The 144179-nt window shown below is 43.3% G+C and overlaps 3 protein-coding genes and 1 gene segment (V, D, J or C); 1 reads left to right on the top strand and 3 right to left on the bottom strand.

Annotated features, from left to right (window-relative positions):
- The window catches only part of cacna1aa (calcium channel, voltage-dependent, P/Q type, alpha 1A subunit, a), a 177668-nt gene extending 128122 nt beyond the window's left edge, over positions 1-49546 (top strand). For 11 of the 26 annotated variants that reach the window (XM_036938869.1, XM_036938885.1, XM_036938870.1 and 8 more), the window contains 16 exons: positions 640-756; positions 8833-8898; positions 9070-9167; positions 9258-9408; positions 11058-11185; positions 13357-13453; positions 18801-18915; positions 19614-19721; positions 21667-21773; positions 25351-25454; positions 25934-26069; positions 31674-31787; positions 34819-34857; positions 42969-43185; positions 43382-43695; positions 44705-49546. In XM_036938869.1, the coding sequence (XP_036794764.1) occupies positions 640-756; positions 8833-8898; positions 9070-9167; positions 9258-9408; positions 11058-11185; positions 13357-13453; positions 18801-18915; positions 19614-19721; positions 21667-21773; positions 25351-25454; positions 25934-26069; positions 31674-31787; positions 34819-34857; positions 42969-43185; positions 43382-43695; positions 44705-45484 (2691 nt within the window). In that variant the 3' untranslated portion in view covers positions 45485-49546. Of the gene's footprint in view, positions 1-639; positions 757-8832; positions 8899-9069; positions 9168-9257; positions 9409-11057; positions 11186-13356; positions 13454-14471; positions 14569-18800; positions 18916-19613; positions 19722-21666; positions 21774-25350; positions 25455-25933; positions 26070-31673; positions 31788-32074; positions 32099-34818; positions 34858-35008; positions 35024-42968; positions 43186-43381; positions 43696-44704 lie in introns of all 26 variants that reach the window. The other 15 variants (XM_036938866.1, XM_036938880.1, XM_036938867.1 and 12 more) reach the window with 13 other exon arrangements.
- A 16261-nt stretch (positions 49547-65807) lies between these two features.
- LOC110538719 (immediate early response gene 2 protein) lies at positions 65808-67515 on the bottom strand. The gene has a single exon (XM_021625677.2). It carries the CDS (start codon positions 67094-67096, stop codon positions 66527-66529), a length of 570 nt encoding a protein of 189 aa, XP_021481352.2. The 5' UTR covers positions 67097-67515; the 3' UTR covers positions 65808-66526.
- Positions 67516-68982: 1467 nt separating this feature from the next.
- Positions 68983-85532, bottom strand: LOC110538718 (nucleus accumbens-associated protein 1). 2 transcript variants are annotated; one of them, XM_036938862.1, is made up of 8 exons: positions 85349-85532; positions 80733-80885; positions 80101-80358; positions 77610-78231; positions 76037-76207; positions 73996-74101; positions 73173-73270; positions 68983-72993 (listed from the first exon to the last, which is right to left on the bottom strand). In XM_036938862.1, the coding sequence occupies exons 2-8, from the start codon at positions 80856-80858 to the stop codon at positions 72701-72703; spliced, it is 1674 nt and encodes a 557-aa protein (XP_036794757.1). In that variant the 5' UTR covers positions 80859-80885; positions 85349-85532; the 3' UTR covers positions 68983-72700. The 2 variants fall into 2 exon arrangements, with proteins under 2 accessions (XP_036794757.1, XP_036794758.1); XM_036938863.1 differs by lacking the exon at positions 85349-85532 and adding an exon at positions 84176-84846.
- A 13319-nt stretch (positions 85533-98851) lies between these two features.
- LOC110538697 lies at positions 98852-119196 on the bottom strand. The segment is given in 10 exon segments: positions 98852-99244; positions 99647-99798; positions 99956-100243; positions 103080-103379; positions 103498-103791; positions 103951-104265; positions 109106-109405; positions 109531-109869; positions 117373-117669; positions 119061-119196. Coding segments are annotated over 10 exon segments (2313 nt in total).
- Positions 119197-144179: the final 24983 nt, after the last annotated feature.

The following is a 144179-nucleotide window of genomic DNA, read 5'->3' as shown; positions in this document are numbered from 1 at the left end:
ACTACTACTAATACTAGTACTACTACTACCACCACTTCAACCAACTACTACTACTACTACAAACTAGTACTACTACTACTACGTTGTACCTACTGCTACTACTTACTGCCCCAATTGGTTGACAATGGTTAGGTTTTGAAAACATATGATTTTCCTTTCCCCTACATCGATTCCCTTCTTCTAACTCCTTGGATATGCCCGAGCCTGTTACAAGCCTTGCATTTTTTTGGTTTGGTTTGCATTTGATTCCAGTTCTGTTTGGTTGCTTTTCTGTTGGTTTTGAATCCTCCTCAGTTTGGTTTTGAACTTTTCCCCTGCTTTTATGGTTTGGTTTGTTTTAAGACAGGAAATAGTTATCTAACATTGCATGGCAAGTGATAAGCTTCTCCTCTCTACCCTGTACCTCCTTTTCTCCACACTTCTCTCCCTCTATTTGTCTCTGCCTCTATCTTTCCATCCCTCTCTTCCCCCTTTTTCCATCTATCCTTCTTTCTACCCCTCACCCCTCCCATTTCTCTCTTTCTACCTCTATGTCTTTCTCTCTCTCTCTCTTTCTCTCTCTCTCTCTCTCTCTCTCTCTCTCTCTCTCTCTCGCTCTCTCTCTTACTCGTGTGTCTGGTCATACTGTGGGTGTTGTAGAATAACTTCATCAACTTGAGTTTCCTGAGACTGTTCAGGGCTGCCAGGCTCATCAAACTGCTCCGGCAGGGAGAAACCATCCGCATCCTGCTCTGGACCTTTGTTCAATCCTTCAAGGTAATGCCACACACACACACACACACACACACACACACACACACACACACACACTGAGAGAGAGAGAGAGAGAGAGAGAGAGAGAGAGAGAGAGAGAGAGAGAGAGAGAGAGAGAGAGATAAGCTTCATGGGGACCTATGAGAATACACCCACACAGACCCTAGTAGTTGCATTGTGGAGACCTATGACAGAATACACACACAAAACCAGGGGGGTGGACTCGAGTCACATGACAGGAATTCGAGTCAGGTTTAAGTCACAGATTTGATGACTTGAGAGTCAACTTCATAGAAAATAAAACAACTTGAGACTTGACTTCGACTTGGAGCCTCAAGACTTGGAATTCGACTTAGACTTGAGACTGATAACTTATCTGGACAGGTTTTGTAATGTTTGGTCACTTGTTCTGTGTCACGCATTCAGTATCGCACTTGCTACAACAACAAAAAATATTTGCTAGTGAAATGCACACTCGTCCATCTGATTGTACCAGCAAACCGTCAATCAACACAGGTTGTGTGAGCTATAGTAGCACACTGAGAAGGTTTTTGTGTGAAACTGAAATGGAAAAATTACAGACTACCGTTTGTATTTTATATTCATACCCTTGGTTATTCGAACTGGTCACTATCCTAAGCCTATGGCATTGCACCAAATGATTGTAATCTGTGCTTCAGTTCCCAAAAATTGAGCGTCCTGACTGTTAACCAAAGACCAGTCATCAACATTGCGCTCAAAGGCAGGCGCACATATCCAGATTAGTGACCAGAAAGAAAGAACTTAATTTTTCTACTTACATTAATCAATCTGCTACAGGCTCATCTTTGAAAAATGAAGGAGAGCCGCACGCACATCTAGGAGATCAGATGCAAAAACATTTTTATGTCCAACGTTTCGACAGACAAGCTGTCTTCATCGGGGTACAGACTCATCTTTGCCAGAACAATAGGCTGATCATTTCATTGATAATTTTCATATTTCAGATAGGCCAAGTTTAGGTGGATTATATAGTTGAAGTCGGAACTTTACATACACCTTATCCAATTACATTTAAACTCAGTTTTTCACAATTCCTATTTAATCCTAGTAATCATTCCCTGTCTTAGGTCAGTTAGGATCACCACTTTATTTTAAGAATGTGAAATGCCAGAATAATAGTAGAGAATGATTTATTTCAGCTTTTATTTCTTTCATCACATTTCCAGTCGGTTTACATACACTCAATTAGTATTTGGTCACATTGCATTTAAATAGTTTAACTTGGGTCAAACGTTTCAGGTAGCTTTCCACAAGCTTCCCACAATAAGTTGGGTGAATTTTGGCCCATTCCTCCTGACAGAGCTGGTGTAACTGAGTCAGGTTTGTAGGCCTCTTTGCTCGCACACACTTTTGCAGTTCTGCCCACAAATTTTCTATGGGATTGAGGTCAGGGTTTGTGATGGCCACTCTAAAACCTTGACTTTGTTGTCCTTGAGCCATTTTGCCACAACTTTGGAAATATGCTTGGGGTCATTGTCCATTTGGAAGACCCATTTGCAACCAAGCTTTAACTTCCTGACTGATGTCTTGAGATGTTGCTTCGATATATCCACATAATTTCCCTCCCTCATGATGCCACCTATTTTGTGAAGTGCACCAGTCCCTTTTGTAGCAAAGCACCCTCACAATATGATGCTGCCACCCCCACGCTTCACGGTTGGGATTGTGTTCTTCAGCTTGCAAGCCTCACCCTTTTTCCTCCAAACATAACAATGGTCATTATGTCCAAACAGTTCTATTTTTGTTTCATCAGACCAGAGGACATTTCTCCAAAAAGTACTATCTTTGTCCCCATGTGAATTGCAAACCGTAGTCTGGCTTTTTTTATGGCGGTTTTGGAGCAGGTGTCACGCCCTGACCATAGTTTGCTTTGTATGTTTATATGTTTTGTTTGGTCAGGGTGTGATCTGAGTGGGCATTCTATGTTGTATGTCTAGTTTGTCTGTTTCTGTGTTTGGCCTGATATGGTTCTCAATCAGAGGCAGGTGTTAGTCATTGTCTCTGATTGGGAACCATATTTAGGTAGCCTGTTTTGTCATTGTGGGTTGTGGGTGATTGTCTATGTGTAGTGTTTGTGTCAGCACGATTATTCATTTCGTATATAGCGTCACGGTCGTTGTTCATTTATTGTTTTGTTCAGTTTACTTCGTGTTTTCGTCTTCAATTAAAATTATGCATTCACACCACGCTGCGCTTTGGTCCGCTTCTTACGACGATCGTGACAGAATCACCCACCACAAAAGGACCAAGTGGCGTGGTAACGGGCAGCAGCAGCGGCCGAAATTTCAGGACTCCTGTACATGGGATGAGATTTTAAACGGAGAAGGACCCTGGGCAGAGGCTGGGGAATATCGCCGCCCCAAAGCAGAGCTGGTGGCAGCAAAAGCTGAGCGGCGGCAATATGAGGAGGCAGCACGGCAAAAGCTGAGCGGCAGCACTATGAGGAGGCAGCACGGCAGTGCAACAGGTACGAGAGGCAGCCCCCCAAATTGTTTTAGGGGGAGCACACGGGGAGTGTGGCTAAGCCAGGTAGCAGACCTGCGCTCACTCCTCGTGCTTATTATAAGCAGCGCGTTACTGGTCAGGCACCGTGTTATGCGGTTAAGCGCATGGTGTCGCCAGTACGTGCCCATAGCCCGGTGCGCTATAGGGCAGCCCCCTGAAAGTGTCATGCGAGGGTGGGCATCCAGCCAGGGCGTATGGTGCCTGCTCAGCGTTTCTGGTCACCGGTACGCTGTTTCGGTCCAGGGTATCCTGCCCCGGCTCTGCGTACTGTGTCTCCGGGGCGCTGGGAGGGTGCAGTGCGTCCTATGCCTGCGCTCCGCTCGTTCAGGGCAAATGTGGGAGTGGAGCCTAAGGGACAGGTGCGTGTAGGAGGCACTAGATCTCCAGTGTTTACCCACAGCCCGGTTCAACCTGTGCCTGCACTCTGGAGGGTCTGGGCTAGAGTAGTTATCCAGCCTGGGGGAGTGGTGCCAAGGCTGCGCACCAGAGCTCCAGTGCCCCCCCACAGCCCGGTCCTTCAGGTGCCTCCTCCTAACACCAAGCCTCCTGGAAGTCTCCCCAGCCTGGTGGGTCCTGTGGCAGCCCCACGCACCAGGCTGTCTCTCTGTCTCCTCCCTACAGGTGCTCCCGTCTGTCCAGCGCCGCCTGAGCCGCCCGTCTCTCCAGTGCTGCTAGAGTCTCCCGTCTGTCCTGAGCTGCTAGAGTCTCCCGTCTGTCCTGAGCTGCTAGAGTCTCCCGTCTGTCCTGAGCTGCTAGAGTCTCCCGTCTGTCCTGAGCTGCTAGAGTCTCCCGTCTGTCCTGAGCTGCTAGAGTCTCCCGTCTGTCCTGAGCTGCTAGAGTCTCCCGTCTGTCCTGAGCTGCTAGAGTCTCCCGTCTGTCCTGAGCTGCTAGAGTCTCCCGTCTGTCCTGAGCTGCTAGAGTCTCCCGTCTGTCCTGAGCTGCTAGTCTCCCGTCTGTCTGGAGCTGCTAGCGCCGCCAGTCTGTCCTGAGCCGTCAGTCAGCCAGGAGCTGCCAGAGCCGTCAGTCAGCCAGGAGCCGCCAGAGCCGCCAGCCAGCCAGGAGCCGCCAGAGCCGCCAGCCAGCCAGGAGCCGCCAGAGCCGCCAGCCAGCCAGGAGCCGCCAGAGCCGTCAGCCAGCCAGGAGCGGTCAGAGCCGTCAGCCAGCCAGGAACCGCCAGAGCCGTCAGCCAGTCCTGAGCTACCCTTCAGTTCTGAGCTGCCCCTCAGTCCGGAGCTGCCCCTCAGTCCGGAGCTGCCCCTCAGTCCAGTGGGGCCCTTTAGTAGGGTTGCCAGTCCTAGGTTGGCGGCGAGGGTCGCCGTTCCTAGGGGGCCACAGAAGCGGACTAAGACAATGGTGGAGTGGGTTCCACGTCCAGCGCCAGAGCCGCCACCGCGGACAGATACCCACCCAGACCCTCCCCTATAGGTTCAGGTTTTGCGGCCAGAGTCCGCACCTTGGTGGGGGGGGGGGGGGTACTGTCACGCCCTGACCATAGTTTGCTTTGTATGTTTATATGTTTTGTTTGGTCAGGGTGTGATCTGAGTGGGCATTCTATGTTGTATGTCTAGTTTGTCTGTTTCTGTGTTTGGCCTGATATGGTTCTCAATCAGAGGCAGGTGTTAGTCATTGTCTCTGATTTGGAACCATATTTAGGTAGCCTGTTTTGTCATTGTGGGTTGTGGGTGATTGTCTATGTGTAGTGGTTGTGTCAATACGATTATTCATTTCGTATATAGCGTCACGGTCGTTGTTCATTTATTGTTTTGTTCAGTTTACTTCGTGTTTTCGTCATCCATTAAAATGATGCATTCACACCACGCTGCGCTTTGGTCCGCTTCTTACGACGATCGTGACAGCAGGGTCTTCTTCCTTGCTGGGTTATGTCGATATAGGACTCGTTTTACTGTGGATATATATACTTTTGTACCTGTTTCCTCCAGCATCTTCACAAGGTCCTTTGCTGTTGTTCTGGGATTGATTTGCACTTTTTGCACCAAAGTAGGTTCATTTCTAGGAGACAGAATGCGTCTCCTTCCTGAGCGGTATGACGGCTGCATGGTCCCATGGTGTTTATACTTGCGTACAGACGTACCTTCAGGCGTTTTGAAATTGCTCCCAAGGATGAACCAGACTTGTGGAGGTCTACATTTTTTTTCTGAGGTCTTGGCTGATTTCTTTTGATTTTCCCATGATGTCAAGCAAAGAGGCACTGAGTTTGAAGGTAGGCCTTGAAATACATCCACAGGTACATCTCCAGTTGACTCAAATTATGTCAATTAGCCTATCAGAAGTTTCTAAAGCCAAGACATAATTTTCTGGAATATTCCAAGCTGTTTAAAGGCACAGTCAACTTAGTGTATGTAAACTTCTGAACCACTGGAATTGTGATACAGTGAATTGTAAGTGAAATAATCTGTATGCAAACAATTGCTGGAAAAATTCCTTGTGTCATGCACAAAGTAGATATCCTAACCGACTTGCCAAAACTATAGTTTGTTAACAAGAAATGTGTGTAGTAGTTTAAAAACAAGTTTTTATGACTCCAACCTAAATGTATGTAAACTTTTGACTTCAACTGTATATGTCTGAAGATAGATGTAACATCGCACTACCTTCAATAGTTATGGGATGAAGATGTAATGTATTCTGACAAATTAATTACGACATTTGTGAGGAAAAAAGGCTACAGACAGATCATGCTCTCCGTCTGATCCTGCAAGCCTCTCTGCATACATGTAGACCGTATGATCCTGCCTGCTCTGGACTCCAGACTCCAGTGACCTGATATCCCTCGTTGATATTGACTGTAAACATGAATGTAAACAACATTAATGTGTAAATCTCAGTTTATTTCTGTATCTTGCGTTTTGAAAATGAATCACCTGTGAGCATGTGCATGTGTGTACATGGGGGGTCGCAAGCTTTGAACCACTCCTTTTTGGGAGTCGCGGGTCAAAAAGAGAACTGGTCACTGAATGGTTTGATGAGCTAGCGAAAGGATTGCCGGCTTGCTGTACAGCTATATCATCTGCTGTACAGCTATATCATCTGTTGTACAGCTATATCATCTGTTGGACAGCTATATCATCTGCTGTACAGCTATATCATCTGTTGTACAGCTATATCATCTGTTGTACAGCTATATCATCTGTTGTACAGCTATATCATCTGCTGTACAGCCATATAATCCACATCAAATTGTAGGGAGAGAGGATTGACATAAATATGCAGCTCCAAAAATTGTGATGATCAGGAATATTACTTTGCATGCTCACCAGCAATGGGGCATCAAGCAACATTTACTAGCATAGGTTTACTGGTATTTTTTTACTGGTATGTCAAAATTGCTTGAAATTGAATAAATAAAAATGAAGCTTGGATTTGGAATTTGTTGTTAAAATCAATTATTACGCAATCAAAATGTTGTAGACAAAATAAGGAAAAGAGATGTCTGGTAGCCACAAGATTTTGTGACCTTAGGAGTATATGGCTCTATCTGCACTAAGCAAAGTTCTGAGATATTGAGCATCAGTTTTTACATCCCAGATCTCAGATGTCACTTGTGCTCCCTCTCCGGCCTCTAGGTCACCAGGCTGCTCGTTAGGCGCATAATGACACTCACCTGGACTCCATCACCTTCTTGATTACCTGCACTATATAAGTCACTCCCTTTGGTTTCTTCCCGAGTCGTCATTGTTCCTGTTAATTTTTGTATTAAAAAATTCACTCCCTGAACTTTCTTCCCGACTCAGCGTACATCGTTACAGAAGGACGACTCGTCAAGGGGAAGCACCAGGGAGTGTTTTCTTTTGTTTGTTTTTGTGTTGGGGGTGATGTCGAGTCCTGGTGTTCGAGCCGGAGCTACCTGGGAGGCCTCAGCCGGTTTGTAGGCTTCCATGCCTCAGCGGGTTTGATAGGTTCCCATGCCTCAGCTGGTTTGTAGGCGTCCATGCCTCAGTGGGTTTGATAGGCTTCCATGCCTCAGCGGGTTTGATAGGCTCCCATGCCTCAGCCGATTTGTAGGCTTCCATGCCTCAGACGATTTGTAGGCTTCCATGCCTCAGTGGGTTTGATAGGCTTCCATGCCTCAGCGGGTTTGATAGGTTCCCATGCCTCAGTCGGTTTGTAGGCTTCCATGCCTCAGCCGGTTTGTAGGCTTCCATGCCTCAGCGGGTTTGATAGGCTCCCATGCCTCAGCGGGTTTGATAGGCTTCCATGCCTCAATGGGTTTGATAGGCTCCCATGCCCACGGCTCATCAGGTTCACTCCTCAGCCGGTTTGTCAGGTTTCTGCTCCTCAGCGGAGGCGACCAGTCCGCTCCGGATCCCCGGCATTGTCCCTGTGGTTGGCGTCCTGCGGCTGAAGCCGAACGCACCGGGGAGGAGGTACTGTCACGTATGCTCTCTCTCCGGCACTCTAGGTCGTCATGCTCCCACACCTCAGCCGGATTGATAGGTTCCCGCGCCTTAGCAGAGGTGACCAGTTTCCTCCTGATCCCCGGGATCGTTATATTGGTCGACATCCTGCGGCTGGAGCCGCACGTCGGGGAGGGGGTACTGTCACGTGCTCCCTCGCCGGCCTCTAGGTCACCAGGCTGCTCGTTAGGGTGCACACCTGTCACCAGCGTTATGCTCATAATGACACTCACCTGGACTCCATCACCTCCTTGACTACCTGCCCTTTATGTCACTCCGTTTGGTTCCTTCCCCAGTCGTCATTGTTTCTGTTCCCGTTTCATGTCTGTGCATGGTTTGTTTCTTGTTTTGTTCATTTATTAATTAAATGTATTCACTCCCTGAACTTGCTTCCCGACTCTCATACATCGCTCCATCCAAAGTGTTTTCTAGTGAGTTCTTTTTAGGGGTGTGCATTAGAAGATAAGCTTATGGTTCTGAAATGTTAATGTATGTTCAGCCATAAGGTTCTTTTTGACACCTCTAAATTAGACATATTCAGTTCTTACGACTGTAGCTATTTGAATACATAAATGATCTAATTAGTATTTTACCAAAATAGTCAGAACACATCAAATACATTAAGACATACATTATGATCATTAGACAAATGACTGTCATCACTGAACAACGATGTGACCTCACAGAATTGTATAGTTTACATGTTTTCACTTAAAATGTACTTTTTCAAAAATATACAAACATATGAAGAACCATCTAAAGATCTATTATATGTGACTAACTCATTTCTGACATGTCAGATAGAACCTTATAGTTCCAAGGCCAGGATTTGTTGTTGGAACAAGTCGTTGCATGTATAGATTTGTTTACCTGACTTGTGACTTGACTCGACTTTCCCTTAGAATGCACAACTTGGGCTGGACCCGAGACTCGACCTGTTCTTTCTGGGACTCGACTTAAGACATGGAACTTGGCACTTGAGACTTGCTCATGAATCGAATAATAGTGACTTGGGCCCACCTCTGCACAAAACCTACTTAGCAGCATTGTGGGGACCTATGACAGAATACACACACACACACACTGAATAGTACTCCAGCTCTTTATGTCTGTTTAGGCGCTGCCGTACGTGTGCCTGCTTATCGGCATGCTGTTCTTCATCTATGCCATCATCGGGATGCAGGTGAGTAGAGACACGAAGAAAAACAAGTCAAAATGAATGGTCATTTTTACAGATCAACATGAACTTTATAAAAAGCATCCAGGGAAAGTGACACTTGCCTGCCATAGGGACGTGTGTGAGGTTGTGCATTCTCCCATATTACCTAGGATGCTGACACTGTTGTTTTGTCAGCTGTTTGGGAACATAGGGATGGAGGAGGAGGAAGGGAGCGCCATCAACGAACACAACAACTTCAGGACTTTCTTCCAAGCTCTCATGCTGCTCTTCAGGTGTGTGTGGTTGTGCGTGTTTACATTTGTGCGTGCCTGTGTGTACAGTACATGCATACGTGTGTCTCCAACGGGTGTGTATTTGTATAGGAGTGCCACGGGCGAGGCGTGGCATGACATCATGCTGTCGTGTCTTGGAGGGAAGCTCTGTGATCCTCTGGCAGGGAACACTGAACCAGAGTGTGGCAGCCAGTTTGCCTACCTCTACTTTGTGTCCTTCATCTTCTTCTGCTCCTTCCTGGTGAGAAGCACTAGCTGTCTGTCTTTCTCTATTCCCCTTTTAGTCATATTTTCCCCCTTAATTTCGGTTATAGGATTGCAAAATTCCCTAAATCCTAGTTGGAGGATTCCCGGAATCAGGAGGGAATAAGTAGGAACTCCAGAGTAGTCCAACCACACTGCAAAACCAGATACGTTCTGGCTACTCAAACATTTTTAGGAAACCGATTAACTAAAAAAGTGAAGTTAAGAGAGTTAAATAGCTGAAGTTAGCAGTACTACCTTCATATGTGTAATACAAATGCATTTTTTTGTAAGGTATTCTTAAATGCAACGCTCCCACTAAGCCATGCCTCCAATAATTTCCCAGTGTGCCTTGCCTTTTCGATTGAATTGTAGAGTTACCACCCATGACTGTATTTGTTACTGTAATGACAGAGACATGGTTGTTGAATTCGTTCATTTTCAAGCCTTTGGTCTTCACCAAGAGTTCCTAGGCGAATATTATCATTATTATTGAACCATTACATGTATCATAAGGCCTTATACAGTGGCCTGAAACTCTTAGTTTACAGGCCACATCAGTCATGCAAGTAGGTTTGCAAAATTCCACAAACTTTCCCCAAAAAGTTTCCAGTAATCCAAAAATGTGCAACCCTAACTGTAAATCACATTATGCTGGCTTGCAAAGTGATGTGTAATTCCTATTGGGATTTAGTCAGCGTTAGACTATCCAACAGTTGAAATGTGTATTCACCCACAACCTGCATTCATATTGACTGCCAGGGTTAAGAACTGTTATGACTTCTACGAATGGTGAGTGGAGGAGTCAAGCGCAGAGAGCAGGTAATTCCGTACGTGGATCATTTATTCCAAAGACAGCGGAGACACGGACATGCAAAACGCAAGGGCGCATGAAACAACCCGTCCAAAATACACAGGACTAAAACTGTCCGGAAAAATAGAGATCACACTAATACACCAGATAACAGAGAACAAGCCCGCACAAATATACCCAGCGGGCCTAGTGCCCTTAAATAGCCTACAAACAAACACTAACTTAAAACAGGTGTACCCAATTAGACCCAACTTACAGAAACAAACGGAAAGGGAATCGATGGCAGCTAATAGGCCGGCGACGACGACCGCCGAGCGCCGCCCGAACAGGAAGAGGCACCATCTTCGGCGGGATTCGTGACAAGAACAGTGGGAAACGACCTAAGCCATTTAAACTGGAACAACCATTTCAGTAACAAGTGCAAAAATGAAGTGATTGGATTAGAAACAATTATGTTTATATTTTTGTAGCATAACATTTAATCAATCAATCACTCAATGTACATGCAAAAACACAGATATTAAAAACAATTCCAAAAAAATCTAACTGCAGTAGAGCATGCTAGGGAAAATGTTCATTTGTTATCATATTTTTTAAACATTTAGTTGGTGTGACTTCTAATTTACTTTTGAGTCAGTACCACATAAACATGTTAAGTAATAATGACTTTTTAATAAGTACAACTTAGTGTTTGAGTTAAAAATGCCTTGAGGTTTACAGCGCAGGATTTCCCGAAAACCAGGGTATTTATTTTGCAACCCTAGTCTGTTATAAGTGCACACTTGCTTGGCTGACATAATACTGTGTAATATTGTGGCTGTTTGTGTTTTTAGATGCTTAATCTGTTTGTGGCTGTCATCATGGACAACTTTGAGTACCTGACCAGAGACTCCTCCATCCTCGGCCCACATCATCTAGACGAGTATGTCAGGATATGGGCTGAATATGACCAAGCAGCTTGGTGAGTGACACACATGAACACATCACATAGAAACACACACACACACACACACACACACACACACACACATCTTACACATCACATCAGCACCTCATGATGAACACTCATATACTGAACACTTATAATCTGGGAGATTTAAAAACACACAAACACACATACATACAATGGTTTCTTGTTGTTTTAATGTGTTTACTTTTTCAGAGGTAGACATCACCTCTCATGTCTGTGTATCTCTGAGCGTTAACTCCTCCTGGACTGTGTACAGTAACCTAAACACTTCTAACGTGTCCTCAGGCTAGGCTCTAGTTCAACCCTGGCACGAGATCTGATTAGCCTGTGGTAAAACTGATCTAAGTCCAGTCTGGGAACATCAGATGAAAAGAGTGGGAGTCTGGGAGCTGTACAGTAACCATGAAGTAAATTACTCCATAGTTATAAAGGACAAGAGTCATAAAGGATATAAAGGCCAAGTCTCCTGTAGTTGAACTGATCCCAAATCAGTCTAAAGAACCCACACAAGACAGCAGCTGTAGGTGGGATCATGGATCTGAGCAGTAACCTTCTCAGTGATCCAGTTATCCCTCCCTCCCTGTGCCCTCTCCCTCTCTGTGTCTGGTTCAGACCCCCACCCCACCTCCACCCCCTCTGGAATCTGCATACTGCCAAAACTTACTGTGGCAACAAACCTCCCCTTTACTGTACTGTATATTCAACCCCCGTGGAACCTGAAACACGCTAAGTTTCCTAGTATCTGTATTCCAATGCCTGTCATCCTTCTGCTGTCCTGTAGTCTGCAATGTAGAGGGAGAGAAGAAGAGAAGAAGAGGAGGGAGAGAGATTGAGGGAAGGAGGTAGAGACACAGTAGTGGGGGAAGGGAAATTGAGAGAGAGAATGAGAACGACTGAGATGGGTAGGAATATCAAAGTAATCAGAATTAAAAGGTCTTGTTAACATGGTGAATTGAGATAAAGACAGGCATGGAAGAAAACAAGGAGGATTTTCTGGAGAGAAGAGAGGGAGGGAGGGAGGGAGGGAAGGAGGGAGGGGGGAACAGAACATCTATGGGGAGATGGGCCTCTGTATGACAAGTGGCTATTACACATTAGGCCATTTAGCATTCACATGCATTTCTAGTTAATGAGCTATTCCTTAATTATACTCCACACATAACCAATTACTGGCACACACCACTGCTGGCAGAGAGGGGGAAGGGAATGAATGAGGGGAATGAGAGAGAGATGGGGATGGGTTCTATTAGGAAGAGGAATTGAGAGAGAGACATGGGGATGGGTATTGTTAGGAAGAGGAATTGAGAGATAGACATATAGATGGGGATGGGTTCTATTAGGAAGAGGAATTGAGAGAGAGACATGGGGATGGGTATTGTTAGGAAGAGGAATTGAGAGATAGACATATATAGGATGGGTTCTATTAGGAAGAGGAATTGAGAGAGACGGGGATGGGTATTATTAGGAAGAGGAATTGAGAGAGAGATGGGGGATGGGTTGTATTAAGAAGAGGAATTGAGAGAGAGATGGGGGATGGGTTGTATTAGGAAGAGGAATTGAGAGAGAGATGGGGGATGGGGGGATGGGTTGTATTAGGAAGAGGAATTGAGAGATAGACATATATAGGATGGGTTCTATTAGGAAGAGGAATTGAGAGAGAGACAGGGGATGGGTTCTATTAGGAAGAGGAATTGAGAGAGAGATGGGGGATGGGGGATGGGTTGTATTAGGAAGAGGAATTGAGAGAGACGGGGGATGGGTTGTATTAGGAAGAGGAATTGAGAGAAACAGGGATGGGTTGTATTAGGAAGAGGAATTGAGAGAAACGGGGGATGGGTTGCATTAGGAAAACAGGAACGATAATAGACAGGAAGTGGTTAAACAGAGAAGGGATAGGCTGAGACAATGGTAGGAACAGGGAAAGAATGCAGTGTCATTGCAGAAGAAAAGCACTACAGCTCAAATGGGTGACGGGCAACAACAATGTGTGTGTGTGTGTGTGTGCGTGTGGTGTGTGTAGTATGTGTGTGCACACCGTACAGTAATTTTGCTGTTATGATATCTTGTTTCTTGTCAATCTTGTGCTCTTCTTTCTTCCCATTGTTCTCTCTTGTCGTATCTGTCCTCTACGTTTGTTCTAACTCCTCCTGTTCTTTTTGCAGCGGTCGCATTCATTATAAGGATATGTACAGTTTATTGCGAGTTATCGACCCGCCTCTTGGCTTAGGAAAGAAATGCCCCCATAGAGTGGCCTGCAAGGTTTGACTTCCACTACAAATCCTCAACCACACCTGCTACAGCATCCAAGAATGGAATGAGTGTCGCTTATCTGATCTGATTGGATTTCATTTTTGTTATACTTTCTCTCTTCTTCTTTATTTTGCCCATTTCTACTTGCATTCTGATCTGAGAGGAGAATGTGTAGGACAATGCAGACACCCAGACGAGCATGACGTTGTGCACCACTGAAATGAAAAATAAATAAAAAACTTTTAAGAGTTTGATTGTGAAGAAAAAAAAAGAATTCTGATTGTTCCCCTTTGGTCATTTTTCTTTCTGTTGTTTTGCTTGCTGTTGAACCACGGCTAGGTGCGGTGCTAGACACACTGTGGGATCTGTAGCATTGCATTGTTCTTGGGGGGGAGGACAGAAACTGCATTGACACCCCACCCTCATCATGGTATTGCCCAGTCCCAGCAGTGGAGCTCAGTGCTTGCCTCTGAAGTCCTCTGCTCTTCTATGCAATCCCTCCCTTCCCACTTGCATAGAACTATATTTTACTTCTACTAAAAGTCTCCAACTCTACTCAACTCTGCTCCTCCTCCTCCCTATACCCCCCTCTTATCTTCTACAAGATATACACCCCCGCCCACTCAGACCAGTTCTACCCCCCCTCACCCCGCCCGCTCAGACCAGTTCTAGACAGCCTCACTGCGTCTCTCGCTCTCAAACCAGCCAAATAACTTTGTTTTTGTTTCTTTTTTCTCCTCTCTACTCTTTGCTTTGGTCTCTCTTTCGCTCTCATTCTCTATCTCTCTTTCTATCTGTGTCCCCCTCTTCTCTCTCTTCCCTCACTCTCTCTTTCTCCCCCTCTCTCTCTCTCTCTTGCTCTCTCTTGCTCTCTCTCCCTCCCTCTTCTCCTTCTCTCTCTACCCTTCTCCCACCCCTACTCTTCTCTTATTCTCTCTGCTCTCTCTCTCTCTGGTTGGCTGTGGTTGGCTGTGGCTGTTCTGGCTGTGGCTGTGGGGGGCGGTGGCTGTGCTGCGCTGACATGCAGTGGCAGGATCAGTTGCAGGGATATGTATGACATGCTCAGGCATATGAGCCCTCCGCTAGGCCTGGGGAACAGGTGCCCGGCACGGGTGGCCTACAAGGTCAGGACCCCCTAGAACCAGGGGGCTTAGTGCCTCTTCCTCCGCTTTACTGTGTATCCGTAGTGTTGGTGTATTCTTCTCTATACATTTTGTTTCTGATATTTTGCTTTATCTCCATTTTCTTCTTCTCTTTTGTTATTTGATGGAGGGGAGCGCTGATGTCGTTGTGGGGAATGGGGAGGAGGGTAGGGGCGGGGGGCGGGGGGGTTAGGGTCAAGGGACAAAGGTCAGACAGGTTTATCCACAGGAAGGGGTGAATGGAGGGAACTTCTCAGCTCTTTTGCACCGTGTATACTGACGGAAACACACACACACCTCTAAACACACATATTATCAAACACAAACACCCACACGTTGTTTTTGCCAGTCAAAGCTTTACAAGAATCTGAGTAGAGTGCATAGAATAGAATACATGAAATCAGCTGTGGTAACTATAGGAGCTTTGGCTAAAGTACTCTTCGGGGGTCTCAAACTTCCATATTGACTCTAAACAGGTGTGTACATTAGAGTGACTTCTTTAATGTATACTAGTGGAAAAATATTAAACATAGCTGGCAAAATAGTGTATACACACAGCTAAACACACATGCACAGACAAAAACACATACATACACACACACCAGTATGCGTGTGCAGCCGGGCTTGGAAGGTCCGTAAGACTTCTGTCCTCTGAGTCGCTCCGTCCTGTGGATGGCGCTACTGCAAACACACACACACACAGGCACACACACGCACGCACAGGCACACACACACGCACACATACACACACACACACACACTCAGACACACAGGCACACACACACACACACACACACACAGAGGAGCAGGTCTCTGTCTTTACTTGTCAGTAGTCCAACATATACAAATCAGGATGTATTTTCTGGGTAGAGGACAGAGAGTTGAATATAGTTTGTTGCCTATCTAGTTGGTTGTGTAGTTTGCTAACCAGTTAACTGTTATCATTGCCACAGAATAACGTCTAGCCTCTTTTTCGTAGTAGAATCTCTTCGGCCCTGTAGTAAAATCTGCAAGTTCCACCCGTCCCCGTTCTTCTGTCAATGCAGTTCTACTCTGTTTCCAGTTCCCTCCTCTTCACATGCTGTCTCCTCCCCTCATCCTAACCTGCCACTCGCATGCCTGCCTCTTCACCCCCACCACCACACGGGCACTACCATTACCTCTCTCACACACTGTCATACACAGTCACACACACACACACTCATGCCCGTTAAATACCCGTATATGCCTGTGAAATCCTTCAGATATTCTAACACACACTCATATACCCAACTCATTTGGTTGTCACCAACCCTGGTTCTGGAGAACTAACAGTTCTCTGATTCAACTAATCAAGGTCTTGCTGATTAGCTGACTAACAGAATCAAAGACAGAAACCTGTCCTACACACCCTCTCTCTCAGACCAGGGATGAAAGTGACCACTGCTCTAATATAACCTCATACCCCCTATTATAAACCTTACAACACATTATGACACCCTTACGACACATGATGACACCCTTATGACACACACATGTCCCTTCGTAGGCAGATCGCTGTGAGCCTCAGGGGCAGCCAGCAGAACAGCCTGTAGGCACAGAAGATCTCGCTACTGCCAGAACTTACTGTCCCTCAAACCCTCCTTATCCTCACACCTGCTCTCCCTACCTGCATCTCTGCTAATCCTTACCTCTTCCTCGATCTCTAGCATCCCTCTCTCCGCGTCTCTCTCTCTCTTTCTATTCTTCTCTTTGCCATTTCTCCATCTTTCTATTTCTCCTGATATTTCTCCCTGCCTCTCTCTCTCTCTCTGCATATCTGCATCTCTCTGCCTTTCTGTCCTCTGTTCATTCATTCCTATCAGCTCAGCTCATCTCTCCTCTCCCTGCCTTCATCTCTCTCTCTCTGCATATCTGCATCTCTCAGTCTTTCCGTCCTCTGTTCATTCATTCCTATCAGCTCAGCTCATCTCTCCTCTCCCTGCCTCTGCTTTATCCTCTCTTTTCTCTTCCTTCTTGTCCTCCCTCCATTTTGTCCCTCAGTCCTAACAGCCTCCCTCCTGAAGTGTCCCCTGTAATATAACCCCTCCTTCAGACTTTGACCTCTAACCTTTCATCCCCCACCACCTCCATCTACTGTGTCTGGGGGTAACCATAGCAGTCCAGTCTTTGAAAATACCTCTCTCCCCTTTCCCTGTGTAAACTGTCATCTCTAGGTGATGACCTTAGTTTGACATTAAAAACCCCCGGCCCCCCTTCTTGCCCTTCACCTGTCCCATATCCCCCACCCACCATCACTACTTACCGGCCCAATGAGAGAGGTCAAAACCCTCACACTTGACCTTCACCTCTGACCCACAGAATAATGTCCCCTGTATGTGTAGTGTTAAATTCTCACCTCAACTCTTCTCTGTTCTGTAGAGACAAACAGACAGACAGTAGTCTTCAGGCAGGATGCTGTGTTACAGACTCGACCAGCTTGTGTGGTGGTAGATCTTTATTTTATTCTATCTCTTTCAACCTCTTTTTCTTATCACTCGCTGTTTATCTCTCTGATGTCTTTTTTCTCTCTCATCCTCCAACCTCTTCTCATTGTCCAACTTCTCCCTTCTTTTGCTTTGAAAACGGTCTCTAAAATGCCAATCACAACCAACCCCCCCCTCTCTCTTTTCAATTATTTTCTGATAACGAGATGTATTTTTCCCCACCCCCTAACACTTATTGTATAGCCCTCCTCAGGCCTAAGGCAGCCTAACCTAGAACCTCAGCCCATCTTACCTTTTAAAAAATGGCTTGATCGGCTGAATTCTGTTCTCATGCTCACCTATTAACTCTGTCAGGCCCTGCACCCATTATTCATTGAGAGATCAGAGGATTTGAATAGAGCTTTACAGCTCTATTGTCTCTGTATGACAACAACAGCTCTTCATCTAATATATCTTATAGATGTAGCACATGTAGTTTCAGTGATGTCATATCCTCCTGCCAGTAACCACTACTAAACCCAAACCGATAAACATTATTGTATTATTAGACCACACAGAGGATGCTTTCTGTGTACGGCTGTGCCGCTGCTTGTCCTGTGAAGCATTATGTGTGTGCACTGCATGTTGCATGGGGGGGACAGGGGAGGATGGGGTATGTGTCACAGGGTTTTGGGGTAGGGGAGCGGTGTGCTTGGCATGGTCTTGCTGCATGTCTGGGATGTCGCCGTGACAACGGTTACTGCGAGCCTGTCTCACACACTCTAACGTCACGTCTGTGTGTGTTGTCTGTGCATGTGTGTGTGTGTTGGCTCGTGTCCATTTCTCTTATATTGACAAGACCAGAAGGTGGATAAAGGATAAATGAAAATTATGATGTTCCCCTCCCCCCGTCCCTCAGTTTTGGTTTATCGCTTTATGGCCTGGTCTCTGTTGAACTCTGTGAATCTCCAATCCGCTACCGGGAGCTCTGTTAGTGGCAGCCAGCTGTCTGCTCTTACTGATCTAGAATCAGATTAATATCCCATAATCCTGAACTAAACCATTCAAGGGGAAAACGCACAAAGCTGACATTGGATCAGAGTCTAACTTCATCCTAAACCCTCTATCAGAGAAGGCATAAATAATGCTGTGACACTACTGAACCTGTGAGGTCCTCCTAAGTAACACAACAACGACTGTTATTGTGGTGGCAGGGTAGCCTAGTGGTTAGAGTGTTGGACTAGTAGCCGAAGGTTGCAAGTTCAAACCCCCGAGCTGACAGACAGAATCTGTCGTTCTGCCCCTGAACAGGCACTGTTCCTAGGCCGTCATTGACTTGCCTAGTAAAATAAATTCATATCTGTCTACAGACATGAACAAGTTAACATCAATAAGAGGAACCAACCAACTAATAGTAATTAATGTTAACCCTTTGGCTCTCACAGGCAGTAAAGAAATAATGGTATCATTTGCCACCGCCATGTTAACATCTTTTTGGTACTGACCTAATAACAACTCAGCTGCCAAACAGCTGCCATAACTGGTGTAGCAGTGCCAATGACACATTGTATAGTTGACAGACAGACGTACAGAACCTGCTACAAAAAATGACAGAGCTCCCTTTCCTCCCCTTCCCCCTCACCCAACCCTCTCCCCAACCCCCTTTCCCTGTCTCCTCACCTGGAGGTTCAGAGCACACCTATACCTCCACTTCCTGGGGGGGGACCCTTTTTACTCACCCACCTTCCCCCGATTGTCTCTTTCCAACAGAGGCTGCTGCGGATGGACCTCCCGGTCGCCGACGACAACTCAGTCCACTTCAACTCCACCCTGATGGCCCTGATCCGCACGGCGCTGGACATCAAGATCGCCAAGGGTACGGAAGGTTTGGAACCCCTCTTTCCTGCTTGCCTTTTTCACCCTCCATTCCCCTGTTTCTTGTCTTCCCTAGAACAGAGCAGGGCAGTCTGCTACTGTAAGGTGGTTGTGTATCGTGTGTACCCTGCTGTCCCTGAGACCTACAGCGGTCCCTCTGCTTCTCCCACGGTGTCCTAAGTACAGCTCTTTTTCTATAGAGTTTGTATGGTTCTTATTAACCAATAGAATGTAATGTGTACTACCAGCCATACTGTCAGTGTAATAGGGTTTCAAATAGGCTACAGTTCTCTTTTTGTAGACTTTGTAGATATATGAAATGACAATCATAGTTCCAATGTAATTAAGTCTCACTTTATTTGGTTGGCCCAATTAAAGTGAAGATGGCCAGACATGTAATGGCCATGTCTCTGTGTTACATGGCTCATCCACACTATACATTTAAACTGGGAGTCAAAGCTCACCTCTATTAACAAACACATTCTCTTGTGTCTGTGTGCTTGTGTGTGTTTTCATGTCTGTGCGTCAATTCTTACACCTCTATGGCTCTGCTGTGTATTTGTATTGATGTGAATGTGTGTGTTTATGTGTGTGTGTTGCTATTATATGTGTGTGTATACACTGGTGCGTGTATGTGTGTGCCTGCTTGTGTGTGTGCCTGCTTGTGTGTATGTGTGTGTGTGTGTGTGTGTCATTGCGTGTGTGTAGGAGGTGTGGACAAACACCAGATGGATGCGGAGCTGAGGAAAGAGATGATGGCGATTTGGCCCAATCTCTCCCAGAAGACCCTGGACCTCTTAGTCACGCCACATAAGTGTAAGTTGCAGTGTGTTTGGACCGCGACGCGATGCCAGTGTCTGTCTACTTCTTCATGCCACCTGAGGACAGCTTCTCTCAACCAGTCTCCTTCACTGCTGCACCCTCTGATACAGCAGGCACAGCCCCCTACACACACACACACACACACACACACACACACTTATTATGTACACATAGACACATACCAACACACGCACACAGGATCCCATGATTCCCACCAGTAAAATCCTCGAAGACGACACACCTAATTTGGGATCTCCATCTCCAGCCTCCATACACCTCCACCAGCCCTAGCCCCATTTCCCTACAGCAGGCCATGTACCCCATCCCCCAGCCCCAGTCCCCACACACCCATATAGACCTCTTTTCTTTCACCCATATCACACCTCCACCCAATCTAACAACTGTACACAGCAGGCCTCATCCTAAAGTCCCAATGCAATACTTTCAACAGCCCATTCCACTGACTCCAGGCCTGTGCTGTAGGCCCAACATCACGCCTCCACCGGATCCAATACCAGCAGGCTGTCTGCCCAGCTCTGTGCCTGAGATCAGGGGGTGCCTCTCTATAGACCAACTCTCTATAGTAGTCTTTTCACTCCAGGGGTTTAGTTCATACAGTACTACTGTAGGTCAGAACACTCCAGGGGTTTAGTTCATACAGTACTACTGTAGATCAGAACACTCCAGGGGTTTAGTTCATACAGTACTACTGTAGGTCAGAACACTCCAGGGGTTTAGTTTATACAGTACTACTGTAGGTCAGAACACTCCAGGGGTTTAGTTCATACAGTACTACTGTAGGTCAGAACACTCCAGGGGTTTAGTTTATACAGTACTACTGTAGGTCAGGAGTTTAGTTCATACAGTACTACTGTAGATCAGAACACTCCAGGGGTTTAGTTTATACAGTATTACTGTAGGTCGAACACTCCAGGGGTTTAGTTTATACAGTACTACTGTAGGTCAGAACACTCCAGGGGTTTAGTTCATACAGTACTACTGTAGGTCAGAACATTTCGGAGAAATACATACAGGAGTAGTAGGAATGCACAAGTGCCAAAGCACTAGTTGCTATGTAGATATTAGATGTATTTTATATGAAAGGAAGCATGATTTACAGTATAGGTAAAGGCATCTGGGTCAGATGTGTTATAGCTACTCACCAGATTGCTAATTGTACCACATTTTACCAAAATGCACAGGCTTCTGTGCCCTGCTAATAACGTTCAAACCAAATTGAAATAAAATGTGTGGCAATTTAGCATGCTGGTGAACGGTGTACAGAAATGGCCAATAGCACAATGCTGGTGAACACACTTTTTTGAACTGGACTTTAGGCCCTTTTATTGTGGGGATGTGATCTGCTGTAGAAACCTGGAAATGACTCTCTTTCAAAGACTGTTATCGCACTTATTTTCTATTCTGAAGCTCTGTTTTGTTTATGTGTTTGGAGACAACAAAGTACAAGGTCCAAATGGAACTTAGTACAACATGTCCACCTTCTATTGAGAAGTAGAGGGGGAACCATCGGTCCTGCCTCAGAATGCCAAAACAGCATCAAAACAGCCCCAGCAGTTCTGTTGGTACTGTCCAGTCCTCTACCAGGTCCCCCATCTACACAATGAAGTGGTCTTGAGTCTTGTCTTCTGATTGAAGACCACCAGTCAGTAGAAATACAGTTATGTCTAGAAAAGATGTAAAGAAAGAAAGACTACAGTTAACCAGAGAAAGAGAAAATGTGACACATGATAATTTTTTAGTCCGAGTCTGTTTGTGAAAAGACTATCAGCTCTGTGTTCGTGTATATGTGTGTATTTGCCAGTGTGAGTGTGTGTCTCTCTCTCTGTGTGCGTGCCTCGTCCCCTCTACTCCCATCCCTCTCGCTCAGGGTCCCATACGTAGTGGTCTAATCGTGCAGGGTAACTTGTCCCTCTCTCAGCAGCAACAGACCTGACGGTGGGGAAGATCTACGCTGCCATGATGATCATGGAGTACTACAGGCAGAGCAAGGCCAAGCGCTCTCAGGCGCGGCTAGAGGCGGAGCAGGTACAACTACTGTCCCTAGGAACCATCCCCAAACCTTCAGACCACGCAGACTGACTGAGGGCATAGTCGGACTGACTAGAAATACTGCTGTGCCGTTAGTACAGGGGTCAAAGCGGAGCTGTGACAACCCATACCCACGCCCACCCAGTCTTACTATAGCATTTACTTACTACGTTATTGTAAGGTCACTTGTTATCATTGACCTCACCTGGCTAAAGGTTAGAGGTCAAAGGTTAGAGGACCACTGCCATTGGGTTTACCCACTCTAGTCTTGCCTTTCTGTGTTCTTCCATCCTCCCTTCCTTCCTTCCTAACTCTCTCTGCAGTTAGTCGGTATAAAACTCTGTGAGGCCCTCTGGTGGACAAAGTATGTCATTGGTCCATGTTATATTACATTTTTACATAATATTATATTATTGCTAGAGCATCTATACAGAAAACCAGTAGATTATATTTCAAGCACAATTATATAATTCTGAATCACAATTATTTCTAAAGAAGAGGCACTTTTCTTGCTATAGAGAACCCTCTCAATCATCTTTGAATTGGTTTGGGCTGGGTGTCTGTCACAGCTCCGGATGGCGAAGACTGTACAACGTTAATGTACATTCTTCACCTAAGCTTGTTCCTCTTTATCCTCCCTTTCCCTGGCTGTGAATCCACTGCTGGTGATGATGATGATGATGATGCTTGTCTTCCCAAGCCTTTTAGCCACACGCTGGCCTTGGACTGTTGCCCTACACCCTGGACTGTAGCATTGCACTGTAGCCCCTTATTCCCTGTTGACAGAGAGAATGCATATACAACCAATACAATGGATCTTGTGTTTACGTAGTCACATGTGAAGCCACTGACGATAAAACGTTCAAATTGTAGCAGTATTTGTAACACAGTTACAGAAACATTTTAAGTGTAAAGTAAAAGATGACGTTTTAAATGACGGAGATGGTTTTATTTTGTTTTATTTGTATTTCTCACCCTCACACATACACGGTTTCCTATTTTACAGACAGAGTCCTACTCCTCCTCTCCTCCTACTCCTCCTCTCTCACTGCACTCGAAGCATGCCACTTTCCCTTCCCTGCTCTGGCCACCTGCTACCACTCTCTATACACATCTCTCAGCCATGTCAATTCCTCATGACTTCATTTCAGCCATCTGGCTTTCCTTCCTTGTAGGATAGCACAAGGAAGAGGTTGGTCTTGAAGGGATAGTCACTAAATTGAAAGTTTAAACAGTGATCCTCTTTTACTCTGACACATGATGTGAAGGGCGTGAGAGAGGCAGGATATTGAAAGATCTAGGAGTTAGTTGAGAGAGTCTGGCTCTGTCTGAGATTTTAAAAACTGACCTCAAGCCTGCCTTAGCCATGTGTATAGATATATACATGCTTCTTGAAGAGTTGGTTGGATGGGACCTACAGTATGAGTCAGGGGATAGTTTGATTGGATAAGTCACAGGAACGCCTCAGGAACATAATGGAGCTATCTAAGGAGGATACCATCTAAACAACTGTAGAAACCACCCTCTATCACCTGTCAAACTACAATGGAAGACTCATAAGACAAGCTAAGACTCCAGAGTTGGTCGCCCAATACTTAGAGTCAAGTCATTGAACATTTGACCGTGGCCATGTCATATCCTTGGTCTTCATTCACAACCACAACCATACCACCCAGCTGGTCCTCGTGCTTTTACTCTAATGCTCCCAAGGTGTACTTACCCGTGACCACAAACATGTACAGAGGACAAACACTCACACACTGGAGTTTCTTGGGCAACGAATGTTTTCAAACTTTTCAGACTCTTCAGCATGCTCACATGACATGTCACAGCCCGATGACGATAATTGATGGTGTCACTGCAACATCCTCATCCAATCGTCGCCCATCCTGCTCTCCAGCCAATGTCTGCTCTGCCACCCTTTACCCCTACACATCCTCTCCCCTCTCCCCTGTACCCCTCTCTACACCTCCTCTTACTGAGCTGCCCCTCACTCTCCTCCCCCTTGCACCCCCACCTCTCTTCCCCTCCTTCCCAACCCCCACCCCTGCTGCTACTTGCTTACAGAAGGACAGGAGGAGAGGAGTGGACTTCCCTCCGCCTTGCACCATCTCAGATAGTATTATTACCATAGTGTTAGATAAGGAGAGACCTAGTGAAGGGTAGCATCCATCCCAGTGATGAGCGTTTCTTCCCTGCATGATTCCAGGTAGAGCTTGTTGCCATAGATAAGCATGCGCATCATGATGTGAGACTATGGGTGGGACCTGGAGAATGGGAATGCCCTTGCTTCGAACGGTTCAGGTTCAGACAAGAACTGTTCCAAGTGTTTAGAAATGACGATTGGACAAATATTGTTTGGAAAAATATTTGTGTGCTATTTCCTTGTATGACCTGGAACCTTCGTGATCCATCCACTTTAAACTTGACCCTCCATGGCTCGTGAAATCCTTAAACCAAAACAGCTACTTACCATTGATAATCCGTTCCAGCTAGCAAGTATATACTGGCCCAGGAGTGGCCCACTGCCGGCATGGTTTTACGGCCCACAGCTGGAAACCAAATGCGGCCCAACAACATTTTGCCCAGATATCTTACGGACATAAAAGTAGCAGTGTGTCAGTTTTAAGTGGATGTGTAATAACTGAATGACACTGTATGTGGTTATTTTCACCTACACTAAGAAAAACAGGTGCTATCCAGAACCTAAAAGAGTTCTTAAGCTGTCCCCATAGGAGAACCATTTGATGAACCCTTTTTGGTTCCAGATGTAACCCTTTTGGTTCCAGGTAGAACCCCTTTGGGTTCTATGTAAACCCCTTCTACAAAGGGTTCTGCCTGGAACCCAAAACGGTTCTTCCTGGAACCAAAAATGGTTTTCCTATGGGGACATCCAAAGAACCCTTTAAAACCCTTTTTTCCAACAGGTCTACTCCCAGTCCTCGTCTTCCTCTCTCTTTTTCGTCCTTCCTCTATCCCTCTTTGTGTCCCCTTTCTCTCTCGATGTTCACTCACATGGACTTCTACCTCTATTCTTTCATTTTCTCATCCTCTCCTCCTGTCTTCCTGGGTTGTGTATTGAATGGCACCCTTTTCATGTTATAGTGCACTTCTTTTGAATCAAAGCCTTTGGTGAAGAAATAGTGTCATTTGAGATGTGTTCCTATGAGCAACATGCACATTGTCTGATGAGATAAAAAATACTGTAGACAAAGACCTTAATTAATGCCAGACAAATCCAGACCTCTTTGTAGCGTCCAACGGAAGACTTCCAAATCCATAGCTAGGTACTGTATACTGTAGGTCAAATACAGTGGCTATGGCTCTGGTTAATGCCCTTCATTCATGGTGACCTGGAAGTAGATGATTCATTGGCATGAGCCTTCCATTCTCACATTTACAGCAGGACTCCAACTCCCCTCCCAGAATGCGCTCTGGCTCAGTCAGCCCCTGCTGACTGAAACCCTCCCTCCCCCTGGATGCTGTGACCTGCTCTGAACTCACTTTCTTCTCCACCTTCCCCATTTCCTGTATGTCTACCTTAAAGCCGGCGGCCATGTTGTATCTCACACAGAATCGAACGACATTACTGTTTCAGCGCGTGGAGCCGCCCTCCCCCATCCAGGACGTGCCTCTCAGCCTCCCTCCTACCCAACCGGCAGACCCCGTCAACACCCTGTGAGTAGACCCCTGCCCCCCCCCCCCCCCCCCCCCCCCCCCCAACTCTCTCTCTGGGTCTCTCTCTCTGTCCTCTCTCTCTGTTTTCTCTCTCCCTCTTTCTCTGCAGCCAGAGGGAGGATGGGTAGTGGCTCCACAGGTGGAGTGTCATCCACAAGAAGGAAGAGCAGGACGACACGCTGGGCGGACATGCCTCACGTGTAGAGGACCTGTGTGTGTATGTGTGTGTGTAGTGTGTTCAGAAAGGGTTTGTGGGGATGAGTGCATTCAGTTAGCCTCATACAAGCACTGAATGCAAGGGTCTGATGAAGGTGAAGTATATGGAGCCTGGTTTGTGTGTATGCATGCGTGTGCCCGTCTTTGCCTATCCATGTGTATATATGTCCCGGGTCTGACTGTGTGTGTGTGTTGTAGACCGGTGGACGGATGGGGTGAGTGTGTGTGTGCAAGGGGCCTGTCTGACTGTCTGTGTGTTGTAGACCGGTGGAGGGGGGGGTTCCAGAGAGCCAGTCGTGGGTGACAGTGCGGGCTCAGGAGATGTCCCAGAGAGTAGGCAGCTGGAGTCCTGAGGGACAGCACTCTGAGGATGGCCTGGACAGCAGGCATAACTCGCAGGTAACACATACACACAGGTGCGTGCACACACACACACACACACACACACACACACACACACACACACACATACACACACACACACACCAGCCTCATAAAGAATCCCTGGACAACAGACATAACTCATAAGTGTAAATACATGCACATGCATACGCACAAATACAGATCAATACAGTACGTGCATGTAACATGTACAGTATGTCATTGCACACAAGAACACACTAATAAATGGTTCCCAGTAAACATGACATAGTGATTTTCTTTCATGCTATTCATGTTTCATGTTGTCTGAACATCCACATAATTTCATTGGACTGGTTCATATAGAGCTCGTGTCCTGGTGCTCTTTCCTTACAGGATATTTAGGGTCATCATTGTTGAATCAACTCGTACACAGTCACCGCTGGCTCTGTTTTATTCCTGCCTATTGTCCAATTCCATATGGTCCCTACAGCTCCTCTCCCCTATAGGCACTTAGACAGATCTGAAAGGTGTATAGAGGTGTAAGTAATACAGCACATTCATCTAATGGCTTTGAGTCATTACTAATCCTTTCAGATCTACATGAAGGGCCCAGGAGTTAGTTAGTTATTTCCTTATAACCTGCCCTGATTGGCTATGCCTGCTTAAACCCTCCCACCATTCACATCCCATACCCATCTATCCTCCTCAGCCCCCAGGCCCACAACCTCCAAGCCCTCATCCCCCAAGCCCTCATCCCCCAAGCCCTCAGCCCCCAAACCCTAAATAACATAATATTATCAAAATCAAAATGCGTCTGTTTTTGTTGTATTGGCTGCGTCTCAATCCACGGGATACGCCATGTCGGCCTTCTGCATTTGCGGTGGAAAGTGGCAGAACTACAGCACTGTTTGTCAGACCAGGAGACATCCCGAAAATCGGTCTTCTCACGAAAACGTCTATAGCGTCCAAACGATGGTGTTCTCCGTTTTGCTTTACGACACCCACAAGTGTCACTGGTCTGAAAGTAACCCAGTACCGGTTTAAAAAAGGAATTGAAGTATGCTATATATATACAAAAGTATGTGAACACCTCTTCAAATTAGTGGATTCAGCTGTTTCAGCCAAACCCGTTGCTGACAGGTGTATAAAATCAAGCACACAGCCATGCAATCTCCATAGACAAACATTGGCAGTAGAATGGCCTTACTGAAGAGCTCAGTGACTTTCAACGTGGCACCGTCATAGGATGCCACCTTTCAAACAAGTCAGTTCGTCAAATTTCTTCCCTGCTAGAGCTGCTCTGGTCAACTGTAAGTGCTGTTATTGTGAAGTGGCAATGTCTAGGAGCAACAATGGCTCAGCCGCAAAGTGGTAGGCCACACAAGCTCGCAGAACGGGACCGCGCGTAAAACTCGTCTGTCCTCGGTTGCATCGAGTTCCAAACGGCTTCTGGAAGCAACGTCAGCACAAGAACTGTTCATTTTTTTGTTATTTTTTAAATTTGTTTTAGGGTGTAGATCAGCTTTAATATTCCAGATAGATTGTAGCTTCCATCAATGCAATTGTATGCATCAGTTCCAGTCCCCCATGTTTTTGGGTAAATATAAATACAGTGCCTTGCGAAAGTATTCGGCCCCCTTGAACTTTGCGACCTTTTGCCACATTTCAGACTTCAAACATAAAGATATAAAACTGTATTTTTTTTGTGAAGAATCAACAACAAGTGGGACACAATCATGAAGTGGAACGACATTTATTGGATATTTCAAACTTTTTTAACAAATCAAAAACTGAAAAATTGGGCGTGCAAAATTATTCAGCCCCTTTACTTTCAGTGCAGCAAACTCTCTCGAGAAGTTCAGTGAGGATCTCTGAATGATCCAATGTTGACCTAAATGACTAATGATGATAAATACAATCCACCTGTGTGTAATCAAGTCTCCGTATAAATGCACCTGCACTGTGATAGTCTCAGAGGTCCGTTAAAAGCGCAGAGAGCATCATGAAGAACAAGGAACACACCAGGCAGGTCCGAGATACTGTTGTGACGAAGTTTAAAGCCGGATTTGGATACAAAAATATTTCCCAAGCTTTAAACATCCCAAGGAGCACTGTAATATTGAAATGGAAGGAGTATCAGACCACTGCAAATCTACCAAGACCTGGCCGTCCCTCTAAACTTTCAGCTCATACAAGGAGAAGACTGATCAGAGATGCAGCCAAGAGGCCCATGATCACTCTGGATGAACTGCAGAGATCTACAGCTGAGGTGGGAGACTGTCCATAGGACAACAATCAGTTGTATATTGCACAAATCTGGCCTTTATGGAAGAGTGGCAAGAAGAAAGCCATTTCTTAAAGATATCCATAAAAAGTGTCGTTTAAAGTTTGCCACAAGCCACCTGGGAGACACACCAAACATGTGGAAGAAGGTGCTCTGGTCAGATGAAACCAAAATTGAACTTTTTGGCAACAGTGCAAAATGTTATGTTTGGCGTAAAAGCAACACAGCTCATCACCCTGAACACACCATCCCCACTGTCAAACATGGTGGTGGCAGCATCATGGTTTGGGCCTGCTTTTCTTCAGCAGGGACAGGGAAGATGGTTAAAATTGATGGGAAGATGGATGGAGCCAAATACAGGACCATTCTGGAAGAAAACCTGATGGAGTCTGCAAAAGACCTGAGACTGGGACGGAGATGTGTCTTCCAACAAGACAATGATCCAAAACATAAAGCAAAATCTACAATGGAATGGTTCAAAAATAAACATATCCAGGTGTTAGAATGGCCAAGTCAAAGTCCAGACCTGAATCAAATCGAGAATCTGTGGAAAGAACTGAGAACTGCTGTTCACAAATGCTCTCCATCCAACCTCACTGAGCTCGAGCTGTTTTGCAAGGAGGAATGGGAAAAAATGTCAGTCTCTCGATGTGCAAAACTGATAGACATACCCCAAGCGACTTACAGCTGTAACCGCAGCAAAAGGTGGCGCTACAAAGTATTAACTTAAGGGGGCTGAATAATTTTGCACGGCCAATTTTTCAGTTTTTGATTTGTTAAAAAAGTTTGAAATATCCAATAAATGTCGTTCCACTTCATGATTGTGTCCCACTTGTTGTTGATTCTTCACAAAAAAATACAGTTTTATATCTTTATGTTTGAAGCCTGAAATGTGGCAAAAGGTCGCAAAGTTCAAGGGGGCCGAATACTTTTGCAAGGCACTGTATATATAGTGCCCATCAAAGGTTCGGTTTGGACACACCTACTCATTCAAAGGTTTTTCTTTATTTTTTACCATACATCAAAACTATGAAATAGCATATATGGAATAATGTAGTAACCAGAAAAGTGTTAAACCAATCAAAATACATTTTAGATTATTTAAAGTAGCCATCACATGCCTTGATGACAGCTTTGCAAACCCTTGGCATTCTCTCAACCAGCTTCATGAGGAAATATTTTCCAACAGTCTTGAAGGAGTTCCCACATATGCTGAGCACTTGTTGGCTGCTTTTCTTTTACTCTGCGGTCCAACCCATCCCAAACCATCTCAATTGTGTTGAGGTCGGGTGATTGTGGAGGCCAGGTCATCTGATGAAACACTCCATCACTCTCATTATTGGTCAAATATCCCTTACACAGCCTGGAGGTGTGTTTTGGGACATTGTCATGTTGAAAAACAAATGATAGTGCCACTAAGCGCAAACCCGATGGGAGAGCATATCGCTGCAGAATGCTGTGGTAGCCATGCTGGTTAAGTGTGCCTTGAATTCTAAATAAATCACAGACAGTGTCACCAGCAAAGCAACTCCACAACATCACACCTCCTCCTCCATGCTTCACGGAGGGAACCACACATGCAAAGATCATCTGTTCACCTACTCTGTGTCTCACAGAGACCAAACATCTCCAATTTGGACTCATCAGACCAAAGTACAGATTTCCACCGCTGTAATGTCCATTGCTCGTGTTTCTTGGCCCAAGCAAGTCTCTACTTCTTATTAGTGTCCTTTAGTTGTGGTATCTTTGCAGCAATTCGACCCTGAAGGCCTGATTCATGCAGCCTCCTCTGAACAGTTGATGTTGAGATATGTGTCTTACTTGAACTTTGTGAAGCATTTATTTGGTTTGCAATTTCTGAGAATGGTAACTCTAATGAAATGTTCCTATGCAGCAGAGGTAACTCTGGGTTTCCATTCCTGTGGAGATCCTCATGAGAGCCAGTTTCATTATAGCACTTGATGGTTTTTGCGACTGCACTTGAAGAAACTTTCAAAGTTCTTGACATTTTCTTAATTGACTGATCTTCATGTCTTAAAGTAATGATGGACTGTCGTTTCTCTTTACTTATTAGAGCTGTTCTTGCCATAATATGGACTTGGTCTTTTACCAAATAGGGCCATCTTCTGTATACCACCCCTACTTTGTCACAACACAACTGATTTGCTCAAATACATTAAGAAAGGAAATTCCACAAATGTACTTTTAACAAGGCACACCTGTTAACCTTATATGAAATGCATTCCAGATGGCTACCTCATGAAGCTGGTTGAGAGAATGCCAAAAGTGTGCAAAGCTGTCATCAAGGCAAAGGGTGGCTACTTTAAAGTATCTCAAATATATTTTGATTTGTTTAACACTTTTTTGAGCTACTACATGATTCCATATGTGTTATTGCATAGTTTTGATGTCTTCACTATTATTCTACAATGTAGAACATAGTAAAAATAAAGAAAATACTTGGATTGAGTAGGTGTGTCCGAACTTTGTACTGGTACTGTATATATTTGTTTATATATACCTAAATCAAAAAGCTAGATGATCCATAGTATGACCATCTGAAAACAATTCCATGTGTTAGCTTAGACTTTTAGAGTTTAAATTTGAACTTAAATGGGGTAGGGGTGTCCCAGGGATACCGGATAGCACGGATCAAGCCTTCAGCCCCCAAACATTCAGCCCCCAAGCCCTCTATCCCCAAGCCCCCTGCGCTGAAGCCCCCTGCACCGAAGTCCCCTGTACCGAAGCCCCCTATATCGAAGTCCCCTGTACCGAAGCCCCCTGTACCGAAGCCCCTGCACCGAAGCCCCCTGCACTGAATCCCCCTGCACCGAATCCCACTGCACCGAAGCTCCCTGCACCGAAGCCCCCTGTACCGAAGCCCCCTGTACTGAAGCCCCCTGCCTCAGCCTCAGCAGTTCCTGCTCTTGATCCAAGTCCAAGTCCTAGCTCCTAGACCACAGCCCTAGCCCCTCGCACTAGATCTAAACCTAGTCTTAAAACTTCCCCCGTCCCCATTTCCATGGGTCAAACCCCAGTCTCTCCCACATTACACTACATGCCACTGTACACCACAGGAAGCTGCTGAGGGGAAGATGGCTCATAACAATAGCTGGAGCAAATGGAATGTAATCAAACACATGGAAACCATGTGTTTGATGTATTTGATACTATTCCATTCATTCCAATCCAACCATTAACACGAGCCCGTCCTCCCCAATTAAGGTCCCACCAACCTCCTGTGCTGTGCACACTACACTCACCCACACTCACATGGGATAAAGGATGACAAACACACCATTGTCCCCGTCATATTCCTTCATCACAGTCACGCCTGCTCTCACTCTATTTTGCAGACGGTAGAGATGAGAGAGATGGGGCGTGACGGTTACTCGGATACCGAGCACTTTCAGCCAATGGAAGGCCACGGAAGGGCCGCTTCCATGCCACGCCTTCCAGGCGACAACCAAGTGAGCACCCCTCATTTCCTCTCCTCCCTCCCTCTCTCGCTCCCTCTAGCTTTCCATCTCCTTGACTCAATCTCCACGATAAGCTACATGACTCGAGACACACAAAGACTAGAGACAGACTATTTATAATCCAACACTGTGCATAACAAAATACTATAAAACATTGTTAAAAATGGACAAGTGACACTTTCAAGCATATTTGTTTTTATAAATGCATGGTATTTGACGTGATATCATGCATTTTGACGATAGCTCCCCTTTCTATGCTGTTGAAATATCGCCCATAGGATGTTTGCCAGACAGACTTACAGGTAAGTCTTACAGACTACCGTACCAAACACCCCAACACCCCACTCTTCCTCCCCTCTCCTCTTCTCCTCCTCTAAACTCATCCCCTACTGCATGGAGGTGTGTTACTGTGGTTGTCCCTTCTCATCCAGTACCAAGTCATCTCTGCTATATTGTCACACACACACTCTTTGTTTAAGGTAGTCCATCGTATCCAATGATGACTTCCACTACTGCTTGTGGGTTCACTGATGATTGTATAATCTGATGCGGGATGCACACTGTTGCCACAGACAGAGCACACAAAGGCCTGTCCTGTTGAGGCCGGTGAAGTCATGGTCTACGTTCAGTCCTTTTTTCCTCGGTCAACTGCACTCCAGGGCAGAGGCCACGCCAGGTGGAGCGTTCCGCAGCAGTCTGGAGGGAGGCAGAGTTTACCCCACACTTCTTTAATGATGTCTTCAGTTGGGTCCTTTAGACACTTTTTCTGCCCACCTGAAGAGCGACGGCCCAGTTGTAGCTGTCCGTACTGCGTATTTCGCGGCAGGCAGTCCTCTGGCGTCCAGATGGCATCGCTGTGCCATCTAAGCTGGTGGTGTGTGATGGACGCTTCAATACTCATGCAGCTGCTTTTCTGTAGGATCTCTGAGTGCGGAACACGGTCCTGCCAGGTCACTTTCAAAGTGCGTTGAAGGCCTTCTATGTGAAAGGACTCCAGTTGTTTTAAGTGTCGGCTGTAGACTGTACATGTTTCACATCCATAAAGGAGTGCAGATACACACTCTGCCTGGTAGACTGCAACTTTGGTGTGGAGGTGCAGGTTGCTATTGTCCAAAACCTTCTTCCTTAGCAGTCCAAAAGATGACAAAGTCTGTTTGACCTGATTCTGGGTTCAGAAAGGGTTCAGACTCCTGACGGCTAATTCTTACTCTGGCCACCATCATAGATCTGACGCAGGCCGTTCACACATGTCCCAGTGCAGCCATACTGCAGGAGGACCTTCCAAAGGAGTTCACGTGTACTGTGTCAAAGGCTTTGCAGAGATCCAGAAAGGCCATGATCAGGTCTTGTGTCTGTTCACTGAACTTTTCCTGCAGTTGGTGTGCACTGAAGATCATGTCCACCATGCTTCTGTTCTTTCTGAAGCTGCACTGGGACTCCGGTAGCAGATATTCAGTGATGGTGTCGATGATTCTGTGGTGGAAGACCACCAGGACTTTGACAGCAACTGGAAGGAATGATATGCCCCTGCTGTTTCCACAGATGGATTTGCCCCACTTTGATCGGGATGTGCTCTTGTCTCCATATCTCAGAGAGGAACAGGCAAACTGCTCTGGTACAGAGATAGCCCCCCAGTTTTAGGATCTCAGCAGGGATGGAGTCAGGTCCAGGAGTTTAGTTATTCTTCAGTGACCTGGTGGTGGTGCAGACCTCAGAGAAGGTGGGTGGGAGATCAAGGCTCTGGATGGTGGGCAGTGTTCGGAACTCCTCCAGGTCTGAGTAGTCAACTGGGCTAGGCTGGTTTAAGAGGGCTTCACCTCTGGACTATCGTAATTTGGTCCTTTATGAGAGTGGACCCATCTGCACTTCTTAGGGGACAGAGAAACTTCTTGGTTTGTCTTCGGGGCATCACACAACTTGTGCATGTTTTATCTGTCCCCACCAGATTGAATTTCTTGTGTTTTGGAGATCCACCATTCATTTTGTCGTAGAGTACTCTGTGCCTACTTCCACTGCCACACACACACACACACACACACACACACACACACACACACACACACACACAGACCAGCACACATGTACATTCTTCTGCCCTCATAACTACCACTGCTGTCAGTTCTTATCTTCTATCGAAATCATTATTTCTTTCCCTCTTCTCTAATGGTTTTGCTACAAAGGTGACTTGAAATATGGGTTTTTGTTTCAACCAGGTTTGAATTTGAAATCATGCCCAACTACCAATGATCTAGTGTCATTTTGGGGTCAATATTTCTTTGAGAAGGTATTGATCAGGTGGTCTAGTAGTATACTGTCATGCTCAAACTAAAAAATATATAGTAAATAGGATACTGCTATCTTGAAACAAATGCTGCTGCTATGTGTGTATGTGTGACTATGTCCTGATGTCCTGACAGTGTGTGTGTGTGTGTGTGTGTGTGTGTGTGTGTGTGTCGTCCAGTCTTCTTTCGTACTCTTGTGTGTCGTAAGTTGTGCCTTTACACTATACTTCACTGTACTGTTGTTTTTGCCTTAGTAGCATGGTGTGTTAATGGGTGTTGTTGCTATGGTGACTGTGGTGTAGATGGTAGTGTTGTTGCCATGGTAACCCTGTCTATAACACTGTCTCTGGCCCTCCAGTGTCTGTGCTCTACTGTGGTAAGTGTTGTTTCTCCCCTCACCGCTGCTTTTGTGTCTAACCGGGTTCTCTCTCTCTCTCTCTCTCTCTCTCTCTCTCTCTCACTCTCCTCTCTTCCCTCTCACCTCCCTTTCTTTTCGGGTTATCCCCACCCATATTTATCCCCCTCTCCATTTCTCCCTCGCTCTCTGCCCATGCCTCCCCCGTTATCTGATTTTCACCCCCTCCCCTTACCTTCTTCACCTCTCCCTTCATTCTTTATTTGCGTATCCATCCCTCTGTCCTTCCCTGTCCCTCTGTCCTCTTCTGTGTGTCTGTGTGTGCCCTACCTGTGCTGTATCCATGGCTGTGGTGTGTGTGTGTGTCTTCTCTGTGCTCACACAGCAGCGAAGGAAAGGGAGGCAGCGTGGAAATAACCTCAGTGTATGTACCCTGTCTTCCCCATCTCTCCCCCTTTTTTTCTCTCTCACTCACTGATTCACTCACTCAAGATAACCATTTCTCTCTTTCTCTGTCTGTCTCCATCTCTGCCTCTCTCTCCTCATGTCATCTAACATGCTTGTGAATTTCTAAGTCAGTTAAACACAAGGTTCTTAGCTGATTCAACTGGATTTCATAAGTTCAGACAATTTGATTAATTAGTAATCTGAACTTTTTTTGTCAACACGACAGTTATGTTGCTTCAGTTGATTTGACTTCACGGTTGTGAATTTCTAATTACATAGTGCTTAGCTGATTCAACTTGATTTCATAAGTTTAAAAAATGTGCAACTCAACAAATGTTGTTGACTTGGCTATATACAATTAGTCATTTTGACTGAATCTCAATATGCTTTTGTACAGTGTATGTTTCCCCCTCTCCCTCACCTCTCTCTCTCTCTGTCCTCTCTCTGAGTTTATCCATGTATGTGTATCTTGTCTTTCCTCTCATTTCTCTCTTTTCTCAAACAATAGCTGGTACTCCTCCCCTCCTATTTGTCTTTGACTACCCTGTTTGTTGACACATAAGACTGACTGATTGCAGGGTAGGAGCTTCAAGCTCTGATTCTTCCACTAACCGATTTCAATTCAGTTCGAATTGAATGTGTTTTATGGCATGATCACTCAAATGCTAAAACACAAATTGACCCCTATCCTCTGATGTAGATCTTATCTGAAAAGATGGCTACTGAATGTACACTGAGTATACAAAAAAATGAGGTGGTAGAATGTTTGGTGGGAGAATGTTTGTTTATTTTATTCATGCCAGCAAAGCCACAACACAACACTAAACAATACATTAATTGCGTTATAACGGTGACAAACGGTGCGGACAAACTGTCAGGGCCTACATAAAGCTGTCCCAACAGCAGAGTTTTCTTTTCAGCACCACGGAGTGAATCCTTACCGTTGTTACACCTGGCTATCAGTGGAGCCTTGTCTAGCAGCGAAACAGTTCATTCAGCCTCATTTACAGCCATTTAAAAAACATAACTGACATGGCTGACTTGCAATTGAGAGGTACAAACTATGGCATTTTTTTATTTTACCTTTATTTAACCAGGCAAGTCAGTTAACCTGTCTACGATACTGGTTCCCAATTGGGGATCAACCCTCCCACGTTCAGCTGAAACGGTGGCGCATGGAACGCAAAAATATTCTTAAAAATATTTAACCTCCACACATTAACAAGTCCAATAGCTCAAATGAAAGATAAACACCTTGTTCATCTAGCCAGCAAGTCAGATTTCTAAAATGTTTTACGGCGAAAACATAGCACATATATATGTAAAACCACCACCAGACACAGCTCATTTCAATAGCCAAAACATGCAATCAACAAACGCAGGATTAAAAAATAAATCGCTCACTAACCTTTTGAAAATCTTCATCAGATGACAGTAATATGACATATTACACAGTACATATTTTTTTTTTCAATAATATGCCATTTATATCCATAAATGTCCATTTACAGTGAGTTCACCTTCAGAAATTACTCAAAAATGCCCGCAGGAAATCTATGTAGCGCGGCAAGATAACGTAAATAGACATCATAAACTTTGACTAAATATACATGTTCTACATATAGTTAGAAAGATACACTGCTTCTTTATGCAACCGCTGTGTTAGATTTATTTTTAACGTTACAGAAATCGCACACTATTCCATATGCTGAGACAGCGCTCAGTTCCAAGCTACATTTCCACGTAATGTTGGAGTCAACAGAAACACAGATTTAAGCATAAATATTCCCTTACCTTCGATGGTCTTCATTCAGAATGTTCTGGAAGGCTTCATACTTACCCAATACATCGTTTGGTTTCAAGTCTTGCGTCTTTGTATTAGCTACTGCTAATAACATCAGCTGAAATGCACCCAAAACGTCCTCTGGTCCGGATAAGTTGCGCATCAAAACTTCAAAATTACACATTATATGTCGACTAAACAGGTCAAACTAAGTGCAGAAGCAAGCTTTATGATGTTTTAGACATGCAAAACAAACTTCAATTCAATCGGCCATCGTCTGCCCTTCTCTTGAGTGCTGGAAACAAAGGAATGGCTGGGACCAATTCGCGCCCATACGCACAGCCTATTCTCTCGTGGCACGCACTAATTTCACTCCCATAGGGTCAATTCTCGCGGGATTTGAACGATTTGAAGCTCTAATGAAAGAGGACATCTAGCGGAAGAGATAGAAAGTGTCCCCAGAATCATAGCTCGTTGGGAAGGGTGGGGGCCATGACGTCAAAGTTGCTCCAACTTTCATGGCCACAAAAACTAGTTTGGAAGAATGCCTGCCCTGTGAGTTCTGCTATACTTACAGACATAATTCCAACGGTTTTAGAATCTTTAGAGTGTTTTCTATCCAATAATAATTTTTATTTGCATATATTAGCAATTTTTGACAGATTTTTTTTCCAGTTTACTAGGGGTACCCAATCTCTCCAAAGGGGGCGTATGTCTGCCATATCCTAGGAACAGTGGGTTAACTGCCTGTTCAGGGGCAGAACGACAGATTTTTACCTTGTCAGCTTGGGGGTTTGAACTTGCAAACTTCCAGTTACTAGTCCAATGCTCTAACCACTAGGCTACGCTGCCGCATAAGGGAATAATGAGAGGCAATCCGTAATTTTGATTACAACATTAATGAGCGAGCTAAGTCGGCGTAGCCAATATAACTATTTGTTCAGCGACAGAAATGTACACCGACAGAAATCAGAACAAGGGCCGTTCTTACATTATTTTCCCTGTACACCAAGTCAGAACCGTAGGAAAAATAGAGGGGGCATATAAGCCTAGTTAAATAAAGGTTAAATAAAATAATAAACAAATAAATAAGCAGACAATTATGATGACATTTCTCTAAAACAGGCTATAGGCTACATGTGCACCACCAAGTCAGAACAGTAGGCTAAGTTATGAGAGGGAAAGGGACACAATTATTGAAGTGAGGCACATGGGCTACTAACAGCTTACTACACAACATACACTTAGTATTACTTTATTAGCTACAGTATACATTTCTCCCTGGCATATTGCATCATTTATGCAGCAGCATACAATACATTTTTGGACTCAACGTTCTGCTGTGCTCACTTGAACAGGAAGGTGGCTCGACAGTCCTTCTTGTGGGCAAATTTTGTCATGAAACATTGTCATCAAAGTCTGGCTTTCTCTGGATTTATGGTGCTTTCAAGACAACTGGGATTTGGCAAAAACAAGGTTGAATCATGACGTCAGTGATCTTGAGGTCTGAGCTCTAGAAAGAGGCCCGAGTTCCCGACTTGGAATTCCGAGTTGGATGACCGTTCAAAACGTATTTTCCCAGTCTGAGCCCCTTTTTTTCCAGAGTTCCCAGTTGTCTTGAACTCACCGAAATCTGACATTTCGGGGTTCCGAGTTGCCAGGTGTTTTGAACGCAGCAGAAATCATGCTGGACTGACAAAATGGCCAATGTATTCAACCTTTTCTGGCCCATGGTGTTGTGTGTGAATGTTTATCCTTTTAAGCTTGGAAAAGAGACCCCTAAACCCAGACTTGGCCCACACACCCTTTCCACCGAATAGCAGGCAGGGGAAGCAAAATAGTAATTGGTTTGCAACGTTTATAGTTAGCCACTGATTCCTTCCAAACCTCTCATTGTTGAATTTGCGATTTCCAACTTGTTTTGTAATGTTTATGTCCAATGGCCGATGAGCACCGATAGTTGTATCTATAATTTCCCTTCATATGACAAAGATTGAAAAGGATTTGCCTGTAGATTGTCGACGTGATTCATGATGATGACTTGATCAGTCCAATCAACGCTACGGTAGATATAACGTGATTTGACGTCATTTTATCTGTGGCCAATGACCTTGAGCCTTCTTGGATGGGCACTTCTAATGTAAATCTATGGCAGCACCCAAGGCGGCCTGAACTTTCTAGCTCTTCCTGTAGATTTTGCGGTGACGTAGTGTCCCCATGAGTGACAGAACACTGAGCCAATCACGGCGCAACTGGAGAAGATTGCCAACCCCTATGCTCTGTATTTTCCGCTGGCTGCCCCACCCCCACAGAAAGCACTGAGCAATCCTGAAACACCTGCTGTGTTTTGGAGCTGCCTTACTCAAGAAAGCAAAAAAGAGACCATGTTTGTATGCGGCTTTATTAACACCTCTTGGAACTACCCATCCCGGATCCGGGAGAATTGTCATCAACTACACTAATTCGCATAGCGCAACGGTCAAATTTTTTTACTAGAAAATATTCATATTCATGAAATCACAAGTGAAATATAGTGAAACACAGCTTAGCCGTTTGTTAATCACCCTGTCATCTCAGATTTTGAAATGATGCTTTACAGCCAAAGCAAGACAAGCGTTTGTGTAACTTATCGATAGCCTAGCATAGCATTATGTCCAGCTAGCAGCAGGAAGCTTGGTTACGAAAATCAAAAAAGCAATCAAATTAACCGTTTACCTTTGATCTTCGGATGTTTTCACTGACGAGACTCCCAGTTAGACAGCAAAATGTTCCTTTTGTTCCATAAAGATTATTTTTATGCCGAAAATACCTCTGTTTGTTTGTAACCTTATGATCAGAAATACACCGGAAATAGCGGGATGGACAATGACAACGCAGAGAAAAAAAATCTAATTATATCCATAATATTGACAGAAACATGGCAAACGTTTTTTATAATCAATCCTCAAGGAGTTTTTCAAATATCTATTCGATAATATATCAACCGGGACAACTGGCTTTTCAGTAGGACCGGGAGGATAAATGACTACCTCTGTCTTTTACGCAAGAATCACTCTGAGAGCCCTCAGCTGGCCACTTACGCAATGTAGTCGTTTACGCTCATTCTTCAACATAAAGGTGTGAAACTACGTCTAAAGGCTGTAGCCACCTTAGGGAATACGTAGAAAAATGAATCTGGTTGATTTCCCTTTCAATGGCCAATAGGGGTGCATAGGAAGACAACGGTTTCAAAATAAGAGGCACTTCCTGATTGGATTTTCCTCAGGGTTTCGCCTGCAATATCAGTTCTGTTGTACTCACAGACAATATTTTGACAGTTTTGGAAACTTTAGAGTGTTTTCTATCCTAAGCTGTCAATTATATGCATATTCTAGCATCTGGTCCTGATAAATAGGCTGTTTACTTTGGGAACGTTATTTTTCCAAAAATAAAAATTGTTTCAAGTTTTAAATCCAACTATTTTTTTTATATTGTTTGCAAACTGATATGTGACACGTATTAATGCCAAAAACCATGCAAAACAAGCAAAAAATATAGAAATAAATATATATATATATATATATATATATATACACAGATGGGGCTAAAAACAGGTGGGGTTCTGAGTTGCACCCTCTTTTTTGTACCCCCCAGTTCTTGACCCAAACTGGTGCGCCTGGCACCTACTACCGTACCCCGTTCAAAGGCACTTAAATATTTTCTCTTACCCACCCTCTAAATGGCACACTTACACAATCCATGTCTCAATTGTCTCAAGGCATAAAAATCCTTTAACCTGTTTCCTCCCTTTCATGCACACTGATTGATGTGGATTTAATAAGTGACATCAATAAGGGATCCTAGCTTTCACCTGGTCAGTCTATGTCATGGAAAGAAAAGGTGTTCTTAATGTTTTGGATACTCGGTGTCTATGCAAAATATAAGCAATATGGCAATAGCTCCACCCTGCCCTCTGATAAGCCAGATGGATTTTTTCCATATTACTTACATCTTGCCTGGTGAATGTGATTATGCGAGGTCAGGATGTTGGAACAAGGCTAATTTACTTACCTCTTTAGTCCTTGTGCCAAGCGGGTGGGGTCAAGGTGTTGATTTGGGATTGGCAAACTCTGCACCTTCTCTCTGTCTCTCTCTCTTCCTGCTGCTGCTGCTCTGTGTTGGGTGTACCACGTGTGTTGCGTGTATCATGCCTGTGTGCTTGTCTGTGCTGATGTCATCAATGTGCTGCTGTATTGGTGTTGGTGTTGCATGCATGCCAGGAGTATGTGTGCCCTTGTTGGAGTGATTTTGTGCTTGTGTGCATGCATGTGTGTTTGCGTGTGTGTGTAGGCTTGGTGAGTGTGTTTGTTGTGTGTGCTTGGTGTGTGCTTGGTGTGTGTGTCTCTATGTGTGTTTGTGTGTGTGAGGGTATCCTAGCTACACACTGTCTGCTGGTTTCAGTCCATTATCATCTATTCTGGTTTCAACCTGGAATACCAGGGGAGTTAACTCTACATCCAAATGATCCCTTCGTTCAATAAAGAATCGGAAACCAGCAGACACTGGAGGACTAGTACTGAGCAGGCCTGGTATATATAGTATGCAGGTGTGTACCAGTAGCATTATAGGCACTGTCCTGGTGTCCAGCAGCCCTAGGAGGTCAGAGCGGTTCCCCGTGCCCCAGAAAGAGAACTCCTGAGTGGGGCTGAGGACTCGGGACAGCTCCTATGTGCACGCTGGCAGAGGATTGTGTTATGATTTTGGGGGAGGGATTGGGTGGGGACGAGGTGGATTAGTCTTTTGGGGGGATTAGGTACTGATACTGACCTATCTTTCCAGATGGAGTCCTGGATGCATGTCAGGCATGGCCTATTGCCTCCCTTTCATCTCCCTTTCTTCTTACTTTTACTGTTGTTTGTCTTCTTCCTCTTCTCTTTTTATTCTCTCTCTTTCTCTCTCTCGTTCTCTCTCTCGCTCTCTCTCTCTGTCTCTTTCTCTCTCTGTCTCTTTTTATTCTCTCAATCTCTCTCTCTCTCTCTCGTTCTCTCTCTCGCTCTCTCTCTCTCTCTGTCTCTTTTTATTCTCTCAATCTCTCTCTCTCTCTCTCTCTCTCTCTCTCTATCTCCTTCTCTCTCTGTCTCTTTTCTCTCTCTCTCTCTCTCTCTCTCTCTCTCTCTCTCTCTGTCTCTCTCTCTCTGTCTCTCTCTCTGCCTGAGGCAGCATGATGTATATATGATACTAATACAGGCATGTGTGTGGAACAGTATGGGGGGGGGGGGGGTTGTCATGGGTTACCTGGTGCCCACCTCTACAAGGTTATACTGTATATTGTAGGAATGTGAAAGCACACACATGTAAAAGTCAGGTAAACAACTATACAGTATATATACACACACACACACACACACACACACGTCGACAAGAAAGTCTACATTCCTCCGTTTCCCCATTATGTCTGGAGACTATAGAAAGGAGACATGAGGAAAGTAAACCTGAGAAGCCTGCTGTGTGACTACTCTTTTCCTCTCTGTCTCACTCTCCCATCATCCCTCTCTCTCTCTTTCTCCATCCCACTCTCCCATCATCCCTCTCTCTCTTTCTCCATCCCACTCTCCCATCATCCCTCTCTCTCTCTCTTTCTCCATCACACTCTCCCATCATCCCTCTCTCTTTCTCCATCACACTCTCCCATCATCCCTCTCTCTCTCTTTCTCCATCCCACTCTCCCATCATCCCTCTCTCTCTCTCTCTTTCTCCATCACACTCTCCCATCATCCCCCTCTCTCTCTTTCTCCATCACACTCTCCCATCATCCCTCTCTCTCTCTTTCTCCATCACACTCTCCCATCATCCCTCTCTCTCTCTTTCTCCATCACACTCTCCCATCATCCCTCTCTCTCTCTTTCTCCATCACACTCTCCCATCATCCCTCTCTCTCTCTCTTTCTCCATCCCACTCTCCCATCATCCCTCTCTCTCTCTCTCTCTCTCTCTCTCTTTCTCCATCCCACTCTCCCATCATCCCTCTCTCTCTCTTTCTCCATCCCACTCTCCCATCATCCCTCTCTCTCTCTCTTTCTCCATCCCACTTTCCCATCATCTCTCTCTCTCTCTCTTTCTCCATCCCACTCTCCCATCATCTCTCTCTCTCTCTCTTTCTCCATCCCACTCTCCCATCATCTCTCTCTCTTTCTCCATCCCACTCTCCCATCATCCCCCTCTCTCTCTCTTTCTCCATCCCACTCTCCCATCATCCCTCTCTCTCTCTTTCTCCATCCCACTCTCCCATCATCTCTCTCTCTCTCTTTCTCCATCCCACTCTCTCAGACTATAACAGATAATAGTCCTATGAAGCGCTCGGCCTCCTCCCTTGGTCACAGTCGATCTGGGAGGGGCCAGAGGGAAAGGGGGGGGGGCGATGATTATGCAATGGAGTATGTGATCCCCGAGGAGGGCGGAGCACCGAGGCACAGCCACCGACGCCGTGACCGAAGCCACCGGGCCTCCGAGCGGTCACTGTGTCGATATACAGACGCAGATACAGGTCAGAGACAGAATGAGTGTGCATGCGTTGGTCAGGAACGGTTCAGAATGTGTGTGAGTCAGAGAGTGTGTGAGGAGAACGTGCTTAGTTCCCTGAGCTGTTACCGTGTCAAAGTGTGTTTGATGTTGTCATGTTGTCATGGTTACAAAAACACTAGAGATACCATGATGACAAGAATAACTGGCCTCCATTCCAGCAGGACTGGGCACAGACTTGAGCACCACCACTCAGTCAGGTGACCTGCCACCCAAGGAGAAGGACCGTGACCGCGACAGAGACCGCGGTCGGCAGAAAGACCGCAAACACCACCACCATCACCACCACCATCACAGCGGCTCTGTGGACAAGGAGCGCTACACACCAGACCGTGCCGACCGCGCCGACCGGGGGGGAGAGCACGGTGGTCACAGACAGCCCCGAGGAGACAGAGACTACGACCGGGATAGGGAGCACGACCGTCGCTGGTCACGGTCACCCAGCGAGGGCAGAGAGTGCATGACACACAGACAGGTGGGCTTCTATGATGTGTGTCAACATTGAACCACCTTCCTAACTGTTTTAGCCTCAGGTTCTCCTTTTAGTTCTACCTTGAGTGTCTCCCCCATCTCCTTGGCCTAAATATCTTTAGGCGGCTGACTTTCCCTTTTTGACACTTCCATACATTGTCTATTCATTAACTATTGTTGTTTATAGGATTCAGCAGTTTAGACACACATTTACACACAGAGGTGATTGGTTAACAACCTAGATTCAGATAAGAGACAGACTGAACAAGGCAACAACACTGAAAGAGTGCATTGTGGGTACCTTCACAATCACCATTTTGAGGCCTACTGTGTCAGATCTGATCTCTTCTTTTCTTTTCTCCTGTTGTTTTTGTGTCCTCTCTTTATTCTTCATGACTCATCGCTTTTCTCTGTTTTCTACGGTGTATGCTGACTTCCATAATTTTCTATATATCTCTTTCTTTCTTGCTTTTTTATGTCTTTCTTTTCCCGGCATCCTTCCTTCCCCTCACACTCTCCTGATTGCGCTCTTCTTCTTCTTCTTCTTCTTCTTCTTCTTCTTCTTCTTCTTCTTCTTCTTCTTCTTCTTCTTCTTCTTCTTCTTCTTCTTCTTCTTCTTCTTCTTCTTCTTCTTCTTCTTCTTCTTCTTCTTCTTCTTCTTCTTCTTCTTCTTCTTCTTCTTCTTCTTCTTCTTCTTCTTCTCGTTGCTGTTGTTGTTCTTGTTGTTATTGTCTGTTGTTCTCTCTCTCCCTCTCTTTATTTATTTCTCCTTGTATTTCTCTTTCTCTCTTTTTCTCTCTCCCTTTCTTTTCCCTCCCTCCCTCTCTCTCTTCCTCCATCCCTATCTCTCTTCCTTCTTACCTATCTCTCTCTCTCCCCCCCTCTCTCCCTCTTCCTCCCTTTCTCTCTTCCTTCCTTTCTCTCTTCCTCCCTCTCTCTCTTCCTCCCTCTCTCTGTTCGTGTCGTCGTTAATTTTATGGTTCTTTTTTTATTTGCCTTCAATGTTCGTGTAGGGCAGTAGTTCGGTGAGCGAAAGTCCCGCTCCCTCTACCTCGGGGACCAGTACCCCGAGACGAGGCCGTCGGCAACTCCCTCAGACCCCGGCAACGCCCCGCCCACACGTCACCTACTCTCCTGTCGTCCGTAAAGCCATGGCCACACCTCCCGGAGCCCAGCCCCTGGGGCGCAATCCCGCCCCTCACCGCTTTTCCCCTGAGCCCCCCCAGGGACCTTCCCCACCCCACCATGGCTCACCCAACCAAGCCTGCCACCTCCCTCCCCGCTGGGGGGACGGGGGAGGAGAAGGAGGAGGAGGAGAGAGTGGGTCGCTGGAGGGCGACGGCTGCTTCTACAACCAAGATTACCAGGATTACGACCGTGAGCACCACAAACCGCCTCCCTACGAGCAGAGCCCCACACAGGGCAACCCTCACAAACCTCACCCCCTCAACCACCCTACTCTCCCCGTGCTAAACCATCCCCCAACCCCACAGCAGCAGCACCCTATCAACCCGCACCCAAACAACCCCCACCCCAACAACCCCCACTCCCGCACCTCGCCCAGGACTTCCCGCCACGCGCCCCCACCCAACACCACCCCCACCCACCAAGGGCAGCAGCCTCCCCCCACTCGACGCCTCCCCAACGGCTACCGTGCCTCTTCCCCCTCCTCGCAACACCACCACGGCCCCACCCACCCCGGGCCCCACAAGGTCCCCCCTCCCCAGCCTAGAGGGCCCCGCACTAAAGACCTGCACGAACCCTACAACAACACGGATGACAACAGGTGCTAGCCTCTGGAGACTATGGAGGGATGGATGGAGGGAGGGAGTGCTCAACCACACTGTCTGAGTTATCAGTCCCTACCTCCCAGCCCAGGAAAACACACAGCCAGATCACTGATCACCATGAGACAGGGGAAACCAAGGCATGATTCTTTCTTTCCTTATTTCCGTTTGTTTTTCTTTTCGTTTCTTCTGCTGCTCAGTGTTTCCCGGGGATGGAGGGAGTGAGGAAGGGGTAGTTAGAATAAAGGGATGAGGAGGAGGACCACTGAAGGATGAGTGGAAATTAGTGAACAGGGTATGGAGTACAAACCAATTCCTCCTCCAAAAACAATGGAACCCAGCTCATCAGATGCAAGGAGACAAAAATGGATGATTTCAAAATGGATGATACAGGGACGGATGCTTTCCTCAACGTATCATGATGCTACGCCTCTGGAAACAATATTAAAAACCGCCACAACGACCAAGACGTCATCACGTAATCAACGCAAGAAACTATGACATTGCGGAGAACTAAGTGGAGTTGCGTTAGTTGCAAAAACCAACCACCAACCCCGATGATGGGGAGATATTGATGAGTTTTATCATCTGTGTTTACTGTTAATAATGACATCAGTGATGATGAGCCTCTCACCTGAGTGTGGTGGGGGGAGTGGGGGGGACACCGGGACACACACCCTAACTCTGAACGAGAGAGGGGGTTATGTAGGCGGAATTTATCCATTCCAACCCCCCAACCCCCCCAAAAAGATTCCGCCCCAACCGAGTAGAGAAGAAACATAAAAAAGTGGATGGTGAACATTAAAAAAAAATTTATTCAGTATTTCTTCTTCTACTCCTGCGGCTGCTACTTTTCCCTCTTCTTCTTCTTCTTCTTCGAAACATTGAAGCTTGATTCTTCTGTTGCACCCGCACAGCTTCGTTGGAACTTGCAGAGTTTAAAAACCTGTGGAATCCTGCATGATTGATACAAAAAAAATGATAACAAAGAGAAACTACTGTAATGTGGGGGAAACTATCCCTGGGTCCTTTCTATATTAGTCTGTGGGGTTCTCTCTTTTTCCTGTAATCCCTTTGTTTCTCTCTCTCTCTCTCTCTCTCTCTCTCTTCCTGTGCTGGATGTATAATCAGGATAGTTAGGATGGATGGAGAGATGAGGCGTCCCTCTCTCTCTCTCTTCCTGTGCTGGAGGTATAATCAGGATAGTTAGGATGGATGGAGGGATGGGGCGTCCCTCTCTCTCTCTCTCTCTCTCTCTCTCTCTCTCTCTTCCTGTGCTGGAGGTATAATCAGGATAGTTAGGATGGATGGAGAGATGAGGCGATGAGGAAGAGAAGCACAAGGTCCAAGCCTTTTTTATGCGGAGGGACAGGATTATCTATTTCCCACTTTGTTCTTATTGAAATGCTCTGTGCCAAATTATAACTGTTGATGTGGCTGAGATTGCACAGTCATTTTCAAGGAAGTAGATATTTTGTTAGGCAGGAAAGTATGAAAACACAGACCCCACATATTATAGGTTCATATTAAAAGGGAGTTGAAACTGGGGGAGGAAGTTACAAGCACGCTCCATGGTCCTTATTGGCTCTTCATCTGCTGATGCATAGCCTCGTTCAAACCAGAGATATGTCTCTAGTCTTCCAGGGTTTGTGTTTGAAAGAGCGATGAAAAGAGAGAGAGAGAAAGAAAGGCCGATGAAAGGAGGGAACCTCTTCATCTTTCGTTTATTTGTTATTAATAGTGATAATGGTTCTATAGATACTGATAACAATACTATTGATGATTATGATAATGACGATGATGATAATAATAACGATGATGATAATGGTGATGATGATGATGATGACGATGTTCATGCTTGTGAGAGAGAATTATTTTAGTCTTGTATTTGTGTTTGTTACTTTCGAGTCGGTTGTGCTCAGCGCGTCACCATCTTTGTTTAGTGAGACGTTCTGTCTGGTTGGTGGTCCACTGGTCCGGCTGGTGGGCGGAGCTTTGTCAGAGAGGTGCATTGTGGGAACAGGAGTAATCATAGTAATGACTCTGATGCAGTGTAATACGGTGGGGAAGGGAAAAGGAACTTAAAAAGGAACTCAAAAAAAAGAACAATGTCAAACATCATACAGGAAATCATGTATCTGACATGTATACTTGTTCATTGGACAGTTGTTTACATATATTAATAATTTGGGTAAATATAGGGCAGCTAAATGGTCTTGCTTAGGTAACGGGGTCTACAGACTAAAGTAGACCAGATAAAGCAGTTATGAGACAGAGCTCCTCTACCAGTTTGGCCCTCTAGGTGGCACTGTATGCAATACATTGCATCCCTGTCCTATTGCATCATTGTATCACCCCTTCTATTTTTGACTGTCGGATTCCAATGTTTTCGTATCTGTCTTTAAACTGGGAGCATAAGGTTTAAGTGTTGTCTGTCACTGGTGGATCACCTCCTTTGTGTTCAGGACATGTAACACAGCCAATCACAAATGCACAGGACATGTATCACAGCCAATGAAAATGCATGGGAGAAACAATGACTGGGTCTTTTCTGCCAAACCTCTGTGTCCTGTGTCACCCTATTCTCTTTTTGTGTGTCTTTGTGCGCCTCAACCTAACATCCATCCTAATACCCACCACTGTCCCGTACAGTGTCTCTCTCACAGTTGCCGGACTTTGAGGATTGCCATAGTGAACCATTAATTTATTAGAATTATGTCATTATTATTCTTATTATTACAACCCATGTCAAAACCATTAGCGTCAACAAACAGTGTTTGTTCACGGCTGCCATAGATATAGCGCAGTTAGATCTGCACATATCTGGATTCTGATGTACTGTAAAGACATATCCCATGATTCTATGTACCTCACTTTGACCAGAAAGTGCACAGGCACATTGCCTTTACAGTATTCATCTAACGTAGGAATGTCATAGACGTGTATAAGTCACATCACAACACTGATAAGATAGGAATACACAGATACACTGTAGCAAGTATGCATGTATGTGCGTATGGCGTGTGTGTTTGCGTGTGTGTCTGTGTATGAATGCGTTCTTTTATAGCAAGAATGTGTGTACATTGAATGTGTGTGTGTACATCAATAGCTAGCTGTTTTTGTTGGATATTTCATTTCATTTGTTTATTTGCTTTGAATATTTTGTGATGACATTTGAGTTGGTAAGTGTGTGTGTGTGTGTGTGTGTGTGTGAGTTAGCCTGTGTTTGTGAGCGAGTGTCAGAATGTTTGTGTGTCTGTGTGCAAGATGAAATAAGATGTCAATCACCCTACAATTGAAACTATGAGAGGCCCTAACATTCACTGTCAATCATTGTGTCCTGTACTGACCAACCATCCACTAACAACACATATTCTAAATAACCCCACTGTTACTTCAAAAAGCAATGTATGAGCTGCTATGGAAAACATAGAAATAAAAGCATTTTAAGTACCAAAAAAATACCAAAAAAAGGGAAAATATCTACTTCCAGAACTGCATGTGCTATGTGCATGCCACACCGTGGATGAACAGTCATCTTCAGGAATCAAAAAATAAGAATATGAATTCAGATTTTAAAAAATATATGAATATAGATAGATGTTTTTACTAAGCAACATGTTTTCTTTCTTCCTTCTATTTTTGAGAACAAAAAAGGTTAAAAAAATATATAAAAAAAAAAAAACATCAGCTGAGAATCGAAGTTGGTTTGTTTATTTATGTTGCCAGCTGTTAACTGTAAACATGGAGGTGAGACACTACACAACCATGTTCAGGACACTACAAAAAAAAGAGAACTCCTGTTTTAAAGAAGAGAATCAAATTAAAAGAGATGGGGATATCCCTGCCTACTTTTGGATGGGGCCAGGAGCCAGCCAAATCTGATGATGTAACCCTTAAAACTCTGGCTGTGGAATCTTTTATCTCTCACTCACTCCCTCTCTATTTCTCTCTCACTCTTATCTCTCACACTCTCAACCTATCTCACCGCTATTTCTACCCGTGCATTTTGTAATTCCAGACAGAATTCTTCCTAATGAATAAAAACCAGAGAGAATGCACACTGTTGGTCTGGAGAGACTTCCGTTTCTTTTTTTGTGTGTGTTTTCAAGTGTATGCTTGAATGTGTGCGTATGTTTGAGTGAAAGGGTGTATTATAGTGAGAATGAGAGTGTGTTTGCATGGGGTTATAGATTTGGAGAAGTAGAGACGTTTGATGTGTGTAACGGAGTGTATTGTTATGTGTAAGGTAGTGTGTATACGTGGATTTAGGAGTGTAAATATGGTGTCTCTGTTAACTCCCGTCTGTTTCTAGTGTTCCCCCTGCCTGCCCTGTCCCACTGGGTACAGACATCAGTTCAACCTCTATTCCAACGTAATTTCATTGAAATTACATGGAAACAAAGTTGATTCAACCATTGTGTGCCCACTGGGTGTGTTCTGGTCTGTTTCTATTGTTATTCCAGCCTTCCCTGTGTTCTGGTCTGTTTCTAGTGTTCCCCCTCCCTAGCCTATATATTCTAGTCTGTTTCTAGTGTTCCCCCTCCCTAGCCTATATATTCTAGTCTGTTTCTAGTGTTCCCCCTCCCTAGCCTATATATTCTAGTCTGTTTCTAGTGTTCCCCCTCCCTAGCCTATATATTCTAGTCTGTTTCTAGTGTTCCCCCTCCCTAGCCTATATATTCTAGTCTGTTTCTAGTGTTCCCCCTCCCTAGTCTATATATTCAAGTCTGTTTCTAGTGTCCCCTCTGCCTACCCTGTGTGTTCTGGGCTGTTTATTGTGTTCCCCATGCCTACCCTGTGTGTTCTGGGCTGTTTCTAGTGTCCCCCCTGTCTACCCTGTGTGTTCTGGTCTGTTTCTAGTGTTCCCCCTGCCTGCCCAGTGTGTTCTAGTTTGTTTCTTGTGTTCTCCCTGTCTACCCTGTGTGTTCTGGTCTGTTTCTTGTGTCCCCCCTGCCTACCCTGTGTGTTCTGGGCTGTTTCTAGTGTCCCCCCTTTCTACCCTGTGTGTTCTGGTCTGTTTCCAGTGTCCCCCCTGCCTGCCCAGTGTGTTCTGGGCTGTTTCTAGTGTCCCCCCTGACTACCCTGTATGTTCTGGTCTGTTTCTAGTGTCCCGCCTGCCTACCCTGTGTGTTCTGGGCTGTTTCTAGTGTCCCCCCTGACTACCCTGTGTGTTCTGGTCTGTTTCTAGTGTCCCCCCTGCTTGCCCTGTGTGTTCTGTGTACTTTAGAGAGGACAGCTTCAGATCAGATTGCTGCTTGAAACATTAGCAGTACAATCAATGGGCCGATGTCACATTCCACACCTCTACTCCCCTCCTATTCTCCACTCCTTCCCCCTTTCCCTAAGACCCCCACATTCTTTCCCTCAACCGGCCCCTCTCTGCTCCCCCAATGCCCCATATCCTTCCCTCAACCTACCTCTCTTCTTCTACCTTATGTCCATCTCTTCTCTCCTCACACATTCCTCCACCGCATTCCTCCTTTTTTCTCCACTGTATTTCCTCCTGTCTAAAAACATGCTTCTTCTCTGCTCACCTTTTCTCTCCTCACCTCACACATTTCAGTTCATTCTGCTGTTGTATGATGCACTCATCCAAACGTGAATATGTAGGTGACAACCGTATTAAAAGCCTTATAGTAAGACATCATAAAAACGTATGCATGTGTATAACAAGTTATAAAGCAGTATGCAGACTTTCAGTTGTTACCTATCTATTTTATTGAGACATTGTCTGTTCATCAAATGGAAGAACGCAGGAATAAATACTGTGCAGGTGAGATGGAAACCCTGAAACTGGCTCATAAAAAACCCTCCAACATTGATAGGAAAAATCTGTATTATCAGGATAACTAACTAAAGTTTTATTTCACTCTGCTTCCTTTATTAATCCAATTAGCTGTGCTACTGACATGTCATGTAACTGCCAAAGGTACACAACCCCTCGCTCTCTCCCTCCTCTCCATCCCTCCCTTTTCCTGGTGCTGCCTGTTGGCCAGATGTGAGCCAGGCGGATGGATGTGTGAGGTGTTCTGTTCTAATGTCTGTTCTATATATAACCCCCCTAATACTTCACCACCCCCCTCCCACAGACACACACACACACACGCATCCTCCCCCGCATTCTGCTGCCAGCTCCACTTCCTGTATCCTGCCCCCCTCTATTTCCCCCGCTCTCTCCCTCCACCTCCCTCTCTCCTTCATTTCTTTCCCCTACTCCTTCCATACCCGGGCCAGACCAAACACACAGCTAGGGTGGAAGGCAGAATAAACAACATTGTTCACACTCCATGGGCTAGTATAGCCTACTCTCCAAGGGGCCCGATTCCGATATAGGAAATATATGCCTTTCCAATGCACACCTTTCAAATCAAGTCAAATGTTATTGGTCACATACACATGTTAGCAGATGTTATTGCAGGTGTTGTGAAATGCTTGTGTTCCTAGCTCCAACAGTGCAGTAGTATCTAACAATTCACAAAAATACACACAAATCTAAAAGTACAAGAATGGCATTAAGAAATATATAAATATTAGGACGAGCAATGTTGGAGTGGCATTGACTTAAATACAGTAGAATAGAATACCGTAAATACATATGAGATGAGTAAAGCATTTAAACATTATTAAAGTGACTAGTGTTCCATTATTAACATGGCCAGTGATTCCATGTCTATCTATATAGGGCAGCAGCCTCTAAAATAAAATAAAATAATATTTGTCACATGCGCCGAATACAACAGGTACAACAGGTAATACATGACAGGGAAATGGTTACTCACTAGCCATTAACCAACAATGCAGTTTCAAGAATATATATATATTTATAATTAAGGAGCAACAGTAAAATAACAGTAGCGAGGCTATATACAGCAGGTTCCGGTACAGAGTCTATATGGAGGCTATATACAGCAGGTTCCGGTACAGAGTCAATATGGAGGCTATATACAGCAGGTTCCGGTACAGAGTCAATATGGAGGCTATAAACAGCAGGTTCCGGTACAGAGTCAATATGGAGGCTATATACAGGGGGTTCCAGTACAGAGTCAATATGGAGGCTATATACAGCAGGTTCCGGTACAGAGTCAATATGGAGGCTATATACAGGGGGTTCCAGTACAGAGTCAATATGGAGGCTATATACAGGGGGTTCCAGTACAGAGTCAATATGGAGGCTATAAACAGCAGGTTCCGGTACAGAGTCAATATGGAGGCTATATACAGCAGGTTCCGGTACAGAGTCAATATGGAGGCTATATACAGGCGGTTCCAGTACAGAGTCAATATGGAGGCTATATACAGCAGGTTCCGGTACAGAGTCAATATGGAGGCTATAAACAGGGGGTTCTGGTACAGAGTCAATATGGAGGCTATATACAGGGGGTTCCAGTACAGAGTCAATATGGAGGCTATATACAGCAGGTTCCAGTACAGAGTCAATATGGAGGCTATATACAGGGGGTTCCAGTACAGAGTCAATATGGAGGCTATAAACAGCAGGTTCCAGTACAGAGTCAATATGGAGGTGTCATGACGTTGGCCTGGGGGGATATGTTTATGACAGTCATAAATACCTCTTCCCCCCTTTTTCCTCTCTCTACCCTACTGATGTTACATTTGCAAAACCCTTGGTTAACATAGAGATTCTGGAAACATCAGAAGGTGGGGGGAAATTAACTATATTCTGGTAATCTGACCATATGCGGTGGTACTTAATGAATATGATGTCAGTTCGTTTGTCATCTGATGCATTCTCAATGATAAGATGACATAAACTCTACAGTGGAAAGTCTACACATTAGAGTTATCGGATTCACATGGAATTGTTGTTCAATTTAAATGTTTGAATATGAAATTATTCGTGATGGGATGAAATGTGATTTTAGCTTCTAAAATGTGAGATTTGGGTTTTCATAAGATAGTGCTCTGTTCAATCAGTGGCCAGCCCCTGTGAAGGGACATGGGCTATAAAACTTTTCAAACACACCCTCCTCTCCCTTCCTATATATGCCCTTGACGACAATGTAACCTCCTGTTCCGAGGGCATGAGGACGACGGTCCTATGTCAGAATGGTTCAGATAATAACTACAGAACGAAGCCAACATCAGCGTGAGCTTTGGTTGCGAATGGTTTACATTTTGAACTCTTATTCACTACAGAAGTGAGACCTCCTAGCCGTTGAGTTAGCAACAGCAGATGCAAACGAGGGTTAGGAAGGAACAGACAGAGTATCCCGTCTATCACTCAACGACGTTACTACAACGTATTCAATTGACAACCAGAGACATTCATCAAAGGACTCGGTTGGGCAACATGGCCTTCCATCTACCACCAACCTACCGAAGTGCAGCTCAGAGTAAATATTTATTGCATTTTCCTTTTCCAAGTGGGCGGTAATTTAGAATGCATAAAATACTGTATTTACGATAGCACAGCTTCTTCCCTTTGTTCCTCAGTCTTCCCGCTCTTTCACTCAAACCCAGACCCTTTTCTTTTGTGTAACAAGCTGTCATATCTGTTCCTCCCGCTAGGGACGTTTTCCTTTATGACGTAATTTGTAATCAAGTTATGATTTAATTATGTGTATGTGTAATTCTGTGTGATTAGTTAGGTATTTAGTAAATAAATAATTAAACCCAATTTTGTATTACTGGATGTTAGCCAGGGTTCGTGCAGATAACCAAGAATTTACAACTTTCAGATGAGACTGAATTAAGATGACGATTAATATTGACTGCTATTGATGTAAAATATTACTAGGTCTTTAAAACCTGTTGTGACTCGGGGGCAGTATTTTCATTTTTGTAGAAAAAAAAACGTTCCTGTAGAAAACAGGATTTTTTGTCAGGACAAGATGCTAGAATATGCATATAATTGACAGCTTAGGATAGAAAACACTCTAAAGTTTCCAAAACTGTAAAGATATTGTCTGTGAGTATAACAGACCTGATGTTGCAGGCGAAAGCCTGAGAAAAATCCAATCCGGAAGTGGCCCAGGTTTTGAAAGCGCTGCGTTCCAATGAGTCCCTATTGAGCTGTGAATGGGCTATCAACCAGATTACGCTTTCTACGTATTTCCCAAGGTGTCTACATTGTGCATTGTGACGTAGTTTTCAGCATTTATGTTGAAGAATATCCGTAGGTGGCTACATTACGCAAGTGGTCACCTGATGCCCCCAGAGAGATTCTCTCGTAAAATACAGAGGTAGCCATTACTCCAACCGGTCCTACTGAAAAACTAATTGTCCTGATGGATATATTATCGAATAGATAATTGAAAAACACCTTGAGGATTGATTATAAACAACGTTTGCCATGTTTCTGTCGATATTATGGAGCTAATTTGGAACATTTTTCGCCGTTTTCGTGACTACAATTTCCGGGCAATTTCTCAGCCAAACGTGAAGAATAATATTTTTGGAAAAAAGGAACATTTGCTATCTAACTGGGAGTCTCGTGAGTGAAAACATCCGAAGCTCATCAAAGGTAAACAATTTAATTTGATTGCTTTTCTGATTTCCGTGACCAAGTTACCTGCTGCTAGCTGGACAAAATGCTATGCTAGGCTATCGATAAACTTACACAAATGCTTGTCTAGCTTTGGCTGTAAAGCATATTTTGAAAATCTGGGATGACAGTGTGATTAACAAAAGGCTAAGCTGTGTCTCAATATATAGTTCACTTGTGATTTTCATGAATAGGAATATTTTCTAGGGATATGTATGTCCGTTGCGTTATGCGAATTAGTGTCAGGCGATGATTACGCTCCCGGGATGCGGGATGGGGAGTCAGTAGAGGTTTTAAGAGTTTATTCGGAAGATGACAGCTCTATAAATATTATTTTGTGGTGCCCGACTCTCTAGTTAATTACATTTACATGATTAGCTCAATCAGGTAATATTAATTACGGAGATATTAATTTGTAGAATAGGATGTCATATCACTTAATCAGGCATAGCCAAAGACACGACAGAGGCTATATACAGCAGGTTCCAGTACAGAGTCAATATGGAGGCTATATGCAGCAGGTTCTGGTACAGAGTCAATATGGAGGCTATATGCAGCAGATTACGGTACAGAGTCAATATGGAGGCTATAAACAGCAGGTTCCGGTACAGAGTCAATATGGAGACTATAAACAGCAGGTTCCGGTACAGAGTCAATATGGAGGCTATATACAGGGGGTTCCAGTACAGAGTCAATATGGAGGCTATATACAGCAGGTTCCGGTACAGAGTCAATATGGAGGCTATATACAGGGGGTTCTGGTACAGAGTCAATATGGAGGCTATATACAGGGGGTTCCAGTACAGAGTCAATATGGAGGCTATTAACAGCAGGTTCCGGTACAGAGTCAATATGGAGGCTATATACAGGGGGTTCCAGTACAGAGTCAATATGGAGGCTATATACAGGGGGTTCCAGTACAGAGTCAATATGGAGGCTATAAACAGCAGGTTCCGGTACAGAGTCAATATGGAGGCTATATACAGCAGGTTCCGGTACAGAGTCAATATAGAGGCTATATGCAGCAGATTCCGGTACAGAGTCAATATGGAGGCTATATACAGGCGGTTCCGGTACAGAGTCAATATGGAGGCTAAAAACACCGGTTTCTGGGACAGAGTCAATATGCGGGGGTACCGGTTAGTCGAGGTAATTGAGGTAATATGTACATGTAGGTAGAGGTACCAAATGCATCCCCTGTACCTGCTTCATTGATTGATGCCATTTCCGGTCACAACTTGCAGACTTGTTTACGTGTTGCTGTGCGTTTTGTTGCCAACCTTACTTTGCTACCTGACAACTTTACGATTTTTACTTTTTAATTACTGTTTATATTTTTGTTTTTCCCTCAACTTTTTTTTCATTCAACTTTTTCACTCCGGATGCTTTATCTGGACGTGGTTTGTCAGGACCTCCCAACAGCTGAAGCTAAGTAGTAACATTAACATGATGCCTTCTAATTGCAGTCGCTGTACTCATAATATACAGGAGAACGATCGCCTTATGGTGAAGATAGCTGTGCTGCAAGCCCAGCTTCAGACGCAATCGTTAGGCAAGGGTAATTTCAGTGTAAGAAAGGATGAAACAGCGTCGCTTTCTCACGGTTTCTGGACGGAAATATTGTAGGAATGCTCAACCGGTGTCGCTCATTCAGCCGACAGAAACTTTTAACTGAGTCGGAGTCAGAGGCCGAGCCTTCTCTCGTCTCTACTCCTCCCGTTACGGGGTCTGAGACTCCGAAGCTTCCCACCATTAGCTCTGACAAATTGAAAACTCTAGTCATTGGCGACTCCATTACCCGCAGTATTAGACTTAAAACGAATCATCCAGCGATCATACACTGTTTACCAGGGGGCAGGGCTACCAACGTTAAGGCTAATCTGAAGATGGTGCTGGCTAAAGCTAAAACTGGCGAGTGTAGAGTATAGGGATATTGTTATCCACGTCGGCACCAACGATGTTAGGATGAAACAGTCAGAGATCACCAAGCGCAACATAGCTTCTGCGTGTAAATCAGCTAGAAAGATGTGTCGGCATCAAGTAATTGTCTCTGGCCCCCTCCCAGTTAAGGGGAGTGATGAGCTCTACAGCAGAGTCTCACAACTCAATCGCTGGTTGAAAACTGTTTTCTGCCCCTCCCAAAAGATAGAATTTGTAGATAATTGGCCCTCTTTCTGGGACTCACCCACAAACAGGACCAAGCCTGACCTGCTGAGGAGTGACGGACTCCATCCTAGCTGGAGGGGTGCTCTCATCTTATCTACCAAGATAGACAGGGCTCTAACTCCTCTAGCTCCACAATGAAATGGGGTGCAGGCCAGGCAGCAGGCTGTTAGCCAGCCTGCCAGCATAGTGGAGTCTGCCACTAGTACAGTCAGTGTAGTCATCTCAGCTATCCCCATTGAGACCGTGTCTGTGCCTCGACCTAGGTTGGGCAAAACTAAACATGGCGGTGTTCGCCTTAGAAATCTCACTAGGATAAAGACCTCCTCCATTCCTGTCATTATTGAGAGAGATCATGATACCTCACATCTGAAAATAGGGCTACTTAATGTTAGATCCCTTACTTCAAAGGCAATTATAGTCAATGAACTAATCACTGATCATAATCTTGATGTGATTGGCCTGACTGAAACATGGCTTAAGCCTGATGAATTTACTGTGTTAAATGAGGCCTCACCTCCTGGCTACACTAGTGACCATATCCCCCGTGCATCCCGCAAAGGCGGAGGTGTTGCTAACATTTACGATAGCAAATTTCAATTTACAAAAAAAAAGGACGTTTTCGTCTTTTGAGCTTCTAGTCATGAAATTTATGCAGCCTACTCAATCACTTTTTATAGCTACTGTCAGTGGGTTTTGTCCAACATGTCTCTGGACCTACTCACTGTCACAGTCATACTCTGGACTAAGTTTTGTCCCATGGAATAAATGTTGTGGATCTTAATGTTTTTCCTCATAATCCTGGACTATCGGACCACCATTTTATTATGTTTGTAATTGCAACAAATAATCTGCTCAGACCCCAACCAAGGATCATCAAAAGTCGTGCTATAAATTCACAGACAACACAAAGATTCCTTGATGTCCTTCCAGACTCTCTCTGTCTACCCAAGGACGTCAGAGGACAAAAATCAGTTAACCACCTACAGTGGGGCAAAAAAGTATTTAGTCAGCCACCAATTGTGCAAGTTCTCCCACTTAAAAAGATGAGAGGCCTGTAATTTTCATCATAGGTACACAATTCTTATTTTCCACCATAATTTGCAAATAAATTCATTAAAAATCCTACAATGTGATTTTCTGGATTTTTTTTCCTCATTTTGTCTGTCATAGTTGAAGTGTAACTATGATGAAAATTACAGGCCTCCCTCATCTTTTTAAGTGGGAAAACTTGCACAATTGGTGGCTGACTAAATACTTTTTTGCCCCACTGTAACTGAGGAACTCAATTTAACCTTACGCAATCCCCTGATGCAGTTGCACCCCTAAAAACTAAAAACATTTCTCATAAGAAACTCCCTGGTATACAGAAAATACCCGAGCTCTGAAGCAGCTTCCAGAAAATTGGAACGGAAATGGCGCCACACCAAACTGGAAGTCTTCCAACTTGGAAAGAGTACCGTGCAGTATCGAGGAGCCCTTACTGCTGCTCAATCATCCTATTTTCCAACTTAATTGAGGAAAATAAGAACAAACCCGAAATTCCTTTTTTTATCCTGTCGCAAAGCTAACCAAAAAGCAGCATTCCCCAAGAGAGGATGGATTTCACTTCAGCAGTAATAAATTCATGAACTTCTTTGAGGAAAAGATCATGATCATTAGAAAGCAAATTATGGACTCAGTTATCCTGAGTCTGCACAAGTCTGCCAGGACCTAGGATCAAGAGAGACACTCAAGTGTTTTAGTACTAAATCTCTTGACACAATGATGAAAATAATCATGGCCTCTAAACCTTCAAGCTACATACTGGACCCTATTCCAACTAAACTACTGAAAGAGCTGCTTCCTGTGCTTGGCCCTCCTATGTTGAACATAATAAACGGCTCTCTATCCACTGGATGTGTACCAAACTCACTAAAAGTGGCAGTAATAAAGCCTCTCTTGAAAAATCCAAACCTTGACCCAAAAAATATTTTAAAAACTATCGGCCTATATCGAATCTTCCATTCCTCTCAAAAATTTTAGAAAAGGCTGTTGCGCAGCAACTCACTGCCTTCCTGAAGACAAACAATGTATACAAAATGCTTCAGTCTGGTTTTAGACCCATCATAGCACTGAGACTTCACTTGTGAAGGTGGTAAATTACCTTTTAATGGCATCAGACCGAGGCTCTGCATCTGTCCTTGTGCTCCTAGACCTTAGTGCTGCTTTTGATACCATCGATCACCACATTCTTTTGGAGAGATTGGAAACCCAAATTGGTCTACACGGACAAGTTCTGGCCTGGTTTAGATCTTATCTGTCAGAAAGATGTCAGTTTATCTCTGTGAATGGTTTGTCCTCTGACAAATCAACTGTACATTTCGGTGTTCCTCAAGGTTCCGTTTTAGGACCACTATTGTTTTCACTATATATTTTACCTCTTGGGGATGTCATTCGAAAACATAATTTTAACTTTCACTGCTATGCGGATGACACACAGCTATACATTTCAATGAAACATGGTGAAGCCCCAAAATTGCCCTCGCTAGAAGCCTGTGTTTCAGACATAAGGAAGTGGATGGCTGCAAACTTTCTACTTTTAAACTCGGACAAAACAGAGATGCTTGTTCTAGGTCCCAAGAAACAAAGAGATCTTCTGTTGAATCTGACAATTAATCTTAATGGTTGTACAGTCGTCTCAAATAAAACTATGAAGGACCTCGCCGTTACTCTGGACCCTGATCTCTCTTTTGACGAACATATCAAGAAAGTTTCAAGGACAGCTTTTTTCCATCTACGTAACATTGCAAAAATCAGAAACTTTCTGTCCCAAAATGATGCAGAAAAATTAATCCATGCTTTTGTTACTTCTAGTTTAGACTACTGCAATGCTCTACTTTCCGGCTACCCGGATAAAGCACTAAATAAACTTCAGTTAGTGCTAAATACGGCTGCTAGAATCCTGACTAGAACCCCCAAATTTGATCATATTACTCCAGTGCTAGCCTCCCTACACTGGCTTCCTGTCAAGGCAAGGGCTGATTTCAAGGTTTTACTGCTAACCTACAAAGCATTACATAGGCTTGCTCCTACCTATCTCTCTGATTTGGTACTGCCGTACATACCTACACGTACGCTACGGTCACAAGACGCAGGCCTCTTAATTGTCCCTAGAATTTCTAACCAAACAGCTGGAGGCTGGGCTTTCTCCTATAGAGCTCCATTTTTATGGAATGGTCTGCCTACCCATGTGAGAGACGCAAACTCGGTCTCAACCTTTAAGTCTTTACTGAAGACTCATCTCTTCAGTGGGTCATATGATTGAGTGTAGTCTGGCCCAGGAGTGTGAAGGTGAACGGAAAGGCTCTGGAGCAACGAACCGCCCTTGCAGTCTCTGACCTGGCCGGTTTCCTTCTTTCCACTGGGATTCTCTGCCTCTAACCCTATTACAGGGGCTGAGTCACTGGCTTACTGGTGCTCTTTCACTATTGTGGGATGAGTCACTGATGTGATCTTCCTGTCTGGGTTGGCGCCCCCCCTTGGGTTGTGCCGTGGCGGAGATCTTTGTGGGCTACACTCGGGATGGTAAGTTGATGGTTGAAGGTATCCCTCTAGTGGTGTTGGTGCTGTGCTTTGGCAAAGTGGGTGGGGTTATATTCTTCCTGTTTGGCCCTGTCCGGGGGTTATCATCGGATGGGGCCACAGTGTCTCCTGATCCCTCCTGTCTCAGCCTCCAGTATTTATGCTGCAGTAGTTTCTGTGTCGGGGGGCTAGGGTCAGTTTGTTATATCTGGAGTACTTCCCCTGTCCTTTCCGGTGTCCTGTGTGAATTTAAGTATGCTCTCTCTAATTCTCTCTTTCTTTCTCTCTCTCGGAGGACCTGAGCCCTAGAACCATGCCTCAGGACTACCTGGCATGATGACTCCTTGCTGTCCCCAGTCCACCTGGCCGTGCTGCTGCTCCAGTTTCAACTGTTCTGCCTGTGATTATTATTATTATTTGACCATTATTTATGAACATTTGAACATCTTGGCCATGTTCTGTTATAATCTCCACCCGGCACAGCCAGAAGAGGACTGGTCACCCCACATAGCCTGGTTCCTCTCTAGGTTTCTTCCTAGGTTTTGGCCTTTCTAGGGAGTTTTTCCTAGCCACCGTGCTTCTACACCTGCATTGCTTGCTGTTTGGGGTTTTAGGCTGGGTTTCTGTACAGCACTTTGAGATATCAGCTGATGTACGAAGGGCTATATAAATAGATTTGTCTCAGTCTCAGTATTCTTACATAGGTATTCCTCTTGTCCAGATGGGATAGGACAGTGTGCATAGTGATGGCAATTGCATCGTCTGTGGATCTATTGGGGCGCTAAGAAAATGGAAGTGGGTCTAGGGTGTCAGGTAAGGTTGAGGTGATATGATCCTTGATTAGCCTCTAAAAGCAGTTCATGATGGCAGAAGTGAGTGCTGCGGGGCGATAGTCATTTAGTTCAGTTACCTTTCCTATTCAATTCTCAGTAGTTGGTATTCAGACTTACCTTATGCAGGTGTGTAACGGGCTTTGCAGGCGTGGTTCCCTTGAATACATTTAATTCAACCTCTGAAAACCCTCCCACTTGCTTGCAAACAGATTTTCTCGTGGAGTTTTCATTCAATAGTGTTATCAACACATTTATCTTAAGCCATCCCTTTAAATACGGTGCACCTTTAATTCGAATTTTGCCAACTGACTCACTAGAATATATTGAGAATAGAATACAATGGGTTCAGAATATAGGGATCAATGAAAGAAACCCACCAAATACGGTACTGTATATGCATATTTTACTATGTTTCAGCAACTGGTAGATGTCAAAATACTCTGATCTTGTATTTTTGGGGTTAGGAGAGCCTTTACACATGAAATATATTGATTAATCAAAATACATTGGTTTGATTCATCCTGAAAGTTGACATATCCAAGGTCAAACCATGAGCTATTGGAAGGTGGAAACAAGTGTACAATAAGGGTTGAACAATAGTCCTGTAATCCTCACAAATCATGGAACTGTATATGGAATGATGTGAAATGTAAGCTACAAATTGAAGAAAACAAACACTAAAGTGACAGTTATAAATTTATGTGGGTATTACTGAAGGTGGCTCCCGACCGTGGCTAATATCTAACATGATAAAAATTGTAAAATAAAACAGAGAAAAGCCTAGGCATATAATTAAAACATTATGTAGCACATACATCAACTCGGTTGGTCCAGCCCTACAGAAGCCTATAGTTTGTGTCTCCAAATTTAATCAATGCAAATTATGAGGGCACAAAATTAAAACATGTGCTGATATGATTTTCAGTTTGCTTCCATATTACTGGTTTCACATTTGCTTCCACAGATCATAAGGAAAAATAATCCAAAACAATTGCTATTTTTAATTGCAATCTCTTCTCCAAACGGATTACTAATTTAACTGGCTCTTATCAACAGCTAAGACACTGCATTTGTAATGTATTCAGACCCATCCCTTTTTCCACATTTTTTCCCCTCATCAATTTACATACAATACCCCATAATGACAAAGCAAAAACAGGTTTTTAGATAAGTGTGCAAATTTCTTACAAATAAGAAACAGAAATAACTTATTTACATACAGTACCATTCAAACGTTTGGACAAACCTATTCATTCAAAGTTTTTCTTTATTTTTTACTAATTTCTACATTGTAGAATAATTATAAAGACAATCAACACTATGAAATAACACATATGGAATCATGTAGTAAGCAAAAAAGTGTAAAATCAAAATATATTTCAAATTTTAGATTCTTCAAAGTAGCCACCCTTTTCCTTGATGACAGCTTTGTCCACTCTAGGCATTCTCTCAACCAGCTTCATGAGGAATGTTTTTCCAACAGTCTTGAAGGAGTTCCCACATACAGTTGAAGACGGAAGTTTACATACATCTTAGCCAAATACATTTAAACTCAGTTTTTCACAATTTCTGACGTTTAATCCGAGTAGAAATTCCCTGTCTTAGGTCAATTAGGATCACCACTTTATTTTAAGAATGTGAAATGTCCAAATAATAGTAGAGAGAGTGATTTATTTAAGCTTTTATTTATTTCATCACATTCCCAGTGGGTCAGAATTTTACATACACTCAATTCGTATTTGGTAGCATTGCCTTTAAATTGTTTAACTTCGGTCAAGCATTTTGGGTAGCCTTCCACAAGCTTTACACAATAAGTTGGGTGAATTTTGGCCCATTCCTCCTGACAGAGCTGGTGTAACTGAGTCAGGTTTGTAGGCCTCCTTGCTCGCACATGCTTTTTCAGTTCTGCCCACAAATTTCCTATAGATTTGAGGTCAGGGCTTTGTGATGGCCACTCCAATACCTTGACTTTGTTGTCCTTAAGCCATTTTGCCGCAACTTTGGAAGTATGTTTGGGGTCATTGTCCATTTGGAAGACCCATTTGCGACCAAGCTTTAACTTTCCGACGGATGTCTTGAGATGTTGCTTCAATATATCCACATAATTTCCCTGCCTCATGATGCCATCTATTTTGTGAAGTGCACCAGTCCCTCCTGCAGCAAAGCACCTCCACAACATGATGCTGCCACCCCGTGCTTCACTGTTGGGATGGTATTCTTCGGCTTGCAAGCCTCCCCTTTTTCCTCCAAACATTACAATGGTCATTATGGCCAAACAGTTCTATTTTTGTTTCATCAGACCAGAGGACATTTCTTCAAAAAGTACGATTTTTGTCCCCTTGTGCAGTTGCAAACCATAGTCTGGCTTTTTTATGGCGGTTTTGGAGCAGTGGCTTCTTTCTTGCTGAGAGGCCTTTCATGTTATGTTGATATAGGACTCATTTTACTGTGGTTATAGATACTTTTGTACCTGTTTCCTCCAGCATCTTCACAAGGTCCTTTCCTGTTGTTCTGGGATTGATTTGCACAAAGTACTTTCACCTCTAGGAGACAGTACGCGTCTCCTTCCTGAGCGGTATGACGGCTGCGTGGTCCCATGGTGTTTATACTTGCGTACTATTGTTTGTACAGATGAACGTGGTACCTTCAGGCATTTGGAAATTGCTCCCAAGGATGAACCAGACTTGTGGAGGTCAACATTTTTTTTTCTGATGTCTTGGCTGATTTCTTTTCATTTACCCATGATGTCAAGCAAAGAGGCACTGAGTTTGAAGGTAGGCCTTGAAAAACATCCACAGGTTGCCTCAAATGATGTCAATAAGCCTGTCAGAATCTTTTAAAGCCATGACATCACTTTCTGGAATTTTCCAAGCTGTTTAAAGTCACAGCCAACTTAATGTATGTAAACTTCTGACCCACTGGAATTGTGATACAGTGAAGTGAAATAATCTGTCTGTAAACAGTTGTTGGAAAAATGACCTGTGTCATGCACAAAGTAGATGTCCTAACCGACTTGCCAAAACTATAGTTAACAAGAAAATTGTGGAGTGGTTGAAAAACTAGTTTTAATGACCCCAACCTAAGTGTATGTATACTTCTGACTTCAACTGTATGCTGAGCACTTGTTGTCTGCTTTTCCTTCACAAAGAAGGTAGAGGTTTTTACACTTGGAACCGGCAGGTTTGCTCGACCTTATTTATGGTTTCCTCGCACATAAAAGTGGTGGAAATGAGGGAATTAGTGAAGGTCATTATACAGCATATCTGCAAACACACCTCTACCACACCTTAATTTCTTACATCTCCACCCAGAATGAATTGCAGGTGCTATTCTCATTCAATTTAAGGTCAGAAAAAGCATAGAGAAAAAAGTGGAATGGAATTCCATTCCATTTACATGCGCTTAACTTGGTTCGGAATCGGCCCCCAGCAGCGCAAAAACAAACACCCGTTTGTAAACCCTCATGAAAGGAGCTCCAGGCAGCCCCTTATTGCCGTTTCACACTGTCTTTTTGTCTGATTATCAGAATCTTGGTCCAGATGCATGGGCCAGTCGTGCAGTCATGCCCAGATAGTGATTGGGGTGGTCAGGCCGATGCCCCTGCATGCCACTAGGAGAACAGTGTCCCATGTCTGACTGTACTCCACAGCTGCCAGGGTGGCACAATAGACCATCTCTCTCAATTTTCCCTAGGTGAACAACAAAAGTGATACATTGTACCCATTCGTTACGTAATTTCATGACCGGGAAATAGTGTTTGTCCTGCGTCCCATTCTTTACAGCAGCGTAACCTCCTGGAAATATAACCTGTGTGTGTGAGAGAGAGAGCGAGAGAATAGCGATGACACAGCGTGCTTCCGACTCATCACAACCATTGCCGTTTCCTCCCCACACACTCCATGGGGCAATATTCTTACTACCCTTGTTTCTTTAGTCACGCGGACTCCATACCACACCCACATCCGCCCAACCACTGGGTAGAAGTGTCAGTTCAATGTTAATTTTTTATTTACGTTTGGTTGAGTTGTCAACTAACGTGAATTCAGCAAAAATGTGACCATGTCATCAGGATTTAAGTTAAACGTTGTGTATAAAAAAAATCCAATCAGTCTTCCACGTTAAAACAGATTTTTGGGGGTTGAAATGAAGTGGAAACAACGTTGATTCAACCAGTGTGTGCGCAGTGGGCACCCATGTCATGATGAATCGTTTCCACAAGGCTACAACAAGTTAAAAGGAAACGAGAAAAGGTTCAAGTTCATTATAAAACGTTTTAATAAATAAAACTGAGGTATGGTATGGTTTGTTTCAGTTTTGGTTATCAGTGTCGATACAATTCATTTTGGTTCTTATGGAAGAAAAGTTCCACAGTTTAACCAATTAACGTACAAATTAACAAAATATACATGTGAATGTATCATACGGTAGAACATTCAGAACATTTAATGGATCAATTTATGTAATAGGTCAAATGTTTAGATTACTAGGACCCACGGCAGTGATTAATAGCAAATGGTTGGTCTAGTATTTTCAGCATCATGGCGCACGTGTAGGCTATAAAAGTCATTTTAACCAGCACTATTCAGTCGGTTTAGGCTTGTGCTGTGTATTGTTTTCAGTCCTTTTCGACCAGGCCCAGCCCTAGAAAGTATTAGACCAATGTTCTTCCATCTCCCTCTTTTGGAGCACAGCCAGCGGGGAAAGTCACAGCGGGAGAGCATGAACTCTTTTACCGTAACGATCAGTCACCTCTTTCACAAAACAAGCTCCAATTTTCGGAGAAACCTCCGCTGAGTTCCCGGGACAGCCCAGTTTCCAACATTAGGGACCACAGCAATTTATAGTGTCTGAACGCATATGTGGTCTCCTCTCTCTCTACCCGGCTCATACCCGGATAGTTTTGCCCACAACGTATTCCTCCTGCTCCGTCACAAAATTGTATTTATGAACCCAAATCAAAGCAAACTCTTCATTGTCCCTTCAAAACGCAGCAATGGCTTTTAACATGGGCACCGATGAGACCAGGGAGTCCCCACCGACACGGTAGCAGTTCACAGAGCTCCGTATGACGGTATTTCTCCCTTGCTCCATTTTCGCTTTCTTGCAGGGGAGGAAGTCGGGCTCCGAGGCCGCCTTGCCCCGTCTCTTCCTGGCGTTACGGTCAGGCCTCGACGGGCCCCGGTTCTCCTTGTCTTCTCTACCTACTGTTACACTGCAGTGCAGCGGGTGTGAGTTCGTTTCGTCCTCGGAGGATACTGGAATCTCCTGGGGCTGGGGGGTCGCGGGTAGTCCAGACAGAGACGATGAAACCTCCCTCTCCAAACGGTCTCCAGTTGTTTCCTCCATCGGCGACTCTTGCTGGATCGTCTCTGCTGCTGTCGTGGTTTCACAACTGGCCTGCGATGCGTGGTAGATATTCCGGGCGGACTGCATTACGAGCGTGAGCAGCAGGCTCCGGTGGAGACGGTGTCCCCCGCGCTGGGCGCGCGAGCTGTATAGTTTGCCTAGAGCGTGGACCATAATCCTCTTGGCCTCAGCGCTGACCTCCATGTTGTTGCTTATTATTGATCTTAAGACGTTTAGAGACACTTTAATTTGATTGCCACAACTTTGGACCTTCCTTTACCGTTAGGGCCTAGATTCTCCAAACTTCACACACACACACACATACATGAACGTGCCTATACAGCCGCTTTATTATATCTTCGCTGACGTCAGTGGCTCGCTGTCATCTGAGAGGTGTTAATTCTTCCATGAGCTCCTCCTATGCCAAAAGCCCCACAAGAGCTGCGGATAACATGTAGTAAGTAGCCTCCTACACTATATTTAGACTACTATTTATGACTAGACACATGTGTAGGTTGTGTTTAGGCTGTGTTTATTTGTACCACATTTGTTTGCATAATTGTGTAATTTGAACAACCGAATATGAATGCAAATCTGACTACTGTCAACTGTATACTAATGAAAAAAACAGAAACTGAGAAACCCATGAAATTCATAAAATATCGGTGCCATTGAGTTGTTGCATTGTCTTACTATTACTAGGCTAATTGTGTGTGTGGCATCTATTATTAAGTGGAAGGGCATTGCATTTAGTTTTCTTGTGTAAGTGGACTGCTGCTTTCTTGAACATGTCTTTCTTGCAAAATAGATTAGCCTATAGGCTAATTAAAGGTTAAATAAAACATGTGCATTTGATACTGTTCCAATTTTTTTTAATTAATCATTTGAACAAAAATGATATGCCTCAATAGCCTTATATTTAGCTACTGGTATCAGGCCAAGACCACCAATCAAAGACATTATATAATGATTTTTTTCTGGGAAAAGCTGTGTTGATAAATTACTCTTGAATCTTCATGTTTTTCTTGCTTCACATTACTTTAACATTACTCCCATGGGGGCTGTTTTTCAGAGGGGTTATCAACAGATGCCCATATAAAGTACATCCGACGGGTAACCGAGGCGAGCGCGCTGCGGGTGAAAAATCCATGACGCGCCTAGGAGACCCTCGCTTCCATTGGCCATTTAAAGTACGAACCATTAGGGATTGCGTCAGAACACATCTCCTTATTTGGTGTTGTCAAGACTGTGCGCCCTGCTTCCCTGAGCCCAAATATGGGCAGCGGGAGCGCGCTTAATCCAGTGGTGGCGCGTTTTGGGGTCAACTCAACTCATTTATTTTGGGATGCACATCTGGCAGCAAGGATGCCGCTGGAAATCTGACATTGATGAAAGGAGCAAGCAAGCCATGCTGCTCAGTGCTAATCAAACTATCAGTCAACTGTCTCTGGATTGGCAAAGAAAACTTTCTCCCTCATCAAGCTTTCATTCATTTCACAACTTGTTCTCAACTGGCCTACCTGGTTAAATGAAGGTGAAATATATATATATTTTTTGCATGGCTTTTACATGGTTTCTTCAAGACCTAATACTTTATATTACATGAAAGGTAAACCAAACACTGAAAAATGGTGGAGTTTCATATAGGTTCATCCATGACCATGTCTTATTCTATTAACACAGAAAGACCGGTTCAGATTGTGTTATTGTAATTTTAGAGACTTTTTTTTGTATTCCAACAATCCAAAATCACACCTCTAGTATTTCCTGTCCTGTCCTCCATCTGGACTCTTTGGTTCAGTATGTCCCTGTCCAATATAAGTTGTATGCATCATTTCTAAGTCAAGGTCCAAATGGAACCAAGAAGCATTCATTTGATGAGCTGTGATTTGATTCACTTACTATGCACTCCCTTGCCCACATTCCATTTGGTGCTCACTTTAAATGGCCCATCTTCATTATTGCCAAAATCACCACAACAGAGTGACCTTTGATCATGTCTAATTACAGCAGGTAGCAAACCTATAATTTACAAGTCAATCTTGTCAGTGGTACAAATATTTGGGAAAAAAGGAGCAAGGTCACAAATCATTTGTTACAAACCTTTTATTAAGATAGTTTTTTTTTAATCCATGTTGACATTTATCTTAATGATTTTTCTTTACAATAGTTAATGTGCAATTACCTTGAATAATATTGGGTCACAGTTAAGGGGTTTCACAAAGTTATTGGCACTTGGAAAACAATGAGAACAGAATGAGCACTGGCACTACAGGGTCACAGAGGGCAAGGAGCAGGGGCAGAGACATTGGGGAAGCTACTGCACTGGTTTCAATAAGCGGTTTGTGGGTATATACCTCATGCTGAGAGTGCACGACTAACAATCCAACTTCTTTAGTGCCTCTATGTATAATATACAGTATATATCTATACATATATTCATATTTATATATGTATATGTGAAAAAATGTCCTTCTCCAAGCCTATATACACCACACTGGACACTGCCTTTGTTTGTCCATCCTCTTGAGATGTGTGTGTTGGGGGAAGAGGGACATCTACCTGTAGGGATGGAGGATGAATCAGCTTGAACTGTCCTGTCCCACACAAACAAACATTCCTTTCTGTTCCTATAGTCTTGTGCTTCAGAGCTAAGAGAAGTAACCCTCTCCAAAACACACAAAACAGAACTTTGATCACTTAGTAACCAACTCAGTCATTGACTATGGTCTGTGGGGGAAATACTGTCATCTGGTGGTAGCTCCAGTACCACATGTGAACAGCAGGTGGTGAACAAGAGTGGATCTGACAGTGTCCATAATATCATGGGATCTGTTCAGCAGGGTGAAATCAGACCCTGGTGTATAGGTTCAATAACAGGTGCAAAGTTTGTAATTCAGACCTCTATAGCGTCACACACCCACTACTACCCACCCACCTCCCCAAAAATCATTCCCCCCAATAGACGAGACAGTACAGTGCCCTAGTCCCCCCCCCTGGAAGAACCTCTCATGGAACCCTTATCACAAACAATGAAAAAAATATATACAGTTCTGTCTAGCTATCGGTGCTCTGTCTAGCTATCGTACAGTTATCTTTCTTTCCTTTTCAATGTTTTCTTCAGCAAGAAGTAGGTAAATCATTCACCACCTTCAATTAGTAGCATTTCTTTAAGGTCTTTACAGTACATGTTTCTTTAAAGAAAACATAAGCAATAAAAGAAAAAATATTTTGAAAAATAATATTTTTTTCTGTACAATATTCTGATGGACAGACAGTCTGCAGCCATGACACCTCTCTCCCTAAACATGACCCCTCCTCCCTCCCTTCAGTCACACCAACTCAGTAGCACATTAGGCCAGTACTTTAAGACCAAAGCAACCATCATCCTCCTCTGACCTGTAGGCCAAATGCATGCTGGGAGCTCACACACACCAGTCTCCATGACGTCTCGACAACACGCGAGACCAAGTAAAAAATAAAAAATATATAAAAAAACAGTCCTCTTTCATCGCTTCCACACTGTTACACAATCACCCTACATAGGAAATCGTTAGACGAGCGTAGAAAGAAAGTCAGCTCAACGGTCCCAATATTTACAACAGGAGTCATCCCAGTGCATCCCACATCCACAGATCTGAGACGCAGGCTATGTTCCAATACTCTCTAAATGCACCCTTCCTTTAGTCCCTTCCCTGAAGTGCTTACATCAAGGAAAGGGAGGAAGGATGCTGCTTAAAAAGTATTTGAACAAGGCCATCCCTTGGGTTGATTCTCCACACAACACATCAAAACCTTTTATCAAAGGTGCAGGAAACATGGGTTCATCCCATTTAAAAAGGTGCTTCACCTCCCCTTTAACATATCCACCTTTGTCCATTTTGGATTTACCAAGCGTGAGAGAGAGTTAAACAACAGCAAATCAGGACAGAAATGTCATGCATAGAGTGGACCTGCTTCTCTGCCGTATGGAGAAAAGTGAATTGTGTCCGCTCTATACATCACTTTTCTATCTGAAGGTGTCTCACATCTTTTGGATTGCAAAGGTGTATGGAAGATGGTGTAGGTCATCGTTCACAAAGACAAGTGTCCCAGCAGAGGGAGTCTTAAACCAATCCAAAAGACTACCAGGTGGAGGACACACTCACTCACACACATCAATCGCACAGGAACAAATATAATTTTCAGTCACATTCAAGGAATGAACACAAATGCTTGCTCTCGCACATATATGAGACTGTTTAAAACACACCAACATACTCCACCGGAATGCCAAACCCCCTGACCTCACCCCATCTCTCTTTGGAACACGTGTGTGTGTGTGTGTGTGTGTTACAACTCTGTCTCAAGCTGAACGACCTGCCACCTTTTAAACCCCATTCTACTCCCTCCTTCCCAACATCAACATAAGCAGGACCCACCCCTGCATATCCATGTCGATTAAAAAAGGCACATTCCATTATTCCAAAATGTTTTGCGGTCATTGAATCACCACCTCATGATGTGCAATGATGTCAGAAGTCTGCTTCGGAGCAAGTCACTAACCAACAGAGGGGTTAGCTAGCTAGCACGATAGTTGCAGCAGTCGACCAGTTGATTCAAGCTGTGCATTTCTACATTTAGCCGTGATTTCCGAGTAAGCAGTTTAGCTAGCATAGTAACGTCGCTAGCTCGCTAGCAAGCATAACATAGTCAGTCATCGTTGTGAACAGCCACATAGGTAGGCTTCCTTGACAATTTCCATAGAGAAAAAAGGACAAGAATAAGATAAGCTATATTGGATTGCCGCAGGTAGAAAGTGCCCAGTTCTGTCTTAAAAACAGATTATTTTTCAGTTCAATAGTTTGTCAAGTTAAGACTTTTCTGACCACTTGATCAATACCATATTTTTATGCAAAAATAGCACTTTTACTTATTTGCTTTTAAATCTTATTTTTCGGCGCAGGACTTTCTTTGCAAAAACAGCTGTTCAAAATACAATAAAACAACAGAGATTTAAAACCAATCCCTCTCTTTCTCTCTGTACACAACAACAGTTGTATAAATACATATTCAAAAAAATATGACCGTCTTTTTCTTTCCCCCTTGGATTTCTTTACAATTACAGGTTGTGCACCTGTAGTCCTCATCTCTGGATCCATGTTACAAACAGAGAAACGAGCTGTGATCAGAAAAGCTACAAGAAGAGAGACAGTACATTAAAACTGAGGGCATAATCATTTTGTTCTGGTCACAGAAGGGTGTGGGGTTGGTGGGTTAGGGGTCTTTCTATCGCTCCCTCTCTCCCCTTTTCTCTTTCTCTCATTCTAGAGAGAAACTACAGTCTCTCTCATATCCATAGAGTAGTCGGTTTGTTGGTTTGTTTTTCCTCAAGAGGTTGGGATACAATCGTTCAGACTGACATTGTGCAATGCTGCTGACATCTACATTCAAAACCAGGGGAATGTGTTTTGATATGGTGAGGCAGGAATTTGGTTAATCCCCCAAAAATACTGCATCCCCACAAACCCATCACCCTTTCTCTACCCCCATACTAATATACAGCAGAAACCATATTGGAAGTTACGATTGCTTGGACTCTCGCTTTCAAAATTAAAGCATAACTTCCTGGTTAACATCCAGGTAACAACCCCTGTTTCCCCTAGCAACGTTTCAGAGTCACATGTCGGAGGTGGAGGATCAAAAGGCCAAAGGGTCAGGGGGATGGGCCACACCACCAGAGGAGAAGAAAGGAGTACAGGGAAATATAGGTATTCATCATCATCATCATCATCGTCTTCTAAACACTTCTGTACTCCACCTCCCCATCTAAAACAAAGTGCCTCCGTCGCTGCCCACCCCCTGCAGCGACTCGCCGGACGAGCCGCCCGTCTCGGCGCCCTCCAGGGAGTTGGGTTCAAAAGTTGGCTCCGCCCCTAGGGCGTCGGCCTCCATCTTGGCGTCGGGGAGGAAGGCGGAGTACGCGTCGCCCTCGGCCATGAGCAGCTTCAGCTTGGGGATCCAGCTCTTGCGGACGACGCGGCGGGCGTTGGTGCACATGTCCGCCGCGATGGCGTTCATCTCGCTCTCCTTGAAGCTCGTGGCGAAGTTCTGGCTGTAGACTGATGGAGGGAGGAGAGAGAGAGAGGGGAGGAAGGAATGAGGGAGGGAAGGAGGGGAATAGAGAGAGAATAAGAGAGAAAAGAGGAATAGACCAGAGTTAGGATTGATGAGCCCAATCATAAATCAGCCGTTCATTTGTACTAACAAAAAGGCACTTGTGTTTAAGTGAAACACTCACATTTGACTGCGTGCAACACTCTGTTGTCCAGGGGCTTGCGGCTGGGGTCGTTAGTGGAGGAGCGGATTCCCGTTCCACAGCTGTTAGCCAGAGTATTCCTGACAGGGAGAGAGTATAATGATACCTTTATAAGCATACAGACATCCATCAACTGTTAACACACACACGTCAGACGTATAAACACCCACACACACACACGTCAGACGTATAAACACATACACGTATAAACACACGTATAAACACACACAGACACGTCAGATGTATAAACACACACACGTAGAAACACACACAGACACGTCAGACGTATAAACACACACAGACACGTCAGACGTATAAACACACACAGACACGTCAGACGTATAAACACACAGACACGTCAGACGTATAAACACACACAGACACGTCAGACGTATAAACACCCACACTTGTCAGACGTATAAACACCCACACTTGTCAGACGTATAAACACCCACACTTGTCAGACGTATAAACACCCACACTTGTCAGACGTATAAACACACACAGACACGTCAGACGTATAAACACACAGACACGTCAGACGTATAAACACACACAGACGTCAGACGTATAAACACACACAGACACGTCAGACGTATAAACACCCACACTTGTCAGACGTATAAACACCCACACTTGTCAGACGTATAAACACCCACACTTGTCAGACGTATAAACACCCACACTTGTCAGACGTATAAACACCCACACTTGTCAGACGTATAAACACCCACACTTGTCAGACGTATAAACACACACAGACACGTCAGATGTGTGAGAGAGAGAGAGAGAGAGACACACTAACCTGTCGAAGAAGGCAGCCAGCAGCCTCCTGAGCAACACCTTGTGCCTGGTCCCTGCACTCACATGACAGTTCATCAGCTGGGCTCGAGATATGAACACACACGTACCTGCAGAGACACACACACATTAGTGAGAATCATCAACAAACACACAGAACAGTGTCACCATGGACTACTCCAGACACTAGCCCTATTGAAATTCTACACACACAAACCTGGATATACCCCCCCATACACATCATCTTTAAAACACACACAGACACATCCTGTTTACACACACAAACCTGGATATACCCCTCATACACCACACACACCATCTGTAAAACACACACAGACACATCCTGTTTACACACACAATATCAAAGAAGAACACACACACTGAAACATAGACCCAAACACCCATCCGGGGTCTGACTCGGCATAATAAACAAACAAGCAGCAGGCCAAACAGATGGGAATACTTGACTGTAGTCCACATGTAGACTGACAGTGTACTCTAGGACAAGGTGGCAGTGGAACGTAACATAGGCTCCCAGAGAGGCCTCGACGTGGCTAATATTAACCACACTGACACATGCCTCATCTCTTACATACAGTCATCTCACAGTAAGGACCACTCAGTGTACTGCAGAACCAGGCCATGTCCCATTTCACTAGTCATGTAAGGACCACTCTCAGTGTACTGCAGAACCAGGCCATGTCCCATTTCACTAGTCATGTAAGGACCACTCTCAGTGTACTGCAGAACCAGGACACGTCCCATTTCACTAGTCATGTAAGGACCACTCTCAGTGTACTGCAGAACCAGGCCACATCCCATTTCACTAGTCATGTAAGGACCACTCTCAGTGTACTGCAGAACCAGGCCACGTCCCATTTCACTAGTCATGTAAGGACCACTCTCAGTGTACTGCAGAACCAGGCCACGTCCCATTTCACTAGTCATGTAAGGACCACTCTCAGTGTACTGCAGAACCAGGCCACGTCCCATTTCACTAGTCATGTAAGGACCACTCTCAGTGTACTGCAGAACCAGGCCACGTCCCATTTCACTAGTCATGTAAGGACCACTCTCAGTGTACTGCATAACCAGGCCACGTCCCATTTCACTAGTCATGTAAGGACCACTCTCAGTGTACTGCAGAACCAGGCCACATCCCATTTCACTAGTCATGTAAGGACAACTACTAGAGTAGACTATACAGTGTGTGTATAGTATACACTAAGAGTACCAAACATTATGAACACATTCTGAATATGGAGTTGCAACCCCCCTTGTGCCCTTAGAACAGCTTCAATTCATTGGGCATGGACTCTACAAGGGGTCAAAAGTGTTCCACAGGGATGCTGGCCCATGTTGACTCCAATGCTTCTCACAGTTGAATCACGTTGGGTGGTGGACCATTCTCGATAGACACAGGAAACTGTTGAGCATGAAAAACCAAGCAGTGTTGCAGTTCTTGACCCAAACTGGTGCCCCTGGCACCTACTACCATACCCCGTTCAAAGGCACTTAAATATGTTGCCTTGCCCATTCACCCTTTGAATGTGTGAGCCAATCTATGTCTCAAGGCTTAAAAATGCTTGTTCAACCCATCTCCACCCCTTCATCTACACTGATTGAAGTGGATTTAACAAGGGACATCAATAAGGGATCATAGCTGGTCAGTCTGTCATTGAAAGAGCAGGTGTTCTTAACGTTTTCTACACTCAGTACACTGCTTATACCCTATCTTCATTTGATCACTCTGTTGTTGCAGAGAAAATGCAAACTAGTGTATTCAAGGTTTAAAAAGGCTTCCATTTTAAAATTTCAGACTAGATTCACCCTAACGAAAAATCTATCAACCCCTACAACATGTCCATTCATTATAATCCTCATAATAATTCACATTTCCTGTTGCTGCACGATTAGTTTCCTGCTGTTCAAATTAAGATAGCACATCTTTAACAAGGCCACATTCCACTTCGGTCCCTAGACCCTTCTCTGACCCTTCTCCTACTCCAGTTCTGAAATGACAGAATGGATCCACACACACTGACCTGAGACAAGCTCTAGTTTCTCTGCGGGGTCCCCCTCCTCGTATAGTTTGGGGTGGCAGCGGTTGCCTATCTGTGTGATGAGCTCAGCGGGGAGAGACGACAGGTCCTGGCGACCCCGCATACGACCCCGGGTCTCTGAGTGGTCCGGCAGGGCCTCCACACGCTCACCAGCTACCAGAGGGAGAAAGACATGTGTTAGATCTGGTCTGACCTTATATATATAAATATAATATATATATAAAATATATATATATATATATATATATATAATAATATATATAATATATATAATATATATAATATAAATATATATAATATATATTTTATATGAATATATTATATATATATATAATATATATTTATATTATATATATAATAATATATATAATAATATATATAATATAAATATATATATTTATATTATATATATATAATAATATATATATAATAATATATATAATATAAATATATATATATAAATATATATATATAATAAATATAAATATATTATATATATATTTATATTATATATATATATAAATATATATATAATAAATATATATATGAATATATATATATAATAAATATATTTATATATTTATTATATATATATATTTATATTATATTTATTATATATATATATTTATATATATATATATATATATATATATATAATATAAATATATATATATTTATTATATATATTTATATTATATATATTATATATATATATATATATATATAATATAAATATATATAATAAATATATATATATATTATATATATATATATATAATAAATATATAAATATATATATACACACACACACGTCGGTACCTGCGGCGCCCACATTGAGCATGCTGTACATGGTGTACATGTTACAGATCTGTCTGGTCTGACCTTTATATACACACACACACAGGTACCTGCGGCGCCCACGTTGAGCATGCTGTACATGGTGTACATGTTACATATCTGTCTGGTCTGACCTTTATACATACACACACACACACATACACACACCGGTACCTGCGGCGCCCACTTTGAGCATGCTGTACATGTTACAGATCTGTCTGGTCTGACCTTTATATACACACACACACACACACCGGTACCTGCGGCGCCCACGTTGAGCATGCTGTACATGGTGTACATGTTACAGATCTGTCTGGTCTGACCTTTATATACACACACACACACAGGTACCTGCGGCGCCCACGTTGAGCATGCTGTACATGGTGTACATGTTACAGATCTGTCTGGTCTGACCTTTATACATATACACACACGCACACACACACACACACACAGGTACCTGCGGCGCCCACGTTGAGCATGCTGTACATGGTGTACATGTTACAGATCTGTCTGACCTTTATACATACACACACACACACCGGTACCTGCGGCGCCCACTTTGAGCATGCTGTACATGTTACAGATCTGTCTGGTCTGACCTTTATACACACACACACCGGTACCTGCAGCGCCCACGTTGAGCATGCTGTACATGTTACAGATCTGTCTGGTCTGACCTTTATACACACACACACACACACACACACACCAGTACCTGCAGCGCCCACGTTGAGCATGCTGTACATGGTGTACATGTTACAGATCTGCCTGTACTGCTCCTCCGTCTGCTCCTCCGTCACTTCCTCCTCTTCCTCCTCGTCATGGTAACTGATAGGCGAGTCACTGGTGTAGGCGCTCATCGTGCCCGGGCTGGCGCCCTCCGATGCCACGTTGCCCATGGAGACCACACTCCCGTTGGACCCGCTGCCGTGACCCCCGACCCCTGATCCTATCCCCGCCCCGCTGGCCCCCATCCCCATCGCCAGTGCCAGCGCCCCCGAGCTCTGGATGGCACTCCCTCGCACGGACTCCTGGGAAAAGCGGGCGGCCTTCCTGGACCCGCCTCCACCTGAGCCCCCTCCACCCCCGTCTCGGCTGCTGCCTCCCTCCCACAAGCGCTTGGCCACAGGGGTGCACACCACCGAGTAGGGCGAGGCTTCTGATTGGTTGCCCTGCTGCTCTGTCTTCACCCGTGACACAAGGGGGAGGGGGGTAAGGCAGGAGGCGGGGCGACTGCCAGTCCCCATGGCAACGGTTTGAGTGACGGGGCTCTGGGGTTCAGAGGGCGGAGCCTCCTCGGCTTGCAGGCCCTGGGAGTCACAGCTGGGCGAGGAAACCTGGAGGAGGAATATGGAGAGAATACATTTATCAATAGTTTATTATGGAAATATAAATATACTGTATATGCAAATACTTGCAATGATTGTGATGTGGTTGTTTACGCATCTCAGTTGAGTGTACTGTCGCTCTGGAAACGCCTGGTAGAGTTCTGCTAAACACGTTCAAAATGTATCAGGGTTTCTGAACATGTGGCGCCGGACACTTGATCAGCAACATTTTCATTTACCGGAAACATTTGCATTTGGTGCATAGCGTGATTAGGGCGTCCACCCACGGTGCTCAGAACGACAGCAATCACATTTAGAATACGGTCATTCATTCATATTCACAGAACATGCAAGTCGGGGATGCAACGATGTGCGGTCCTTCTGATGTGCACTTCAAACACATTTTATTTTCTTCAGCCAACAAGATGAGTAACCAACAGCAAAATCACTAGCCTGTGTCAATCTACTATAGTAGAAATGTTAAGGCTACCTATTCTATTGGTCAGCTTGTTGAAAATAAATAGCCTATTTCAAACAGACTCTGGGCCAGTTGTGGGCCCAAATTCATCAGTAGGCCTAAGCTACATAAAAGCAATGAGTCTGAGGCAACAGATCAGAACGTTTAGCTTAAAATGTTGATAAACTATTATTTCTTCACATTATAAGCGCAGCACTGTGCACAAGGCAGCAGGCTATGCACGAATGTTTGTTCCATAATGCAATTAGCAGGAAAACACCATTATCAAAAGGCCACTACACATGCGACCGGTTTCATGTAACAGATGAAAATATCCGTTAGAAATTTAGAACGAGAGGAGATCTAATAGGCTACTTTGAAGCAACATAAGACATGCTGAAATGTGTATTAAAACATTCAGGTTTCAAACAATGAAGTATATGTTTTCAAAATGCATACTGCCTCCAGCTCATTGCAAAGTGGTGTGTGACGCGCTGATGAAGCCTGCCTTCTGTTGCCGTTTGATGCAGCGTTCAAAGCAACTGAGAAATCTCTGACTTCTGACTTCAGTGCGTTCAAGACAACTGGGAACTGGGGAAAAAACAAGCTCTGACTGGGAGAAGAGTTTTGAACAGTCATCCAACTCGGAATTCCAACTCAGGAAATCAGGCCTCTTTCCAGAGCCCCGAAGTCGTAATAATTTGACCTCGTATTTTAAGATACTGTACATACAAATATACTGCACACACGTACCAATTTACTTCCACTAAATTATGCAGATTACCCAATAGACCGATAAGCATGACCCATCAAATGTATTTCCATCAATAAATAGGCTGAAAAGCATTATTTCGCAATTGGATTTTCTCTTCTCCCTAGCAGTTGGCCGACGCAAATGTTATTTATCTGCATTATTTTTTTTATACGGACAAAAGCAATCTATTACAGGCTAACAGAAACCCTGGTATGTATGTGCGTATTATTCTAAGACCTCTGAATAAAGAGCACAGCATAACGGCACAACCTGTGGTCACTGTGTGTGATTGTGATGCAGGACAAGACTCCCCTTTGAAGGAGGCACCCAAAAACATTATTTTGGTCAAATGTTTTGCAGCCGGTATCACATGATTCAAAATGCATCATAAAGTCTGTATTTCTGTATTTTGAAAGTTATATATCTTGAAAAGTTGATTGCTGACATGCAAAACATTTCTGGACTATATCTCAAAACTGCACATCAACTGTTCCCAGGCCGTCATTGAAAATAAGAATTTGTTCTTAACTGACTTGCCTGGTTAAATAAAGGTAAAATAAAAAATGGACTAATGAAACAAATACCAAAATATTGTTTTTTGGTGGAGTTTTCATTTAAAACATGCTTGGGTTGTTAAAAAGGCTATATAAAACCCATGTATTATTACCTTGAGGAAGAACTCTGTGCCCTTCTCCATGATCTGCTGGATCTGCAGGAAGCCTGCGGTGTACATGAGGAGGAACTGGTCTCCCACTGTCATGCTGAGGCGGCCTGTGTAGCAGAAGGCCAGGATCTGCTGGAAGCTCTGGGGCTGGACGGCCGGGGGGAGCTCCACCACTGTGGGGGTCTTGGAGCCGCTGCCTCCCCCAGTGCTGAAGAGGTCCCGGAAGTAAGAGCTGCTGGCCGCAAGCACGGCACGGTGAGCCTGGAGGAGGAGGGAGGAGTAAGAAGACTCTATAGAGTTATGAGTTATATAAGGAATGTTTCCTTTGTTTGAACTATACATTTATTTTAAAACTGTGTGGTTGATCTTTTGGGAGGTGCAAAATGTCATGATTCTGATCATTCAGATTCTGATTCAGTGATTCGATTTTCTCTGTTATTTTTCTAACATCAATAAATGTTGACCAATAATGGCAAGTCATGAAGGGCAACGGGATAATAAACTCATAAAAATCAATCCGTTACCGCCGGGATAGACCCATAGATAAATAATGGGTCTTGTACATCAGAACACTAAAAAAACTAAAATGTACATTATAGTACACAATCTACGTAATTCACACAGTAATATCCCACCTTGAAGGCGTGACCCTTGACGACCACGGAGACGTCGCAGTAGAGCCCCTGGAGACGCTGCTCGTTCAGACACTCCAGGACGTTGTTGCCAAAGTTAGGAATCGCCATCTGAAGGGTCTGGGCCATGGTGCGCTACGCACACCACCACAGGGTCTGGAGGGAGAGAGAGATATCAGCAACATATTTGAAAAGAGCCAATTAAATCAGTTACCAATCTTCTGCATGAGGCTGACCCGTTTGTCCCCAACCTAATGAAGCAACAAACAGTAATGCCCTGTACTTAACCTATATCATGGATTCCAACACCATTGGTACACTGAACAACAATATAAATGTAACATGTAAAGTGTTGGTCCCATGTTTCATGAGCTGAAATAAAAGATCCCAGGAATGTTCCATACTTACAAAAAGCTTATTTCTCTCAAATGTTGTGCATAATTTTTGTACGTCTCTTTTAGTGAGCATTTCTCCCTTGCCAAGATAATCCATTCACCTGACAGGTGTGGCATATCAAAAAGCTGATTAAACAGCATGACCATTACACAGTTGCACCTTTTGCTGGGGACAATAAAAGGCTATTTATAAATGTGCAGTTTTGTCACAAAACGCCACAGATATCTCAAGTTTGGAGGGAGTGGACAATTTGGCATGTTGAATACAGGAATGTCCACCAGAACTGTTGCCAGATAATTGAATGTTCATTTCTCTACCATAAGCGGTCTCCAACGTCATTTCAGAGAATTTAGCAGTACGTCCAACCAGCCTTACTGTACTAAAGCCATTTTGTGGGGAAAAACTGATTGGCTGGGCCTGTCTCCCCAGTGGCTGGGCCTGGCTCCCCAGTGGCTGGGCCTGTTCATTTGTTCACTATAACAAGTAACATGGTACTAGTGGTGCATGTTACAATCAATGAGAAACCACTAAGAAGGAGGGCCTAATTATCAAGTAATTTAACTACTATTACCATATAATTTCTAAGGACACCAGGTAGATAGAGGGCTGTAAAATAATGCCCAACCAAAGCACCCATCATACGGAGAGGAAATCCTATCAGCTCATCACTGACCTTAACACTAACAGACAGCACCCTCCAATGGACAAAACATGTTTAGTGATGATACCCATTTGGAAGCAACTGAAGTGAACCTAACACTTTCATTTGTCATTCAGACAAAGTAAACCATTTTACAGTGTGTTTTGAGCAGAAAGGAGACCCTTAAAATACTATTTGAAAAGCCTACTTTTCCATATGTAGCAAATGTCAATGCCCATACACACACACACACACACACATACACACCTTATTCTGAAAAGTGAAAGCATATCACTTCTATCTGCTATTTATATAGGCCTAAAACTGTCTAAAACCAATTCAGAGATGTTATTTGATTGTAAAATGTGTGTTTACATCTGTGTAAATATCCTACAGTACTACAATGTGGGTTTGTTTGAATTGCCCATAACCTATTCTCTCAAACATACAACAACCTAAACCTGCAGCCCTCTAATATTTCATAGGCCTATGCTCTAAAGTCAATAGAAATTAAAGGTCTGTCATTCCTCTCGACAACATCATATAGAATGGCGTGTGTGGATGAAGAGGAGGAGACAAAGACAGTGAGCCACTTTGAACTATTAAGATACACTGAACTTTTTAAGGGTGCAGGCGCCTCCTCTCCCCTCCCACTATCTCTGAAGCTCAGCACAGACATCCACCTCAGCTAACCCCATAACAACCATAAACAGCACAGACATCCACCTCAGCTTACCCCATAACACGGGCAGGGGGCCACCCATACTGAATGTGTCACTGTCAACTAGTCACTTTTCATAAAAGCATCTGATTCGCTAACTGATGCTATAGGCTATTATTGCATCCATTACACATGCATGTTCTAGCATGCATCTATGCACCTACACACAGTCACACGCAGTCATCCACTTATAGACTACACACACACACACAAAAGCTGCCATTGACAGGGTGGATACTATGTGGCAGCATTAACAGACCGTTAGAATCTTCTCACCTAGTGAAACACAAGATTCACAAGAAGTCTGACTAACATATTAAAAGTGAAGTAAGCGGCCCAACATATAAGCCTTGTTTTGGGATCCAGCCAGCCACACTGGTAAAAGAAACACCGTCTTTGTCTCCATCCCTCTCTCTTATGCCCTCTCGCAAAAACACAGATGCGCACTCACACACACCAACGCAAACAAACACACACACATTCACACACACACACACTAAACAATACTGCCTGTTTACAGTTTGGCAGGACACACACACAGAATAGAATAAAGCATGGGTGTGTTTGTGGAGTTTGCACTGAGAGAGCGACCAAGGAGGGTAGGAGAGGGGCCTGAACAAGGGCTGTGCCCAGAAAAGGGGTAATGTCAGGCACAGCAGCCAGGTTAGAGGGCAGAGGAGGAGAAGTTCAGTTCACCCACTGCCTCACATCTCATACCGGGCAGTGGAGTCAGTCACAAAACTAGGTCACACAGTGTCAACATAAGTGCCAGTCTTTTCACAGGAGCCTCAAGAATGTTTTACCAGCATTTAAAATGCAGCCACAGCTTATGTGATGTTGTGATGGACCAAGGACCGTATTTGTGATCTTATAGAAAGTTTTTAAAAAATCCAGTTTATCCACACTCCTAGACGATAGTCTGTGAAAACACCAACTGCTAAATTAATTTAGATTGCCTTACAGATTATTAGAGAGGGTTGCATGGGTGGTGGCCAGCAACATACCACCCTGCATCCCACTGTTGGCTTGCCTCTGAGACTAAGCAAGGTCCTGGTCAGTCCCTGGATGGGAGTAGGGGGCACTACTGCCTCTGGTCGAAGGAGACCCCAATGCGCCAGGGCAGTGATTGGGGACATTGCCCTGTGTAGGGTGACATTTTTCAGACGGGACGTTAAGCAGGTGTCCTGACTCTCTGTGGTCACTAAAGATCCCATGGCACTTATTGTAAGAGTAGGGGTGTTATGTTAACCCCGGTGTCCTGGATACATTTCCAAACTGGCATCATCAGCTTTCACACATTCATCCCCCCTCCTCTCCCCTTTAACAATATCCAGGTCATTGCTTTAAATTAGAACGTGTTCAGTAAATTTACCTGGTAAAATATGGGTAAAAAAAATAAGGTGCTGGCACAACTATTTTATAGGCATTTCCTGGTTTCAAAACCCATGTCTACTGTAAGGATATAGCTTGCCTGCTATAAAATGTTGCCTAACACAATGCAACTATCAATTCAATGTTGACTTTTCTTATTGAAGGGCTACTGACCATCATTGAAATACATTATTCATCGTTTCAATGAATTCACGTAACATGCAAATTGATATAGGCATGCTCAAATTGATCACATCGAAAACTGTTCCCGAACCACATTCATTAAATACCAATTAAATTAAACAGTTCAAAGCAAACCTCTTAAGTGATAGCTAGCTGTTACTAGCTACAAATTGTATCTCCAGCGAGTTGCGTTTTGACCAGGATACAAGATCAAACCGCGACGATTGCTGTCTGTGTACCGAGGTGACCGCCGCGCCGTGTGCCAGTCTGCCCGCTCGGAGTGCTCCACTGGCACGGGCCGGGGGGCGACAGAGAATGGCAGTGACTGCAGCAACACGCGATCCAGGAGCGCCACGGCGTTTGCCAGCTGTCAAAAACGTATACGGATATAACGAACTTTAATCAGTTTGAAAAGGTCCACATCTTTCGCTTTTAGTCCCGTCTTTCATTGCAATATACGCATCCCATCCGCAGGCCTGTGAATCCGGTGCCTGTCAGGACTAGCTAAGCTAGCTAAACTAGCAAGCTAACATAGCACTGCTAAAATATTTTGGGTTCGCCCCAGCGCACCATCCACCTCATGCACTCAGACAACCGCACAGTATCCGCTGCTTCCGCGATTACCCACGAATTAAAAACAACAGATTGTCACAAACTGTATCGATGAGGTTGACAGTTGTCCCACGGTGTCAGCTATCGATTCCAAATCGTATTTATTTAAATATTTTTGGGATGGGGAAATGACTCCCACTGCTATACTCCATTTTACCGACATCAACAGGTCATCTCAGGACACGCAGCAGCTGAGGGCGAGCCAGACGGAACCAGTGCGGCACAGAACAGGGGTGTTTCAAATCGGTAGACAAGACATCTATTTAACCACTTCTCACCAATGTGATAGATGGCCAAAATATTTGTATCCGAAACTTACAATTATTTTAATCGTGTAGCTCACATAAATTCTTACAATTGACGGTACATAAAAATATTTGATCGTGCACTGTAAAAAAGTTTTCGATCATATTGCCGAGGAGAAAGTAGCCACAAAGGCATGTGGGGCTCGGAAGTCGCAAGCCGGTGAGGTGTTTAAAGTTTGTGATGGTGCCATCCTCTTACCAACCCATCCCCCATCGCACACCTTTCCCAAAACAATAGTTTACCCCCACGAAACATTCCGAACCCATCTGATATCTGCCCCAAACCGCGGTGCCAACTAGGGACACCGGTCTAGCCCCGGGGTCGTCGCCCACCGCCCCTGCATCCTCATACGACCCCAACAGACATCCTCATTCTCCAGCAGATGCTCACCCCTTAGCTGGGAAACTGATCCAAAACGTTTCAATGGAGGATTCGATAGCCCTCTCCCCGCACTCTCTTGCTACAGGCAGCCATTCGTTGTGAGCAATGGCGAGACGCCGATCGCAGAGCTATCGAGGGCGGAACAGTGTCCCAGGGGATTGCGGAGCTCGGAGTCACCGATCGCGCCGAACAGAAAGACAAGCATGACGCGCTCATCATTCAATCGCATGATCGTCTCAAGCACAGCCTCAATTTGGGGAGACCTATCCCACGGCGTGATGTGTTTGCGCATTGGCACAGCAGCGTGCAGAAACCGCCTCTATCCCTTCTCCCTGTGCTGTGTGTGAGATGGAAATGGGGAAGTAAGCTGTGTGTGTGAGTGCACGTGTGTCTGGACTACATTAATTTAGGTGAACCCAGTGCGTGCAAAGAATAAATAATCATGCCTGCAAGTAACGGGTACGGGGAATCAAATAAAAACACATTTTGCTTAGAGAGAGATGGAGCCCTGAGTTCTACCATTGCATGGCTGAGTTGGACCTGCTTTATAGCCTATGTGGGCTATTTCATGGGGAATATATATATATATATATATATATATATATTTTCAGGCTACCTACACTTTAAAAAGTCACTGGCTAACTCATTAATGAAAATGAGTAGTGGCTACTCAAACATCTCCAACCGTCAGTAGAACTCAAATCATAAAAGTGGTACGAAATTACATGTCAATAAGATTTCATATAATTTCATGTTTTTGAGTACTGTTAACAAATATGAACTTACTGAGTAAATAACTGTATTTATTTGTGTTCAGCTAATGTAAAGTTACTGCTTATTTAATATTTTAAAGTCAATTGAACATTTCTTAAATACGTGAATCTTACTTGATTCTATTATGTTTTGCATCTTTACTTAAATGATAAGAGGCTGCCAGCCCTCTTTTAAGGTCCTAACTACAGTGTCTATTCCAGATGCGTAGGAGTCAAAATAAGAATACTGTCGAAAAAATCAATAAATGTCTTAAAATATCAAAGTAGTTGTCAGACACGTTGATATTTGAGTAAAAAACACTTGATTTATCTGTGTTTTGCTGATATAGAATTATTACGTTTTTGCAAGTTATGTTTTTTGTTGTTGAATTTAGGATACTTTTACACAATGTTGTATGCATGTTTGAAGAACGAAAAGTAATGAAGGTAAATAATTAAGGTAAAGGGAACCCTACATGTTTATGTTCAGTACATCACATAATGTTCAGGTAACTTCAATCAGTATATTTCAGAATACATAATACAATTTATTGTTAAAAAGTTAATAGAACACAAAACAGTTAAGTATTTAAAAGATAACTATATGGTTGGCGATGTCACTTTATTACTTTAAGATTTGAACACTGTAATACTTTGGGTTACTCAAATGGTTCTAGGCAATGGGTTTCCTCCAAAAAAAATGTAGTTAGCTGAACTAATAACTTTTTACAGTGTGGGACATATGCTTCAGCCTATACCAGCATTTCCCAAACTCGGTCTTCGGGACCCCAAGGGGTGCATGTTTTGGTTTTTGCTCTAACACTACACAGCTGATGCAAATGATCAAAGATGATTTGGTCCTGCCGTACATACCTACACGTACGCTACGGTCACAAGATGCAGGCCTCCTAATTGTCCATAGAATTTCTAAGCAAACAGCTGGAGGCAGGGCTTTCTCCTATAGAGCTCCATTTTTATGGAATGGTCTGCCTACCCATGTGAGAGACGCAGACTCGGTCTCAACCTTTAAGTCTTTACTGAAGACTCATCTCTTCAGTGGGTCATATGATTGAGTGTAGTCTGGCCCAGGAGTGTGAAGGTGAACAGTCCTCTCTCGGAGGACCTGAGCCCTAGGACCATGCCTCAGGACTACCTGGCATGACGACTCCTTGCTGTCCCCAGTCCACCTGGCCGTGCTGCTGCTCCAGTTTAAACTGTTCTGCCTGCGGCTATGGAACCCTGACCTGTTCACCGGACATGCTACATGAACCCAGACCTGCTGTTTTCACCTCTCTAGAGACAGCAGGAACGGTAGAGATACTCCTAATGATCGGCTATGAAAAGCCAACTGACATTTACTCCTGAGGTGCTGACTTGCTGCACCCTCGACAAATACTGTGATTATTATTACTTGACCATGCTGGTCATTTATGAACATTTGAACATCTTGGCCATGTTCTGTTATAATCTCTACCTGGCACAGCCAGAAGTGGTCTGGCCACCCCTCATAGCTTGGTTCCTCTCTAGGTTTCTTCCTAGGTTTTGGCCTTTCGAGGAAGTTTTTCCTAGCCATCGTGCTTCTACACCTGCATTGCTTGCTGTTTGGGGTTTTAGGCTGAGTTTCTGGACATCAATTTGAGATATCAGCTGATGTAAGAAGGGCTATATAAATACATTTGATTTGATGATCAAAGCTCAATGATTTGTTGATTATTGGAATAAGTTGTGTAGTGCTAGGGCAAAAACCAAAACATGCACCCCTTGTGGTCCCGAGGACCAAGTTTGGGAAACCCTGGCCTATACTGTTACCTGTCATCTCCCCCAATGCTCCCCCACATGCTCTACTGGGGCAGTCCCGTTAGTTCTCTTATATACAGACAAGTTATATTTGAATGATTTAGCTTTTTCATCATTCATAATTAATTCATCATTAACGTTTGTTTCATTTATGTGACCGACATATACTGGGTCATGCACGTGACAGACCAATACCTCACGAGCTCTCTAAGCTGAGACCTTGAAACTAAGATATCTTTTGTTCTCAAAACAAGGGTCTGGGCGTACTGACAAATTGCAGATACTGCAATCAATCACTTGCATGAACACAGAAATTGATTATTAGAAAAGCACAAACATAGAACACAGAAATTGGTTAATAGAAAAGCACAAACATACAATTTTTTAACACGTTCCCTCCTTGTATCACTCAATCTGTTATAATTATCATTACATTTTAAGGTAAGCATTATATTATAGCTTCTATCAAAAGGTCCAATACTTCTATCAAAGTAAGGGAAATCAACACATAAAACCAGACACTTCATAATTTCAAACCCTTCATTTTTTTTGTAAAACCATGGCTTATTAAGACCTTCGCTTCATACAGTTACACAAATGCTTCATTACACAATTTCATTTATGGATTCTGACAATAGCATTTCAGCTGGGGATTTTGTCGCGAGTGGCTGTTCTACGGGATCAGTGTCCCCCCATGGGACGGTTGAGCTAATGTAGGCTAATGTGATTAGCATGAAATTGTAAGTAATAAAATAAATCCCTGGACATGGACATATTTTATATGAAAGCTTTTTTAAGAAAGCTTAAAGTCTTGTTAATCTAACTGCACTGTCCAATTTACAGTAGCTATTACAGTGAAATAATATTATGCTATCTTTTGAGGAGAGTGCACACATTTGAACATGAAAGGATATTAATAAACTATTTAGGCATATTTGGGCAGTCTTGATACAGCATTTTGAACAGAAATGCAGTGGTTCATTGGATCAGTCTCAAACTTTGCACATACACTGATGCCAACTAGTGAACATAATTTAAATTGCACCTGGGCTGGAATAATACATCATGGCCTTTCTCTTGCATTTCAAAGATGATGGTACAAAAAAATACAAAAGAACGGTTGGTTTTTCTTTGTATTATCTTTTACCAGATCTATTGTGTTGTATTCTACCACATTCCTATCACATTTCCATAAATTTCAAAGTGTTTCCTTTCAAATGGTACCAAGAATATGCATATCCTTGCGTCAGGGCCTGAGCTACAGGCAGTTAGATCTGGGTATGTCATTTTAGGCAAAAATTGGGGTTAAACAACAGGTCTACACCTAAGGTGTAACCTCTTGTTTTCGGCGCACGTGACACATAAACATTAATTTAATTTGATTAGGTTTCATATTTTGAATAGTTTATGTCCCAGGGAAAGTTAGTACAGACCTTTATGTCAATGCAACAGGTCAAAAAGATTAAGATTACAGAGAGGAGCTGAGATTGTTTACTTCAGAAGGTGTCTATCCAGCTTTACGGGACACCGTATCATCTGATGTGTCTGAAGTATAATTCTGTATACGCATGGGTTTATCAAGATTTCCTGCCCAAAATGCAGTAATCTCGATTAAGATTAAGCATTTTTAGGACTGATCAATTTTTAGGACTGATTAAGATCTGCAAACTAAGAACATGTTTATTTTCTTTCTTCCAGGACTTCCAAGTTTTTTTTTTACGTGTTTATCAATGATTCTGTATCTCTCCATTTTGAAATGCTTTCTGAGGCAGGTGCCTTGGGAGTTAGTATAAAGGTTCCCGAAGTTGGCTGTTGAAGGAGCCCCAAGTTAAGTAAGGTTTGGCCATTTTGTTTGATTTTACCTGTTATGAATGTTTGTTAATGGTGTAAAATACTGATTTATTGTTTGGGGTCTTTTATTTTGGTTTGAGTGGGTTTTTCACAGGTTAGAAATTATGTACCTTAAAGTGCACACAAATTAAATGTTCTGAAGTATCTATTGTCCGAGTTTTGGTTGCACACATGTAAATTCTCTTGATAGAAAATGTCATTTAAAACCCAATGTAAACCTGATACACAAAATGTTTGACATTTTTGAAATATCTTTAAATAATTTTTGAGGTACAGGGAAAGAAACAATCACAGAATGGGGTTGAATGACCTCTGACCTCTGTTCTGACTTTCTGGTGAGGCCTGATCATCCTCAATAAAAAGACTAGACATTGGTTGAGATTTAAATGGGCTATGTAAGCACTAATAACTAGCAGAAGTGTATAATTTAGCAATAGTCCAATGTGTGATTTGAACCACGAGAACGACAGAGAGCGAGTGCTGGCCCTGACTGAGGGACACCTGTCTCTAGTCTATTTGACTATTTATTGAATTACCTTATGTGATACAATAAAGTTAAGATGGAGTCATCAAGGGTTGTAACTCTAATTGTATTTGTTATTTTGATTTAATTAACAGGCAGCGTTGTTTTTTGTTTTTTTCATCCACTTTGAACATGTGCCATTGGGAGGATGAACAGAAACACCAGAAGAATGAGTCCCCAGAGGTATCAGGTTGATTGTGGAGGTCTGCAATCTGGGTAGAGGATAGTTATGATGACAATGGTGGAGCCGACAACAAAGTTGATAATGATTTAGTTACTGTACACTTTGGAAAAATAGTTTGAAAAGGGTTCTTTGCGGAGGGATAGGGTTCTACCAAGAACCGTTTTGATCAGAACAACTGTTTTTGGAAGACAATTGTTTGTAAAGCAAAGAGTTCTACCTAGAATCTTTAACATCCTAAGAACTGTTTTTGGAACAAAGGGTTCTTTGATGATTATTTGGAAGACATGAAGGGTTCTACATAGAAACATATCATATTTCCCAGCTCGCTCTATTGCAGGGAGATGACAGAATTAGTTGTTTGAATGTGATATCTGTGTTTTTTGCATGTACACTGAAAAAAAATATAAAAGCAACACGCAACAATTTCAAAGATTTTACTGAGGACATCACTCAAATAAAATAAATGCATTATGGCTTAATCTATGCATTTCACATGACTGGGAATACAGATATGCATCTGTTCGTCACAAAAACCATTAAAAAAAGGTAGGGGATTGGATCAGAAAACCAGTCAATATCTGGTGCAACCACCATTTAACTCATGCAGTGCGACACATGTCCATCGCATAAAGTTGATCAGGCTATTGATTGTGGCCTGTGGAATGTTGTCCCACTCCTCTTCAATGGCTGTACGAAGTTTCTGGATATTGGTGGGAACTGGAACATACTTTAGTACAAGTTGATCTAGAGCATCCAAAACATGCTCAATGGGTGACATGTCTGAGTATGCAGGCCATAAAATAAAGAATATAGATCCTTGCGACATTTGACCGTGCGTTATCACGCTGAAACATGAGATGATGGCACCGGATGAATGGCGCTGAAACATGAGATGATGGCACCGGATGAATGGCACGACAATGGGCCTCAGGATCTCATCACAGTATCTCTGTGCATTCAAATTGCCATTGATAAAATGCAATTGTGTTCGTCGTCTGAAGCTTATGCCTGCCCATACCATAACCTCACCGCCTCCATGAGGCACTCCGTTCACAACGTTGACATCAGCAAACCACTCGCCCACACGGCACCATACTCACTGTCTGCCATCTGCCCAGTATAGCTGAAACCGGGATTCATCCGTGAAGAGAACACTTCTCCAGTGTGCCCGTGGCCATCGAAGGCGAGCATTTGTCCATTGAAGTCAGTTACGATGCCGAACTGCAGTCAGGTCAAGACCCTGGTGAGGATGACGAGCACGCAAATGAGCTTCCCTGAGACGGTTTGAGCCGAAATTCTTCTGTTGTGCTGTTACTTGTTTTCCTGAGAGGAATCTCTAATACCATTTCCTGAGTACTTTATATTTTGCACTTTGGGTTCGCCCTGTGCCTATTTGATATATGATGCTTAAATAAATTCAGAAGTTCTAAACTTTTGACTGCTTCCTGCCTACTCCTATCTACACCAGTGGCATGTAGGTCCTGGGATGGCATGATTACACATGAGGCCAGTTGGGTGTACTGCCAAATTCCCTAAAATTACGTTGGAGGATGTTTATGGTAGATAAAGGAACATTCAATTTTCTGGCAACAGCTCTGGTGGACATTCCTGTAGTCAGCAGGCCAATTGTACACTCCCTCAAAACTTGGACATCTGTGGCCTTGTATTGTGTGACAAAACTGCACCTTTTTAGAGTGACCTTTTGTTGTCCGCAGCATAAGGTGCACCTGTGTAATGATCATGCTATTTAATCAGCTTATTGGTATGCCACACCTGTCAGGTGGATGGAATATCTTGGCAGGGGAGAAATGCTCACTAAGAGGGATGTAAACAAATTTGTGCTCAGAATTTGAGAGAAAATATGCTTTCTTTTGTGAGTATGGAATATTTCGGGGATCTTACATTTCAGTTTATGATACATGGGACCAACACTTTAAATGTTGCATTTATTTTTTCAGTATACATTGATTGGTTGATATATTTTATGTTACACAAAGATAAATTACCCTTCCCTACCCTAGCAGTCATTCTAAATGCAGGCTGCAGGTGATTAACAATTCCACTTGTTGGATGTCCTAACTCTGGCTGGATTCCAATAGGAATTACACATCCATTTTCAAGCCAGTATAATGTGACTTGCAGGCCTGATGTGGCCTGTAAACCAGGAGATTCCTAACACCACTGTATTTGGGTATACGCTTAAGCAAAGGCCTTCTGATATATGTTTAAAAAAAAAAAGAAGATTTCACCTTTATTTAACCAGGTAGGCAAGTTGAGAACAAGTTCTCATTTACAATTGCGACCTGGCCAAGATAAAGCAAAGCAGTTCGACACATACAACAACACAGAGTTACACATGGAGTAAAACAAACATACAGTCAATAATACAATAGAAAAATAAGTCTATATACAATGTGAGCAAATGAGGTGAGATAAGGGAGGTAAAGGAAAAAAAAGGCCATGGTGGAGAAGTAAATACAATATAGCAAGAAAAACACTGGAATGGTAGATTTGCAGTGGAAGAATGTGCAAGGTAGAGATAGAAATAATGGGGTGCAAAGGAGCAAAATAAATAAATAAATATAGTAGGGGGAGAGGTAGTTGGCTAAATTATAGATGGGCTATGTACAGGTGCAGTAATCTGTGAGCTGCTCTGACAGCTGGTGCTTGAAGCTAGTGAGGGAGATAAGTGTTTCCAGTTTTTTTGTAGTTTGTTCCAGTCATTGGCAGCAGAGAACTGGAAGGAGAGGCGGCCAAAGGAAGAATTGGTTTTGGGGGTGACCAGAGAGTTATACCTGCTGGAGCGCGTGCTACAGGTGGGTGCTGCTACGGTGACCAGCGAGCTGCGATAAGGGGGGACTTTATCTAGCAGGGTCTTGTAGATGACCTGGAGCCAGTGGGCTTGGCGACGAGTATGAAGCGAGGGCCAGCCAACAAGAGTGTACGGGTCGCATGTGGTGGGTAGTATATGGGGCTTTGGTGACAAAACGGATGGCACTGTGATAGACTGCATCCAATTTATTGAGTAGGGTATTGGAGGCTATTTTGTAAATGACATCGCCGAAGTCGAGGATCGGTAGGATGGTCAGTTTTACAAGGGTATGTTTGGCTGCATGAGTGAAGGATGCTTTGTTGCAAAATAGGAAGCCAATTCTAGATTTAACTTTGGATTGGAGATGTTTGATAAGTCTGGAAGGAGAGTTTACAGTCTAACCAGACACCTAGGTATTTGTAGTTGTCCACATATTCTAAGTCAGAACCGTCCAGAGTAGTGATTTTGGACAGGCGGGCAGGTGCAGGCAGCGATCGGTTGAAGAGCATGCATTTAGTTTTACTTGTATTTAAGAGCAATTGGAGGCCACGGAAGGAGAGTTGTATGGCATTGAAGCTCATCTGAAGGTTTGTTAACACAGTGTCCAAAGAAGGGCCAGAAGTATACAGAATGGTGTCATCTGCACAGAGGTGGATCAGAGACTCACCAGCAGCAAGAGCGACATCATTGATGCATACAGAGAAGAGAGTCGGTCCAACAATTGAACCCTGTGGCACCCCCATAGAGACTGCCAGAGGCCCGGACAACAGGCCCTCCAATTTGACACACTGAACTCTATCAGAGAAGTAGTTGGTGAACCAGGCGAGGCAATCATTTGAGAAACCAAGGCTATCGAGTCTGCCAATGAGGATGTGGTGATTGACAGAGTCGAAAGCCTTGGCCAGGTCAATGACTACGGCTGCACAGTATTGTTTCTTATCGATGGCGGTTAAGATATCGTTTAGGACCTTGAACGTGGCTGAGGTGCACCAATGACCAGCTCTGAAACCAGATTGCATAGCGGAGAAGGTATGGTGGGATTCAAAATGGTCGGTAATCTGTTTGTTGACTTGGCTTTCGAAGACCTTAGAAAGGCAGGGTTGGCTAGATATAGGTCTGTAGCAGTTTGGGTCGAGTGTCCCCCCCTTTGAAGAGGGGGATGACCGCAGCTGCTTTCCAATCTTTGGGAATCTCAGACGACACGAAAGAGAGGTTGTACAGGCTAGTAATAGGGGTGGCAACAATTTCGGCAGATAACTTTAGAAAGAAAGGGTCCAGATTGTCTAGCCCGGCTGATTTGTAAGGGTCCAGATTTTGCAGCTCTTTCAGAACATCAGCTGACTGGATTTGGGAGAAGGAGAAATGGGGAAGGCTTGGATGAGTTGCTGTGGGGGGTCCAGTGCTGTTGACCGGGGTAGGGTAGCCAGGTGGAAAGCATGGCCAGCCGTAGAAAAATGCTCATTGAAATTCTCAATTATAGTGGATTTATCGGTGGTGACAGTGTTTCCTATCTTTAGTGCAGTGGGCAGCTGGAAGGAGGTGTTCTTATTCTCCATGGACTTTACAGTGTCCCTGAACTTTTTTGAGTTTGTGTCGCAGGAAGCAAATTTCTGCTTGAAAAAGCTAGCCTTGGCTTTTCTAACTGCCTGTGTATATTGGTTTCTAGCTTCCCTGATAAGTTGCATATGACGGGCCCTATTCGATGCTACTGCAGAACGCCATAGGATGTTTTTGTGTTGGTGAAGGGCAGTCAGGTCTGGAGAGAACCAAGGGCTATATCTGTTCCTGGTTCTACATTTCTTGAATGGGCCATGCTTATTTCAGATGGTGAGGAAGGCATTAAAAAAAAAAGGCATCCTCTACTGACGGAATGAGATCAATATCCTTCCAGGATACCCCGGTCGATTAGAAAGGCCTGTTCGCTGAAGTGTTTCAGGGAGCGTTTGACAGTGATGAGTGGAGGTTGTTTGACCGCTAACCGATTACGGATGCAGGCAATGAGGCAGTGATCACTGAGATCTTGGTTGAAAACAGCAGAGGTGTATTTAGAGGGCAAGTTGGTTAGGATGATATCTATGAGGGTGCTCGTGTTTACGGCTTTGGGGTGGTACCTGGTAGGTTCATTGATAATTTGTGTGAGATTGAGGGCATCAATCTTAGATTGTAGGATGGCTGGGGTGTTAAGCATGTTCCAGTTTAGGTCACCTAGCAGCACGAGCTCTGAAGATAGATTGGGGGCAATCAGTTCACATATGGTGTCCAGAGCACAGCTGGGGGCAGAGGGTGGTCTATAGCAAGCGGCAACGGTGAGAGACTTGTTTTTAGAGAGGTGGATTTTTAAATTGTTTGGGTACAGACCTGGATAGTAGGACAGATATTTGCAGTAGATTGCAATATCGCCCCCTTTGGCCCTTCTATCTTGTCTGAAAATGTTGTAGTTAGAATTTTTGGTGGTCTTCCTGAGCCAGGATTCAGACACGGCTAGAACATCCGGGTTGGCAGAGTTTGCTAAAGCATTGAATAAAACAAACTTAGGGAGGAGGCTTCTAATGTTAATATGCATGAAACCAAGGCTATTACGGTTACAGAAGTCATCAAAAGAGAGCGCCTGGGGAATAAGAGTGGAGCTAGGCACCGCAGGGCCTGGATTCACCTCTACATCACCAGAGGAAAAGAGGAGGAGTAGGATAAGGGTACGGCTAAAAGCTATGAGAATTGGTCGTCTAGAACATCTGGAACAGAGAGTAAAAGGAGGTTTCTGGGGGCGATAAAATAGCTTCAAGGTATAATGTACAGACAAAGGTATGGTAGGTTGTGAATTACAGTGGAGATAAACCTAGGTATTGAGTGATGATGAGAGAGATGTTGTCTCTAGAAACATCATTGAAACCAGGTGATGTCATCGCATGTGTGGGTGGTGAAACTGAAAGGTTGGATAAGGTACAGTGAGCAGGGCTAGAGGCTCTACAGTGAAATAAGCCAATAAACACTAACCAGAACAGAAATGGACAAGGCATATTGACATTAAGGAGAGGCATGCTTAGTCGAGTGATCATAAGGGTCCAGTGAGTAGTGATTCAGACAGCTAGCCGGGCCATCGGTAGCAAGCTAGCATAGGATGGAGTTCTGTTTTTAGCCACCTTGTGCGTTTAGTGGGGTTCCGTGTGGTAGAGGGGATCAATTCAATTGGCAAAATAGATATAGTTATAGTGACACAAGAAAAATTGTCCAATAGACCTATTCAGATAGCAGACAATAAAACAGCTAACGATTAGCGGGCCGCAGATGGGCGTTCAGGTAACGTTGCGATGGAGGGGCCAGTTGGATAACTCCCTCGGGCAGATAACGTTGGTAGTCCAGTCGTGAAGGCCCGGTGGGGCTCCGTATCGGCAGTAAAACGGGTCCAGATAGGTGATTGTAGCCCAGGAGTGGCTGATGGAACACTTCAGCTGGCTAGCTCCGGAATAATTGATGTTTGCTCCGGGATTGACGTAAGCCAATAGTCACACGGATAGCAGCTAGCTAGCTGCGAGATCCAGGCGTAAATGTCCAGAGCTTGCGGTTGAAATCCGGGGATATGGAGAGAAAAATAGGTCCGGTATGTTCTGGTTTGAGTCGTGTTGTACAAAACTGGCGATAGCTTTTCGAGCTAAAGGATAGCTGATGACCACAAACCGTGGTTAGCTGAATACTAACGTTAGCCAGTAAACTGGCTAGCTTCTGGCTAGAGAGGCTAGCTTCTATTGTGGATTTCAGATTTGAGGTAAATATATATAATTTTTTTTAATTGGTGAGGCGGGTTGCAGGAGAGTGTTTTGAATTTTGAAAATAAAATATATAAAAGATATGCGAAGAAAGGTGTAAATATATATATACACGGGACACGACAAGACGAGGACAAAGGACGTCTGACTGCTATGCCATCTTGGGTAATAAATATGTATGTAAAATATTGTCATAAATAATTATAATTTAAAAGCTAATAAGGCTGTTGGAACTGTTCATAGAGGGTTCTTCCTAGAACCCAAAGATAAAAGGGTTCTCGGGTAGAATCCTTCATAGACATAAACCTTTAGATGATAAAATTGCTCTTGTTAGAACCCTTCAAAGAGTTCTAGGCAGATCCATTCATAGCGGGTTCTAGGTAGAACCATATTCAGGGGGTTCTTTGAAGAAACCTACATAAAGGGTTCTATATTGAACCCTCTACAAAGGGTTCTATCCATCACCGAAAATGGGGTCCCCTATGGCAGGGGTGTCAAACTCTGATTGGTCTACTTAGCACCTTTTTCCCAAGAGTGTAGGTGGTAATTATTACGGTCATCACTGTGCTTACCAATGAGATACTGATGTGGTCGATTATAATGAGCCTTATTATACAGCTAAATGGCTGTCATTTCTCTGTGCCCTATTGAGTGAGGATGTTCACTGGTTATTTATCCATGGTTGGTGATGGAGACTGAGGAGAGGGTCAGATGGAGAAAGAGGTGGTCAGACAGGGAGATGCTGCTGGATGCGCAGCCTGCTGGGCATTGTGCCCTCCTCTCCCCTGTCGCCAGCCCCTTGGCACGTCAGTTGGCAACATGCTGTGACTCTGTCCCGGCAACAGTGTCACAGCGTTGGTCCTCAGCCACGGCGGTCTGAGCCAATCAGAGCACTGACGATGCCAGATTATACAAGAGCCAGCCAATTGGGAGGCTGGGTGAACTCAGTCTCTTCCCTCCCAGATGTGAATTCCTTCAAACCCTCCAGACATACACACACACACACTCTCTCACAGATATTCTTGCTGACATATGCAGACATTTTGAGAATAACTGTCTCTTCCTCTGTATTCGCGGGGACCTTCCCTGAATGCAGCCAGCTAATATTTTCAGTTGTTTTCCGAACTGTGAGCATCTGCATACAGACCAGTGACCACTGCCACACATGATTGGCCTTTCACATGGGAAATGTACCAGCCCACAGTCAGATGCACCCCAGTCTTGTGGCGTCCTCTAGTGGGCAACAATGGTGTTACAGCGATGAAACAAAGTGCATGACAGCAAACGGGGGAAATAAGATATTGTATTTAATTAACACAAACTGCCTCCAATCTGGTTGTGCGTGTGTGTGTGTGTGTGTGTGTGTGTGTGTGTGTGTGTGTGTGTGTGTGTGTGTGTTGGGGGGCTCACCGAAGCCAGGGGAGGCTGATCTACAAATAGTATTCTCTGCCAAATAATAGGCTTTGTGTGATTAAGATTCACAGAGATATGCCTCCCCTGGCTAAGGTGAATCCCCCCACCAAATACACACCGCACAACAAGACTGTGATTGATTGATTGGAGAAATCTTGTATCAATGAAATAACTTTTCCTAGGGTTTTCTACCAGCAGCAAACCCAGTGTATCATGCTGGAAAATCTAGTAAAAAGTGCCAGAAAAACAACAACCAAAAAGCATTATGTGGTCTTTTAATGTTGTTCTCTATATGTATCTATATCAAATCACATATGAAACATGATTTTAATTCTTACTAATGGTATATACTTTTTAACATAATTTAAAAATGATAAACTACAAATAACACACAAGAGGGAGGAGGACAAAGTAGGTTGTTTGAAATAATGTTTTATTATCAGCAGATAATTCAGCAATGACTGGTGTCTAAATACTTCATCATAGAGAGTAATGGCATGCTTTATTTAATAGAGGTTAAACATCCATTTTTATCTCTGCTCAAAAATTCTATAACGCATTAACAAGAGATGAGAGCAAGTAAGCGCACCTCCACATTGTCTGTCTTTGTGGGGAATAAAAACAATAACACTACCCTGTCATCAAACCTGCAACATGAAATCGTAAGTAATTAAATCTATGCAATTTTCTTAAGAAACGTGTTGTGATTTGATAAGAAAAGGTTGAAATAAATCATTTCATTTAAATTCATTTCCAGTTGAACTCTGAGGGATCCATCATATGGAAGTGTCCTGAAGTCATCATTTTGTCTGGAAAAAAGAAAAGAAAAATATAAGTATAAGTTGTTGTGAAAACCTTGTAACGCTTGTTTTATATTCAAAATGTAACTGTGGCTTAACCAGCAATACAATGTGAGTGTGATAATGAGGTTGCAGTGACATACAAAATACAAAAAAACAACAACATATAGCCTCTTGGGAGACCAATTTGATTTATATTGAACATGAAGATAATCTGAATACCCTCTGTGTGGGATGACATTCGATGTCTGAAACTCAACAGGTGCTTCAACAGGGAATTAAAGCAGTAAAGACACACTGGGACATAATGCATTCTTATATTTAGTGTTTTACGCTAATCGCACAAACATATATTTGCACTTCAAAGCTAAGCAGTGAAAACCTGTGAGGTGGTTATATCCTCCCTCTCACCTTGATCAGAGTGACTGTGAAGCTGTAGAGGAGAGAGATGAGGAAGAGGACCAGGAAGATGCAGGCCATGTTCCAGTTCTCCTCTGCAGTGTCCGCCAGGATTGGATCAGACCTGTTCTCGTCAAAGAACACACCCTCCAGCTCAAGGAGCTCTACTCAAAAGGAAAAAAGGAGGTTTTCATTGAGAAAGTATTGCAAAAACAGGCTAGCCTGGAATCCAAACTGTAATGCTCTACTATAATGATGAAAGAGGCTAGAAAGAGACTAGCACAAGGAAAATGTTCTTGTATCAGAATTGAGTGAACAGACCTGGTTTGGATATGTTCAGGGCCAGAGTCTGGGTGGTGTGGGTCACCCTGCAGGTGTAAACAGCCCCCGGTGTCCAATCCTGGTGTGCCAGGCTCAGGTGGCTCCTGATGCCGAACTTTCCTCCTGGTGCCCTGTAGGGGGTGCTAGTGTTGTTGTTCCACAGCTCTGTGACGTTGTCCAGCAGCCAGGTGATGTTGATGTCTGAAGGGCTGAAGCCAAGCACCAGGCAGACAAGCTCACTGGGACCCTGGAGCAGGGTTGCTCTAGGTGCGGAGGGGGTCACTGAGCCTGGAGAGAGAGAGATAGTGAGAGTCATGGAAGGAGAGACTGGAGTGGATGAGACTGGGCAGAGAGGGGGCTGTATGACTGATAGTCTGGAAGAGAAACTGGGTGGTTAGAGGGGGGGCTGCATGACTGATAGTCTGGGAGGGGAGAGAGGGGGCTGCATGAGAGAGAGAAACTGAGTAGAGCATGGATGCTGGATCAGGACAGGAACTGGGGTAATGGTATTTGATCATGGGAAAACTAGGTTGGAGTCATTCAAACTTGTTTTTCTTTTTCTTTTTTCTTTTTTTTTTCTTTTACCCCTTTTTCTCCCCAATTTCGTGGTATCCAATTGTTGGATACGGGCTCGGGAGAGACGAAGGCTGAATGTCATGCGTCCTCCGATACACAACCCAACTAGCCGTACTGCTTCTTAACACAGCGCGCATCCAATCCGGAAGCCAGCCGCACCAATGTGTCAGAGGCTACACCGTGCACCTGGCAACCTTGGCTAGCGCACACTGCGCCCAGCCCGCCACAGGAGTCGCTGGTGCGCGATGAGACAAGGAGATCCCTACCGACCAATCCCTCCCTAACCCGGACGACGCTAGGCCAATTGTGCGTCGCGCAACGGACCTCCCGGTCGCGGACGGTTACGACAGAGCCTGGGCGCGAACCCAGGGACTCTGATGGCACAGCTGGCGCTGCAGTACAGCGCCCTTAACCTTAACCCGGGAGGCCCTCAAACTTCAACCACTCCACAAATTTATTGTTAACAAACTATAGTTTTGGCAAGACAACACTATCTGCCTGGAAAGTTTTCAGCTATACTTTTGGTGGCTGTTTATTTACCACCACAAACGGATGCTGGCACTAAGACCGCACTCAGTCAGCTGTGTAAGGAAATAAGCAAACAAGAAACCGCTCACCCATTGGCGGCGCTCCTAGTGGCCGGAGACGTTAATGCAGGGAAACTTAAATCAGTTCTACCTAATTTCTATCAACACGTCAAATGTGCAACCAGAGGGAAATAAATTCTAGATAATCTGCACTCCACACACAGAGTCGCGTACAAAGCTCTCCCTTGCCCTACATTTGGTAAATCTGACCACAATTCTATCCTCCTGATTACTGCTTACAAGCAAAAATTAAAGCAGGAAGCACCAGTGAATTTGTCTATCAAAAATTGGTCAGATGAAGCAGATGCTAAACTACAGGACGGTTTTGCTATCACGATGGCCTTGAGGAGTTCACCACATCAGTCACTGGCTTTATTAATAAGTGCATCGAGGATATTGTCCCCACAGTAACTGTACGTACGTACCCCAACCAGAAGTCATGGATTACAGGCAACAATCGCAGTTAAAGTTAAAGGGTAGAGCTGCCACTTTCAATGTGCGGGACTCGAACCCGGAAGCTTATAAGAAATTCCTCTATGCCCTCTGATGAACCAACAAACAGGCAAAGCGCCAATACAGGGCTAAGATTGAATCGTACTACACCTGCTCCGACGCTCGTCTTATGTGGCAGAGCATGCAAACTATTACAGACTACAAAGGGAAGCACAGCCGCGAGCTGCCCAGTGACACGGGCCTGCCATACGAGCTAAATCACTTCTATGCTCACTTCGAGGCAAGCAACACTGAGTCATGCATGAGAGCATCAGCTGTTCCGGATGACTGTGTGATCACACTCTCCGTAGCCGACGTGAGTAAGACCTTTAAACAGGTCAACATTCACAAGGCTGCGGGGCCAGATGGATTACCAGGACGTCTGCTCCGGGCATGTGCTGACCAACTGGCAGGTGTCTTCACTGACATTTTCAACATGTTCCTGATTGAGTCTGTAATACCATCTTGTTTCATCCAGAACCTCTACACCATGCAGTGTCAGAGGAAGGCCCTAAAAATGGTCAAAGACCCCAGTCACCCCAGTCATAGCCTGTTCTCTCTACTATAGCATGGCGAGCGGTACCGGAGTGCCAAGTCTAGGACAAAAAGGCTTCTCAACAGTTTTTCCCCCCAAGCCAATAGACTCATGAACTGGTAATCAAATGGCTACTCAGACTATTTGCATTGTGTGCCTCCCCACCCATCTTTTACGATGCTGCTACTCTCTGTTTTTTATATATGCATAGTCACTTTAACTATACATTCATGTACATACTACCTCAATTGGCCCAACCCATCGGTGCCCCTGCACATTGGCAAACTGGGCTATCTGCATTGTGTCTTGCAACCTGCCACCCGCCAACCCCTCTTTTACCCTACTGCTACTCTCTGTTTATCATATATGCATAGTGACTTTAACCATATCTACACGTACATACTACTTCAATCAGTCCGACTAACCGGTGTCTGTATGTAGCCTCGCTACTGTTATAGCCTCGCTACTGTACATAGCCTCACTACTGCTCTTTTTCACTGTCTTTTTACTGTTGTTTTTCTTTCTTTACTTACCTATTGTTCACTGAATACCTTTTTTGCACTGTTTGTTAAAGCCCTTTAAGTAAGCATTTCACTGTAAGGTTGTATCTGTTGTATTTGACGCACGTGACAAAAAAACTCTGATTTGATTTGATTTGCTGTGTTGTCATGTGTTGCTGCCTTGCTATGTTGTTGTCTTAGGTCTCTCTTTATGTAGTGTTGTGTTACCTCTCTTGTCATGATGTGTGTTTTGTCCAATATTTATATTTTATTTATTTTTAATCCCAGACCCCATCCCCATAGGAGGCCTTTTGCCTTTTTGGTAGACTGTCGTTGTAAATAAGAATTTGTTCTTCACTGACTTGCCTAGTTAAATAAAGGTTCAATAAAATTTAAAAAAATGCAAATATATGATCACAAAGTTCCATGCTAACCTTTAACATTACTGGTCTTCTCTGTGGAGTTGAAGCAGCGATGTTCAGCTCTGCATGTTATTGTGTTCAGGGTTTTCCATTGACTTGAGGGAAGAGTCAGGTTACTGCTGATGCTCTGAGTTGTGCTGCTGGCCTGGTTCACTGGGGTTCGGCTGGTTGGGTCTTTTCCATCCAGAAGCCAGGACACTTTGGCGTCATATGCAGAGTGGACCACACATGTAGCTGTTACCTCAGTCTGTGTCATCACTGTCCTGAATCTGGGGGTCTCCAAGTCGATGGATGGAGTAAACGAGGGAAAAGCTGAGAGCAAAACAGATGAGTGTGGAGATAAAATCGTAAAATAGTGTTTTATACTCCAAGGTAATTACGTTTTGATTTATGACTTTTGAAGCAAAGCTTCTGTAAGTTTACAAACTACCTGTGCATAAACTGGTGCTCTTCCTGACAGTTTTCTGAAGATCTTTGTCATCTACCTCACAGATGAAGTCCTTTCCCTCATTCCACTCCTGCTGTGTTACTGTGATATGACTGGTTAGTGCCACATGTCCATCTTCCCCCATCCTTATCTCATTGTCTGCTGCAGACCTCTGTTCAGACCCAGAGAGCCACTTGATCTTAGGGTTGAAGCCCCACCCAGAACACATGAGTTTCTGGGTCCCTGAGCCAGACGACTCCTCACTGGGGACTAGAAGGAGTTCCATGGACAGTTCACCTGGAAAGAACACCATTTCCTTTTTCAATTTTAGCCCTGGAGTGCTGACTGAATATCATGCAACAAACAATGGAAACATAATTTCATGTAGGTAGGCCTTTCTGCATTTTCAAGCATTTGAGAACGTATAATTGGGTCAGATGAGAGAAGTTTACTCACCAAAAAGCTTGACTTTGGAGCTAGACACCAAGCTGTTGGAGAAACCTTGGTTAACTTTACAGGTGAAAGTGTTGTCTGTCTTCCAGTGTGATTTGGGGATAGAGAACCGTCTGGTGAGCAAATGGGGGCCTTTGGATGCAGGCACATCCACATACTGTTTCTCAGGGAAATCAACCCCATTGGCCTGAAAGGTGACGTAGAGGTCACTGGAGGAGAGTTGTGTGATGGCACACTCCAGCACAGCACTGTCTCCCTTCAGTAACTCTGGGAGAGACCTCCTGATCAGCACTGTGGTAGTGCTGTTCACTGCAGGTCCTGGAGAACACACACACACAGAGGAGAGGGGTGAACAGGAGAAAGGAACACTGATCTGGCTTCAGTGTCAATAATGTCTACTTTTTATGGGGGAGGACAGAACAATACTGAATGTTTTACTGTACTTCTCTCTGTATATATCTCATTCAAAGACTCAATCATGGATACTCTTACTGACAGCTGTGGCTGCTTTGTGTGATGTATTGTTGTCTCTACCTTCTTGCCCTTTGTGCTGTTGTCTGTACCCAATAATGTTTGTACCATGTTTTGTGCTGCTACCATGTTGTGTTGCTACCAATGGCGCCAAAAGAAATGGCAGCAGTTTTACAGGCACCCAACCAATTGTGCTATTATGTGGGGATTTTTTGCGTTATTTGTAACTTACTTTGTACATAATGTTTCTGCAACCGTATCTTACTGCAAAAAAAGAGCTTCTGGATATCAGGACAGAGATCACTCACATTGGATTAGGCAAATAATTTTTCTTCAACAAGCAGGACGCTCAGGACATTCTCAGAACACCTGACAAGGCCAACATCCCAGTTATTTTCAAGTGGAAGAGACGCAGGTACAGAGGACACAGAGCGGGGTGCCTCATAAGGATCCGCAGAAAGCGAGTGGGAAAGCTGCCGTTAACGTCAATATTACTCGCCACCGTGCAATCATTGGACAATAAATTAGACGAGTTACGATCACGAATATCCTACCAACGGGACATCATAAACTGTAAAATCCTATGCTTCACGGAATCGTGGCTGAATGATGACATGGATATTCAGCTAGCGGGAAATACGCTGCACCAGCAGAATAGAACTGCACACTCCGGTAAGACGAGGGGTGGCGGTCTGTGCATATTTGTAAACAAAAGCTGGTGCACGAAAAATCTAAAGAAGTCTCTAGATTTTGCTCGCATGAAGTAGAGTATCTTGTGATAAATTGCAGACCACACTATCTGCCTAGAAAGTTTTCAGCTATACCTTTGGTGGCTGTTTATTTACCACCACAAACGAATGCTGGCACTAAGACCGCACTCAGTCAGCTGTATAAGGAAATAAGCAAACAAGAAACCGCTCACCCAGAGGCGGCGCTCCTAGTGGCCGGAGACTTTAATGCAGGGAAACTTAAATCAGTTCTACCTAATTTCTATCAACATGTCAAATGTGCAACCAGAGGGAAAACAATCCTAGATCATCTGCACTCCACACACAGAGACGTGTACAAAGCTCTCCCTTGCCCTACATTTGGTAAATCTGACCACAATTCTATCATCCTGATTCCTGCTTACAAGCAAAAATTATAACAGGAAGCACCAGTGACTCGGTCTATAAAAAGGTGGTCAGATGAAGCAGATCAGTCACTGGCTTTATCAATAAGTGCATTGAGGACGTTGTCCCCACAGTGACTGTACGTACAGTGGGGAGAACAAGTATTTGATACACTGCCGATTTTGCAGGTTTTCCTACTTACAAAGCATGTAGAGGTCTGTAATTTTGTATCATAGGTACACTTCAACTGTGAGAGACGGAATCTAAAACAAAAATCCAGAAAATCACATTGTATGATTTTTAAGTAATTAATTTGCATTTTATTGCATGACATAAGTATTGGATCACCTACCCACCAGTAAGAATTCCAGCTTTCACAGACCTGTTCAAATCAAATCAAATCAAGTCAAATTTATTTATATGGCCCTTCGTACTTCAGCTGATATCTCAAAGTGCTGTGCAGAAACCCAGCCTAAAACCCCAAACAGCAAGCAATGCAGGTGTAGAAGCACGGTGGCTAGGAAAAACTGTTAGTTTTTCTTTAAAAAGCCCTCCTGTTCTCCACTCATTACCTGTATTAACTGCACCTGTTTGAACTCGTTACCTGTATAAAATTCACCTGTCCACACACCTAATCAAACAGACTCCAACCTCTCCACAATGGCCAGACCAGAGAGCTGTAAGGACATCAGGGATAAAATTGTAGACCTGCACAAGGCTGGGATGGGCTACAGGACAATAGGAAAGCAGCTTGGTGAGAAGGCAACAACTGTTGCCGCAATTATTAGAAAATGGAAGAAGTTCAAGATGACGGTCAATCACCCTCGTTCTGGGGCTCCATGCAAGATCTCACCTCGTGGGGCATCAATGATCATGAGGAAGGTGAGGGATCAGCCCAGAACTACACGGCAGGACCCTGTCAATGACCTGAAGAGAGCTGGGACCACAGTCTCAAAGAAAACCATTAGTAACACACTACGCCGTCATGGATTAAAATCCTGCAGCGCACGCAAGGTCCCCTTGCTCAAGCCAGCGCATGTCCAGGCCCGTCTGAAGTTTGCCAATGACCATCTGGATGATCCAGAGGAGGAATGGGAGAAGGTCATGTGGTCTGGTGAGACAAAAATAGAGCTTTTTGGTCTAAACCACTCGCCGTGTTTGGAGGAAGAAGAAGGATGAGTACAACCCCAAGAACACCATCCCAACCATGAAGCATGGAGGTGGAAACATCATTCTTTGGGGATGCTTTTCTGCAAAGGGGACAGGACGACTGCACCGTATTGAGGGGAGGATGGATGGGGCCATGTATCGCGAGATCTTGGCCAACAACCTCCTTCCCTCAGTAAGAGCATTGAAGATGGGTCGTGGCTGGTTCTTCCAGCATGACAACGACCCGAAACACACAGCCAGGGCAACTAAGGAGTGGCTCCGTAAGAAGCATCTCAATGTCCTGGAGTGGCCTATTCAGTCTCCAGACCTGAACCCAATAGAAAATCTTTGGAGGGAGCTGAAAGTCCGTATTGCCCAGCGACAGCCCCGAAACCTGAAGGATCTGGAGAAGGTCTGAATGGAGGAGTGGGCCAAAATCCCTGCTGCAGTGTGTGCAAACCTAGTAAAGAACTACAGGAACCGTATGATCTCTGTAATTGCAAACAAAGGTTTCTGTACCAAATATTAAGTTCTGCTTTTCTGATGTATCAAATACTTATGTCATGCAATAAAATGCAAAGTAATTACTTAAAAATCATACAATGTAATTTTCTGGATTTTTGTTTTAGATTCCGTCTCTCACAGTTGAAGTGTACCTATGATAAAAATTACAGACCTCTCCGTGCTTTGTCAGTAGGACAACCTCCAAAATCGGCAGTGTATCAAATACTTGTTCTCCCCACTGTACGTACCCCAGCCAGAAGCCATGGATTACAGGCAACATTTGCACTGAGCTAAAGGGTAGAGCTGCCGCTGTCAAGGTGCGGGACTCTAACCCGGAAGCTTATAAGTAATCCTGCTATTCCCTCCGATGAACCATCAAACAGGCAAAGTGCCAATACAGGGCTAAGATTGAATTGTACTACACTAACTCCGACACTCGTCTTATGTGGCAGGGCTTGCAAGCTATTACACACTACAAAGGGAAGCACAGCAGTGAGCTGCCCAGTGACACGAGCCTACCAGACAAGCTATATCACTTCTATGCTCACTTCGAGGCAAGCAACACTGAGGCATGCATGAGAGCATCAGATGTTCCGGACGACTGTGTGATCACACTCTCCGTAGCCGACATGAGTAAGACCTTTAAACAGGTCAACATTCACAAGGCTGCGGGGCAAGAAGGATTATCTGGACGTCTGCTCCGGGCATGTGCTGACCAACTGGCAGGTGTCTTCACTGACATTTTCAACATGTCTCTGATTGAGTCTGTAATACCAACATGTTTCAAGAAGACCACCATAGTCCCTGTGCCCAAGAACATGAATGCAACCTGCCTAAATGACTACAGAACCGTAGCACTCACGTCCGTAGCCTTGAAAGGCTGGTCATGAATCACATCAACACCATTATCCCATAAACCCTAGACCCAGTCCAATTTGCACACCGCTCAAACAGATCTGATGCAATCTCTATTGCACTCCACACTGCCCTTTCCCACCTGGACAAAAGGAACACCTATGTGAGAATGCTAGGAGAATTCAATACCATAGTACCTTTACAGCTCATTACTAATCTAAGGATCCTGGGACTCAACACCTCCCTCTAATACTGGATCCTGGACTTCATGATGGGCTGTCCCCAGATGGTGAGGGTAGGTAGCAACACATCTGCCATGCTGATCCTCAACACTGGAGCCCCCCAGGGGTGAGTGCTCAGTTTCCTCCTGTACTCCCTGTTCACCCACGACTGCATGGCTAGGCACAACTCAACACCATCATTAAGTTTGCATACGACACAACAGTAGTAGGCCTGATCACGGACAACGACGAGACAGCCTATAGGGAGGAGTCAATTTAACCATATCGACATGTACATACTTCCTCAATCAGCCTGACTAACCGGTGTCTGTATGTAGCCTCACTTCTGTTATAGCCTCGCTACTGTACATAGCCACGCTACTATTTTTTTTCACTGTCTTTTTACTGTTATTTTTCTTTCTTTACTTACCTATTGTTCACTGAATACATTTTTTTGCATTGTTTGTTAGAGCCTGTAAGTAAGCATTTCACTGTAAGTAAGCATTTCACTACACCTGTTGTATTTGGCGCACGTGGCACATTTTTTTCTTGGATTTGATTTGCTGTGTTGTCATGTGTTGCTGCCTTGCTATGTTGTTGTCTTAGGTCTCTCTTTATGTAGTGTTGTGTTACCTTTCTTGTCGTGATGTGTGTTTTGTCCTGTATTTATATTTTATTTATTTATTCATTTTTAATCCCAGACCCCATCCCCTCAGGAGGCCTTTTGCCTTTTGGTAGACTGTCGTTGTAAATAAGAATTTGTTCTTCACTGACTTGCCTAGTTAAATAAAGGTTCAATAAAATTTAAAAAAATGCAAATATATGATCACAAAGTTCCATTCTAACCTTTAACATTACTGGTCTTCTCTGTGGAGTTGAAGCAGCGATGTTCAGCTCTGCATGTTATTGTGTTCAGGGTTTTCCATTGGCTTGAGGGAAGAGTCAGGTTACTGCTGACGCTCTGAGTTGTCCTGCTGGCCTGGTTCACTGGGGTCCTACTGGTTGGGTCTTTTCCATCCAGAAGCCAGGACACTTTGGCATCATACGCAGAGTGGACAACACATGTAGCTGTTACCTCAGTCTGTGTCATCACTATCCTGAATCTGGGGGTCTCCAAGTTGATGGATGGAGTAGACGAGAGAAACGCTGAAAGGAAAACAGATGGAGAAGTCACAAGACTTGTAGATTTGGATTGTTACTAGGTTTTTCAATTGTACACTTTTCTATACCCATCCTCTGGCCCAATACACAGTTCTGTCACTGAAACCCACCTGAGCAAATGCTGATGGTCCTGGAGACTGGTGTTCCTGTAGGTGGTCCTTGTGCTGCATTGTGGGTTGCCTTGCATGTGACCTCTGACCCTTGAGTCCATTGGCTCCGGTCCAGCTCCAGCTGGCTGTTCAGGCTGAATGTTTTCTCCTCACCTTCTACACTCTGCAGCTTCCGCTGGACTGGAGATGTGGTCACAGTCTTGTCATCCAGCAGCCACTCCACACTCAGCTTGTCAGGGTAGAACCCACTCAGGATGCAGAGGATTCCCACCTTTGATCCCACCTTCAGTTCCTCCCAGAGAGGATACAGTGTGATATTTGGAGGAATGACCCGCTGCACTAATACAAAGTGGAAGAAGGAAGAAAATTCAGTGCCACTTTTTGACTTTGACAATTTTTTCCGATTTGGTGATTAACAAGATGTAAAGTCAGATTGTAAACTTTTAATCAAATTCTTCATACCTTTTTTTTTATGCAGTTTAAAGTAACCCAGTCTATGAAAACCAGGCCTGGGCTGAGTGTAATGCCTTTTAACATAACCTAGATGGCGCTATGGACCTATTAGGTAGCTGGCTGGCTGGGCACTGAGAACTGGTAATGGTAGTGGTCAGATTGGGAGTTGGAGGGTTGTGAATCACAGGTGTTAGAGCAGGACAGGCCTCAGCGAACAGGGAATGCAGCAGGCGGAAGCGTGGGGTAACACCCTGGTCCCAAAAAAGCATCCCAAAAAACAGAAGTGAAACATGTTGAGCAACCGTGTGTATTAGAAGCCAGGTGTGAGGTCTACTTCTGCTTAAGGAAATCAGTTGCCATTTGCATGTTTCTGAGCTATCTGCATGAAGAGTTATCTTCTACATTTCTGTTATGTAACTTCTTACCACTCGGTGTTACACTTTCGTTGTTTTGACAACCCATCAAGCTATTTCTGAATAGTTTGCATACCAAGTTTAGCAAGGCCCACTGATTCCAGATGTGTTCATGCAGAACCCAGTGCACAAACAGCATCCAGCAAAAAGAAGATGTAGATTACTTACTGTAGATTCATCCACACATCACAACAGCCACGCAGTTCTAAAATAACTTTTAAAAAACGTATACTAATGTAACCGTAATTAATAAATGTGTTTCTTCAATGTTTATAATATATTAGAACGCATCATTCTAGCTGCATGTTCTTTGTAATGAATGGAGAAATGCTAAGGGAAGAACAATACACTGTTGTTCACTTCAGTTACACTTTATTATCTTAATAGTTTAAAAAGGCACAATGAAATATTTACAAATCTAACCTCTACAGTTGAACTATTCAAACAAAATCAACAATAAAGACAAGCAGGAGAACAGTTACATGTATTGTATCCATTCATATACTGTATTGTAAGTATGAAAAGTAATATCTTCTTCAAGTACTTCAAACTCAGTGTCTTCATTTCACCTGAAATAAGAAGCAAACATTTGTTCACTTAAATTACTTACAATAATTGTGACATCTATTTAGATGCAATTATTTTTTTTGTTAGCTGACACTTCAAAAAAATGACTTGTGTAATTAACTATACTTATATGTAATATAACTATTAGGCCTATATAATAATATAGTTATAATGTAAGTTATATATAAAATATTTAGGTTATTACTGTACTCCCTCTCACTAGTATGCCTCTTGCAGAGAATTGCAACACACAAAATAGGCCTATGTGTACATTCATGTCTTGCTAGAATCTGTTCATGTTGCTACTGAAAGTTCTACCACGCATACATGGATTGTTTGTTTGAATGTGGATCCATACAGACTATGGAACTTTCAAAACCAAAATGTCTTCCTTTCCCTCTACTCTTCCCACACTACGGTCATGGCTAGAAGGGATACAGCTTTTGTCAAGTTAACTTTATTTTTGTCATTTTAGCTAACCCTAACCTCTTTCCTAACCATATCCTAATTATCCTAACCTGCTACGTTAATTCTCCTAACTTGCTGCGGCAGGTAGCCTAGTGGTTAGAGCATTGGGTCAGTAACCGAAAGGTTGCTGGTTTGAGTCCCTGAGCTGACAAGGTAAAAATCTGTTGTTCTGCCCCTGAGCAAGGAAGGCAGCTAACCCACATTTCCCTCAGCTCTGAAAATGTGGATGTTGATTATGGCAGCCCCCTGCACCTCTATGATTCAGAGGGGTTGGGTTAAATGTGCAAGACAACTGACTAGGTATCCCCCTTTCCCCTAACCTGCTACAAAAAAGTCAAATCTGACAAAAGCTTATCCCATTTAGTAAAAACCACAGATTCCCAACAAGGCATTACCTTGATGGCAGTTGCTCCAACGCCATACAGCAGAGTTATGAGGAAGAGTATGATGAAGGTGAAGGCTGTTTTTCCCATGCTGTCCCTGTCGGTTTCCATGGTGTTGCTGCATGGACAGTCAGTCAACACGAGACAATCTGCATGTGGATATGAGAACAGTGTCAGTAGGCAGTCAAAACGGTTTCTCATCACTCTGGTGCCCAGTCTGAAACCCAATCACAAACCCCAACTTCTGGACACTTCTTGATGGCTCCTAAGAAATCTGAAAGTATTTGTCATAGATCTTAGTTCCGCCATCGCTCCAGCCATATTGTTAACAAGGGGGAGTTTTGCATGTAGCCTACCCTTACTGTTCATTGCAGATCTAAATGGGCTATCAATAAGTGTCAAACAGTTGGAATGGGTATACTTTGAACTGTTTTATGGGAAACAATGCATAGTACAGCTGTCTCCGGTATCAGTCATAGATAATACTGTCTCCGGTATTAGTCATAGATAATACTGTCTCCGGTATCAATCATAGATAATACTGTCTCCGGTATCAGTCATAGATAATACTGTCTCCGGTATCAGTCATAGATAATACTGTCTCCGGTATCAGTCATAGATAATACTGTCTCCGGTATCAATCATAGATAATACTGTCTCCGGTATCAGTCATAGATAATACTGTCTCCGGTATTAGTCATAGATAATACTGTCTCCGGTATCAATCATAGATAATACTGTCTCCGGTATCAGTCATAGATAATACTGTCTCCGGTATCAGTCATAGATAATACTGTCTCCGGTATCAGTCATAGATAATACTGTCTCCGGTATTAGTCATAGATAATACTGTCTCCGGTATCAATCATAGATAATACTGTCTCCGGTATCAGTCATAGATAATACTGTCTCCGGTATCAGTCATAGATAATACTGTCTCCGGTATCAGTCATAGATAATACTGTCTCCGGTATCAGTCATAGATAATACTGTCTCCGGTATCAGTCATAGATAATATTGTCTCCGGTATCAGTCATAGATAATACTGTCTCCGGTATTAGTCATAGATAATACTGTCTCCGGTATCAATCATAGATAATACTGTCTCCGGTATCAGTCATAGATAATACTGTCTCCGGTATCAGTCATAGATAATACTGTCTCCGGTATCAGTCATAGATAATATTGTCTCCGGTATCAGTCATAGATAATACTTTCTCCGGTATCAGTCATAGATAATACTGTGTCCGGTATCAGTCATAGATAATACTGTCTCTGGTATCAATCATAGATAATACTGTCTCCGGTATTAGTCATAGATAATACTGTCTCCGGTATCAATCATAAATAATACTGTCTCAGGTATCAGTCATAGATAATACTGTCTCCGGTATCAGTCATAGATAATACTGTCTCCGGTATCAGTCATAGATAATACTGTCTCCGGTATCAGTCATAGATAATACTGTCTCTGGTATCAATCATAGATAATACTGTCTCCGGTATTAGTCATAGATAATACTGTCTCCGGTATCAATCATAGATAATACTGTCTCCGGTATCAATCATAGATAATACTGTCTCCGGTATCAGTCATAGATAATACTGTCTCCGGTATCAGTCATAGATAATACTGTCTCTGGTATCAATCATAGATAATACTGTCTCCGGTATCAATCATAGATAATACCATATTCGGTAGGACGTGAGAAAAAAATCGAAAGCATACTTTGTCTATTGGACTTGAGCATGTTTTTTCTGCCTCACCCCCTATGACCTTTCATCAATTACTGAGTTATTACTTAACAAATACAACACATTGAAAATCTAAAACATGAGGATATCAAACCAGCAGTGAAGGTGACCCTGACTTGCTTTGGCCAAACGGCACACTTGCCGATCAATGGGGACTTCCAACTTCTACTTGGCTTGGCTTGCTTCTTGTGAACGAACCCTAGTCATATCTCATCCATTTCCAAACCCATGGTGGTAGACTTGAATCAATAGAACAGGCATATAGCATTTCTATAGGTGAGACCCAGTAGCGGGAACAGAAGCACACAAAGCCAAACAACAAGAAGACAGGACAGCCTGATTAAGTTCAATGCACTACATCTGATTACACCAAAAACATGAGGAGAATATCTGAAACAGCAGATAACTGGGTTGCTAATGCTAGAGCTACACTTCCATAGTTCATTCCTGTCATCAGGGGAACATTTTAACAATGTGCGTGTATATCACTTCTCTATTGTGTATAAGACTATAGCTCAGTGTGCAAAATAAGCTTTATACTAATACATTATTCAGTGTCCACCAATACTCTATTACAGAAAAATTGCATGGTAATTTGGCCTGATTGCAAATGTGAAGCATCAATACTTTGCTTGACTTGTATTGTCACTTCATCATTAGTTCTAGTAGTGTGAGAGTTGACATTTTCCCCAAACAGAGATACTGAAGCTATGCACAAAAGTGGGGAGACGGGACAGACATGAGTAGGAACTGCATGACATACAGTACATAAACAGGATTAATGATTTAAAGTTTTTATTTGGATTTTGATTCTGCACTTAAAAGACACACAACATGTTATGTCACTGACACAAACAGCAGAGGTAACACGCAGCAACACACATCAACAAAACACAACACAACCTCTACTGGGCCATGCATCTCTGAGGCACATTCAAGCTGAGGTTAACTAGGTTGGGTTGGTTTGAGGTTCTGTCAATGGTTCTCATAAGAATTTTTGTGGACTTGATCATGCTTTCGTGGTAAACTACACAGCTATACACCACTTCTTTGTTCTTCCACAAGTCATTGCTAAATGTGAGCTGACTGTAGACAGAGTAGGTCCTTCCTGATTGAATCTGGCTAGTGGTGTTGAATTGGTACAATGCTGAACTGCTCGTTCTCTCCACCGGCTCATCGTCAACAAGCCAAGCCACTAAAACGTCCTTGGGGTAGAAGTCTTTGACGTAGCAAGTCAGGGTCACCGTATTATCACTAGTTTGTTCTGCTGGAGCCAGCAGAAAGACAGATGGACGCTGTGGAACTCCTCCTGGAAGCATGAGAGAACAGTCAGCGCTTCTCCCCATGCAAGTACTTGGCAAACAATTTACATTTAGCTAAATGCTGCCTATATTAAGCCAATCAAACAATGTCTTCCCTCACAGGAGTTTCGTCTTGAGAGATCAAAGGGACCCTCCATAGACAAGCATTTTGTCATTTTGCAGTCAGTCATCATCTGATTTAATCAGATCAAATTGCTATCAGCTCCATTTGGTTCTTTGCAACTCTGACAATTAAAGTCACTTTTCACTAGTCTACACAATCTCCTATCATCATTTTTAATTCCCACATGATGGACAATTGGATATCTGTTTAATAGGTTTTGAAACATTGTAAATATGGAATCCCAATTAAGTAAAAAGAAAAGTGAGGGGGAAACCAAAGCAGTTTGTCTTACCGGTCTCCCTCTTGTAGGCTTTCTTTACCAAGTCCCCCAGGTTTTCCATGTGATCTACAGCGCAGTAGAATACTGTCCCATTGCTCCAGTCCTCATAAGTGATGTCAAGTATGGCAATTTTGTCAGTGACACCCTTTCGGCTGGTTAAGGTCTTTCCATTGTCATTTTCCCATTTGACGCTCAGGAAGCCAGGAACTAGTTCATTGACATCACACACAAGCTGCGCTTTTTTGTTCATAAGCATATCCTCAAGAGACGGCTCGATGATCGTAATGACTACTGAATGTCCATGGACTGGACCTGCTGAGAAAGGATGTAAGGAATGTTCACCAAGCTGTTTGTGACAACAGCAATTAAAATGTAAACAGTTTGTATGTTTTGGATCAATGTAGGCTATTCTGTTTTCCCTCCAGCTGGCTGGTCACAATCAATCCCTTTTCATGCATGGGCTATTTTTATGCAATTTAAGAAAAACCTTTAAGTGCTAATTAGAAAAATGTGCTAACTTTTCAATCTGGCCTAGAGCTCTGTCACAAAAGCCCTGCTTCTTGATGCTCCTTTAATGAGATACCAAGAGAAGATAATCTGATGTATTTTACTCACCATCTGATGAAGTGTAGCCCACAGTTCTCCTCACATTTCCAGCTTTGTTCTCAAACACGCAAGTGAATGTTACTTCTTCACTCTTCCACTCACTCTCATTGACTCTGAGATAGCTGGTTGTGCTGTACAGGGTTGTCTCACTCTTCTTCTCACTCTCACAAGAACTCTTGAAATCAGATACAACTTCTTGTTCTGTTCCTTTTTCCATCCTCATCCATTTGATTGTGTGTGTACGGGGTGAAAAGTCATTGGCAAAGCAGGCGAAGGAAGCCGTCTTATTTTCTGACATCTCCTCTTTAGAGGGGGTCATTACGTAAAGAGACGGCTGCTGCAGATATTCCGCTAAAAAACAAACATACACACATATATATATATATATATATATATATGCAGAAGCAGAGTGAAAACAACATACATTTGCAGAAGCTGGCATAGGCTACACATGCGCAGTAAAGATGAATAGAACAGCTAAACAGCTTATGGGAAATGTCATGGTAACAGAGTGACAGTGAGACTCCGATATTTCACTTCTAAAATGTTTTTCAAACTAAAATCAGAGATTGCAAAGTTAAACAAACCATGCAACTCTATCCACAAGGACTCATTTTTACAATTTCCACAGAAAATTTGACAAAAACACATTTACTTGAAGAACAGTGAAGACACAAAATTTGGTAACAGAATGACGGTTTGTGCTGTCATTCTGTTACCAAACTTTGAATCGGTACTATTCAAGTAAATATTCTTTCATTTTTAAAAAGTGTATATCAAAGTATATACCGTCTTAGACTGTGGACATAGAATAATTATGCTGGCAGACGAAAGCAAAAAGAGCTCAACACTGTTTGATGCATGTCTTCTTAGGGGAGATGACTTAAATAGTCAGCAACTAAAGGGGCAAGCTACAGCCACTCCAACCAACCCTCATCCTAGTGCCATAGCACATTCACCACAACTAGACTGACACCTATCAATGTTTATACCTTGGCCTAAATGGTTTATTCTACAGTGGGTGACAGTGACACACATGTTGATTGTTACAGTGAACGGCAATTAGCAATGACTACGTTTTAATGCATTTATTGTTTAATTTGCGGAAGGTGTCAGGTAATTTAGGTGTTACTAAATGATTTAGGTGTTACTAAATTACTGCATGTGCGTTGATAACAATTGTAATATGTAGGCATCAAAATTATTGTACCCTAGGCTGTATAGTCCATAATTTCAGCAGTGGAATTTTCCAGCTAAAACATGTGCAATTTTTAAGTCTTATTCAGATTTCATAAGCTTATTGTCTTCAATATTTTGATTTCTAAAAATGTGTCTTTCAACAAAACTAAACATAAAATTACCAGCAAATTATGATTATCACAGAGGCTGTTTTTTAATAGGCTACATGGATATAAATACATTAAACTCAATAATATATTATTATTATTTTTTGTGACATATGTTATTAAATGGATAAACAAATACATCTTACGTTGTTTTTTCACTGGTACTTTCTTTGATCCAGCAGAATGTTCCACGGCGCATTCAAATTTTTTACTGTCCCAGTCTGCTCTCTTTACACGGAGTTGACTGACTCCCATGTAGCTTCCACCGGTTTGGACCGCAGGGTACTGAACGAAATCAGTCAGGGAATTCCCGCCTTCGTCATTCCATTTGAAGGTGAGGGAGGCAGGCGTGAAGCCAGTGGCAATGCAACCCAGAGTCATCATATCTCCGGTCCCGGAGCCACATTGCGCAAGAGGGAACAAAGTCGGAGCAGTTGATGAGGCTGTAAGATAAATAATGTGTTACAAATACTCCATAAAGCCCAACAGTTTTATAGAATACACCATTAAAAAATAAATACATAAATCAACCAACACTGACCAAATAAAATAGTTAACAATTCTAAGGACCTGTTCTATTTTACGTTGTCAGGTTATTTAACATTCATTTAGTAGGCTAGGTTTAATACATGATGATTTATTACCAGGGTAGGATATTGTTCACTCCAAATACATGCACATAGGTTACACCGAGTTGAATGTGTTATCAAAAACGTAAAATACAATATCCACTGATAAAAGACAGGTAGTTAAGACTGTAGGCTATATACGTTTTGATTGATTAAACATAAATATTTGTATTGATTAAATATTTGTCCTTAAATTTAAGCGATCATTTTCCACTATGAACTATACCTTGCATCAACCAAAATTAGATTCTTACCTGAAACGGTTACTATTGTACCCTGACCCCAATAGTCAAAAGCAGCGTAGCACTGTGTTCAATTACCTTGACAAGTGGTATAAAAAGCATTCTCCCCAGGTACTACTATACCCTCTTATTCCCATTCTTAACCAAAATGCGCAAAAGGAACACAATTATTTTGTATACTTTCTGATATTTACGTTTACTGTAATGTTAGGTTATGATGTTTTACTCGAAGTTTGTTTGGCACACTTTAATTCGAAAAGGCTTCATTATAGACATGTATCTTAATTCCATTGCAGATTAAAAGTGACAAACCTTTAATTTAATAACCTAAAGCAGAAGGATATGAACGGCTTCAAAATGTATTTGTAAGATTACGACATTTTCAATTGAAAGTCTCACCTGATGAAACAGTAACCATTGTCCCTTTCCCCCAGTAGTCAAAACGGTAGTCACAGTGCAAATAACCAATACAGGCTATGCACAAAAACCTGTGCCAATGTAGTTCGATATTTAATATCATCCATCATACTTTTTAAAGGTTCGTTTTAAAATCACATCAATGAATTTCAGTTGTTTTTGTCCAGATTATGAATATGCCTTTGTTATAGAGTGGGCCTACCGTTACTGTTTTTGATCCTCAATTGAATTTAGCAAATTGATTAAATGAAGCCTAGAATCGAGTTGTATAAAAACCACATGTATTTGACTTTTCGAATGATCACTGACACATTTGATGAAATCATAATGCTTTTTCTTACCTGATGAAACGGTAACCATTGTGCCTTTCCCCCAGTAGTCAAAAGCATTGTCACAGTGCAATCTTTCAATACGTGCAACGCACAAAAACTACCGCAAGTGAAGACCAAAAATACATATTTCAAGCCTTTAGGAGAGAGGGACTTTTAACTCAAAGTCCAACCTCAATAATAATGCAAAAATGAACAGAATATGTTTTTGTTTTACCTGTGGACACGGTCACCATGGTCCCTTTCCCCCAGTAGTCAAAGTAGTTGTCACAGTGAATGGTCTGACCAATACTTCGTACAAAATCAGTCAAAATAACCTAAATAGTCACTAGTTATGTGTCAATAATTAAATCACTTCTTTAGGTCTGAATGTTAAGGCTACTTACCAGAAGTTATCGTGACTTGGGTCCCCTTCCCCCAGTAGTCGAAATAGTAATCACAGTGATAATTGTTTATCTGCCCCTAAACTAAAAACCCAATTCATTTCAAACTATTGCTTCATGAACTTTATTTTGTGGCATCTTGATGGTTGGCTCCTTCCCTGGGGAGATGCACTTCCCATCAAAACGGAAGTGTTGCATGAAGTTAACTTTGGATGAAAGTGTGAGCATATTTTTATTCCTGTCCTTTTAGAGAAAACAGGGGCTCACTCTCAATCTGTTGTGAATGTTGATGTATGGGAAGCATCTTGAGCATCATCTTGATAGTTATTAATCCTGATAAGGTGTTACAGGAATTAAATTCCTACATGTTTTAATACCCAATTAAAATGAAACACTGTCAATTCCTAAGAATTTGTAAGGCTCTTATTTGCATAAAATGGACAGAGACCAGTCTCAAAATCAATCAGCAGCATTTATTCCGGAGAGTACTTGTCACACCCTGACCATAGTTTACTTTGTATATTTCTATGTTTTGGTTGGTCAGGGTGTGAGCTGAGTGGGCATTCTATGTTTCATGTCTAGTTTGTCTAGTTCTATGTTTGGCCTGTTATGGTTCTCAATCAGAGGCAGGTGTTCGTCATTGTCTCTGATTAGGAACCATATTTAGGTAGCCTGTTTGGTGTTGGGTTTTGTGGGTGATTGTCCTTAGTGTCTTGATGTCCTTGTTCTGTGTGTATGTACACAAGTATAGGCTGGTTCGGTTTTTGTTACGTTTATTGTTTTGTAGTGTTTGTGTTTAGTGTGTTTTTTTTCATTAAACATGAATCGCAATTGACACGCTGCATTTTGGTCCGACTCCTTCTCATACAGAAAACCGTGACAGAATCACCCACCACAACTGGACCAAGCGGCGTGTCAACAGGCAGGAGCAGCGTAAAGAGGAATGGACATGGGAGGACGTTTTGGATGGCAACGGCTGTTACACTTGGGAGGAGATACTGGCTGGAAGAGATCGCCTCCCATGGGAACAGGTGGAGGCACTTAGGAGAGCAGAGGCAGCCGGAGAAAGGAGCCGGCGATATGAGGGAACACGGTTGGCAAGGAAGCCCGAGAGGCAGCCCCAAAAATTTCTTGGGGGGGGCTAACAGGGAGTATGGCTACGCCAGGTAGGAGACCTGCGCAAACTCCCTGTGCTTACCGGGGGGCTAGAGAGACCGGGCAGGCACCGTGTTATGCTGTGGTGCGCATGGTGTCTCCAGTGCGGGTGCATAGCCCGGTGCGGTACATTCCAGCTCCGCGTATCGGCCGGGCTAGAGTGAGCATCGAGCCAAGTGCCATGAAGCCGGCTCTACGCAGCTGGTCCCCAGTGCGTCTCCTTGGGCCGGCTTACATGGCACCAGCCTTGCGCTCGGTGTCTCCGGTTCGCCTGCATAGCCCAGTGCGGGCTATTCCACCTCGCCGCACTGGCAGGGAGACCGTGAGCATTCAACCAGGTAAGGTTGGGCAGGCTCGGTGCTCAAGAGCTCCAGTGCGCCTGCACGGTCCGGTCTATCCAGTACCACCTCCACACCCCAGCCCTCCGGTAGCAGCTCCCCGCACCAGGCTTCCTGTGCGTGTTCTCGGCCCAGTACCACCAGTGCCAGCACCACGCATCAGGCCTACAGTGCGCCTCGCATGTCCAGCGCTGCCGGAGCCTTCCTCCTCTCCAGCGCTGCCGGAGTCTCCCGCCTGTTCAGAACTGCCAGTCTGCAAGGAGCTGCCAGTCTGCAAGGAGCTGCCAGTCTGCAAGGAGCTGCCAGTCTGCATAGAGCTGCCAGAGCTGCCAGTCTGCAAGGAGCTGCCAGTCTGCAAGGAGCTGCCAGTCTTCAAGGAGCTGCCAGTCTGCAAGGAGCTGCCAGTCTGCATAGAGCTGCCAGTCTGCAGGATGCCGCCAGTCTGCAAGGAGCCGCCAGAGCTGCCAGTCTGCAAGGAGCTGCCAGAGCTGCCAGTCTGCAAGGAGCCACCAGAGCTGCCAGTCTGCAAGGAGCCGCCAGAGCTGCCAGTCTGCAAGGAGCCGCCAGAGCTGCCAGTCTGCAAGGAGCCGCCAGAGCTGCCAGTCTGCAAGGAGCCGCCAGAGCAGCCAGTCTGCAAGGAGCCGCCAGAGCAGCCAGTCAGCATGGAGCAGCCAGTCAGCATGGAGCAGCCAGTCAGCATGGAGCAGCCAGAGCAGCCAGTCAGCATGGAGCAGCCGGTCAGCATGGAGCAGCCAGTCAGCATGGAGCAGCCAGTCAGCATGGAGCAGCCAGTCAGCATGGAGCTTCCAGATCTGCCAGTCGACCAGACTCTTCCAGATCTGCCAGTCGACCAGACTCTTCCAGATCTGCCAGTCGACCAGACTCTTCCAGATCTGCCAGTCGACCAGACTCTTCCAGATCTGCCAGTCGACCAGACTCTTCCAGATCTGCCAGTCAGCCAGGGGTCGCCAGTCAGCCAGGAGCTGCCGCCCCTCTGTCCAGAGCTTCCGCCCCTCTGTCCCGAGCTGCCATCCCTCTGTCCATTGAGAAGAGTTGCCATGGTGAGGAGGCCACGGAAGAGGATAAGGTGGGGGAAGACTAAGGTGAAGTGGGGGCCACGTCCAGCACCAGAGCCGCCACCGCGGACAGATGCCCACCCAGACCCTCCCCTATAGGTTCAGGTTTTGCGGTCGGAGTCCGCACCTTGGAGGGGGGGGGGGGGGGGGGGGGGGGGGGGGGGGTACTGTCACACCCTGACCATAGTTTACTTTGTATATTTCTATGTTTTGGTTGGTCAGAGTGTGAGCTGAGTGGGCATTTTATGTTTCATGTCTAGTTTGTCTAGTTCTATGTTTGGCCTGATATGGTTCTCAATCAGAGGCAGGTGTTCGTCATTGTCTCTGATTGGGAACCATATTTAGGTAGCCTGTTTGGTGTTGGGATTTGTGGGTGATTGTCCTTCGTGTCTTGATGTCCTTGTTCTGTGTGTATGTACACAAGTATAGGCTGTTTCGGTTTTCGTTACGTTTATTGTTTTGTAGTGTTTGTGTTTAGTGTGTTTTTTTCATTAAACATGAATCGCAATCGACACGCTGCATTTTGGTCCGACTCTCCTTCTCATACAGAAAACCGTGACAGTACTGAACATGATACAGTTTACCACAGGTTATAAACTGAAAATGACGTCATTAGTTTTCGAACTGTCCCGTCTCTTCTTCACCCCGGTACAAAGGCTGTATAGTTCTCAAGCCTTCCTACATTGTCTCTCCTAATTTAGATCATTTATGACCCGAGCCAAGGTCTCCCTGTGTAGATAAGCATTCTAGCCAGTCTGGCGATGAGTTCATTCATTTCTACCAAGGAACAGACAGTCATTGCTCTACTTCTTGATTATAATTACACACATTGTATTCAGTACTAGGATAAAAAGAAAATTCATACATCTATACAGTAACATAATAGTATTCTGATTAGTCAGTCCTGATTGCAATGTATACATAATTAGTTATTATTGATAAAAAAAAATCCCTTGACATAGGGCTATTTAATTCCAGATACTTTGGGTGTGATACCTTGGTGACACACAGGATTGACAATCATTGGTCAAAATCTCTGTTCCTTGTTTCCACACATTTGCTGGTAGTTGGTCGTGAGTGGTGGCCATCATTCCCGAATTTGATATGTATAATCTAGGTCAACGCTTAACACAGACATTAGGCCAAAAAACATTCATGGCCGACCATCACTTAATTGGTCGTCTCTATAGAAACAATTAGAAGACTACAATCATTCCAGTGCCCAAGAAAACCAAGCTGACATGCCTAAATGACCCCGTTGCACTCACCCCTGTCATCATAAAGTCCTTTGAAAGGCTGGCACACATCAAGGCCAGCATGCCAGACACACTAGACCCACTCCAATTTGCTTAACACTCCAACAGATCCACTCAAGATGACATCTCCATTGCAATCCATACAGCTCTATCACACCTGGACAAGAGGAACACCTATGTGAGAATGCTGTTCATTAACTAGTTCAGCATTCAATACCATTGTTCCCTCCAAGCTCGGGCCCTGGGTCTAGACTCCGTCCTTTGCAACTGGATACTGGACTTCCTGACAGGCAGACCACAGGCTACGACAGCTGAGGATTGGCAACAACTCCTCCACTACACTGACTCTCAAAAATACCTCCACTACACTGACTCTTAACACGGGGCCAGACACGACACCAACTCCATCACCAAGTTTTCAGATGACACCACGGTTGTAGGCCTGATCAACAACAGTGATGAGACAAGGGAAGAGGTAAGAGACCTAGCAGTGCGTTTCCAGAACAACAACCTATCCTTCAATATCAGCAAAAAGAAAGAGGTGATTGTCAACTTCAGGAAGCAGGGAGAAGGATATGCCCAATCCACATCGATGGGACTGCTGTGGCAAGAGTCAGTGACTTCAAGTTCCTCTGCATCCAAATCACAGAGAACCTGACATGGACACACAACACCATCACTCTGGTCAAGGAGGAGCAACAGCTCCTCTACTTCATGGACACACAACACCATCACTCTGGTCAAGGAGGAGCAACAGCTCCTCTACTTCATGGACACACAACACCATCACTCTGGTCAAGGAGGAGCAACAGCTCCTCTACTTCATGGACACACAACACCATCACTCTGGTCAAGGAGGAGCAACAGCTCCTCTACTTCATGGACACACAACACCATCACTCTGGTCAAGGAGGAGCAACAGCTCCTCTACTTCATGGACACACAACACCATCACTCTGGTCAAGGAGGAGCAACAGCTCCTCTACTTCCAAAGGCAGATGCAGAAACTTGGCATGTCCCCCCGGATACTCTCCAACCTCTACTGCTGCACCACTGAGAACATCTTGACCGGCTGCATCACAACCTGGTATGCAAACTGCTCCACTCTCGACCACAAGGACCTTCAACAGGTGGTGAAGACGTCCCTGTCCATCACTGGTGCCGTGCTCCCACCTGTTAAGTACATGAACTTCAAGCGGTACCTGAGGAAGGCACATAACATCATCAAGGACCCCACATACCCAGCCACAGACTGTTCAGGCCTTTACTGTTTGGCAGACGGCATCGGAGCATCGAGTCTCGGGGCTCAGAGACAACTTTTACCCACACGCTATCAGACTGCTGAACACCTGAACCAGGACGACCACCTCTACACCAACAGTTTATTTGCATGGACTTTTCACAACCTTTGAAGACATGCACTCGCTCACACATCCACTCACATGCCCACACAGTCTGTTTTTTCCTGCTACCGAACGGCAAGCGTACCAGAGTGCCAAGTCTGGGACCAAAACGATCCTGAGCAGCTCTACCACAAAGCTATGAGACTGCTGAACAGTTCATTAAACAGCTTCCCGGACTTTCTGCTTTTCACCACCTACCTACATGTAGATAATACTTCAATCAATCACCTAACCAAACCTACATGTACATATTACCCTTAATAATCAATCACCCCAACTATCTTGTACCCCACTACACTGACTCGGTACTTGTACTCGTTGTATATAGCCTGTTCTTATTGTGATATTATATTGTGTTACTATTTTCTTTTGATCTATTTGTTAATTTTCATACTTTTTAACTGCTTTGTTGTGAACGCGCTTGTAAGTAAGCATTTCATGGTAAAGTCCACACTTGTTGTATTCAGCACATGTGACAAATGTGATTTGATTTGATATGCACAAACCCACAAACCATGACTACTGCTTTTGGACTTGTAAAATGATTGCACAAACTTACTGCATAATTCAACACCTTTCTCTCCGTACTCACCCTCCCCAGCACATGTAAATATCCTACTGTCAATTGTTTGTGCCTTTCTTGAATTTATATTTCTGCTAATTGTATTATATTTATATTCCATTGAGCTTTTGTTTTTTGCATACTTACCCCTATTCTTATTACTGTCATATTGTTGATAGGTGAACCTGCAAGTAAGCATTTCATTATACTGTGTACCATTTGTATCCTGTGCATATGACAAATCAACTAGGGTCTATTTTTCTGAATTTCCACCTGACTGAAGTGGCCAAAGTTAACTACCTGTTACTCAGGCCCAGAAGCCAGGATATGCATATAATTGGTAGCATTGGATAGACAACACTTCGAAGTTTGTATAAAGGTTTAACTAATGTATGAGACTATAATACAATTGATATGGTAGGAGAAAATCCAAAGAGAAACCAACCAGAATCTTTTCTTTTTAGGTACCAGGCTCTTATAATGTAAATCTATGGGTCCTATGCATTTCCAGCTGCCAGATTGCAATTCCTATGGCTTCCACTAGATGACAACAGTCTTTGTTCAAGGTATCAGGCTTGTTTCTTCCAAAACTAGTAAGAATTTGGAGTTTTGGTACAAAGAGTCACAGTGGAAAATCAGTCTGTGGACACGCACTTCCTAATTTTACTTTTCTATTGAACATACTTCTTTCCGTATGAAATATTATAGTTTATTTACATTTGAAGGTACCTGAGGATTAAATAGAAACATAGTTTGACTTGTTTGAACAAAGTTTAGCGGTAGCTTTTTGCCATTCCTTTGTCTGCATGTTGAACAAGTGGATTACTGAAATCGATGGCGCCAACTAAACAGACTTTTTGGGATATAAAGAAGGATTTAATCTAACAAAATTACTATTCATGTGTTAGCTGGGACCCTTGGGATTGCAAACAGAGGAAGATTTTTAAAAAGTAAGTGATTATTTAATTGCTATTTTTGATTTTATGAAGCCTGTGCTGGTTGAAAAATATGTTGTGGGGCGCCCTCCTCAAACAATCACATGGTATACTTTCGCTGTAAAGCCTATTGTACATCGGACAATACAGTTAGATTAACAATTTAAGCTTTTAATCGATATAAGACACTTGTATGTTCATAAATGTTTAACATTACTATTATTTATTTGAATTGAGCGCGCCCTCCAATTTCACCGGATGTTGTTGACAGGTGTCCGCGGGATACCCAGCCTTAAGAAGTTAAAACCTCTCTGGGATATGTGATGCTAGTGTCCCACCTTTCCAAAATCCAGTGAAAATGCAGAACGTCAAATTCAAATAAATTACTATAGAAATTTTACTTTCATGAAATAACACTTGCAAGATACCAAATTAAAGCTATACTTGCTGTGAATCCAGCCAATGTGGCAGATTTCAAAAAGGCTTTTCGGGCGAAAGCAAACAATGTTATTATCTGGGAAAGCACCCCAGTAAACAAAGACAGAAAAGCATATTTCAACCCTGCAGGCACGACACAAAACGCAGAAATAAAGATATATTTCATGCCTTACCTTTGACAAGCTTCTTCTGTTGGCTCCCCAAAATGTCCCATAAACATCACAAATGGTCCTTTTGTTCGATTAATTCCGTCGATATATATTCAAAATGTCAGTTTATTTGGCGCGTTTGATCCAGAAAAAAAACGGTTCCAATTTGCGCAACATGACTACAAAATGTCTCATAAGTTAACTGTAAGCTTTGTCCAAACATCTCAAACTACTTTCCTAATACAACTTTAGGTATTGTTAACGTAAATAATAGATAAAATTGAAGACGGGATGATTTGTGTTCAATACCGGAGGAAAACAAAGTGGAGCGTGCATTTCAGGTCACTCACCTTTTTCAAAGAGTACACTTCTCTCTACCCTCATTCTGAACAGTGTTACTTCTTCATTTCTCAAAGGAAAAACCTCAACCAATTTCTAAAGACTGTTGACATCCAGTGGAAGCGATAGGAACTGCAGGAAAGTTGATTAGAAATATGGATTCCCAATGAAAACCCATTGAAAAGAGAGTGACCTAAAAAAAAAGAGATCTGGACGGTTTGTCCTCAGGGTTTTACCTGCCAAATCATTTCTGTCATACTCACACACATGATTAAAACAGTTTCAGAAACTTCAGTTTTCTATCCAAATCAACTGATAATATGCATATTATCTTAGCTTCTGGGTCTGAGTAGCAGGCCGTTTACTTTGGACACGCATTTCATCCGGACGTGAAAATACTGCCCCCTGTCCCAAATTAAGACTGCATTGTTGGTTATGGGCTTGTAAGTAATCATTTTACTGTACCTGTTGTTTTGTGACCACTATGTGACAAATACAATTTTCTTTTCCTTTGAGATCAGCAAGGATGGACGTGACGGGGGCAGACTATTTTGTTTGTGTCAGAATCCTTACGGCACTGTTTTGGATGAGCTGTAGTTCATTAATTAAATTTGCAGGCAGGCCCCCCAGTAAATGCATGTATTAGCTTTTCTGCATCAGATGTGGTGAGAGTCTTAATTGGGAAATGTTCTTCAGTTGAACGAATGACATTTTACAGAAGTGACTTATGTGGGCATGGAAGGAGAGAGACGGGTCGAATTTTACACCAAAATTAGGGATGACTGATGTGAGTGGGATGATGTGGCCATCTATGGCAGGGCGGATGCTGCAGGAGTTGGTGATCTGCTGGGGTGTGCTTATCAGCATTGCTTATGTCTTGCTGCTGTTGAGTTGGAGGAAGTTGTTCTGCATCCGAGATTTGACCCCTTCCAGACAGTTGGACAATGTTGACAAAGCAGATGATGTGTCAGGATTTGTTTAAATGTTCACCTTTGTGATGTCTGCATAGCAGTGGAAATGGACACTGTGTTGTCTGAAGATCTGGCCAAGTGGGAGCATGTAGAGCAGGAAGAGGATAGGTCCTAACACCTACCCATCTGGGACACCGCAGAAAATGGTGGAGTCCCCTGATCTTGCCCCACAAAGTGTGACGTACTGCTTGCGGTTAGTGAGGTAGGAGTTGAACCAATGGTACCTTGTTGTCCGAAAGTCTCTCCACTTTGCTTAATTCAACATAGTTACAATAGCTACTGAATTACTGTAGCAAGCTATCCCGAATAATGTGCAATACTTTAAGATGGTTAGCGTTCTGCTTCATGTAATGTAGGTTCAAAGATTGTTGAAATGCAGCTTTTAGCACTACCAAAGCACTCATGACTCAAGCTTGGACTCGAGAACTCTGACTCAATCACTAGGGACTTTACTCGGACTCAAGGTTTAGTGACTAGACTACATCGCTGCTGCAGGGAAGAGGGCTGGTTTGCTTATACCTAGCCCTTCTTAATGTCAGTCAAACATGAAATTCATGGAAAATATTGTGTATTGTGTTGACTAATTATGTGGACTGAGGGAGGGGAGGACATGTGGCCACTTTGTGACAGATGTTTACACAACATTGTGGTGCCATGTAACTTTTCTAGTTCCAGAGCTGTATGGCATGTAGTAAAAGGGTATCCAAGTCCTCAGGTTGCAGTATCTGCCAGTTGTCATCCTTGCCTTCAGGGACTGAGTTCATCGGTGGGCCAGGAATTTACATTCTCTACCTAAATAATGAGTCAATTGATCAATTAACTCAGAAGCAAGAATTTGGTTGGTATTTGTTGTAGGACTAATGTTGAAAAAAACATTTTATATTCACTTTTCCTGTACTTTTCCTGAAAAACAGGCTAAAGACTGAATGCTTGTTGATTTAGAAAGTGACATTTGCACACACTGTTTCATAACATAGTGGTGGTTTCTGAGGGCGCTCTATGCACCCTCAGTCCAGAGGAGGTTTCAGTTAGTGTGCCTGTGTTATGAGGAAGCACTTGCTCCCTCAGTGTGGTGAATGACATGGCTGGTTTCCTGTCTGTTACCTCTCATTACATAAATCATATCCAGTGTGGATACGCTCTACCTCAAGACCAAAATGTTCCCACTATGTCTGTTATTTTAGTTTAATCATCATTCATTTGTACGATTATCTACAGTATGTTTCTGTCCATCCATACATCAACTCATATCAACATCAGTTTTATGACGAGCGATATGACACTGTAAACGATAATGGCAAATGTAGGTACCAGTGTTCAACACATGATTAAAGACCTAGACCTTTCATTGCTACATTGCTTAGCAAATTTTATGCAAATATTTTCAGACTACATAGATATAGCTCTCAGCTAAACATGATTTAACTAAAGAAAACAAAAATGTGTTTTATGTATGACTATGGCATTAGGTCTGTGTAATGCAAAGTTGGGTATCACTGCACTAAATATGCACTAAATCTATTTGGATTGGTCAGGTATTGTGGTATAAGCAGCCACTTGGCACAGAGTCTGCTGAGGTTTCAGTAAGTACAGTGGGGCAAAAAAAGTATTTAGTCAGCCACCAATTGTGCAAGTTCTCCCAAGTAAAAAGATGAGAGAGGCCTGTAATTTTCATCATAGGTACACATCAACTATGACAGACAAAATGAGAAAAAAATCCAGAAAATCACATTGTAGGATTTTTAATGAATTTATTTGCAAATTATGGTGGAAAATAAGTATTTTCTAAAAGCATCTCTGAAAAGTATCTTAACATGATACATATCACCTTTCACATCACCAACCAAAAGAAGAGTTTACTGCATTACTTAGGTCCATTCTCAGTTTGTTCAACATTGGATGATTGGAAGTAGTTTAGAGGTCCGTATCAGTAAATGTGCTTCCCGATAGGGCTATTTGGTTTGTTTTCAATATAGTCAGGACTAAGAGTCACTGATGTAGAGAGGAGTAGGCAGTCACAGGTTTAGAACTACTAAATGTGATTAATCACCATAGATCAAAGTCGGACGAAACCCAAATGCTGTTGTGCTCAAAATATATATTCATTAACAAAAAGTCACAGGGCGATCCCAAAGTGCAAAATATAAAGTATTCAGGAAATGGTAGGAGAGATTCCTCTCAGGAACACAAGTAGCATTTACAATGACAGACAGAGACAAATGACAGAGGGAGTAGATATACAGTGATAGAGTGGGGATTGGAACCAGGTGTGTAATTGTAACCGATGTGAAATGGCTAGCTAGTTAGCTGTGGTGCGCGCTAATAGCGTTTCAATCGGTGACGTCACTTGCTCTGAGACCTTGAAGTAGTGGTTCCCCTTGCTCTGCAAGGGCCATGGCTTTTTTGGAGCGATGGGTAATGATGGTTCGTGGGTGTCAGATGTTGATGTGTGCAGAGGGTCCCTGGTTCGAGCCCGGCGAGCGGATGGACTAAAGTTATACTGTTACATAATGATGATGAGACAAGTCCGGGGTTGATGAGTGAACTGCGCTTGCCTGCAGTAGGTTCGGTAGCAGCTAGAAGGCCCGCGACGCAGAACGCCTGTGCTGGACAGGAAAAGACTACTCTGGACGGTTCTGACCTAGAATGTGTGGACAACTACAAATACCTAGGTGTCTGGTTAGACTGTAAACTCTCCTTCCAGACTCACATTAAGCATCTCCAATGCAAAATTAAATCTAGAATCAGCTTCCTATTTTGTAACAAAGGATCCTTCACTCATGCTGCCAAACTTACCCTCGTAAAACTGACTTTGGCGATGTCATTTACAAAATAGCCCCCAACACTATACTCAGCAAACTGGATGTAGTCTATCACAGTGCCATCCGTTTTGTCACCAAAGCCCCATATACTACCCACCACTGCGACCTGTGTGCTCTCGTTGGCTGGCCCTCACTACATACTCGTCGCCAAACCCACTGGCTCCAGGTCATCTAAAAGTCTTTGCTAGGTAAAGCCCTGCCTTATCTCAGCTCATTGGTCACCATAGCAACACCCACCAGTAGCAAGCGCTCCAGCAGGTATATTTCACTGGTCACCCCCAAAGCCAACACTTCCTGTGGCTGCCTTTCCTTCCAGTTCTCTGCTGCCAATGACTGGAACGAATTGCAAAAATCACTGACGCTGGAGTCTTATATCTCCCACTCTAACTTTAAGCATCAGCTGTCAGAGCAGCTTACCGATCACTGTACCTATACATAGCCAATCCCCAGGATCTCTACTTGCACATCATCATCTGCACATCTATCACTCCAGTATTAATGCTAAATTGTAATTATTTCACCTCTAGGGCCTATTTATTGCTTACCTCCCTACATTTGCACACACTGTACATAGATTTTTCAATTTTTTTTCTATTGTGTTATTGACTGTACATTTGTCTATGTGTAACTCTGTGTTGTTGTTTTTGTCGCACTGCGTTGCTTTATCTTGGCCAGGTCGCAGTTTTAAATGAGAACTTGTTCTCAACTGGCCTACCTGGTTAAATAAAGGTGTTCTCAACTGGCCTACCTGGTTAAATAAAGGTGAATAAAAAAAAAAAAGGCTGTTGTGACACTAAGGTTAATTTGTTATTGACTGAATACTGTAATCACCTTACCTGGTTCGTTTTCTGTTGTTTAGCTGTTTAAATAAAGATGCAGTCATTTGTCACAGAGGTAAAAGACCCATTGAAATATACATGATATTCTAGAACAGTGTTCAGGAGGAATGCGTGTGAGATATGGTGTTTGGTATAGATGCATTTGAGTTCAATGTTGAGATTTCACCCATTTTCCCAGCTATGTAAACCCCCATTGCCTTTTCATTTGAGTCATTCCTATTCCTTTTGTTTTTAGTTGCATGATAACTGCATGATAACACCTCACCTCCAATAAACTTTTTTTTTTTAAATACAATTTTACCTTGTTACTGTGAAAAAACACCACCTACGTCCAGATAGCTAGAAAAAGCCAAAAGACCGTAAGTATCTAAAATTACTTTTAATCTATTGGTATATCATTAGAATCCCCATTAACTGTTGTGAATGCAGCAGCTACTCTTCCTGGGGTCCACATTAAACATGACATGATACAAAACATTTAACAAGAACAGCTCAAGGCCTGAACTACACATCTGTGGTGAAGTGTCAGTCATTACAATCATTACTTATGTAAATGTATTAGAAAATGTCTTACAATACTGAGACACAGGCTTCCAAGAACACATCAATTTAGTGCAGTTGAAGGGATTTACTTCTAACATTCCATCAAAGTAACATCTCACCACTAATCTTCAGAGAAAAGGTACATTAAATTGAATACAAACATAAAAACACAGAATTTGAATTTTAGATGGATTAAAATCATCAGTCACTATCATCTCTGTTAGTGCATACTTTACATTCTGTTTATCTGGAGTGTTTCTGGTTCACACAAACGGACATGACCTTAGTCACAGACACTAGCTCCCACTTTTCAAATGGACCACAGATTTGAAACTTAAAAGACTGACCTGTATTAATCCTATGTGGATCAAAACTAGAGGAACACATTTAATAAAATCTTTGGCAAATGTACAATATGGATTATAGCATACTGCACACATTGGTCCAAAATATTTTATTTTATTTTATTTGAAATATACATTCTTGAATACAATGTAGCAGTAACAGGTATATTATTTGCAGTACTACCTGGTCATTTGTCATGTTTTAAATGGGCTTTGTTTAACAACAAATCATTTCTACCATTACAGGTGCTTAATCCCTTCTTCATTGCAAATGATAAGGACAAATAAAAATCACAGTACATTCATTGCATATAACATCTGACATACAGACTAGCAACTGATAGCAGATTGTAATTCAACTGTGTCAATCATGTATAAAATATACATCTTTGCCTGCTTTAAAAGGTCCAACAGTCTGAACAACCCTGAAGTTATCTGGAAGGGAGTTCCATAAGTATAGTATGAGAGAGGAAAATGCACAGTCCCCCATTGTGAGGAGCCTGGTCCTTGGGGCATGAAGGAGTATAAGCATGGCTTGAATGTAAGGTGCGTGGAGGTTCATAGGGGGAGAGCAGGTCTGACAGGTAGGGGGGTCCCCGATGCCATTTTGGGGTTTGTAGAGGAGCAGGAGGAACATGTAGCCAATGGAGATCAACAAGGATGGGAGTGATGAGGGCAGATTTTTTAGTTTGTGCCAGTATCCTTGCGGCACTGTTTTGGATGAGCTGTAGTTTATGAATTAAATTTGCAGGCAGGCCCCCCAGTAAATGCATGTGTTAGCTTTTCTGCGTCAGATGTGGTGAGTGAGGGTCTTAGTCGGGAGATGTTCTTCAGGTGAAAGAATGACGTATGACATAAGTGACTGCAGGAGTTGGTGATCTGCAGGGGTGTGCTTATCAGCATTGCTTCTGTCTTGCTGCTGTTGAGTTGGAGGAGGTTGTTCTGCATCCGAGATTTGACCTCTTCCAGACAGTTGGACAATGTTGACAAAGCAGATGATGTGTCAGGATTTGTTTTCATGTTCACCTGTGTGACGTCTGCGTGGCAGTGGAATTGGACACTGTGTTGTCTGTAGATCTGGTCAAGTGGGAGCATGTAGAGCAGGAAGAGGATAGGTCCTAACACCAACCCAAGTGGGACACCGCTGGTTATGGGGACTCCTCTGAACTTGCCTCACAAAGTGTGACGTACTAATTGCGGTTATTGAGGTAGGAGTTGAACCAATGGTGTGTTTGTTGTCAGAAATTCTCTCTCCTTTGCTTAATTCAACATAGTTACAGTACAGTAGGTCCTGACTTAGCTTGACTGATTTGCAATACCGATTTCCGTATTGTAATTCCGTATTACTCGACTTTGAACTCAAGGACTCTGACTCGAACTCGAGAGACTCGACATGGACTAAAGGTTTAGTGACTTGGCTACATCACTGCAGGGAAGAGATCTGTAGCTTATACCTAGCCCTTCTTAATGTCAGTCAAACATGAAATGGCAAATATTGTGTTGTGTGTTGACTAATAATGTGGGTTGAGGGGGGGGAGGACATGTTAGCACTTTGTGACAGTTGTTTTGATCACACTGCAGTGCCACATAACTTTTCTAGTTCCAGAGCTGTACGGCATGTAGTAAAATGATATCCAACTCCGTAGGCTGCAGTATCTGCCAGTTGTCATCCTTGCCTTCAGGGACTGAGTTCAGTGGTGTGCCTGGCGTGTGGACTCTCTAGCTACATAATGGCATACATTTTCTCAAAAACAAGAATTTGGTTGTTATTTGAATGACAGGTAGCCTAGCAGTTAAGATAATTGGATCAGTAACCAAAAGGTCACTGGTTCAAATCCCCAAGAAGACTAAGTGAAAAGTCTGTCAATGTGCCCATGAGCAAGGCACTTTACCCTAATTGCTCTGGATAACTGTGCCTACTAAAAACATTTGATAGAAATATATTTAAGATGAACTTTGACAGTACAATTGAAGACCAACCCTGTGAGGCTAAAGTCTGAATGCTTGCTGACTTAGATTAGTTAGTTTCATTACTTAGTTTCATAAAATAGTGGTTGTTTCAGAGGGCTCTATCTACTCTCAGTCCAGAAAAGATTTCAGTCAGTGTGCCTATGTTATGAGGAAGCACCTGTTCCCTCATGACATGGCTGGTTTCCTGTCTGTTACCTCTCATTACATAAATAATATCCAGTGTGGATACGTTCTACCACAAGGCCAAAATGTTCCAACTTTGTCTGTTATTTTAATTTAATCATCATTCATTTGTATGTTAATCTATGTTTCTGTCCATCCATACATCAACATCAGTTTATGACAAATGATATGACAGTGTAAACAATTATTGCAAATTTAGTTACTTGTTCAACAAATTATTAAAGACCTACCACTGCTACCTCTTATTGTGAATATGACTGAGCAAATTATAGGCAAATATTTTCAGATCGGCGTAGCTCAGCTAAGAAAAGTGTCGACCCATTGGTATTTTGATATTACAGTTGTAGTTACCTTGTGTCATACAGTTGAATTCGGAAGTTTACATACACCTTAGCCAAATGCATTTAAATTCAGTTTTTCACAATTCCTGACGTTTAATCCGAGTACAAATTCCCTGTTTTAGGTCAATTAGGATCACCACTTTATTTTAAGAATGTGAAATGTCAGAAAAATAGAGAGAATGATTTAATTCAGCTTTAATTTCTTTCATCACATTCCCAGTGGGTCAGAATTTGTCACGTTCTGACCTCTATTTCTGTTGTTTTGTATTTATTTAGTATGGTCAGGGCGTGAGTTGGGTGGGCAGTCTATGTTTGTTTTTCTATGTTTTGGGGCATTTCTATGTTTTCGGCCTAGTATGGTTCTCAATCAGAGGCAGGTGTCATTAGTTGTCTCTGATTGAGAATCATACTTAGGTAGCCTGGGTTTCACTGTGTGTTTGTGGGTGATTGTTCCTGTCACTGTGTTTGTCGTCACAGGATAGGACTGTTTTGCGTTCTCACATTTCTTGTTTTCGTTAGTTTGTTCATGTGTAGTGATTTATTAAAATATGAACAACCACCACGCTGCGCTTTGGTCCGCTTCTCCTCCTCCTACAGACGAACGCCCTTACAGAATTTTACATACACTCAATTAGTATTTGGTAGCATTGCGTTTAAATTGTTTAACTTGGGTCAAACGTTTTGGGTAGCCTTTCACGACCTTGACCACAATAAGTTGGGTGAATTGTGGCCCATTCCTCCTGACAGAGCTGGTGTAACTGAGTCAGGTTTGTAGGCCTCCTTGCTCGCACACGCTTTTTCAGTTCTGTCCACAAATTTTCTATAGGATTGAGATCAGGGCTTTGTGATGGCCACTCCAATACCTTGACTTTGTTGTCCTTAAGCCATTTTTCCACAACTTTGGAAGTATGTTTGGGGTCATTGTCCAATTGGAAGACCCATTTGCAACCAAGCTTTAACTTTCCGACTGATGTCTTGAGATGTTGCTTCAACATATCCACATAATTTCCTTTCCTCATGATTCCGTCTATTTTGTGAAGTGCACCAGTCCCTCCTGCAGCAAAGCACATCCACAACATGATGCTGCCACCCCCGTGCTTCATGGTTGGGATGGTGTTCTTCGGCTTGCAAGCCTCCCCTTTTTTCCTGGTCATTATGGCCAAACAGTTTTATTTTTGTTTCACCAGACCAGAATACATTTCTCCAAGCAGTTTAAAGGCACAGTCAACTTAGTGTATGTAAACTTCTGACCCACTGGAATTGTGATACGGTGAGTTATAAGTGAAATAATCTGTCTGTAAACAATTGTTGGAAAAATTACTTGTCCTAAAAATTAGATGTCCTAACCAACTTGCCAACACTATACTTTGTTATCAAGAAATGTGGTTGAAAAACAAGTTTTTATGACTCCAACCTAAGTGTATGTAAACTTCCAACTTCAACTGTAACTAAACAAAACAATAAGTATTTTTAAAAGTATGTATAACTATGGTATAAGGTCTGTGTAATGCACAGTTGAATATCAGTATTTGATATTTGTAATCAGTGCACTAAATCTGCACTAAATATTTTTGTATTGGGCCAGGTTTTGTCTTATAAGCAGTCCGCTAAGCAGTCACTTGGCACAGTCTGTTGAGGTTTCAGTAAGTATGTGCTGCCATGACCAGTACATGGGCTGAGGTTTTCGTAGTGGTGTGTATCACTGTGGCTGCCCCCATACACAGTGGCACACACCATTACAAAAACCCACGTCAAATGCTCTCACAGTAAGGATAATGTATTTATGCGATTTTTTTTTTCTTCATTTGCAGTGAAAATTTGACATTTGTCGAAACATCTATATGTGACAAATAGTTTTACTTTAAAATGTCAATATGTTACTTTCTTAAGTCCAGACAATTCATTGTTTTTCCAAATCTGATGATTAAAGTCATGAACATAATATTAAAAAAAAAATGCGAGATGCGATGTGAGAATGTTTAAAAGTGCAGACAGAATTCAATGGTTGTTCCTAGGCTGTCATTGAAATAAGAATTTGTTTTTAGCTGACTTGTCTAGTTAAATAAAGGTCAAATATAAGGTGTATTTTGAACATTCCAGTATGATCTGTCATGAGAGGTAACCACTTGTGCTGACGTTTTTGTACTGGTGTATATCATTGTGGCTCCCAGTGTACACAGTGATACATGCCAGTACAAAATCTCATGCCACATAGCGACTCCCTCAATAAAACCATTTGTTATTTTATCTCCAACATTGACACCATAGTTTTCCCCCAATAAACTTTCATTAACAATCAACCTTAAAAAATCTATCATAATAGAATTGGAAATCATGTTTATGCATAAACTGGTTTTCCACTTCATACCAACTTTATGTCCAAATCTCATCGATAAATGTTTCTCCATAATTAACAGGTGATAAATATGTTGATAAAACAGTATAATTAAAGATACAGTAACTACCTATGAATATATCAACCATGCTGAACCAAACGTATGAGAAACACACACTACGCTCTTCACCTAGTTTCTGCCCTAACACACACTCTAACCCCAGCATCTGCATCAATGGGGAAGAGTTTTTGTCATGGGCTATATCACTGTGGCCGTTATTCTGCACTGTGATACATCCCTGTACAAAAACCCCTCTCCTGTCTAGACTGGGAATTTACACTGTCGTGAGGGTGGCTGTGTGAAACATCAGACATCGATGCCTTTTCTCTCAACATCAAAAGGAAGCATCTGTTGAGTTCTGTACAACACTGTTTCCCAACAATTGATTATGAACATTGTGGTTTCAACGTCTTTATGGAGGAAACATAAAAGCATCATCATCAATCAATCCTTGATGTAGCCTACCAACTAAACTCAGATGGAGTGCATCGTTATACCTGTATATCAGTAGTTGGCGATATAGAATGTTTCTAAATGATGTTACAGTAGAAGGAATACTCTTTGGACTAAGGCAGTATTTGATATGACTATAATAGGAGACTTGGCATTTGATACCTCCTGTAAATAAAGCTATATGTCTGGACAACGTCATAACCATGATTGTTACATCTGAAATGTCAGGACTGACCACCTTTAAAGAGTGCTACTGTATATTTATATGGACAGGCGTGTCAGAAAAACAAACATGGTTGTCATACAACATTTTGGCTAAAAACAGCACAGTAGGAATCAGTATGAAATCAGAAACATAGGACACAATAGTAGAATAGCAACCAATACTGGGATGGAGAAAACGAAGATGAGAATATGACCATCCAAATTCATAGCAGTGAAATGATCTCCCATATGGGTCCAGAGTGTAGTCAGTGTGCAGACAGTACCATCCTGCCAACCCTCATGTCCATGGAGGGGTTTTAGTATTGATGTTTATCACTGTGGCCATTCCCGTACACAGTGACTCACACCATTACAAAAACCCATGTTACATACAGCCACAGAATCCTCCGTTAAACTCACTGAAACCTCCAATGTCTCCATGTGCACAATGTCTTTTTCCAATTCTGTGTCATTTACAACAACCATTGAAGTTCAATTTAAGCAAATTTTTTAGATCACATGATTTACAGTGTACATAAAAATAGTTGTTCCTCGGTGTATGTCTGTTTTAAAGTTTTTCTTGTCTGAAGTAGGCCTAAAGAGTATGGACATTTGTTTGAGTTGATAATGTGTAGAAATGTACCAGCACGTGTAGGTTAGCTGCCTATAGACAATCAGAATGTATATGTCTGTGTTCCTTATATGTCACCACTCTCACACTCTGTGCTTGGTAGAGGTGGTAGGTTTTTGTCATGGACTGTATCATTGTGACCCGCTATATGACACAGTGGTTTAACCCTGTACAAAAACCTCCCCACCACTCTATGCAAGACCAAAGCTGGAATAAACATGTGCAACTTTTCACAACAACCATAACATGATCTATTGATTTTGATCTGATGAACAGTATGTCAAATTATGTTTAACTACTTATTAAAATCTATTTTATTAGTTTGGGCTTTCAGATTTTGCTCTGTCAGGCATTTTGATCATAGCAAGGATTAAAGAACTTTGCTGGGACAGTTTTATAGACAGTGATTAAGTTAATTTTTAGTTCTTATTTAAATTTAAAAATACTGCTTTTTTAATTTAAAACAAATATATTCTGTTGTCGGAATCCAATAGTTGGAGTAGATGTTTAAATGTTTATCTTGTAATTGCGTATGAGATGAAGTAGGTAGCCATTTCCACTACAGTGGTTTTTGTTATGGTTTGTAACACTGTGCCCCCGTTGTTATCACGATGACACACACCCATACAAAAACCTCTCCACACACCAGAGACCAAGACATCTATGACAGGTACCTGTCATATTTCCCTGGAGTCATCACAAATCTCTCTGATTCAATAAATTATCTTATTTTTACCTTGGAAATTTGTCTTCATCCAGTAGAGTTGATCTTGTCAGATTTTATAATCCAAATGTATATGAAGAAATGCCAATCCATTTTGACCGTCCATTGTGGATTAAGGATAGCGTGCACAGATGAGCATGTATAATTATACTTAAAGAGTGAGTTGTGCATCATCTCTTTAGATTGTAAAATAAATGTTCTTTGCACTACAGGAATATGAAAGATAATTTGTAAGAATGTGGAGTGTTACATATTATAGTACAGTATTGGGACATCATACTGTAGAACAGTGGAACTCTAAGAAGGGGCAGTGACCCCTAGGTGGGCCACAGAGGTATTGCGTGTGCATTTGTGGCATACTTTTGACTGGGTGGTTTTGGTGAAGCTGCCCCAGCGGTGTGTCTCGAGCACAATAATAAACAGCAGAGTCCTCTGATCTCAGACTCTTGGCCTCTACGAACTGGGTGCTTGTGGAGACGTCCTCAGTCAGGGTGAACTGGCCTTTCAGTTGTGTGAGAAGGTGACTGATCCATCTCATCACAGCAAACTAAAAACATTACGGCGGTCATTCAATAAATTATTAATTCAACAAATGTAACTTTCCTGGTGAAAATGTCCTGGCTTCATACTCACCCAACATTCACGCTAGTGTAAAAAATAACAAACCCACAGGTATTCATAATCTGGTTCCTGAAGTGCCATATAACTCTAGTAACTATTGTATGAGTTGAATGATGAGTTGGCAACATGCTGCTTTATATACAGAGTAGGAAGGGAAGTAAGTTTGCATAGCTCGCCCTCTGGAGGTTGGCCATAGCTGGCACTGGGCTATTAAGTAGGTTCTACACCCATCACTTCCATTGTCTTCCATTGTCTTACCATTTCTTACCATTTATTACACAATGCAGCGTAGGACATACTTTTTACATCTTATCCATCATTTCATTCCTTATTCAAAAAGAGTGATATTGAATAGCAATAGAGATCAAAACAAAGTTGCCATAACACCTGAAATGTCACACCCTGATCTGTATCACCTGTCTTTGTGATTGACTCCACCCCCCTCCACTTGTCGCCCATCTTCCCCATCATCCCCTGTGTATTTATACCTGTGTTTTCTGTCTGTCTGTGCCAGTAAGTCTTGTTTGTTCAGGCCTCCCCAAACTACTAAGTCTCAGCTTAAGGTCTTCCGTATCCAACCCTTCGCTGCCTAGGCTTGAACAAACAAGATAAACTGATTTATTTAGTGGTAATAACCTCTCTCATCTGATCCATACTGCAAATCATTTATTTTCTGTTACAAATATTTTCTATCAATGAAGTAGGGTTTGATTTAAATATTTTTCAGTTTCTTACTCATGATGGTAAATGTGTGTGTACCCCAATAAAATCCTTAATCGATTGACCTGTGAGTCAATGTAATTAACATAATACAACAATCTAAATCTGTCAGTTTAAGATAGAGGGAATAACTACACTGTTTGTATTCTGCCATATTCCCAGTCAGCTTGCCATGGTTAAATGCAGTAGTTTACGCTTTCAGTTTTGCGTGAATGTTACCATCTATCCACAGTTGATGAATAATAGTAAAGGCATCAAACTATGAAATAACACAAGGAATCATGTAGTAACCAAAAATGTGTTTATCAAATCAAAATACATTTTAGATTATTCAAAGTAGCCACCCTTTGCATTGATGACAGCTTTGCACACTCTTGGCATTCAGTCAACCAGCTTCTTGAGGAATGCTTTTCCAACAGTCTTGAAGGAGTTCCCACATATGCTGAGCACCTGTTGGCTGCATTTCCTTCACTCAGCGTTCTTCACAAACCATCTCAATTGGGTTGAGGTTGGGTGATTGTGGAGGCCAGGTAATCTGATGCAGCACTCCATCACTCTCCTCCTTGGTCAAATATCCCTTACACATCCTGGAGGTGTGTTCTGGGTCATTGTCCTGTTGAAAACCAAATGATTGTCCCACTAAGCTTAAACCAGATGGGATGGTGTATCACTGCAGAATACTGTGGTAGCCATGATGGTTAACCCTTGTGTGGTGTTCATGTTTTTGTTATTCATCCAATGTTCGCAGGTCTGATGGACCCACAACATTATTGGGTTTTTAAAACAATATAGCCACAACAATTTACATAAAAATACTTAATTCTTAATACTTAGATGTTGACTTATATCAATTGCCAGCAATACAGACAGCAAACATTGTTAATATTTGTCATTTACCTATGCTAGATCACATTTAGCAATAAAAGCTTGTTCGTTCCACATTTTTTTACATACAATGTTTTATGGAAATGATAAATTAGCCCCATTGAACACAAATTAGAGCCAGGCTACACACCACATGAGGGACATAGTTTGTGTGTGTTGCAAATGCATTTCTTGTACTTGATGCATGTGTACTGTGTCTTCCTGTCCTTCTTGGGTCCACACACATCACAGTGCTTCTTCTTGTTGCTACCAGCTGCAATCTAGAATGATGAAAACACTTAGTTGAGGAATTCTACTAACATTGCACTCACTCACTCACATACGTATATAGTTACAGCAGGTCAAGGTAGGAGAGTCAGACATACACATATGCAAAATCACTCACACTTACTTCAGGTATTGGAGTTGTTGGTTCTGTGGGTTTGGCAGATGGGGAACCAGAATCCTCCTCCTGAATCCTCCTCACGAGGGTCGTTGGGATATGTTGCCTCCTCCACCTCAGTCTTACCAATGCCTTGCCCAGTTCCTCGAGAAAGAGCTGTCACTTCTGGAGCTTCCCTCTGTTCCAATCTGGGTTCAACGCCATCCAGATGACAATTGCGTTGTACGTCGAGATGTCCAAGATGTTGAATATCTCAAGTTGCCAGTGTGGGGTTCTTCTTTTGCAGCTGCAGCCAGTCACCAGCTTGTCTAAATTGTCCACCCCTCCTTTTGTGGCATTGTAATGAATTATGATTTCTAGTTTTTGATGTTCCTGGCCACAGATTCTCCCATCCCTATGCAGCGTACTCATAAGTACCACATTTTTGCCTTTCTTTGGCACGTAGAACACTAGGGACGTGTCGGCCGTTAACACAAACTTAGAGGAATTGATAGGGCTGTTCCGTATATTCAACAGTTGAGGTAGTGTTTCTACCATTGTCAGCTTCCTCTTCAGGAGATTCTGTCCCAGCTTGTGCGAAATAAAAAAGTTATCACGTGATGTTGTGTCCCTGTGTCACGTCCAGGACAACCCGCATCCTTTGGTTCTTCTCATGGGCTCCTCCATCTGACTTTCCCTTATACACTTACAAGTTCCACGCATATGATGAAGCAGCATCACAGACAGCTCAGATATTGATTCCACATTTTTCGGGTTTAGATGGTACTGTATGTACTGCCTGAAGAGGCAGCAGCCACTAAATGGCATAAGCTGCTCATTAACAGTACTGTTGGGCCCAGGGTTGTAAAACAGGGGAAGGCAGTCCACCTAATTGTTCCACACTGACCTGATTGCAGCAAGCTTGTCTCTCTGCCGCCGAGCTGGTCTGGTGTTTCGGGTTTTTGAAGTGGGTAATCCTGAAAATAATGTGGAAGTTTTCCAGAGACATTGTTGCATGGAAAACGTATCTGCCAGTGTATTCTGTGGATTCCCCATTGGATCTGAAAACACCAGCAAGGATGGGAACACCAAAGTATGCATTTAAATGAGTTTGGTACATCTCATTCCATCTCTCCCCAAAAACACACCTTCCCTCCAGATTAGTGCAGTCCAGAATGATTTTCTGGATGGTGTCTGGGATGAACAGTTCAAAAGAAGACTTTATGTCCTGAACATGAGTAACCACCATCCTCGTCTGCCCTGGTTGCATCCTTATCACATTGGCAGCCATGAGGGGTGGTTCATTCCTTGGGCAAGAAGACCATTCATTTTATAAATGTTTTGACATCCATATTTCTCCTCCTGCAGGCTGCTGATGAGCTGGTTGCTGACAGGCTGGTCCTGGGGCTGGCTGAGGGTCAATCTCATCCTCTTCTTCCAACTCACTGTCAGACTCCAAATTGACAGAGACATGATCCTCATATTCAGAAAGTGGAAGATGCTCCTTCCACACTAGCTTCTCTCCACACTAGCTTATCTCTCCTTTTTGCCATACTGATTGATTGTTGTAAGGAGCCACACATGCAAAGCTATTTATTTGTTGTTTCGCTCCCCCAATTTGTGTGGGGAAAATACTAAATTGTTTACAATGTATCGAAATAATGTATTAAAATAACATTGTGCAGGTTCCCGCAAGATATTGTGTAGTTTCACACACTACAAAGGGTAAAGAGTTTGAGAAAAGCGGGAGACAGGCAGGGAGATAGACAGGTTCTTGGTGCTGTGTTGAAAAAGCAGGCCCAGGGAGGAGGAAGACAGACAGGTTCTTGGTGCTGTGTTGAAAAAGCAGGCCCAGGGAGGAGGAAGACAGACAGGTTCTTGGTGCTGTGTTGAAAAAGCAGGCCCAGGGAGGAGGAAGACAGACAGGTTCTTGGTGCTGTGTTGAAAAAGCAGGCCCAGGGAGGAGGAAGACAGACAGGTTCTTGGTGCTGTGTTGAAAAAGCAGGCCCAGGGAGGAGGAAGACAGACAGGTTCTTGGTGCTGTGTTGAAAAAGCAGGCCCAGGGAGGAGGAAGACAGACAGGTTCTTGGTGCTGTGTTGAAAAAGCAGGCCCAGGGAGGAGGAAGACAGAGTGAAGGCACACAGCAAATATTTTTGTTACATTTTTACTTGTTTTCACCTACACACACACTTTTCCAGGCTTTTATAAACCTCGAGTGCAGTGGACTCAAACACCACATATGTAATATACTGTAAATGTGTGTAGGGGGGTTGAACAGTGTGCATTAAATGA

Source organism: Oncorhynchus mykiss, chromosome 12 (assembly GCF_013265735.2).
Source record: "Oncorhynchus mykiss isolate Arlee chromosome 12, USDA_OmykA_1.1, whole genome shotgun sequence".
NCBI lineage: Eukaryota > Metazoa > Chordata > Actinopteri > Salmoniformes > Salmonidae > Oncorhynchus > Oncorhynchus mykiss.
The sequence above is the reverse complement of the archived record's forward strand: the minus strand, read 5'-3'. Positions and strand labels throughout refer to the sequence as shown.

Bases quoted from the DNA above. Each gene is read 5' to 3' on its own strand.
- LOC110538719 (XM_021625677.2), bottom strand. From the start codon at position 67,096: ATGGAGGTCAGCGCTGAGGCCAAGAGGATTATGGTCCACGCTCTAGGC.
- LOC110538718 (XM_036938862.1), bottom strand. From the start codon at position 80,858: ATGGCCCAGACCCTTCAGATGGCGATTCCTAACTTTGGCAACAACGTC. The intron at 78,232-80,100 runs GTAATAATACAT...TTCCTCCTCCAG, and splicing joins GCACAGAGTTCTTCCTCAAG to GTTTCCTCGCCCAGCTGTGA. The intron at 73,271-73,995 runs GTTAGTGTGTCT...TCTCCCTGTCAG, and splicing joins CTGGCTGCCTTCTTCGACAG to GAATACTCTGGCTAACAGCT.